Genomic DNA, 144,179 nt, shown 5'->3' with positions numbered 1-144,179 from the left:
CATTCGCAAAGCATTATGAAGGACCCCACGCACCCCTCATACAAACCCTTCTCCTTCTTGCCATCTGGGAAAAGACACTGAAGCATTTGGGATCTTACGACCAGACTATGTAACAGTTTCTTCCCCCAAGTTATCAGACTCCTCAATACCCGAAGCCTGGACTGACACCAACTTACTGCCCTCTACTGTGCCTATTATCTTGATTATTATTTATTGTAGTGCCTGCACTGTTTTGTGCAATTTATGCAGTTCTGGGTAGGTCTGTAGTCTAGTGTAGTTTTTTTCTGTGTTGTTTTGACGTAGTTCAGTGTAGTTTTTGTACTGTTTCATGTAACATCATGGTCCTGAAAAATGTTGTCTCATTTTTACTACGTACTGTACCAGCAGTTATGGTCGAAATGACAATAAACAGTGACTTGACTTGACTTGCTCTCTTCTTGCTGCTGCTGCTATCAGGAAGTAGGTACAGGTGCTTCAAGTCCCACAGCACCATTTATTACCCCTCAGTCATCAGGCTCTTGTACCAGAGGGGATAACTGATTCCACACCCTGACGGCTCACTTTTAAGGACTTTGCAACACGTGTTCTTGATATTTACAGAGTTATTTTTATTTTTTTGTTTCTGTACTTGCACAGTTTATTGCCATTTTCACATTTGTTGTTTGTTCATCTCTGCCATGGGCGATGTTTCTTTGATTCTGTTGCGTTTCTCTCTATTGACTGTGAATGCCCACAAGAAAGTGAATCTCAGGATAGTATATGGTGACATATGTCACTTTGAAAATAAATTTACTTTCAACTTTGCTCCATCACACTCCGGACTGACACATTGAGGATGATGAAGAGGCAATGAGGTGCAAGGAGATGAAATCACTCACTGCTGGATACTCAGATTCCGGCCTAGTTTCTTACACATAATATTCACACAGCTGATCCAGTAGGGCTTCTGCTCAATGGAGCCCCAAAGGAGTTCATAGTGTTGGACTCTGTTATGTTGATGTCATTAAAGAGTAGGTAGTTAGATTATCTCATTGAAGGCTGTTATTATCTGCCACACCTTTGACATCAATATTACTTGCCTCTTCAAACCAATCCTGATGAAGTGTCTCGGCCCTTAATGTCGACTGTACTCTTTTCCATAGATGCTGCCTAGCCTGCTGAGTCCTCCAGCATTTTGTCTATGTTGCTTGGATTTCCAGCATCTGCAGATTTTCTCTTGTTTGTGATGGGAATTCAAAGAACGTTTTATATTTTTCACAGGAATCCAGTTATATCTTTTAATCTTTGTGGTGTCAAGATGATTGATTAAAAATATTACACAGGGATGCTACAAAGCTATAGAAAAATTCGAGCTCTGCTGAGCAAACAGTGATGCAGCACGGAAACAGGCCCATCAGTCTGATTTCTCCATGCACTTGTCCAAGGTGTCTGCCTAAACCAGTCCCATTCGCCCAGTTTGAGCCACATCCCTCAAAACCTTTCTATCCGCATACCTGTCCAAATGTCTTTTTAAGTGTTGCTATAGTACCTGCCTTAACCACTCCCTCCGTGAAAAGGTTGCCCCTCAGGTTCTTATTAAATTTCTCCCATCTCATCATAACTCTATGCCTTCTAATTCTTAATACTCCAACTTGGGAGAAAGACTTTTTTTAAATTCACATACTATGAAATGAGTTGATAATCAAACCACCAAATTCTGATTAATTCTTCACTTTTGTTTAATTTCCATCATTCAGTTCTAGTTGAGAATGTTAACACAGAATATAGTACGGCACAACACAGGCCTTTTGGCCTATTCCAAGATTAATCTAACCCTTCCCTCCCACATTGCCCTCCAGTTTTAAGGATTTGAATTCCATTTAAAGACTTAAATATTTATTCCAGAGAGACCCATCAGCTTCAGACTGAGGGAAGGCTGTGGTTTTGGAAGTACCATCCTCAAAATTAATTGCTCCAAAATGCAAAAGGATAAAAATGTGTTAAGCCAATAATATGACTCACGCTCTCAAAAGACTCTGCCAGAGCTGCTCAAGTGTTTCCAATAATTTCTGTTCTTAAATTAAGATTTTCAGTTTCTGCTAAAAGTTGTCAGCAGTTTGCATTCAGGCGCCTGTGTACATTCAAAGCAGCTCTAGTCCTGCACTTCTACACTTAAGAGCAAACTGACAGGAGAAGGAGCTGCGGACTTTTGGATATGGGGTGTGGGGGGTGTGTTCACAGGGAATGACTTTGGTCTCAAACACCGATGCTACTTTGATATTTCCCAGCAACAGGACAAGTTTTCCATTTGGCCAACTACAAGAGGGAAATGCAGCTAAAGCTAAGGTGAAAATTGTTGAAATCTATAGCAGCTAGAGTTATACTCCTTGAAGCCAAGAACAAATTAATAAAAATAAAGTTAATTGCAATGGGAATGCAAACTGAAAAACAATAAAAAATTTAAGATTCAAGTTTATTTATCACGTGTTCATCAAAACATACAGTGAAATATGTTGTTTCCATTAACAACCAACACACAATGATGTGCTGAGAGCAGCCCACAGGTGTCGTCACACATTCAGGTGCCAACATATTATGCCCACAATGCTTGGCAGAGAGAAAATCACAGAACACAAGCAACAAAACAACAGCAAGGCCCACTCCCCCCTTCCACCCACACACATACAGTACGTAGTCCTCCAACACCAAGAAAGGCCATCTTCTTTGGCCTTGGTTTAGGACTCAGACACACCAACACTGGACCTTTGGCTATCCCAGCAGACTCTGAGAACCGCAGAACTGGGGCTCCAGTCAATAGGCATTGATTTCTGGATTTCAAGTTCGACTCTCAGGCCTTGCGTTTCATCATTGTTCCCAGCAACCTGGTGATCTCTGAACACCAGGCCTTGATGTATACTTCAGGTACCCAACTATAACTATAACTTTTTTTTAAATTTATTGAGATACAGTGCAGAATAGGCCCTTCTGTCTATGCCACCCACCAACCAGCCTATAAATTACGGAACAACTTACAATGACCAATTAACCTGCTAACAAGTATGTCTTTGGACTGTGGGACGAAACCGGAGCACTGGGAGGAATCCCACGCGGTCTCAGGGAGAACATACACACAGCGGCAGGTAGAACTAGAACTACAACTCGAACTATACTTGGTAATGTTTGCTCTTGAGGAGTATGCAACACTACCAAAGTTATATTTATTAGACACAGAATTATAGAGTACAGAAACAGGCCACTTTTGCTCACCACTTCTATGCTGACCATCTGTCCAAGCACCCATCCATACTAATCCCATTTACCAGCACCCGGTCTATATCTTTCATTGCGTTTATTGTCTCAAGTGACATTGATGCCCTCCTCAGCATAAGGTGTGACAAATAGGGAAATAATGTTGATGGGAAGCTGAGGCCTATCAAGTTGAGAACTCTGTGCTGGCTGGAGTTGAGTTTTCTCGAGTGTTATAAGTGCAAGCATGCAGGTGGAGGAAAATGTATACTTGAATTTACAAAGCATTTTTCACAAAATGTCAAGGGAACCCAAAGATTATGCAAGTGATAGCTTGCTGCAATAGCAACCCCAGCAGTATCTAGGGACAGAAGATTCCAGCAGAAAAAAAACTGACAGGATCAATGAGTTTAAAATAACTGGTAATGAACAATAGCATTTTATTTCAGACAATAAGCAGCCTCCAGTTGTGCAACTCTACAGCTAACAAGTGTTTCCTTGGAGCTTATGTAAACACGTTCGGTCAGACAGAGAATGTTTCGTGGCTGCGAATACAGACAGAGCTTATATAATCAGCATCAGAATCAGGTTTATTGTCACTGATGCAAGTTGTGGAATTTGTTGTTTGTGACAGCCCTGCAGTGCAGGTACAACAGATTACTATTAAGTTACAATAAATAAAGAATAAATAAATAAATTATGAAAAAGAGGAATAGTGAAATATTATAATCACAAGAGGTTCTGCAGATGCTGGAACTACGGAGCAACACGTACAAAATGCTGGAGGAACACAGTCGGTCATGTAGCATCTCTGTAAATGAATAAACAGTCGATGTTTCAGGCTGAGATATTTCTTCAGGTCTGAAAAGGAAGGGGGAAGATGCCAGAGTAAAAAGGTGGGCCGAGTACTAGCTAGAAGGTGATAAGTGAAGCCAGGTAGGTGGGAAAGTTAAAGGGCTGGAGAAGCAGGAATCAGATAGGAGAGGATAGTGGACCATGAAGTGCTCTAAAAGCACCTGGGGGGTATAATATTATCCTGTGTGTGACTGAGGTAGAAGTCACATTGGGCTACAAAGGTAACTTGTGACTGGAAGTACTTAGCCAAACTTCTGGAGTGATAGGAAACAGTCAAGAGTTTCACTATAGAAAGAAACAAAGATATGCCATGAAATAACTGGGCACAGAAACTTTGTTTTGATGGCATTGGATTGAGGCCAGGCGACAATATTTTAAACATGGGAATGTGATCCCTTGCACCTCCCTATATGCGCCTCCCTATCCAATATGCAGATGAGGTCCTAATAATATCCCATCTCCAAAGCAGCATCTTTGGCAATGCACACCTTTTAGAGACAGCATTAAAATGCCAGCCTAAATTATATCCCCAACTGCCAACTTCATTATTACCACAATGAAGCTGTGGTAATCCACAGCTCCTGTTGTGGAGCTGTGCTCCTGCTGAGCCAGCAACAACTAAATGGATAAACACTTATAATGAATGCCCTTTCAGACTCTGTCCACTTACATGATTATCAGTAATTCACAAACACAAATGTAAATGGATTGTAAGAAGGTAACCTGGTTGTAGAATCTGTGACTGATATTCACTATCCAGGGCCTGGGGGAGCCTTATTGCCAAACTCAACTATATAACACAGCAGCTAACTCTTCCAGGGGTCAAAGACTTGTTTTTGATTAAGTTGAATTTTCAACCAATATTCTTTGCTCAGCTTCTAGTTGTAAATAAGAATTAGTTTTCAGTATTTAATGTAAATTGCAAGCAGTAATCAGTCTAACATTAAAAGGACAGCTTTGCAAATAAACAGCCCTCTCTACAGTGCACAGGCTGCTGGCCCATTACACAGGGATAACAAGAAATGCAACGGAAGACAATGGGGTGATGTTAATTGGGTGTGTATCAAGCCAGACAACACTGGCTAAATTATTTAGTTCAAGGATGCTTGCAGATCAGACTAATACTATCACTTAGTATTAGATTGATATGGCCCTTGTGGCTAAAGGGATCAGGGAGTATGGAGAGAAAGCAGGTACAGGGTTCTGAGTTGGATGATCAGCCATGATCAAACTGAATGGCAGTGCAGGCTCAAAGGGCCGAATGGCCTACTCCTGCACCTATTTTCTATGTTTCTATGTTACTTAGCACATCAAATAAATAATCTTTCAATAGGTAGAAGACTTGTATACTAAGAGTATGAGCCCTCACAACATTAATTTTGGGTGTTTGGAATCTCTGACACCAGAAGCTTTTAGACCATCTGTAAGAATTTCCCAGCAAAGGTATATCACATGCACGTGAAGTCACCAAGTAGTAAAAAATTTATAAAAATCAGAATAGCCAGGCTTGTCAGGAATGGTCAAAAAACGACAAAAAAAAAATGACAGAAAGATGGGGTGACTAAAATCCATTTGTCTGCCTTCAATTTCTGCAATACATGACTCATTCAACTGAAATTCACTGGGATGCATTTACAGCTTGTAGGAACTATACCTATGTTTTGGAAATCCATTGAGTTTTAGAAATTGATAGTAATTAGGAAACCTTTTATAAAATAAAATCTGCTGAGTTTTAAATCTGTTATTTAAGAATTTTATCTAAGCTTAAATGTGTATCATTAAAAATCAACCGTGAGCTACTTTTTTAGCTGAAAGCATCTCCTCCTTGGCACCAACCACTCAAATAGCGAGAACTGGCAGTTAAACCAGGCATGGGCAAACTATGGCCCGTGGGCCATATGCGGCCCGTTAAGCTTTTTAATCCGGCCCACAGAACTGGATGAAATTATATTAATAAACCTTGTTTACGTTTTTTCCCTGCAATTCTGGCGTTTTCCCAATAGATGACGCACTCTATATACATTTGTGGCGACCCATTTCCTGGCACATCCAAACCAGCTCACAATTAGCCAGCGTTCCGGCTAAGCGAGATAGCCTGCGGGGATTTGCGAGCACAGAGCTTTGGAGCCTCTGCGCCACGGGGGGCAGGTTGAGGGAGGCTCAAACGTGAGGCTGGGGATTTCGAATAAAGTTTTTTTCTTCGACTGCAGTTACCGACTCCGTGTCGTAATTTTAGCGCTGCATGTAGCACACCGCTACACATTGACCTTTGTTGAGGTGCAGCGTATCACTCCACATTTGCGCTTTACTCTTTGTTCGGCTCGACCTATTTGTGTGAACAGGCGTTCAACGTCATGAACATCAACAAAGACAGCCACAGATCCAAGTTAACTGACCAACACCTCAGATCCATCCTGAGAATCGCCACAACAAAACTAAATCCAGACTTTGATGCGCTGGCTAAAAAGGGAGACCAACAACACTGTTCCCACTGAAATTAAAAATAAGTTTCTTCGTTGTGTTATGTAAAAAATGCATTTGAAAATATTTTTTTCAATAAGCCTTACATGTTACATGTCATTTCTGTTAAGTGATGGACATGAGTAGTGCGCAGGTGCACGTACATTCTCAAAATAAAAAACGCGCTCCAGATCAAATAACGCGCTCCGCATACTGGCGCGCTGTCACTGTTCTGTCTTTGTGCTGGTCGTTGTTGAGTTTTGGCACAGGGGACAATTGAATAAGAAGGAGCAGGACAAATAGACCTGCATCTCCTACCGTTTTTGAAATAAAGACAGTCAGGAGGAGAGTGATGATGATAATATCTTGAAGGATAACAGAATTTTCAGTGCTTTAAAATAATAACTGTTACTATTAAAAAAAGCTGTATTTTATTAATTTAATTTTCAGTTTTAAAAGTCATTTCAATAAATAGCTAAATACCATGGGACTTCAAAGACAGATATTTTGTTGTAATGCATTTGTTCATTTTCAATTGAAATTAAAGCACATGTTTTCTACATATCCCATGAACTTTTATTTTCTCTTATGAGGTGTATTACCAAAACACTCCGTCCATCTGCTCCTGGTCCGGCCCCCCTGTCAAATTTTAGAACCCTTTGTGGCCCACAAGTCAAAAAGTTTGCCCACCCCTGAGCTAAACTGACTGTGGAAGATAAACAGGGAATTGACTTAGCCTTCAAAGAGTAGGTGGCTACAATATAACCCCCCCCCCCCACTTTAGTGAGAGTCTCTGGAGCTATTTATATCAGATAGGGTTTAAGATCTTTGTTTTTGTTCAGAATTTCATGGACGACAAACATAACACTATCACAAAACAAAAAGCAAGTATTTACAGAGACACAAATAAAATGGAAACAACATTATTTTCCATCTTACCTCCATCATCGCAACCATCAATAACTTCCCAATGACCAAAGTGAAAATGTATGCCTTCCCATCTGTAAGATATAGTACTCAAAATAATTGCAGATAAGGAAATAGTGCACCTAATAATTCACAATCATTTAGTTTCCTAGCAACAATAGTGACAAACTTCAGTACTTTTGGCTTTGTAGGAAAATGTAGCCTTATGCCTTAGGATTCCATCTGATAAAATGGAATTAACAAAGCAACCAAATTAGCTTCCTGTGAACTGTTTACTTTGCTAAATCAAGAGGTACATTTTGCACTGAATGCTTGCGCCAGTGCCAATGAAAGGACCATTGTTTAAAGGATAATGGGTGTTACCAGTAAATGGTCTTTAAGCTATGGACAGATTCAACAGAATACTTCTTAGGAGAGAATGCAAAAAAAACTAAGGTGTAAATGCAGGATGGTAAGAAGACAATTTTTAACTCAGAGTGAGTGCTTAGAATGAGGAATTCAGAATCCCAAGAAATCTTTCAGCCAAGTAGGTTAGATAAGAAGAAAAAGCTTAAAATGAAGCAGATAAAAACAAGAATGAACTCAGAAGGCATATTAACATGAACTCAGGCTACAGGCAAAAAGACTTCTTTCTGAACTGGAGTTGTAGGCGATATCAGGCTCTAGCTTTCCACAATCCGATCATCTAGAAATTAAAATTTTACAATGTCCAATTAAGTTTACTATCAGTACCATCTAAAATTCACAAGCCACTTTATATTAAAAAGGCATTTAACCAATTGCTTTGCTGACATTTAAACTTCATGAAAACAGGTTGAGTGAACTCAGCCTTTTCTCCCTGGAGCGATAGAGGATGAAGAGGTGACCTGATAGAGGTGTATAAGATGGTGAGCGGCATTGATCGTGTGGATAGTCAGAGGATTTTTCCCAGGGCTGAAACGGCTGCCACAAGAGGACACAGGTTTAAGGTGCTTGGGAGTATATACAGATGAGGTGCCAAGGGTAAGTTGTTTGTTTTTTTAAAAAACGCAGAGTCAAGTCAAGTCACTTTTTATTGTCATTTCGACCATAACTGCTGGTACAGTACACAGTAAAAACGAGACAATGTTTTTCAGGTCCATGGTGCTACATGAAACAGTACAAAAACTACACTGAACTACGTAAAAACAACACAGAAAAAACTACACTATACTACAGACCTACCCAGGACTGCATAAAGTGCACAAAACAGTGCAGGCATTACAATAAATAATAAACAAGACAATAGGCACAGTAGAGGGCAGTAGGTTGGTGTCAGTCTAGGCCAGGGGTCGGCAACGTTTACCACTAAAAGAGCCAATATGGACCCATTTCCCACAGAAAAGAAAACACTGGGAGCCACAAAATGAAATAACACTGCATACAACGGGTTTTTTTTTGCCTTTATGCTATGTATAAACAAACTATAATGTGTTGCATTTTTGAAATTGATGAACTCCTGCAGAGAAAACGAAATTACATTTCTGCATGCAACAAAAACATTTTGAACTCCGAAAAAAAGACGTTGGGTTGAAGGTTACTACATAGGTAGCCTACCTTGGATCGAAGAATTAAAAGAAAGCGCACACTGGCGGGTGTCAGGCATTGGCAGTGGTGATGTATATTAATAGCGATAAAAAACACGTTGTAGCGGTGTAGCGCTACACGCAGCGCTAAAATAAAGACTGCAGTCAAAGGTAACTTTATTCGAACTAAACAGCCTTGCTTTAAAGCCTCCCTCAACCCGTCCCCGTGGGCGCGGATGCTCCAAAAGACACGTACTCACAAACCCCCGTAGGCTATCTCCCTTAGTCGGAACGGTGGCTAATTGTGAGCCGGTTCGGATGTGCCAGGAAACGGTGTCTCCGCAAAGTTTTCATATTGTACAAGATCACCATAATCTTCAAATTTCGAATTACATTTCAAAAGCTAACAAACCACGGGGAGCCGCATCACAGAGATCAAAGAGCCGCATGTGGCTCTGGAGCCGCAGGTTGCCGACCTCTGGTCTAGGCTCAGGGTATTGAGGAGTCTGATGGCTTGGGGAAAGACACTGTTACATAGTCTGCTCGTAAGAGCCTGAATGCTTTGGTGCCTTTTCCGAGATGGCAGGAGGGAGAAGGGTTTGTATGATGGGTATGTGGGTTCCTTCATAGCGCTGTTTGCTTTGCGGATGCAGCGTATGGTGTAAATGTCTGTAATGGTGGGAAGAGAGACCCCAATGATCTTCTCAGCTGACCATTGGGGTCAGAGAATGGTGAGTGCGTGGAATGGGCTGCCGGCAACGGTGGTGGAGGCGGATACGATAGGGTCTTTTAAGAGACTTTTAGATAGGTACATGGAGCTTAGAAAAATAGAGGGCTATGGATAACCCTAGGTAATTTCTAAGGTAGGGACATGTTCAGCACAACTTTGCGGGCCAAAGGGCTTGTATTGTGCTGTAGGTTTTCTGTGTTTCTATGATAGTTGCTACATTGTGCATGCCACAGCTCCCAAGGAGACATCAGTTTGTGTAGTGGGAGCCAGAGTTTGAAAGAAGCAAGCGAGGACAGTCAGAACGTTGTACATTCCACAATCTGGAGGAGACACCAAATTGCATATGATTAGGCACTTGGAAATATCCAATAAACATAAATTAGGTTTAAGCAGAGCAGCCATTGCATGAGTGGACCAGTGTTAGAGTGGGGAATTGAGGCTTTGGTGGGGAGAGATGCAGGTTGTAGGTAGATTTTATTTCATTATTTATTATTTCATTCTCTCTTAATCAGAGCATTAGAAATGACATGCAGGATAGTGGAATGTTCCTCTTGTAGGATGTAGAAAGACTGAGAGATCTCCTGCCATCCTGACAACTACACCTACAAAAAACTGCATCCAGCTACAGCTTCCGTGTTACAGAGTTGGAGCTGAAACTAGGTGAACTCTGGATGATTCGAGAGGCTGAGCAGTTGATGGACAGGACATACAGGGAGGTAGTCACACTCAAGGTGCAGGACACAGGTAACTGGGTGACTGTCAGCAGAGAGATAGGGGAAAGGCAGTCAGTGCAGAGTACCCCTGTGGACATTCCCCTCAACAGTAGACATACTGCTTTGGACACTGTGGGAGGGGAAGACCAAACAGAAGAAAGCCACAGCAGTCAGGTCCCTGGCACAGAATCTTGCTCTACGGCTCAGAAGACAAGAGCGGAGAAATTGTGAGCGGTAGTGGTAGGGGATTCATTGGTTAGAGGAACAGAAAGGAGGTTTCTGGATGGTATATTGCCTGTTGGGTGCCAGGATCAGGGATATCTCAGATCAAATCCACAGTATTCTTAAGTATCAGGGTGAGCAGCCACGCTGGTACAAATGACATGGGTAGGAGGTGTGACAAGGTCCTGAAAAGTGAGTTCAGGGAGTTAGGTGCTAAGTTAAAGGACAGGATTGTAACCTCAGGATTGCAACCCTCTCTACGTTCTAGTGAGGTCAGAAATAGGAGACCATACAGTACAAGGAGAAGCTAAAGTCAGATGATTCATTATTACAGTGGAGTAAAGGAAATTGCAAAAGCCTGAGAAAGGAGTTGGCCAGAATTGATTGGAAAAGAACACTGGCAGAAGTGATGCCAGAACAGCAATGGCTGGAATTTCTGGAAGCAATTCGAAAGGCACAGGATATATACATTCTGAAGAGGAAGAAGTATTCTAAAAGTAAGATGAGATAACCATGGCTAACAAGGGAAGTCAAAGCCAAAGGGAGGGCATGTAATAGAGCAAAAATTAGTGAGGAGCTAGAGGATTAAGAAGCTTTTAAATACACCAGAAACAAACAAAAAGAGAGGCGAGAGCAGATATCGAACAGCTGAAAAACTATGCTGGAGAGGTAATAATGGGGGAGTGGGGGCAAGAAAATGGCAGATGAACTGAATAATCACTTGCATCAGCCTTCACCGTGGAAGACACTAGAAGTATGGTGGAAGTTCCAGATGTCAGGGGTCATGAAGTGTGTGAAGATAGCACAAGAACATAAGAAATAGGAGCAGGAGTAGGCCATCTGGCCCACTGAGCCTGCCCCGCCATTCACTAAGATCATGGCTGATCTGTCTGTAAACTCAGCTCCATCTACCTGCCTTTTCCCCATAACCCTTAATTCCCTTACTATGTCAAAACCTATCTAACTGTATCTTAAATATATTTAGTGAAGAAGCCTCAACTGCTTCCCTGGGCAGAGAATTCCACAGATTCACCATTCTCTGGGAAAAACAGTTTTACCTCATCTCCATCTTAAATCTTCTCCCCTGAATCTTGAGGCATTGTCCCCTAGTTCTAGTCTCACCTACCATTGGAAACAACTTTCCTACTTCTATCTTATCTATCCCTTTCAAATTTTTGTATGTTTCTATAAGATATCCTCTCTCATTCTTCTGAATTCCAGAAAGTATAGACACAGGGGAATCAATCTCTCCTCATAGGTTAACCCCTTCATCTTTGGAATCAACCTGGTGAACCTCCTCTGCACTGCCTCCAAAGCCAGTATAACCTTCCTCAAGTATGGAGACCAAAACTACACACAGTACTCCAGGTGCGGCCTCACCAGTACCCTGTATAGTTGCAGCATGACCTCCCTGCTCTTGAACTCAATCCCTCTCGCATTGAAGGCCAACATACTGTTTGCCTCCTTAATAACTTGTTGTACCTGCAAGCCAACTTTTTGCAATTCATGAACAAGCACTCCCAAATCCCTTTGCACAACAACATGCTGCAATCTTTCAACATTTAAATAATAATCTGCTCTTCTATAATTCCTTCCAAAGTGGATGATCTCGCTTTACCAATGTTGTATTCCATCTGCCAGACCTTGGCCCACTCACTTAACCTATCTATATCCCTCTGCAGACTCTCCACATCCTCTGTACAATTTGCTTTTCCACTCAGTTTAGTGTCATCAGCAGATTTTGCCATGCTACACTCAGTCCCCTCTTCCAAATCATCATTGTAAATGGTAAATAGCTGCGGGCCCAGCACTGACCCCTGCGGCAACCCGCTCACCACTGACTGCCAAACGGAGGAACACCCATTTATACCAACTCTCTGCCTTCTATCGGTTAACCAATCCACTATCCATGCCAATACACTTCCTCTGACTCCATGCATCAGTATCTTATTTATAAGACTCTTATGCAGCACCTTATTGAACACCTTCTAGAAATCCAAGTATACAACATCCACCTGTTCTCCACTGCACTCATTATGTCCTCAAAGGACTCCAGTAAGTTTGTCAAACAGGACCTGCCCTTTCTGAATCCATGCTGCGTCTGTCTAATGGAACCACTCCTTTCTAAATGTTTCGCTATTTCTTCCTTAATGACAGCTTCAAGCATATTCCCTACGAAAGATGTTAAGCTAACTGGCCTATAGTTGCCTGTCTTTTGCCTACATCCTTTTTTAAAAAGTGGCGTGACATTTGCTGTCTTCCAATCTGCCTGGACCTGCCCAGAGTCTAGAGAGTTTTGATAAATGATTACCAACATGTCTACTATAACTTCCGCCAATTCCCTCAGCACCCTGGGATGCATCCCATCAGGACCAGGGGACATATCTACCTTCAGACCCTCTAGTTTGTTCATCACTATCTCTTTAGTGACAGTGATGTTATCGAGGTCCTCACTTCCTATTTTGTCCATAACATCTTTCTTAGACATATTAGACGCGTCTTCCACCATGAATCCCACCACAAAATAGTCATTCAATGCCTCAGCCATTTCCTTATCACCCAATATCAATTTCCCTTTCTCGTCTTCCAAGGAACCTACATTGACATTAGTCACTCACTTCTACATTATATATTTATAAAAACTTTTGCTATCTGTTTTTATATCTTGTGCTAATTTACTGTCATACTCTATCTTCCCTTTCCTTATTTCTTGCTTAGTTGTTCTTTGTTGCTTTTTAAAGTTTTCCCCAATCCTCCAGTCTCCTACTACTCCTTACGACTTTGTACACAAATGTTACTAGAAAGAAGATTCTTGAGAAACTGGAATGTCTGAAGGTAGGTAAGTCACTTGGTCCAGATGGTGTACACCCCAGGGTTCTGAAAGAGGTGGCTGAAGAGATTGTGGAGGCATTGGTAATTATCTTTCATAAATCACTAAACTCTGAAATGACTGGAAAATTGTACTGTCACTCCACTCTTCAAGAAGGGCAAGAGGCAGAAGAAAGGACGTTATAGGCTGATTAGTCTGACTTCAGTGGTTGGAAAGATGTTAGAGTTGATTGTTAAGGATGTGATTTCAGGGTACTTGGAGACACATGATAAAACAGGTCATAGTCTGCATGGTTTCCTCAGGGGGAAATCTTGCCAAACAAATCTCCTAGAATTCTTTGAAGCAAGATTGAGAAAGAGGAATTGGTTGATATTGTGTACTTGGATTTTCAGGAGGCCTTTGTCAAGGTGTAACGCACGAGGATGCTTAACAAGCTATGGGTCCGTGATATTACAGTAAAGATTCTAGCATGGATTAAGCAGTGGCTGATTGGCAGGAGACAAACAGTGGGAATAAAAGGAGCCTATTCTGGTTGGATGCTGGTGACTAGTGATGTTCCACAGGGGTGTGTGTTGGGACTGCTTATTTTTATCTTACTTATCAACAATTTAGATGATGGAATTTATGGCTACGTTGCAAAGTTTGCAGATGATATGAAGATAGGTGGAGGGGGAGGTAGTTTGAGAAAATAGGGAGGCTACAGAAGAACTTAGATTAGGAGAATGGCAACGAAGTTGCAGGTGGCATACAGTGTCGGGAAGTGTATGGTCATGCACTTTGGTAGAAGAAGTAAAAGCGTAGACTATTTTCTAAATGGAGAAAATACAAATAAATAGGTGCAAAAGGACTTGGGAGCCCTTGGACAGGATTCCCTCAAGGTTAATTTCCAGGTTGAGTCTATGGTGAGGAAGGCAAATGCAATGTTAGCATTCATTTCAAGAGGACTAGAATATAAGTGCAAGGATGTAATGTTGAGACTTAATAAAGCACTGGTGAGGCCTCACTTGGAGTATTTCGACCAGTTTTGGGCCCCTTAGAAAGAGTGTGCTTAAACTGGCTTGTCATAAGTGTTTAATAGCACTGGGCTGTATTCACTGGAATTCAGATGAATGACAGGTGACCTCATTGGAACCTATTGAATAGTGAAAGGCCTTTATACAGTGGATGTGGAGAGCAGCTGAGATATGTTAATAGCAAAGGGATAGCAAGAGAAAGACACAGAGACTATAGAAGAGGGGCAAGCATCAGAGACATCATGGTCTCTATATAGATTACAGAGGAGGAGGTGTATGCTGCCTTGCAGCAAATTAGGGTGGATAAATCTCCAGGGTCAGACAAGGTGTTCCTTGAACCCTATGGGAGGCTTGTGTAGGTAGTAAGGACCCTAGCAGAGATATTTAAAGCATTCTTAGCCGCTGGTGAAGTGCTGGAGGATTGAAGGATAGCTAATGTTGTTCCGTTGTTTCAGAAAAGCTCTGAGAATAAGCCTGATAGTAGTAGTGGGAAAAGTATTGCAAGGTATTCTGAGGGACCAGATTAGTGTCTTTGATTAGTTAGGGACTGATAGGCTTTGTGCACAGTAAATCATGTCTAACCAATCTTAGAATTTTTCAAGAAAGTTACCAGGAAAGTTGGTGAAGACAAGGCAATGGATGTTGTCTACCTGGATTTTAGCAAAGCCTTTGATAAGGTCTCGCATAGGAGGTTGGTCAAGAAGGTTCAGATGCTTGGCATTCATGATGAGGTAGTGAATTGGATCAGGTATAGGCTTTGATAGAGAAGCCAGAGAGTGGTAGTAGATGGATGCCTCACTCAGTGGAGGCTTGTGACTGTTGCTGTGCCAAATGGAATCAGTGCTAGGTCCATTGTTGTTTGTCATCTATATCAATAATCTGGATTATAATGTGCTAAACTGGATCAGCAAATGTGTGGATGTACATTTTCAAAACATCTTCAGAAGTTTTCTGATGACTCTGCCATAGTTGGATGCATCAGAAAGGGAGATGAGGCTGAGTACAGGGCTATGGTGGGAAACTTTGTCACATAGTGTGAGCAGAATCATCTGCAGCTTAATGTGAAAAAGACTAAGGGGCTGGTGGTGGACCTGTGGGCTAAGGCACTGGTGACCTCTGTTTCCATCAGTGTGGACATGGTAGAGGATTACAAATACCTGGGGATACGAATTGACAATAAATTGGACTGGTCAAAGAACACTGAGGCTGTCTACAAGAAAGGTCAGAGCTTTCTCTATTTCCTGAGGAGACTGAGGTCCTTTAACATCTGCTGGACGATGCTGAGGATGTTCTACGAGTCTGTGGTGGCCAGTGCTATCATGTTTGCTGTTGTGTGCTGGGGCAGCAGGCTGAGGGTCGCAGACACCAACAGAATCAACAAACTCATTCATAAGGCCAGTGATGTTGTGGGGGTGGAATTGGACTCACTGACGGTGGTGTCTGAAAAGAGGATGCTGTCCAAGTTGCGTGCCATCTTGGACAATGTCTCCAATCCACTCCATAATGTACTGGTTAGGCACAGGAGTACATTCAGCCAGAGATTCATTCCACCAAGATGCAACACTGAGTGTCATAGGAAGTCATTCCTGCCTGTGGCCATCAAACTTTACAACTCCTCCCTCGGAGTGTCAGACACCCTGAACCAATAGGCTAGTTCTGGACTAATTTCCACTTGGCATTATTTACTTATTATTATTTAATTATTTATGGTTTTTATATTGCTATATTTCTACACTATTCTTGGTTGGTGCAACTGTAACAAAACCCAGTTTCCCTCGGGATCAATAAACAATGTCTATCTGTCTGACACCAAAATTGGGGGTGTACTGGAATGTGAGGAAGACTATCAAAGCTTTAAGTGGGATCTGCACCAGATGGAAAAATAGGCTGATAAATGACAGATGGAATTTAATGCACACAAGCGTGAGGTATTGGACTTTGGGAGGACCAACCAGAGTAGGTCTTACTCTGTTCACTTTGCTGACCCACGACTGTGCTGCAACACACAGCTCGAACCACATCATCAAGTTCGCCGATGACACGACCATGGTGGGTCTCATCAGCAAAAGCGACGAGTCAGCTTACAGAGAGGAGGTGCAGCGGCTAACAGACTGGTGCAGAGCCAACAGCCTGTCTCTGAATATGAACAAAACAAATGAGACGGTCGTTGAATTCAGGAGGGCACAGAGCGACCACTCCCCGCTGAACATTGACGGCTCCTCCGTAGAGATCGTTAAGGGCACCAAATTTCTTGGTGTTCACCTGGTGGAGAATCTCACCTGGTCCCTCAACACCAGCTCCATAGCAAAGAAAGCCCAGCAGCATCTCTACTTTCTGCAAAGGCTGAGGAGAGTCCATCTCCCACCCCACATCCTCATCACATTCTACAGGGGTTGTATTGAGAGCATCCTGAGCAGCTGCATCACTGCCTGGTTCGGAAATTGAACCATCTCAGATCGCAAGACCCTGCAGCGGATAGTGAGGTTAGCTGAGAAGATCATCGGGGTCTCTTTTCCCACCATTACGGACATTTACACTACACGCTGCATCTACAAAGCAAACAGCATTATGAAGAACCCCATGCACCCCTCATACAAACTCTTCTCCCTCCTGCCATCTGGGAAAAGGCACCGTAGCACTCGGGCTCTCACAACCAGGCTATTTTACAGTTTCTTCCCCCAAGCTATCAGACTCAATACCCAGAGCCTGGACCTTACTGCCCTATTGTCCTGTTTATTATTTATTGTAATGTCTGCACTGTTTTGTGCACTTTATGCAGTCCTGGTAGGTCTGTAGTCTATTGTAGTTTTTTTTCTCTGCTTTTTTTTTTATAGTTCAGTCTAGTTTTTGTACTGTGTCGTGTAACACCATGGTCCTGAAAAAACACTCTCATTTTTACTATGTACTGTACCAGCAGTTATGGTCGAAATGACAATAAAAGTGACTTGACTTGACTTACACTAAGTGGTAGGGCACTAAGTAGCGCGGTAGAACAAAGAGATCATGGAATACAGGTACATAACACTGGACAACAAAGATTTTGATTCCTGAATTCTTTTGGGTGTATCACATGCACTTTGAGCTGCTGATCATAAATATCACCATGGAGATTTCCCCATTTTCTTAAGAAATATCTATATTTGTTATTTCGATTCATAATTCAAGCGTTGCCCATAATGTAAGGTGAAAAGTTTTCTATCTTATCCAGGCATGCTTAGGCAGGGTGGATGCAAGACAGGTATAAGAAAGGTTATGTTTCCATGAAGGATTTTGATATTTGAGACTGACATTTCTCAGAACAATTGATACCAAGATTAAGGAAGGGATTTTTGTTGGTCCACAAATCAAACAGGCAATTTGAATAACTTATAGTGGGACTGGAGAAAATCTCATGGAAGGCATTCAAGGATGTTGAAAATCTTCTTGGCAACCATAGAGCACCACAACTATGTACAGCTGTTTGGTAAAATGCTTCTACAAAACTATTATCTACAGCATATCACTAAAGATTCATTTTCTGCATTCCCATTTGGACTTCTTCCTTGCAAATCTGGCCACTGTCAGTAACGAGCATGGTGAAAAGTTTCACCAGGACATTGCAGTCATGGAGAAATGGTATCTAGGCAACTGGAATCCACCGTTGCTGGCTGATTATTGTTCGACACTTAAGACAGAAGCCTCAAACACTGAGTACAAATGAAAATCAGAAACAAAACGTTTTTAGCTTAGTGAACTATTGCAGCGTCAGCACCATTATGCAATTAAACACATTATATTCAATAAAAGTTAATACCCTATTTCTCCAAATTCCTACATGATCCATGTAGTCTGAATTTAGAGTTGTCTTCAGCTTCAAGCCGTTCATCATAAACAAAAGATAATTACGATGAAGCAAAACTTTCACAAAAACATTACTATCCAGTGTAATTCATTGTAGAAGACTGAGGAGGGATTTGATTGAGGCATACAAAATAATGACGGGTTTACATGGGTAAATGGAAGCAGGCTTTTTCCACTGAGGCTGGGTGAGACTACAACTAGAGATGATGGGTTAAGGGTGAAATGTGGAATGTTTAAGGGAACATGAGAGAGAACTTCTCTCAGAGAGTAAATAGTGTGGAACAAGCTGCCAGTGCACATGGTGGATGCAGGTTTGATTTCAACATTTATGAGATGTTTGGATAGCTACATGCATGGGAAGTGTATGGCTATAGACGAAGTGCAATTTGATGGAACTGGGAAGATTAAAGGCTCAGCATAGACTAGGTGGGCCAAACGGCCTGTTTCTGGGCTGAAGTGTTCTATGACGCTATGGCAGTCAATTGTTGAATTGTTCTCAAAACCCCTCTAGTTCTTCCATCTACTGTGTTAATCTTCAGTAAATAACTTTTAAGGAAATTAATCTTCTAGACAATCTGTCAATAATTCTATGTTTTCATAACATTTTTCCCATACCATTTAAGAAGTTATTCAGAAAGATGATTACACCAAGATGCAGTGAAAAGCATCTGTTTGCACTAATGCAGATGATTCCATACATAATTACAATGGAATAGTAAAACTGAACACAGAATATTATGATCATTTTAGGTATATTTGCGCTTGCTTTGAAATCACAATATAGTTACTGAACTAAGTGTCATTCTTACTGGTATAAACCAGAAGGGGTGCTCACACCCTGCTCGCGATATCCAAGCAAAACAACTTATGAAACGTAGTAAACCAGCATATTCCAAATAATTTAGCTTTATATTCAATACCTCCACATCAAATTGAGATACAATATAAATGACTGTCAGCACAATAAAATGATAGCCTATATTCTGAGTTTGCCGGCCAATGAACCGCGTTTGAACAATCGCCCCATCCAATGAGAGTTCAGATCGATGCACCAACTTCCCCATTACTATCCGCTCCGGCTTTACCTGCCGCTTGCTGTTTTTGCATTAACTTGCAGCCGATTCCCCCTCATTGCCTCCCGTCTTTCCCAGCGCATTTCCCTGCGGGTGAGATTGCATGCGGCAGTGATCAATGTTTCCTGTTGCCTCGCCGAAGGGAGAGACACAAAAGGTGACGCCGAAAGGCATGTTCCTGCCCTTTCACTAACCACAAAGGCTGATTGACGGGGGCATAAAGTGTCGAGGACGCTGGCCCTGCGGAGCAGCCCCACCTTCAGGAAACGGGCTCAGGGTGTTAGAAGCAGGAGCATACATTTATTTGGATGCTAAATCAAATAAGATTCAGAGTGACGAAGCCGCCTTAGCAGCGTACCTCAAAGAGAAGATGGACTTGCATTGGCCTAGAACTTTGAATATTGATGGTGCATCAATTTTATTGACTGTAAGAAAGAATAAGCGGTAATTGACCACCATACTACATCCTGAAGACTGAGGGCCGGGTCCGGCCTGGCCTCAATCGCCTTTATACAGGGGTCTGCGGGAGGAGCCACAGGAGCAGTCAGCAGGGGGCATGTCCAGACAGGTATATGTAGTTCACTTCAAGTAGGAACCATAAACAATAGGAGCTGAATTGGCCGTTCCATCTTGACTGATTTATTATCCCTTTCAACTTCAGTTTTCCCCGTAACCTTTCACGCCCTTACTAATTAAGAGCCTATCAATCTCCACTTTAAATATACCCAATGATTTATCCTCCACAGCCGGCTATGGCAATGAAATTCCATCGATTCATCACCCTCAGACCCAAGAAATTACTCATCATCTGTTCCAATCGATTTACCTTTCCAGTTCTGGACACTATCCGGCTGCGAGTGTACCGAGCTAACGTTTCAGGTTCATAGCCTCTGATCTGAAGAACAGCAGTTCATGCTCCGTTTATTTCTCGGCACCTGATTGGTCATTAACCCCAACAACACGTGGAAACTGACCCTGAAATCGCTCGGGCCATAGCTTTCAGATGGAATGCATGGGGAATAATTTTGGAGACAGACTGAAGACCGAGCCCGTGACCTGGAAAGACCCCGCAATTCGGATAAATTACCGGAGAACAGGAATTAAACCTGAACAACACACACAAAATGCTAGATGAACTCAGCAGGCCAGGAAACATCTATAGAAAACACTACAGTCGACGTTTCAGGCCGAGACCCTTCAGCAGAACTGCTTCCGGATACATTGCTTTGCTCCCGTATATTAAGCGTAACTTTCAGGCCACTTCCAGCGTTTTAGCTGGTTGTTTTCTTTCAGTTAATTATTAACAAAATAATGTTAAATATCCGAACTAATTGAAGTATGTAAATATTTATGCACGGGTATTATATGAAACAAAATAGGAATCCATTTATAACCGGGTTCTGAATGTTTTCACAATCGCACCTGGAGGATCGGACAAGTCAAGTACACACCAGCCTCTTTGATTCTGAACACTGGTGCCCCGCAGGGATACGTACTGAGCCCATTCGTTTGACACTCTTTTCATCCATGATTGTGCCCCTGCCCATGCCACCAACTTCATCATTAGACATGCAGACGACACCACAACGGTTGGGTTAATTACAAATAACAGCGAAATTGTCTGAATATTGCAATAACCTCAACCTGTCATTCAACATTTTTTTTTAAAGTTATAAAATCCGATTTCAAGAAATCAAGGAGCTTCACTACTCATGAAAGGTGAAGCAGTGGAAAGGGTCTCCAGTTTTAAGTTCTTGGGAGTGAACCTCACGGAGGACAACACAAAGTACACTGCAAATGCTGGGGTCAAAACAACACGTACAAACAAGCTGGGTGAAATGGGCGGAGACCCTTGAAACGTTGACTGCTCATTTCAACGGATGCTGCCCGACCTGCTGAGTTAACCTCACAGAGGAGCTCTCTTGGACCACCTTGATAGTAGGGAAGGCTTAGCGGCGCTTATACTATCTTAGGGGTTTAAAGACAGCAAATCCGCCCCCAAAGCTGCTGGTAAACCTTTATTGATGTATAACTGAGAGCATACTGATTTACTGCATGATAGAATGGTACACTAGCTGCAACAAGGTCGACCAAAAAGCACTTCAGTGAGTGGTCTCAACTGCACAGAACATTACTGGGACACAACTACCAGTTAAGGAAACCGTCTTCAACTCACGAAGTCCACGGCGGGTTCGCAAAATCATGACAGACTCAACCCACCCCAGTAATCACCTGTTCAATCTCCTACCATCTGGCAGGAAATACAGAAACATCTCTGCATGGACATCCCGACGGGAAAATAAAAACAGCCTTTCCCCCCAGGCTGGTGTGCAACCGATTAATACCCCATTTTGGAGTTGTTTTTCATCCAGTTGTAATTGTTTTTATCCAGTTTAGACGTGAATTCTAAACAACTCAGTCGTTATTTTAAATTTAGTCATTGTTTTTTTATGCTGTTTTGCAGAGCAATGGTAATGAACCTCCATCTTGACCAACTTGAAGAAAAGAGCACTGGAGGGAACTGTGTCCTGTGCCCCGGCCATTGTTTCTAATTAGTATGGATCACCGACTGTTTCCCAGGCATGTTCAAACACATATTAGAACCGCTATTGAACGCTTCGTTCCTTATATGCGGCCTCACTAAGCCTCACTTCATATTGCGCCAGAATTTGAGACAAAGGCTCATTCCATCTCTGGTCTATAAGAATGAAGTACTGTAGTTCCAGCAAAGACAGAGCCGTGGCGAATCGCCACAGATTGCTTCAGCCCCGCCAATAAACTTTTAATTTGCTCGTGGGCTGGAGGATATGGCATTTGTACATATAAACGAATTAAACACTTGCGGGAACTAGTGCCTTAACATCTTTTCATTTGTAAAATTTGCGTTATTGCAGCGCAGAGTTGAAAGTGAGACAACGTGGGCAGGCACGGAGTACTGTTCCAGGAAATGGTGGAGTCAGTCGGTATTCAATCAGCAACGTTAATTATATGACGATGCCGGTAATAAATTCAGGTTATCTTCAACCCTACCGCAATACCACAAGCAGGAGTTTCCAGAAATTAAAATTTTCATTTCCCTCCATTTCTCTGTCCCTCCCTGATTTTAGCACTTGGTTAGACTTATTTTTCTTTCCTTATCTGATTTGACTTTAAGTCATCAGTGTTAGAGGTTTCTCTGCTGGCTCTGTCATTCACTGTGCCCCATCGACTGGACTCCTCCTGGGCAGCCCTTCAGTCTGGAGAACTGCTTCCTTTGGGAACTGCAGGAGGTAATTGATTGGAAAGATCCGTGTGTATTTTGAGGTAATGTTTTCCTTCTGCCTTGTACTCTAGTCTTCCGACTACTGCTAATGCAAAGCCTTCTGTCCCTCCCTGATTTTAGCCCTTGGTTAGACTTATTTTTCTTTCCTTATCTGATTTGACTTTAAGTCATCAGTGTTAGAGGTTTCTCTGCTGGCTCTGTCATTCACTGTGCCCCATCGACTGGACTCCTCCTGGGCAGCCCTTCAGTCTGGAGAACTGCTTCCTTTGGGAACTGCAGGAGGTAATTGATTGGAAAGATCCGTGTGTATTTTGAGGTAATGTTGTCCTTCTGCCTTGTACTCTAGTCTTCCGACTACTGCTAATGCAAAGCCTTGTTTCCCAATACCATCACAAATGCTTCTCCATTTTGAGCACTCCTGAGCCAGAGTCTCCACAGACACTGTGGGATGCCCTTTTCTCCCAAGGATGCTTTGAGTGTATCCTTGGATCTTTTCCCCTGTCTACCAGGCAATCTCTTTCTGTGACTGAGATATTTCCAGAGTCCAGTGCTAACTCATCCAACTGAATGTAACCAGGGTCTCCACTTGGGGCCATTGTCCAGAGAAAAAAGATACATCTGGGGAACTAAAGCAAGTTTTGCAGAGATAATATTCATAATACTTTTTCCCAATACTTTCATTGGAATAAAACTCCAATGCTTTTATGTAACATTAAACATTCTTCTAAATACTTTTTTCCCCTTTTCTTCACTTGTACATAATGTGAAGGCCCCTGTCTTGAAAGTGCTAGTTCTCGGACTCCAAAGTAATTTTAAATCTGTGACAGTGTGAAAATGATACGGTCAAAATGCCTCAATGTAATCCTTCAATGTCATGAGTTAGCACCACCAAACCTCCTCAGCCTACAAGTTAGTGTGTAGTAGGAACTCCAAGTACAAAGCACAAAAACATCAGGAAAGGGAATAACTCAAGAAAAATATACATGTGCTTCCATTCATTCATCTTAAGAATACAACCTGGGAATGCAGCAGGATAGTTCTGGCATCAGAGCCAAGTCATTTTGGAATGAAATCACATCACTAGTGGAAACCTGACATTCATTCTTCCAATTTCCTTTTTCACTTTTTTGGAAATCAAATACCAGGGTCTATAAATATAATGAATAAATAAATTTAATATTCACAGCATGTCAGGAGAGAGCACAGCAGAGATCTTAGAACAAAAATGGCAACACTGCAGATGCAGGAATCTTGAGCAAAAAGCAGACTGCTGGAAGAACTCTGTTTAGATGGAGGGTCCCTACCTGAAACATTAACTGCCCATTTACCCTCACAGATGCTGCCTGACTCAAGTTCCTCTTGCAGTTTGTTTTATAAACACATGTTTAGAATTCATTACAAGATCTGTTGGAAAGGAATACAGGCAACACCCAGGTTACGACAGTTCCATTCCTGAGAACTTCTCATAACTGTGGGAGAGGTGGATGAAGTGAATTATATAAATGCATGAAGGAGAAAATTTTGGGAACAATTTGATTCAACTTGGAGAAGGTCTTGGGAAGTGGAACAACTTCAGGAGTTGCTACATTGAATAGTATACTTCTGTGCTTTAAGTTTCCAATTGTTGGGTAAAGGTACTTTGTTGAATATTCACTGGAGTCCCCAGAGATCTGAGCTTTGGAAAAGGCCAGTGGAAGAATTCTTTCAAAATAGCACACTGACCATCTCCATGGACTTGACAGAGCAAAGTCCTAATCTAACAGTAAGGAGATACAAGATGTTGCACAGACTTTAAAAACAATAACCACATGCTCAATGGAAAATTGACCTTGTGTGCATTTTTCTCCATCATAATATCTCATCCTGATCCCTCCTTCCATCTCCATCATTCCCACTTAGCTCCTTTTCATTGTTCTAAGCCCCTTCCTCTCTCAAATGTTCTCTCTCCCCACCCCCCGCACACACACCAGCTGCACGTTCACTCCAAGAGCATGCTTGCTCACCACCCACTGCTTTTGTCCTTTTCATAGTCAAAACTCATTTGCTTTCATTCTGTTCCATCTCTTGGTCCACAAAGCCTAAATCATACAGCCTGGCCCAGAGCTCTCTGACCTCTCCCACAGTATCTTAGGAAAATCTTCAGCCACCCAGCCAGCTCTGCATGATGTTGGCAGATTGCAAACTCTTGTTGTTCTGTAATTGAGTGTGGGTCCTGACATGCAATTTCCTGGCTCATGGAATAAATTCACCCTCGTCCAGCATCATTACTCAGTGTATACGAGTCCACACCCAGGGGATCTGTCTGTCTGGCACCATTTTTATTAATTCAAGGGACTTCTGCCTCCAATGTTATTTTTAAACTGAGTCCCTTTCAAAACTGCTGCATGGAATTGAGTAACAGACCAACCCCAATGAAAGAACAGGTTCAACTCATAGCTGACTGTAGTTTTAAAATATTGTGGCGTGTATGGGAAACTGGTGGCATCAAAATCTGTCTAAGTTAAGTTCAATTTAAAACTTAAAATCATGTTGCAGTCCAGTTTCTTACTGTTTCAATACCTGACAAAATCTATTTAAATAATGTTTCAAATTTACTGCTTTGACTATCCTCTCAGCCACCAGCATTCTCACTTGCATTAACTAATTTGTTCTCTTCCAATTCTTCCACAAATTTATCTTATAAAGTTAGAATTATAAAATACATTTAAAGGCAGCATTTATTAATATGTATATGTTTTTATTCACAATTTTCAAAATCTTTTGAATACTCTGGAATGAGTTATTTCTCTTTCAGATTACTGCTGACTCAAAGTTCAAAGTAAATTTATTATCAAAGTATATTCACTTAAAACAAATCTTTGGGTTAAATTATATATAATTATTAACTGATATTATTCATCGTTATCAGTTTGGCATGAAAACAAATCAACACAAAAGCAGTTGAATTGATCATATAAATTGTTTTAAATACACAGTGTGAGAATAAAAGAAAATATTTCTTGCATTAACAAAATGGTGGCTGTTAGGTACCCCAAATAACATTGAAAATTCATAAGAAATCCTTAGTCATGGTGGAATAAAATGTGCCATTGATTGCTGCAAGCCTCAGTACATGGATAAAACTTCTAACACAACAATAAAGATAAGTTGCCATGGCAACAAAGAACAAAAATCTGCTCCCACATCTGCCATAACAAGTTTTCTAAGGCATTGGCAACTAATCAAATTCGGAGTCTATGATAATAACTCTTATTAGAAATTACTGTCAAATTTTTGATCCTTATTTAAAAATGTTTAAATTATTTTTGACTTACACCATAAGCTTTATTGTTCAGCTCTCTCCAGAAGAGAAAAATTGGTGTTAACCACTGCAAATCTGCATGGTCTATAATTAAGTTGGAAAGATTTTTCTGTTTCTCTATGAATTACTTCATCTTCTGATCCCCCCCCCCCCCCCCCATCTTTCAAGACCTATTTAGCACCACAATTTCCCATGTAATCTTCATGCCTTTACCCAGCTGGTGGTGTAGTGGCATCAGCGCTAGACTTTGGAGCGAAGGCTCCCGAATTCGAATTCATCTGTGCTGGGTTAAGTGTTGAGCTAGCAACTTGGCCCTGTAAAAACAAGAAAGCCTGCTAAAAAAAAAACACCATCATGACGGTGTCCCAAATACTCCACTCGGAGTTAAGGGCTTTCTTCTTCTTCATGCCTTTGACAGCTTTTTGCCTGTTTTGATTTTCTGGTACCCAGGTGCTACATTCAGAAAATCTTTTCCCAACCTTTGACTTACCACCTTATATTCCTCCTTTACTTGTCCCCTTGAAATATGACCAAATCTTTTCCTGTCCCTTTTCCTTCCATACCTGCTTTTGTAAGGCACTGGCACCAGCTGTCTAACATAATTGCAAGCTGTTAGTATTCAAGTCAATTATGATGAACATCTGGATTTGTTAAATATCATGCTACAGTTGCATATCTGAACCTCAGACTGAAGTTATTTATAATGGAAACCATGGGGCAATTATGCATTACATCATAATTGGGGAAAAAGATAAAAATAACCTTTATAAATTTTACTGAACTAAGCTCACAGTGGTGGATAATTCGGTATCATTAAAAAGAACTTGAAATCTAAGCACAACATGTAAACCCCACCTTAGTCCATTGCTGTAGAACTACATCTACCTGTAAGCAATAAGCATTTCTTGTGACGGTATTCCTTTCTCCTCCACATCCTGGATTTTCTCTGTGATCTACTAGTAGTTGATGGAAAAAGTGGATCAAAGGGTTGAAGAGCTCCGTTTACCTAGAAAGCAGATTATTACTTTTATGAAGTAATAATCACGTTATTGTCCTCACTTCTCATCTACACCATGCAGTAGGAATGTGCAAACACCAGCATATTCATATTTTATCACAAAGGAATCAATTGCATTCATAAGGCAGGCAAACAACTGCAGATTACTGTTATATCTGGGGAAATGCTACATAGAAGTTTCATTTGGATTCTCTCCAGACTGGCATTACACAATAAACCAACTCCAATAAATAAAATTTGGGTATCAGAGCAAGTGAAGCATCAACTTTATGCACTAAATTTTCTTGGAAAAGATTCATGTCTTGTTTTCTTAGGTTCTCTTACAAAAAAGCGGTGCTTTCTTTGGGTACAGATTCTGTACAATTACAAACACCACTGGGTAGAATGTCTGGTAACCAGAGTGCCCTGGTGTTGATCTCTGTCCCCAATTAGTAATTTCCATAACCAGAGTGGGCAGAGATATCTACAGAGTTGCAGCAATAGTCCATTGCACTTAGTGCACTAGTAGTATTAACAACTCAACCATTCCCACTCCAAGCGCATGGGAATAAACCAGGAGAAGTCACTACACTGCCGTACAGGGGGTGGCATGGTGGTGTAGTGGTTAGCACAATGCTTTACAGTACAGATGACCCGGGTTCAATTCCCACTGCTGCCTGCAAAGAGCTTGTTATGTTCCCCCTGTGATTACGTGGGGTTTCTCCTGGTGCTCCGATCTCCTTCCACAGTCCAAAGGCAAATTGTTTAGTAGGTTAATTGGTCATTGTAAATTGTCCTGTGATTAAGCTCAAATTAAAATCGGGGGGGGGGGTGTTGCTGGGTGGCATGGTTCGAAGGGACAGCAAAGCCTATTCCAAGCTGTATCTCAATAAATAACTACTTTTCAAATTGAAGCCTGAGATGCAAATTTTTCCACATACAAGGGGTGGTGACTATTTGGAATGAGGTGCAAGAGGAACTGGTGGAGGCAGATACAACACTTAAAAGGCATTTGGATAGGGAACATGAGGATACAATCCTCGTGCAGCAAAAGGTGTAAAGGTAGCATGGTAGGTGGGCTGTAGTGAAACACTTCTGTGCTTCAATACTATTCTATGAAACAAACTGACATTCCTTTAACTTTGCCTTTGTCTTCAGGCTATCATTAGACCTCAGAGAGAGAAAAAAACTTAATAATACAGATGGACGGCCGATGGTAGAAGTGGACAGTTCTATACAAGCAGAGAAAAGGGAGGCAACTTGAATGTGAAAGTGTTCTTGTGCCCTGAAGGAAAATGAGGTTCTGCTCAAGTCGTTGTGGGATGGAGAATTAATGTAACAAGCTACTGGAAGTACAGAGTCACACCTGTTCATGGGAAACTGATTTGTAGAGAGCCTGTTATTTTCTTTCTATCAGAACAATCCATTCCTATGAGCCATTATTGATCTGAGTGTGATGGTACTGGGCTTGCTGACTGCAATGTTCTAAACTCAAATGAACCCTTAGCCCTATTGGATATAAATAGCCACAAATACTCTCACTAAGGGGAGATTATATTTTAACCACTCAATCTTCAAAGACTAGTTTACTTTCTTGTTTATTCTCCACAGTGGGTTTAGCTGTCAATACCCACTCGTCAAGCTCTGGGATCCCTCTCCCTACTGAGAATACACTTCCAGCTAATGGTTTAAAACAGTTCTTTGATTTTCAGTGATATAGATTTAGATTCACAGAACGCTCTTAAAATAAATGTAAAACTTACAGGATTTTTACCATAAACATTTCCAAATTACAAACCATTTCCAAAACACAAAGCATTTCCCAAACATAAAGCAATTTTAAGCATAAAGGATTTCTCAGACGATTAAGGATTTTCAAAACATAGGTATAATGCCTATAAAGACATATCATAAATCAGACAATAAATTGTCTGTTGCAGAAAGTAAAGCTGGGGGAATGATTACTAGTTCACCATGTCTTTCCCAGGGCACCACTGCTCAATGCAAGAGGACATGGCTTTAAGGTAAGAGGTGGGAAGTTCAAGGGGGATATTAGAGGAAGGTTTATTTACTCAGAGTGGTTGGTGTGTGGAATGCACTACCTGAGTCAGTGGTGAAGGCAGGTACACTGGTGAAACTACTAGACAGATATATGGAGGAATTTAAGATAGGGGGTTATATGGGAGGCAGGGTTTAAGTGTTGGCTCAACATTGTGGGCCGAAGGGCCTGTACTGTGCTGTGCTATTCTATGTTCTATGTTACTTCTTGATGTTAAACATAGAATCATAGAAAACCTACAGCACATTACAGGCCTTTCCTTACTCCATTCCTAAAATGCCTGAGCTGCTCTCTTTTTTATTATCCTTTTCTCCCACTTAACACACATTATATCTCAGATACCCTTTTACCACAAACAGTCTGAAAGCTCTCAGCTTAATGTTCACAGTTCACAATTAATGCTATAATGCTATAAAGCTAATTTCTGAGTACATAAAACTTGCAACTGTAAACACATTAGTTATTGATATACCATTGATATTATCCATCTATTCTGTAAGCTTCCTTGAACTAAGTAATTTAAGAGTCAGCTTGTCTGTTTGAAACTACATCTTGATCAGTAATAAAGCAGGTGCACTGACTAGCATCTGCTCTTACACAGAGTGTCTGCAAAGCTAAGCTATAGAGAGTAATTTTCAAGCTGATTACTGCTTTTGATTTACATAAAAAATAAAAATTGAATCCCTTTTATGACCAGAAACTAAATAGACTTTTAGTTGGAAGCTTACTAGCATCTGTTTGCAATCTTTTAATTGGCAGCTGCTATTTAGAAAGAAGACTTAACAAATGTGAAACAGAAGTGAATATCTACCATTGAGGCATTGCCCATTTCTCTCTAGATGCCATCTACCCTGTATCTCCAACATTTAATTTCAGTCTGGTATCTATACTTTTTTGCTTATCAAATATTTGTACAAGTATCTAGACCTAATGTTATTTTATAATTTGCAACATGAGAATACTTTTGAAAGTTATGTTCAATCTGGTCTCCAATTGGTTCTTTTATACTGCCAGTGCACTTGAGTTTGAAGTGAAAATTTGGCAATGATATTTTGAGTAGTGAGATACTCTTTATGGATCAACCCAAGATCTGATCTCTCAAACTTAATTGGTGTGAAGTATTGGACGAGATATTCAAAAGTACGCATTGTATGTGCTATCATTTTTATACTGTAGTTGTTATTTTAAATGTATTCTCCAATTTAACCTTCAATACCAATAACAAAAAATGTAGAAAATACTCTGGAGGTCAGGCAGCATCTATGGAGAGAATAAGAATTAACATTTGAGGTGAATGACCTATCATCAGTACTGGAAAAAGTTACAAGTTTTAGATTACAAACGGGGAAGAGGCAGAAAGACCATAAAGCACAGGGTGGAGACCGAATGCAATTGCAAGACCATGGTGAAAGGAGAAAGACATCAATAGAGTTGTTTGGAGGTTATACAAACAAAAGGCAACAAATGAAACCTGAAATATAGCAGAAAATAAAATAGGAATGAAAATGTGGGCTACTAAATTCCAGTATCCTTAAAATTATGCCCCATCTTAAGGTGATCAGGGACAAGTATTTGGGGGGGGGGGGGGGGAGGAATGTCTGAGATATTTTGTTTACACAGAGTGGTGGGTGCATAGAACTCCCTGCCAGGGGTAGTAGTAGATCCAGATTGATTAGGAGCATTTAAGAAACTCTGAGGAATATAACGATAGAAATGTAGGAGGGAAGGGCTAAATTAATCTTAGAGTCAGTTAAAAGATCAGCTCAACATCATGGGCCGAAGGGCCTGTACGGTGGTGTGATATTCTAATTTCTATGTTCTACTAAACTGCAATAGAAGAGTTTGATATTCAGTTCCTAAGGCTGTAATGTGTAATTCTGAGGTTTAGGTGCTAATCCATGAGCATATGTTGAGATCCATCTGGAGATTTGTCCAAAATCTAACTGCTTGCACATTCACTAAATGGATGTCAGCCATTTTAGATCAGATGACTGAAGTCATTGAGTACAGCTAGTCAAAGAGAAGTACAGCACAGAAATAGGCCCTTCTGCCCATCCAGTCCGTGCCAAAACCATTTCAACTGCCTACGCCTAAAGACCTGCACTGGGACCAGAGCTTTCCATGCACCTATCCAAACTTCTCTGAGAAGCTGAAATTGAGTTCCCATGTACTTGTGTTGGCAGCTCGTTCCAAACTCACAACCTTCTGAGTAAAGTTTCCCCACAAGTTCTTCTTAAACTTTTCACCCTTAAGCCATGACCTCTGGTTGAAGTCCCACCTAACCTCAGTGGAGAAAGCCTGCTTGCATTTACCCCATCTATACCCCTCATAATTTTGACCTCCAGGAAGCATCCATAACAAGGGTAATTGATAAGTTTGTGGCCTGAGGTAGATGAGTTATACAGCTCTCTTTGCATGCACATGCAGTTCAACTCTGAGTGATTATGCATAAAGTTTGAAGTTAACTCATCAGGGCGATTGATAAGTTCGTGGCCTTGGGTAGAAGGAAATGAGTTATTATCAAACTTTCTGCATAATCAGTCAAAGAGTTAACCTGCATGTAAGGGGAGCTGTATAACTCATCTTCTTCTACCTTAAGCCACAAGCTTATCTATCACCCATCTGTGGACACTTCCTGGAGGTCCAAGATCTGTATTCTCTATGACCGCTGGACTAAGTGTGCACGTGTAGGAGGGGACTATGTTGAAAAATAAATGTGCTAGGTTTTCTAAAATTGACTCCATCTACCTTAGGCCATGAACATATCAATCACCCCTCGAATTTTCCTAGATTATTTTGTTCAAACACACTCGTCAGTGCCCTACCATTCACTCTGTAAAACCTACTCTGGTTGGTTCTACCGAAGTGCAAAACTTTGGACTTGTCTGCATTAAATTCCATCTGCCATTGTTCCAGCTTATCAGATCCCTCTGCAAGCCAAGATTGCCTTCCTCACTATCCACTACACCCCCATTTTTAATGTCATCCATAAATTTGCTGATCCAGTTAACTACTTTATCATCCAGATCATTGATATAGATGACAAAGGACACAGCTCTGATCCCTGCAACACACCACTAGTCACAGGCCTCCAGTCAGAGGCAACCGCCCAGAAACACAGTCTTGTTTCTCCCAGCAAGCCATATCTAATTCAATTCACTATCTCATTCTGGATGTCAAGTGACTGAACCTTCTTGACCACCAGCAAACCACTCAAGACCTTGTCAGATGCCTCACTGAAGTCCTCACAACATCTATTGCCTTGCCTTTATCCACTTTCCTGGTCAACTTCCTCAAAAAAAATCTGTAAGATCAGTTAGACATAATTTACCACACACAAACCCATGCTGACTATCCTTAATCAGTCCATGTCTAGCCAAATATGTATATGTCCAGTCTGTAAGAATGCCTTCTAATAACATTCCCACAACTGATGACAGACTCACCAGCCTAAAATTTCCTGGTTTCTGTTTAGAGCCGTTTTTGAACAGTGGAACAATATTAGCTATTTTACAATTCACTGCTACCTCTCCTGTTGCCAGGGATGATATAACTATCTCTGCTAGGGCCCCGGCAATTTCTGCATTTTCTTCTGGTCGAGTCCAAGGGGACACCTTGTCAGGCACTAGCAATTTATCCACCCTGATTTGCCTCAGGGTAGCTAACACCCCCTGCTCTGTAACCTGGATGCTGCTTTGCATCACTTCTGTAGACTGTGACAATCTCCTGAGTTATTATAGATGCAAAAATGCATTTAAGGTCTCCATCTCTTTTGGCTCCACACATGGATTATCATTCTGGTCTCCTAGAGGACCAGTTTTGTCCCAAGCAATCCTTTTACTCTCAACATAACCGTAGAATCTTTCAGGATTCTTCTTCATCTTGTCTGCTAGAGCAACCTTATGCCTACTTCTACCCTTCCTGATTTCCTTCTTATGTGTTCTTTTGCATTTCTTGCACACCATAAGCACCTCATTCGTTCCTACTGTAACACTCACTTCGCCTAGCAGCTTAACCTAGGGGGTGAGAACCCCCATGCCCGGCCAAACTTAATAAATCTCGTTTGGGTGGATGCAGCGCGATGTGTCCCATTTCAAATCAGTACTCTGAAATAACAGTACACAATATGTGGTTAAACGATTAAGATTTATAACTCTTACTTTGACTATGTGGTTAGTAGAGGAACAAAATATAAAAGAAAAAGGCTCCAATTTTATTGAACAATCCGTGTACAAATTGTTGGAGCTCACTCAGCAAGATCTTCTTTCCACCATTCCATCTCCTCCGAGCATCGTCATCCCCCCGTCTCAAGTCACATCTCTTCTCTTCACTCCTCTTGCACCTTCTGGCAAAAGCCCACAAAACCAAGCTTCCAGACACATGAGAAAGAATAACATTTCCCCCATTGGATAGCCACTGAATAACAAAGTCCCGTTATCTCTCATCATAACCCAAACATTGCAGCTACAGAGAAACCATTACCTCAGCAGTTAACATTACAGAGAAGCCATTACACTTGCTGCTATGCACCTTCTTCTCTTAAGCAGGGCCTCAATATAAGACCATAAGATACAGGTGAAGAATTACGCCATTCAGCCCAAGTTCCCTCCGCCATTACATCATGGCTGAACCTGGATCTTATTCAAACCCATACACCTGCTGTCTCACCATATCCCTTGATGCCCTGACCAATTAAGAATCCACCAACTTCTGCTTTGAATATGCTCACAGACTTTGCCTCCACCACAGTGTGTGGCAAAGCATTCCACAGATTCACCATTCTGGCTTAAAAAAATATCCTCCTTATTTCTGTTCTAAGAGGTTGAGGCTCTTGCCTTCTAATTCTGGATACCCTCACTCAAGGGAACATGCTCTCCACATGCACCTATCTAGTCCTTTCAACATTTGGTAGGCTTCAATGAGAACCGCCTCAAAAAATACTTCTAAATTCTAATGAATACAGGCCCAAAGCTGCCAAATGCTCCTCATATTTTAACCCTTTCATTCCCAGAATAATCCTTGTGAACCGCCTCTGGACTCTCTCCAATGACATTACATTCTTTTCTGAGATAAGGGGCCCATAATTGTTGACAATACTCCAAATGCAGCCTGACTAATGTCTTATAAAGCTTTAGCATTATCTCCTTGTTTTTATATTCTATTTCCTTTGAAATAAATGTCAACATTGCATTTGCATTCTTTACCACAAACACAATCTGTGAATTCATTTTCTGGGAGTCTTGCACAAGAATTCTTAAGTCCCTTTGCACCTCTGATGTTTGAATTTCCTCCCCATTTAGATAATAGTCTGCACAATTTCCCAATATCTCTTGAAAAACCAAGGTTACCTACACTTGTTATCTTTGCAAACACAGAATACACTGCAGATGCTGGGGTCAAAGCAAAACGCACAATATGCTGGAGGAACTCAGCAGGTTGGGCAGCATCCATGGAAACAAACAGTCAACGTTTCGGGCCGAGACCCTTCATTGGGACTCATGTTATCTTTGCCTTTTGTTCTGACAGACACATACAAGCTTTGTAGACTCAAAATTTCACTTTTGAAGGCCTCACACTTACCAAGTACACCTTTGCCAGGAAACACCCTGCCCCAATCCACAATGGTTAGAATTAGATCATTTCTGATACCATCAAAATCGGCTTTTCTCCAATTTAGTATTTCAATCTGCAGACCAGTTTTTTTTTTCCGCTTATTTATTTTGAAATTAATGGCACTGTGGTTACTGGATGCAAAGTGTTCCCCACCTCTGTCACTTGCCCTGTCTCATTCTCTAATAGTAGATTGAGTATCACACGCTCCCTCATTGGGACTTCTATGTACTGATGAAGAAAACTTTCCTGAACACATTTGACAAACTCTATCCCATGTAGTCCTTTTACAGCATGGGATTCCTAGTCACTATGTGGGAAGTTAAAATCATCTACTGTAACAAACTTGTTTCTTGCAACAGTGTGTGATCTCTGCACAAATTTGTTCCTCTAAATCCCTAGGTTTGCTGGATAATCTGTAATGTAGCCCCATTAATGAGGTCATACCTTTCTTATTTCTCAATTTCACCTGTAACAACTTACTAGTTGAGTTCTCTAGTCTGTCTGAAGCACTGCCTTGACACTTTCCCTGCCTAGCAATACCACACCTTCTACTTTAATTCCTCCTGCTCTGTAACATCTAAAGCAACAGAACCCCAGAACACTGAGCTGCCTGTCCTGCAACCAAGTATCACTAATGACTACCACGTACTAATTCAAGGAGTTGACTCATGCCCTGAGCTCATCTGCCTTTCCATGGTACTACCTGAATTGAAATATACACAGCTCAGGACACTAGCTGCACCATGCTCAACTTTTGATTCCTGACTTTGTGTAAGGTCTTACCAGCATGTCTTCCACACCCTCTCCAATTGTTCTGGCACTCTAGTTCCCATCTCTCAGCAACTCTACTTTAAATTCCTCCTTGCAGCATTAACAAACCTTCCTAGTAAGATATTAGTCCTCTCCAATTCAGGTGTAAACCATTCCTTCTGTACAGGTCCCACCTGCCCTGGAAGATAACTCGATTCAAAAATCTTATGCCCTCCCTCCCACACCATCTCCTTAGTCACTGAATAATCCTCCTAGTTTTGGCCTCACTAGCATGTGACGAGATCATAACCCTGGAGGTTCCATATAAGTTTGCACCTAACTCCTTGAACTCCCAATGCAGAACCTCATCATTGGTCCTACCCATGTCATTGGTACCTACATAGACCACACTCAGGCTGTTCCCAAAGCCCACAAGACCTTCTGTCCATTCCCCTAGCACTACAGCGTGCCTCTTCTCCCCCTTCCGTTCTGAGTTACAGAGCCAGACTCAGTGCCAGAGACCTGACCACTGTGACTACCCTCTGTTAGGTCATCCCCCAGCAGTATCAAAAGTGATGTACCTGTTGTCGAGGGGTGGCCACAGGGGTACTCTGCACTGGCTCCTTATCCCCCTTTCCCTTCCTGACTGTCACCCAGTTTCCTGTGTCCTGCACTTTGGGTTAACTACCTGTCTATATGTCCTATCACCCCTTCAGCCTCACAAATGAACTGCAGTTCATCCAGTTCCAGCTTCACTGCCTTAACACGGATTGTTATAAGATATACTTCTTGCAGTTGTAGTCATTAGGGACACTGGAGGTCTCCCTGCCTTCCCACATCCTGCAAGAACTGCTTTGGTCGCTGGTCAGAGCTCTATTACACACCCGTGTCCTGCTGCTACCTTTTCCTACTCAGGCAGTGGACCTGAATGAAATCCCCTTCTCTCAAAACTTCCAATGTCCAGATTGGTCGCTGGTCAAAGCTCCAGGCTAGGGGAAAGCAGAAGCATAATAAATGTATGAAAATTAAGGGGCAAGCACTACTTAGCATTTCTTTATTAATTTATTATCCATTAGTTATCAATGGCAACACTCAGCGGGAGATCTGGGCCTGCTTATCAATCACTCTAGATGGTAACGTGAGATTGCTTACACAAAAAGGCAGTAGCAGCAGGAATTAAGACTGTTGTTAGCTATCTAGTGGTGTGGGTTGGAAACCAAAAAGAATTAACAGATAGGTGAGATGGAGGATTAGGAGGAAGGGGAGAATCTGGTTATAATAGTGGCAGAATATCATTCAAGGTAAGCACTAAGCATGGGGGAAAGCAGCAGACTGATGAGTGCTCAGCTGGCATAGGGTTAGCTTCTCAGCCTTGGAGAACACGTAGTGCTCTAAAGGCAGTGGTGGTTCCCACGTACCTGACATTGTCACATTTCCCCAAACTCTTCAAAACTCAAGTGGAGGTGTTGTTAAAAAGATTGCAGATAAAGGGTAAGGAAATTGAAGTTGATTGTTTAGACTCATGATAAGATTAAAGATACAGCTTTATGTTTGAAGAGGACATGAAGGAGCAGGGCATCCTGCACTCTGCGCATAAGCAGTGGCTCTGCTTCTCCTGGAAGATCATCAATCTGCCCCAACGTTAGGACACTGACTACAGTCCAACATCAGTATAGATGACAGTTCAAAGCAAAATGCTGCAAATGCACAAAACCTGAAATAAAAGATGCTGACAAGATTTTACAGGTCAGTCATATTCTGAGGATAGAGAAACATGAAACATCTGAAGTCAATGACCTTCCTTCTATCCCATACGCAAAGTCTAATCAATTAAGCAAACAAGGTTTCTCTTTCAAACCTCGGTTCTCTGCTCGTTATCTTTTCCTAAATGCCATTATTACATTCTTCGTTCAATTCCGATATTAATCCTGGAACAAATTCCACTTAAGTCTGGGTGGTGAACTAAGCTTTCTAAAATTTGCCTGTAATCATGAAGTCATACAGTATCTTTGCGACGAGTTAATAATGCTCATTCAATAGCTTTTTCTTGGAACTTACCATCCGATTGAGAGTTAGTGGCAAATGACCATAATGTGGAGTAGCACAACATGTTACTTTTTAAAGAGCTTTGTACTTAAATAAATAGGGTTCCAGTTACTTAACAGCAAATCTTCACAAGCAGCAGGAGCTAAACGATCAGACAAGCAGCAAGACACACAAAATGCTATAGGAACTCATCAAGCCAGGCAGCTATGTGGGACGAAAGCGTTAGATACTGCCTGACTTGCTGAGTTCCTCCAGCATTTTGCGTGTGTTGCTCAAGATTTTCAGCATCTGTAGAATCTCTCATGTTTATAATCAGACAAGCAGGTTTGATAGCAAGGAAAAAAAGTTGTATGGGATTTGCTAAATACACCTTAGCAAATGGCAAGAATTCAAAGCCAATTTGGAGAACATTACTGCCAATTTAATATTATTTCTGCAGTTTATATTTCAGTGCTTAAACCCAACAATGAATCTAAAAGAGTGTCACCACCTCAAGTAATGACACAATACTCTGTAAGTGGTTTCAGTCCTGCTTTTAAGTGGTGTCCAACCTCCTTACTTCTGTACTCTAACATGGTATTTACACCATATAGAACATAAAACAGAACAGTAAAAGATGGTACAGCCCTTCAGCCCATGATGTTACACTGATCTTTTCACCTTCTCCAAGCTCAATCGAACGCTTTCCTCCCATACAGCCCCCCAATTCTCTTTTATCCATGTGCCTACCTCACAATTTCTTAATGTCCCAAAGATATCTGATTCTACCACCAATCCTGGAAGCATTCTGAACACTCACCATGCAAATAAAAAACTCCACCCCTAACCCTTCCCTTATATTTTCTTCCAGTTAGCCTAAAATTATACCCTCTTGTATCAGCTATTTCTACCCCGGGGAAAAGGTACTGGCTGTCCACTATCTGTGCTTCATCAGCTCATACATCTCTATCAAGACTTTTCCAAATCATGCACTTGGACACCTTCAGTAGATCTGCCTGTATTTGAGCTTTTCAATTTTTATTTAAATATTGTTTTTCTCGCCAAAATGGAGACTCCCTGAATTATATTGTGAGTGATCATACCCCAATCTCAAACTAATTATATTACCTGACAGTCTCTTGATGTCCTCTTCAAAATTTACTTTCTTACCTTCTTTTATCATCAAATTTAGACATCATTCCTTTAATTTAGTTGTCTAAAGATTTGTCAATGGCACCAGAACCAATCCCTGGAGCACACTTCTAGTTACAGTTTGCCAACTAGAAAAAGACCCAATTATGCCTACTCTTTCCTATGATCATAATCATAAATTCTGCTAAAGGTCAAGCGGAAGCCCACTGAGTCCTTTACACACTCTCATTACCTTCTTTTGATGTCAGTACTGTTAAAAGAGGCTCAGTATGTTTAAAACATGTAACAGTGAAATAATTAACATTTTGACTGCCTTATTTGTTTGACTGCCATCTTTATTTGTCAGTTACTATTTCTCTACATTATAAATCGTATCTTTAATGTTTAAATTACTGAAAGATGCTCAACAGAATTAAATACTTCACTTCAACAAAAGTCATTAAAATACATTGAGTCATGTACTTACCTTGTGAATGTTTGAATCCAAATTAACTATTTGCATATCTCACTGGAAAAAGTTTATATTTTATAACTTACGTAATAAATACACAGTACCAATTTTGACATAAACAAATCTTTCATTAATTGGTAAAATATCAAATTGTACATTGTAGGTTTAATAGTCTGCAAAGTAATTTAAAATGTTAAGTTTACATTAAATCTCAAAATTGTTTTGGAGATGTTTTTTAAAATCATTTAAGCATCTTGCAGTTTATTTTGGTGTTTATTTAGGTGCGGATACTTCGGTTTAGTACACTTGGTTCTAGCTTTTTCCAAAACACCTACAGTACAGAACAAAATTGTTTCATTTCTAAGAAACATTGTACAAGATGCAAATTTAGTCCAAATTTTCTTCATAAACTATGAAGTAGTGTTCTTCAAAAGCTGTACTTTCTAAACAATGGCTTAAATATGAAAGAATCAATACATTATCAGATAATGGATATAACCTTTAAAGGCACATTCTATCACTGATAAAGCTGTGATAAAATACAATTTCTTTTAACAACCTTAAATATATAGCTTTCAGAAAATTTTTATTTGCATAACATGTGGATTTTCAAATTATTGTACATTTGTTAGAGTACAAATAAAAGATAGTTTTTAACGATATGGTAAATAATCATACAGGTCTTAAAATAATGAGCAAAGCTAGGAAAATCTTGTTTTATAATAAAATAGCATAGGCAAACTTTCATGTATTACAATAGTGAAATCTCGAGACAAAAGAAAATGATTACTTCTGATTTTAACATGTTCATGATGTTAAGTACTATAAGAACAAACTTCCATGTGTGTCAGCATGAGGGCAAGACCATTATAACACCCAAACTCATGTCCATATTGGAAATAAGAATGCCTCTATTTTAATTGTTTGTAACATCAATCTTGCTGTGTCCCAACAAGAGTAAGACCGAGCTGTAACAAGACAGCTCCAAAACTAGGGAGCACTATCACAAGGTAAAAAATGTTCTTTAACATTCTTAGAAAATAGAGCTGAAGGTAACAGAGGCAGCAGGTAGGGGATTGTGGGGAATGTAAAATGGGTCAGGTTTAAAACATCTACCACTTAGTCCCTGCTTTGTGCTATCAGAGATCAAATTCATTCCATATATGACCCAGCAATAAAACATGAATAAAATAAAAAGCCTTAAGCTAGAATTTATTGACATATTAATGTACTGATGTGAAAACCAGCTATGGGTATCTAAAATCATCCACAGAATTCCCCAACTAGAAAAAAAGATGGAGGAAAATACATTGTGATTGCAATTTTACTAAGACATGATTGAATTAAGGCAGTTAAATTCAGAAAACATTTTCCATTTTGCAGCAATTGATCACGAAATCATCCATCGGTGTGGAGAGCTAATTTTGCAAAGGCATTAACTGAGCATGACCTGAGGTTTAAATATAATAATTTCATTGATCTGCTCAATCCTTGGGGCTGCAGAATGTTCAAGTCATCAAAACAATTAAATATCGCAAACTGAGTACAGCAATGTTCTTGCATTGGAAGGTTAAAAGGATCCAACTGGACCGCAGCATATATCTAAAATACGAACAGCACATTTGTTCAGAGAAAGTAATAAGTGCATGAAACAAAATCCAGCTTTGCTTCTATCCGCTGTTTTTATTATTCTCATCCATCTTGATTTCAGTCTGTTGCATGGAAAGAAAAGACTCCCATGTAGCTAAACACTGAAAGACAAAAAGAAGCCAACAGAGAATTGATAACCTCAAATATAGCTACTGCTAGTACAAAAAATCAAAAACAAGCTGGACATATTTTAGATCCTTCAAAATCTGTGAAGAGATCCAGTAAGTTAATATTCCAAATGATAATTATCAACATAACTGTACTTTTTCTCTTTTCAGACCTACTAAATCAAGTATAATCAGTTTTTGAAAAAGAAAATGGCTTCAAGATGAGGAAAATTATGGTCAAGATCAGTTGGTGAACTTCTGAAGAGAATCTGACCAGCTTTGCTCAAGTAAAGCAGCTCCATAACCAGAAAACAAATTACATCAGTGTAATTGGTCTCTGATAATATACATTCTCTTACCGTATTAAAGTTGACCCAAAATTACTAGTTACTGAAGGAAACAATTATTGTTTTCTTCTATAATTTTTTTTGGAGACTAGAGAATAGATATGTAGAATAGAAACACTGTGCAATTGCTATTTTATAGAGTCATGCATTCAAATTCATACAGCACAAAAATGGGCTCTTCAACCAATATGTCCAGTGACCATTTTGTCCAATACTAATCCCATTATACACGTATCCTTCAATGCCTTACCCATTCTAGAGCCTGTCTACATGTCTCTAATGTAGTGATTGTATCTCCACCTCCTCTAGCAGTGCTCTCCTGAGGTCAACCATTTCATGTGAAATAAACTTTCCCCACAGATTCCTTTCCAATATCTTTTCACTTTAAACATGTGCACTTCTTGTTCCTAATATCCCTCCCATGGGAAAAATATTCTAGCTGTCTACCCTACGGCTCTTAATCATGTAAACTTCTATCAATCTCTTTCATCCCATCCTTTCCCGTCTCTCTCCCCATATCCAAAGATCTCAAATGGAATGAAAGGGTTACCATATGACGAACATTTGGCAGCTCTTGGGCTGTATTCCCTGGAGTTCAAGAGAATGAAGGGGGATCTCATAGAAACATTCCAAATGGTAAAAGACCTGAACAGATTAGATACGGCAAAGCTATTACACATGGTAGCGGAGTCCAGGACAAGAGGGCACGACTTTAGGATTGAAGGACATCAATTTAGAACAGAGATGCGGAAAAACTACTTTAGTCAGAGCGTGGTAAATCTATGGAATTTGTTACCAAGAGCGGCTGTGGAGGCCAAGTCACTAAGTCCATTTAAGGCAGAGATAGATAAGTTCTTGATTAGCCAGGCCATTAAAGGCAGGGGAGAAAGCCAAGGAGTGGGGATGACTGGAAGAATTGGATCACCCATGATTGAATGGCAGAGCAGACTCGACTGGCCGAATGGCCAACTTCTGCTCCTATATCTTATGGTCTAAATCCACGCATCTGGTGAATTTCCTCTGCACTTTCTTCAGCACAACCATACCCTTTCTATTGTTTGGTAAGCAGAGATGCACACAATACTGAAAAACACTGATCAGGACACACTTGGAAAGTTGCAACCAAACATTTGAAGTTTTGTTTCAAGGACCTGACCTACAAAGGGAGGGATGCTACATGCCTTATTTAGCACTCTGACCAACTGAGTGAGTGAGTGCCATCCAATACTGGAAGTGAAAGGGACTCCACTTTCTCTATGTCAAATAGGTGTAAGGAAACAAGCAGTACAACATTCACACTGTGTGGTATACTGTGTGTTCGTAGCTGAATACTGACCGTGCATACAAGCCTTGAGATAAATATGCACATGATGAAAAAAAGTAATTGATAGCTGACATCTTGACTTGGACTCAGCAACTGTGTGAGAGCATTAAATGTTGTAGAAATTGCATCCAGATCTTCGATGTGGATGCCTGGTATTGTCATAGCTATCTCTTTCCACTGCTTTGTCAGCTTGTTTGGAGAACCTCCTCCAGATACTGGATGCGCTTCACTTCCAAATCTAGAGCCTCAGAGCAGTTAGGATAATTTAGCACTTCTCTGCTTTGCTCATTTTTTTGTCTTTCCCAGGTTAGATTTCACTCACAGGCTCTGCTCAGACTGAGGTAAATAATCTAAAATCATTTCAGACATCATCCATAATGAAGAGTAACAAATTAAAAGACAATATAGAAACATCCACTACTCCAAATTAAAAAGGGTGATATGTCAAATTTAAGCTTAGCTCAGTAAACCACAGCCCTCGTTTCAAATAGGCTAAACAAGAGAAAGATGAAATGGCTTTATAAGGGGATTTCTTTGTTTTGTTAAAAGGAGGAATGCTTCTTTGTTATGATAAGTGCTTTCTCTCGCAGATCGTTTGGCTTAAAATTACTGATAATGAGAATTGTATTCGTTTGTTAACCAATTGGGATTAATTTTATTCTTTCTTCTGGGTCTGTAAACTATTGTTGGCGGGCATTTTGGGGAGTCGGCGCGAGGGTGGGAGAGAGGACGCGATGTTGTAAGCTGGGCGACAGAACGGACCCTGAGCGGGGGGTCCGAGGTCAGGAGGCTTGGCGAGGAGATGGACGTGCTTGGTTGATCACTTCGGGTGGTCAATAGACAATAGGTGCAGAAGTAGACCATTCGGCCCCTCGAGTCTGCACCGAGGTCCTCAGCTACGAGTCGAGGAGTTTGGAGAGGATCGAATGGTGGCCAGAAGACTTCGTTAATTGAGCTCCAACGGTTGTGCACAAAATGGTTTGGACTTTGATAAGTTTTGGCACATTTTCTTTATTTTCTTTTCCTTCATATATACTGTATCGTTAATAATCACTTAGTTCTAGTAAGATCTATAAAGTGTAATCATTTAATCACATATGGTGTACTGTCTGTTATTTGGTGTGTTGGGGACATCACACAGCATCCACACTAACTGATTATGCAGTTTGGCAGGGCCTAAGGCTGCTCCCCTAGACGGAAGCGAGCTGAGCGAGCCTGAGGCGAGCCAGGGGACTACAGCTTCGAAATTCTGTAGGGAAAACTTTAAAAAAAACTTTCTGTAAGAAAACTTTGAAACCTAATGAAGCTCATACTGCCAAAGCAACTTCAAAAAAGGGAAAATATAGTCCACAATCAATGCATTATTTAATAACATCAGTCCACTAAACAAAGCTTGATAACACTTTGCTACAAAGAATTGAAAAATTAGAACTTAACAGTTTGAAGTTTATTGATAACCTGATATGGTGGCAGCTAATTTTGAAGAGTTAACTTTATTCAAGAAACTTAAATATTAAATATCAAATACAGCATTTCTGGGCACATCCTTAACATTCATCTGACCCCACATTAGCTTTGGGTAGAACAGTCATCTACTGCTGGTGAAAACAAAATGGAGGAGAGCAGTGACACAAAGCACTACCCCATAGGTTGAGTGAAAAAGGTATCATCTATCAATATAAATGGCAGATCCTGAATGAATACAAGACAGGCAACATCAAGTTTATTTTCTTAACAATCAAATTGACTAGATCTATTGTTATACCTTTGGGTTTACATTTATAAATCCAATGGCAATAAGCTTTGTACCTTATTGAGCAAAAATTCTGTAAGAACATATTGATGTGCACAGTAACAATTCAGAATTAAGAAATTGTGAAACCAGAACAAAAAAGAACTGAGAATCTTATTTTTGTTTTAAATCAGACTTCCACATCCCAGGTTTGAGTCACAGGAGAGGACAGTTTAATCTTGTTTATTAACGTAATAGTTAGAATAAGCTGTTTCCTCTATTTTAAACACAATAGTATCTTCATTAGATCACAGATATGCCTGCAAATTATTCTGTATTGGAATAATAATTTTTGAAGTATTTGTTCAATCCAGCATTATCTGTACAAATATACTTCATTTATAAGATTACACAGATAATATACGTTTAGCTGATCAACATATATGCATTAACAAAGGTATTTAATGATTATAGTATTTTTTAACCTTTCTTACCTCTTCAAAATAATGAATATTATTTTCAGCCATGTTGGAAAGAGCTGATTTCATATCACTTCGCATGTTCAAACTCCACCTCTTCCAATCAGCTTTCAAATTTTTATTGGCATATTCTACTTCATCCTCAAGACGGGCAATACCTGTCTGAAGCTACAACGAAAGTATTCACACTAAAATGCAATTGAGTTATTTTTATATAATACAAATTGAAAAAAGTTAAGAAATGTACACATTACTTGTGCAGAATTATATTTTTCATCCACTATCAATTAGCAATTTTAAAAAGATTGGAAGTTATAGCTATAAAAACATAATAAACAGCACTATAAGAATGTACTGATCTAGGCAAGATATACAATTTTCAGTAACATTATAACTATTATTCAAAATAATACCTATAACAGAAGAGCTCCAGTGAAGTAATCAAAATCTAAAATCCAATACTAATAACACAAGAGTTTCTTCAGAGCAAAACACACAAAATGCTGGAGGAACTCAGCAGGCCAGGAAGCACCTATGGAAAAAGTACAGTCGACGTTTTGGGCTGAAACCCTTTGACAGGACTGCAGCAAAAAAGCGCTGAGAAATATATTTGAAAGATGGGGGGAATGGAAGACTGAAATGCCAGGTGATAGGTGAAACTTGAAGGTGGAGGCATGAAGCTAAGAGCTAGGAAATTGAATGGTGGAAGAGACAGAAGGCCATGGAAGAAAGGGGAGGGGGAGGATCACTGGAGGGAAGTGATGAGTGGGCAAGGAGATAACATGAGAGGGGGAAAGGGGATGGGAAATGGTGAAGTGGGAGGAAAGGATGGAGGCATTACTGAAAGTTTGAGAAATCAACACTCATGCCATCAGGTTGGAGGCTACCCAAGCAGAAAATAAAGTGTTGTTCCTCCAACCTAAGTGTAGCCTTATCCCAACAGTGAAGGAGGCCATGGATGGACATATTGGAAAGGGAATGGGAATTAAAATTAGTGGCCACTGGGAGACCCTTTGTCCTGACTGCCAGAGCATAGATGCTCGGTGAAGTGGTTTCCCAATCTATGTCGGGACTCACCAATAAACAAGAGGCCACACTGGGAGCACTAAACATAGTATATGACTCCAACAGACTCATAGGTGAAGTGTCGCTTCACCTGGAAGGACTATTTGGGGCTCTGAATGGTAGTGAGGGAGGAGGTGCAGGGGCAGGTGAAGCACTTGTTCCGCTTGCAAGGACAAGTGCCGGGGGGAGATCAGTGGGGAGGGACGAATGGGACAAGTTAGTTGTGCAGCAAGCGGTCTCTGCGGAAAGCAGCAAGTGGGGGGTGGGGGGGGGGTGGGAAAGATGTGCTTGGTGGTGGGATCTAGTTGGATATGGCCATAAGACCATGAGATATAAGGAGCAGAAGTAGGCCATTTGGCCCACTGAATCTGCTCCATCATTCAATCATGGGCTGATCCAATTCTTCCACTCATCCCCACTCTCCTGCCTTCTCCCCATACCCTTTGATGCCCTGGTTTAAATGCGCCTAATGACTGGGCCTCCACAGCTGCTCGTAGCAACAAATTCCACAGTTTTACCACCCTCTGACTAAAGTAATTTCTCTGCATCTCTGTTCTAAATGGACTAAATCGATTCTTGAAAGAACATTGTTAATGCCTCCGCAATCTCTCCAGCTACTTCCTTCAGAACCTGAGGGTACATTCCATCAGGGCCAAGAGATTTATCCACCCTCACACCATTAAGCTGCCTGAGCACCTTCTCAGTCATAGTTTTCACTGCACAAACTACACTTACGACACTCTTGAATGTCCGGTACGCTGCAGATGTCTTCCACTGTGAAGACTGATGCAAAATACGCATTCAGTTCCTTTGCCATCTCTGCATCTCTCACTGCAATATCACCAGCATCATTTTCTATTGGTCCTATATCCACCCTCAACTCTCTTTTATCCTTAATATATTTAAAAAAGCTTTTAGTATCTTTTTTGATATTAATCACCAGCTTTCTTTCATTATTCATCTTTTCCTTCCTAATGACCTTCCTAGTTTCCTTCTGCAAGTTTTACAACCTTCCCAATCCTCTATCTTCCCACTAGCTTTGGCTTCCTTGTATGCCTTCTCTTTTGCTTTCCTTTAGCTCTGGTTTCACTTGGTAGTGTCCTCCTTTCATTCAAAAATTCCTTATTGGAATAAACTTCTCATGTTTTTCATAGAAATTCCAGTCATTGCTGCTCTGCTGTTCTTCCTGCTAGTGTCCCTTTGCAGTCAACTTTGGCCAGTTCCCCTCTCATGCCATTGTAATTTCCTTTACTCCACTGAAATACCGACACATTAGAATTTAGTTTCTCCTTCTCAATTTTCAAAGTGAACTCGATCATATTGTGATCACTGTTCCCTACCTCAAACTCTCTTAAACTCTCTCATCACATCCAGATCACTGCACAACATCCAATCCCCACATGGGATCAACTGGAAGCTGTACTAAAAAGCCATCCTTTAGACATTCTACAAATTCTCTCTTGACGTCCAGTATTGGTCTGGTTTTTCCAATCCACTTTCATGTTAAAATCCCCGATTATCATGACATTGCCCTTCTGACATGCCTTTTCTATCTCCTGCTGTATTTTGTAATCCTCACCCCAGCTCCTGTTTAGAGGCCTGTATACCTTCTCTTTAGGGTCCTTTTACCCTTGGCATTTCTTAACTCAACCCATAGAGACTACACCTTCCTATCCTATGTCACCCATTCCTAATGATTTAATATTATTTCTTATACACAGGGCCGCACCACCCCCTCTGCCTACTAAGCTATCTTTCCGATACACCGTATATTCTTGAAAGTTCAGCAGGAGGATGGGGTAAGAGCAGACATGCATAAAATGGAAGAGATGCGGTCGAGGGCAGCATTGATAGTGGAGGAAGGGAGGTCCCTTTCTTTGAAAGAGGAGGACATCTTCTTCATTCTAGAATGAAAAGCCTCATCCTGAGAGCAGATGCGGCAGAGATGGAGAAATTGAGAGAAGAGGATGGCATTTTCAGAAGCAGCAGGGTAGGACAAAGTACAGTCCAAGTAGCTGGAAGAGTCCGTTGGTTTATAATAGACATTGGTGGATAAGCAGCCCCTGGAGATAGAGACAGTGACACAGAGAAAGGGAAGGGAATTGTCAGAAATGGACCAGGTGAATTTGAGAGCAAGGTGGAAACTGGAGCCAAAGTTAATGAAATCAACAAATTCAGCATGGGTGCAGCAAACAGCACCAATGCAGTCGTCGATGTAGCATAGGAAAAGTGTGGGACAGTCACCAGTGTAGGCTTGCAACATAGACTGTTCCTTGTAGCCAACAAACAGGCAGGCATAGCTGGGACCTATGTGAGTGCCCATGGCTACCCTTTTGTTTGAAGGAAGTGGGAGGACCCAAAGGAGAAATTATTTAGAGTGAGGACAAGTTCCACTAGACAGAGAAGAGCGGTGGTGGAGAGGAACTGGCTGGTCTGGTGTCCAGAAAGAAGCTGAGAGCTTTGAGGCCTTCCTGGTGGGGGATGCTTCTTCAGATGTTGGAAATCTTGAGCACCATAGACAAAATGCTGGAGGAACTCAGCAAGTCAGGCAGCATTTCTAAAGTAGAATAAACAGTTAATGTTTCAGGCCAAGACCCTCTATCAGGACTGGAATGGAAAGAGGCAGAAGCTAGAATAAAGTGGCGGAGTAAAAGCTACAGGGTGATAGATGAAATCGGGGGGGGGGGGGGGAAGGATCATGAAATAAGAAACTTTGAGGAGATGTTCTGGCCTCATGACCACTGCTATCATCAAAGCAGTTTAAAATTATTGCATCACCAAGTATCAAGACAAAGTAGCTTTTTATCATTTTATCAATACTTTTCTACTTGTGAACTAATTTGTTCATCAAAATTTTTGGATGTTTTATTGGGAATATTTAAAGTGTCACAAGTATTAGCTTTGAAGCAGAATCCTTTACTTAGAACAAAAAATAAGTATCGTCTAAGATTTTATCTGAGTTCTTTAGCAAGATTTGTGGCAAAACATCGATGAACTGAAGTAAATTCATGAATTCTACCTTCTCTGTTCACATTTTATTTCTCTCAGGTTGTGCTGAATGAAGTTCAATCTTGGTTAAATGTGGGTAGATAGAGCAATACGGAATGTACACATTTGCTGTGCTATTGTGCCACCCAACCTGCAGGTTTCCCCATTTCCACACTGCAAGCTCTATCCTCAAATCTGTCAAAAATTTACCTTTTTCATTTCACCCATACTGACAGGTGCATGATCTTATTTTCTAAATGTCCTGCTTCCACTGTATTTGCCTAGGCAAACCTGGAGGAGAGGAAAACACTCACACCTATTTTAGGCACTCTTCCAACAGTGCACCACTTGGGTAACTTCACCCAGAAACACTGAAAACACAAGTTGTGTTCAGTGAACAGAGCAGTGGAAGATTAAAGTACTGTTCAAGGCTCAACTTTGTAAGCTGGAGAAACCAAATCACCTTAACCTCAACAGAGTAATCATCAAGTCTTTCTAGTATACTTTTTAGGTTCAGACATGTTCAGAAAACTGAAAATCTTAACAATTCAGAATGAAAACTGAAAATGTAATTGAGAAAACATGGTATGTCACCACACAGAATCGAAAACAGTTGCAGAGGATGGCAAACTCAGCCAGCTCCATCGTTGGCACTAGCCTCCCTAGCAACAAGAACACCTTAAACAGATGATGCCTCCAATAAAGTGGTATCCATCATTAAGGACCCAGGATATGCCCTCTTCTCAGCGCTACCATCAGGGAGCAGGTACAGGAGTCACTTTTGGAACAGCTTCTTCCCCTCCACAATCAGGTTTCTGAACGGACAATGAACCAACTATGAACACTATCTTATCACTTTTGCTCTCTTTTTGCATTACTTAATGCTTTTTAAATATATATTTTATTGTAATTTAAAGTATATATTGCACTGTACTGCTGCCGCAAAATGACAAATTTCATGACACATGTTAGTGATATTAAACCTGATTCTGATTCTAGCTCAAATTCTATAACTACCTAGTATGAAAGGTAAAACTGCATTTTTATCTTTCTTCTGGCTGATTTTCTATTGGTAGGTGTGTCACTTTGTCCAAAGATATTTTATTCTGAATTCCAAGTAGACAGTATGAGTAAATAAAAGCTTCTAATTGCAAATGAGTACTGAAACCATTTTAGTTCTCACTGCTGGATGGGAATTACTGCAGCACACAATGAGATAGAGAAATTAGGAACCATTGCTGTTTTTGCACTACTTGTTACTGATATGATGGGGTGATTGTATTGGACAGCCCAGTTCAGGCATCTTGTTCAGTTTCTCTGACAACATTAAGAGCTTAATGCAATTTTGAAATATCAGTGGACTGATCCTGCACAGCATTTGCCAACTAGTAATTAATATGAAGCATGACCAGCATTTCCAAAATGGAACTGCTGAGGTCAGTTTCAAAAAAAGGCTTGCAGATGATTTTCATGGAGTTAAATACAGCATTTAATATTGAGTTTGCTCATTATAAATGCTTCCCATATTATAATAGTGACTGCAGTTCAAAAATCACTAGCAGTAAAATATTTTGTGCTGAAGTCAAAGCTACCGGTCTCTTTATATTTCAAAAAGGGTTTCGGGCAAGTTTCCATTAAATAAATCACTGGTTCAATTTGCTTATCTTTCATTCATTGAAGAGAAATGGATATACGAATATTTATCAAGGTTTTAAAAATCTGTTAATTCACCAAGAGTCAACCACAGTTAACAACACAATACATTCTAAAGCTTCAAACTATATAAAAGTAAACAATATGTACAAAAAAGAAATGGAACATTAACAAGTAACTCATCTGCATTGGTGAATTCAATCATTTAATCCCATAGGGATAACGAATTCACGCCATATGCATTGCAGTTAAAAAACAAGAAACAAAATCCGAGAGCAATATGCTATGTTGTCTCTGAGCCCTTAATTAAATCAATGAATGGCAGAAAGATTCACCTCTACAACTTGCATGTTGAGCAGGAAACCCAACTTTTAACTAAAAGAGGAAGAAACATTATCTGGAGATGTGGCCCTTTTCAAAAGACATGCATACTGTAATAAATTTATATCCTTATTTTTCCTTCTGTAATCCAGTATTTGACATTTTGCTTAGAGTGCCATCTATTGATTGTCTGTAGTAGTTTAGGGAGATGCTGATAAAACTGTCAATCAGAAAACAAATTATTGCTATTTAAGAGAACAGCACAGGAAAGGATCCTCAGTCCAATATGTCTTTGCTGACCGCAATATCAATTTAAACTGCATGTGCCTGTACTTGGTCTAGATCACTCCTTAATACTAAGGAGAGTCTAAATACTCCATAAACATTTCTATTTTAACTGCCCCCACCAGTTTCCCTGACAATACATTCTGCTGGGACCTTTGTGAAAACCCCAAACAATTTTTGTCATTTGCAAGCATCAGCCAGCTTACAATTTTGTCCAAATCTTTTAAATGTATTACAAAGGCCCCAGCAGACCACCAGTGGACAAGCACCAGTTAGAATTAAATCTCTCCAACTACTACCCTCTCTCTTATGTCTAAACAAATTTTACAATTTACTGTATCTCCATGGATCCCATGTGCCTTAATCTTCTGGTTTTGCTTACCACTCGGAACCAGGTTGAATGCTTTATGAAAGACCACGTATATCCACTGTCCAAGTCTCAATTAATCTTCTGCATCTTCTCCTCAAACAAAAACTCAATTATGTTAGCAAGTATTGATCTTCCCCTGCACAAAGCCATTCTGACTGTTTTTCCACTAAAAGACAAAGTTTTTCCAGGAAATCCTACTAAGGAGACGGAGGCGTAGTTAAGATGGCACTAAATGGTGACTCCTTTGCTTGCATCTTCGGAAACAGCTCTATTTCCATCTTTAATATCTTTATTTTCCTCTTTCACAGTTTTTTTTGAAGACCCTGACCTGGAGTTACTTGCTGATTTTGGTTCTTTGCAGGAATAGGACCCATTCTCTGGGTTTCAGGACCGGCTGATGTTCAGCATGCCAACGGGTCAGCCTGCCAGGCGACGTCGTGCTTGGAAGCCTAAGATCTTGGGGCTCTGGAGACAGGTAGACTGAGGGTCGTTGTCATGGCAGGAGACTCGTGTGTTGTCAGGGAGTCCGGAAAATCTTTCATTGTGGGCCCGAAGACCTGAGATCTTTGCGATCTTTGGGCACAGAGCTCATAAAAAGGTGATAAAACGGATTTTTTAACATCATAAGCCAGCGGGTTGTTGTTAAGTCTCCTGCTCGCTGTGAAAATGTCGGACACCACCCTCTCCCTTATTAGGGAGAGACAGAACCTGTGGGTTGCTGAATACCAGATGAATTGCGATAGTCTTTGGGGTAACTGCAAGGTCTGTGTCTTTGCTATCAATTAGGTCACACTTGTGCTCGGTAGCAAGTGTGCTTTTTGTTTTCCTTGTGGGCGGGGGGAGGGGTTTGTTGCTCGCCGCCGCTTACGCTGGGGAACTTTGGGGTTCTGACATTTAACTGTCATTCATTCTTTGAGGCACTTCTCTGCTTTTGTAGATGTTTTGCGAAGGAACAGCATTTCAGGACGTATGTTGTATACATTTCTCTGACATTAAATTGAACCTTTGAATCTTTGAAGGATCTTCTCCATTAGTTTCCCACTCACAGAAGCAAGGCGTGCAGCTATAATTTTCCCCACTGTTCTTAATCAGAGAAGTCCTTGCATATGAGACCTCGATTATTGCTACAGTGGAGGCAAAAGTCAAGGTTGCAGTGATCTCTTCTTACCTCTCTCAATAGACTGGGATGGATCCCATCAGGACCCAACCCTTTTACCACACCAATATATTATCCCAATCACACATGTTCTAATGTTAGTAATTACCTTTCACAAACCACAAGTACACATCAACTAGTCCACTCCGACTGGTTCAATACCACCTCAAGATTTCAACAAAATTGTCAAACAGTTTTCCTTTCCTAAATCTATTCTAACTTTATCCAATCATATATTCTAGGTAACCTGTTACTGCTTCTTTAATAAAAATCAGGAGGGTAAAATGAGGTCATGGCATAGCTTTGGCAGATAAGTAAAGATAATCCTAAAAGCTTCAATAAATAAATACAGAGCAAAACAATAACCAGGCAGAGAATAGGTCCTCTTAATGATCAATATGATCGTCTATGTGCAGAGCTACAGGAGAGGGGTGAAGTCCTAAGTGATCATTTCTTAGGTATTTATCATGGAAGCAATTCAGGAAAACGATAGCAATGCCTTGTTCACAGTGCAAAAGAGCTGATGGCAGTCTTAAAGTACATAAGATTGGAGAAATCCTTTGGGCCTAACTGTGTCCTAGAGCACCTCAGGAAGCCAGAAAAGAAATTGCTGGGGCCCTGGTAGATATCGTTGTTAGCTGTAGGTACTGGAAGAATGCAGGGCAGTTAATGTTGTGTCTTTATTTCAGAAGGGCTTCAAAGACAAGCCAGGATCTAGAAGCTGGTGAGTATAACTTCAGTGGTGGAAAAGATCCTAGAGATTGGGATACAGGATCAACTTGCACTTAAGGTAAGGACTGATTAGAGAAAATTAGCACAGCTTTGTGTATGGAAATAGTATCTGACAAAATTTGATTTTTTAAAATAAATTACCAAGATAATTGATGAGGGCAGTGCTTTGGATGTAGTCAACAGGGACTTTAGCAAGGCTTTTGACAAGCCCTGAATGGCAGGTGGGTCCAAGTGATTAGCTTGCATGGTATCTAGGATGAGTGAGTCAATTGGATACAAAACAGGCTTGGTGGTGAGAGCCAAAAGTGGAGATGTTTTTCAGATTGGAGACCATGAAATCAATGCTGGGTCCCCTGTTGTTCATCATCTTAACAATTCAGCACAGTTAATAAGAATGCAGATTTGCCAAAACTGGTGATATGGTGGATAGTGAATATTACAATATTACAATATCTATGCAATATTACAAGAGGACTTAGATCAGTGGGAAGGTGGATCAAGGAACAGCAGAAGGTATTTAATTTAGCGGGGATGAAAATGTTGCATTTTGGGAAGTTAAATCAAGGCAGAACTTACGTGGTAAATGGCACGACCCTAGAGTGTGTTGCAGAACTGAGATGCTGAGAGACACAAGTACATGGCTCCATGAAAGTGATGACACAGTGAGGCAGGGTAATGAAGGTAATGTTTGGCACACTTCATCATTCAGGATAATGAATGCAGGAGTTGGGATGTATCCACAGCTGTACAAGACAGTGCACTTGAGTATACGTACAGATTTGGTCACTAGGTTATAGGAGGGACGTCATTAAGATGGAAACCTTACAGAAAAGATTCACAAGGATGTAGGGTGGGAGTTTTTTTTTAAACTCTGGAGTGTAGCAGATTGAGGTATGACCTTGTTGGTTTATAAAATCATAAAAACAAAGGCAGAGATTGAAAAGGAGAAAAAGACTTAAGAGGCAACTTTTTACAGGCAGAGTGGCTGGCTGTAGATTTGTAACTATAACCAAGGAAAATTCTTCATAGTGAATAAAATGCTGATACTTCAGAGAAAAATGAATGCAGGTTAGCTGAGATATATCTTGTCATACCTCTTCAATTTCATGGTCAATTTTCTGCTGCTTCTGTTGCTTCATTTCCTCCATGCTTTTACCCAGAAGGGCACCAAACTTAAAGCTTAGGTCAGAGTCATCCAGCTGATTAAAATGAATTTAAATAAACTTAAATCAAGAGATCATATCAAGGGACAGAATACAATAGTTTACTGACACATAACTATATCATGTATCAAGATTATCAAGCAAATGGTATGTGCATATTTCTCAATTGAATTAAAAATTACATTTATTCAGTTGGTCTACCTGAAATCACATTGTATTCATGCAAATAATACAAGCTAACTTCCCAATCCAAAAGAAACAGAAAATTTGATACTCACCATATCTTTTTCAGCTTTTTTAATAGTCAAAGCATCAATTTGAGAATCATAATCTGCCTGAATTAAATCCCTCCTCTTCAGTACTGACTAAGAAAAACACGAGCATAAATCTATTTAGAATATTGTAAATGCCACAAACACTTAACTAGGTTCACAATCTGATGTGCATAATACAACTTAGAACTGTTGTAACTTAAAAACTTAAACAAAGCCATATATTATTAACATTTGTATCCAGTCCAGATTTATACAAAAAATTGTTCTTTTTTTAATCATATACAGCCATGTTATAAACTCTCTGTAGTATTAAATTCAGTTACCACACCAAAATACTCTTATTTTTAAGTACAGGCAGTCCCCGAGTTACGTAGGAGTTCTGTTCCTGAGTCTGTATTTAAGTCGGATTTGTACGTACGTCGGAACAAGTACATCCAGTATTATTTAGCATCAGTCAAACATTTGTCAGTATATAGTATATATTTTACCTTTCTATGCATATAAAACACTTAAGAAACTTATAAATTCCAATAATTAAACCACTGTGTTGCTTAGTAATAACTGTAGCTTTCATTGGGGCAGGGCATTTCAAATGCTCCATTATTCTCACTTTATCCGTTATCCTTTAAAATTGTTCTGATCGTTGACCGACTGTAGCCTAACGCTTTTCTAATGACCGATGGCCTTTCACCTCTTCCCAAATGCTTTATTATTTCCACTTTATTTTCAATCACGAATGCTTCCCGTCAATGGAACAGAAACACTGTGGGCATCGGGTCCCGACCTCCACTGGGTCCTAACGACCACCGCACTGAGACAGGCTGAATGGGACAAGCGGGGGCTGTGCTGGGTTTGTGTATTTGATCATCCACAATATTCCGCGTGGGAATTTAAACTGGAGGTGGTAGTGCTTTTTTTTACGAGGTCGAGTTGCGAGCTCGATATCAACCCGGCACGTATGGTACGGGAGTCACTGGATCAACATCAACCCGGCACGGAAACCTCAGTTCTCCAGCTTGGCGCTGATCTCACTCTCACTGCGCCACCAGCCGACCGGAACGGGGGGGGGGGGGGGGGGCGGGGGCGGGGTCAGAGTGAATCTTACTAAAAAAAATTTAAGCCAAATACGAAGTTAAACACTCAACACAGTGTCAACGGCAACTACTTAAAATGGCGGACGGCATTCTCCTTCCTCGGTTCGTAAGTACGAGTTGTCCGTGCGTTCATAACTTGGGGACTACCTGTATATTATATTGCATATTATAGTGTTGAATGTGACAACAAGGGTAATATTTGTAACAAAAGTTTGCACATAAACTTTCTCTCATGTTACCATAATTACAAACTTTTCCTCCAGATAACAACAAACTGAGGCAACTTATTTTATATAATTTGTACAGATATAAAATTAGTTTGTTACATTTGTACAGATGAGAAACAGTCCATTTTTGCAATAACTCAATTTGCCATTTGTTCTAATGTTAAACATGCTCTAGCTTCAACTTTTGACTGAAATAAAACTTAGTGAACTTAATTTCAACCACTTCTTTCCCCACCAATTTCTTCTATTTTAAAAACTCACCTTCAGAGTTTCATCACATAAAATATATTCATGCACAGCAGGAAGAAAATTCTCTGAGATGCCCACAGTAAAACCTTCAGCAGCCTTGCAACAGCTGTCAATGGAACTGGCTATTCCAGTTAGAGGCTCAGCTAGCTCCTTTTCATATCCGGACCACAGAGTATAAACTGGACTATATTCTTTCATCGCAGCTGAATATTCTTTACATCCAATAAAATTAGAAAGCAATTGTTAATTCAATCTTTATATTTCATCCGACATGATTATCATAGAGAAATAAATATGCAAAATCAAAATTACATTAGATAGAAGATTGAGGAACAAATACAACTAATAATTCAATGATACCATTTGCAGTTAAAATAGTTAACAGGTAAATGTGTCACTTTGGCATTTGATTTAGAAACTTGTCATCTTTCCATTCACCTTTGATTTAAAAAAAAGACATACCATTTCATAGGCTAACGCAGAAATCCATGTTACTATCCCTAATCAGTACCTGTCCATCACACTTATAATTCAAATACCAACTCTAACCGGTCACTTGGAATAGCTTTCAATAACTTACCCACTACTGATGTCAGGCTCATTGGCTTATTCTTAAAGCCTTTCTTAAACAACAGAATAACATTAGCTGTCCTCCAATTCTCCAGCACCTCATCTATAGCTCAGGATGTTTTAAATATCTCTGCTAGGGTTCCTGAAACTTCTGCACTAGGGTCTGAGGGAACACCTTGCAAGAGCCTGGAGATTTATCACAACAGCATACACCTCCTCCTCTGTCATCTGTAGAGTACACGAACTTGCTGTAGAAGCCCTTTCACCTTGTCTGCCAGAGTAATCCTGTGCCTTCTTTTATCCCTCCAGATTTCTTTCATAAGGGTTCTCTTACATTTCTTATACTTAAGTATGTCATTTGTTCCACCTGCCTATACTTGCTATGCACCTCCTTTTTTTCCCAACCAGGGCTTCGATATCTCTCGAAAACCAAGGTTGCCTAAGTCTGTTATCCTTGCCTTTTATTCTGAGAGGAACATGCAAACTCTGTAATCTCAAAATTTCACCTCTGAAAGCCTCCCACTTACCAAGTAAACTTTTCCCAGAAAACAACCTATCCCAATCCACACTTGCAGATCCTTTCTGATACCATCAAAATTGGCCTTTCTCCAACTTAGAAACTCAACCCAAGTACCAGACCCATCCTTTTACCTTGAAACTAATGGCATCTTGATCACCAGATGCAAAGTGTTCCCCTACACAACCTACTGTCACCTGCCCTGCCTGATAGGAGGTCTCTCTAGTTGGGACTTCTCGGTGTTGATTAAAGAAACCTCCTTGACAAACTGACAAACCCTTGCCCACTTGACCCTTTTAAAGTATGGTAGTCTCAGTCAATACGTTCAAAGTTAAAATCACCTCTGACAGAAGCTTAAGTTTCTTGCAATGGCCTGTGATGTCTCTACAAATTTGCTCCTCTAAATCATGCAGACTTTTGGGTGGTCTATAATATAATTTCATTAATGTGGCCATACCTTTCTTATTCCTCAGTTCCCCCCAAAAAGCCTCACTAGATAAGTTCTTCTGTCTGAGCACTGCCGTGACATTTTCCCTGACTAGCAATGCCACCGCTCCCTCTCTAATCCCTGTCACTGTCCTGCTGAAAATAATGGACCACCTCCACCATCCTCCCCCCCCACCGCCTAGAACACTGAGCTACCAGACCTGCCATTACTGCAACCAAGTCTCACTAATGGCTACAATGTCATAATTCCATGTGCCGATCCATGCCGTAAGCTCATCCAACTTTCCTACAATACTCTTTGCATTGAAATGTACACAACTCAGAACATTAGTCTCATCATGCTAAATCTTTTGGTTCCTGACCTTGTAAGTAGGCTTGACAAAATCTTTCTCCACAACTACTCCACTATCTGGTTCCCAACCCCCTGCTACTCTAGTTTAAATCTCTCCATTTAGTCCCCCTCCAGTTCAGATGCAAACTGTCCCTTCTCTACAGGAGCACCTTCCCTATAATGATCCAAAAATCTGAAGCCCTCTCTCCTACAGCAAATGCTTAGCCATGTGTTAAACTTTATGATTTTCCTGTTTCTGGCCTCACTAGCATGTGGCAGAGGTAGCAATCCTGAGATCGCAATCCTGGAGGTCCTGTCTTTTAACTTACCACCTAACTACCTCTAAATTCCTTAGTGACATGAGGGGTACCAGGGGATTGGAGAAAGCCACTGTTATTCAACTGTTTAAAAAAGGTTCTAAACAGAAACCACAAAGTCATAGGCTAGTGAGTCTGATTTCAGTCGTGGGAAAGTTATTGGAAGGTATTCTTACAGACCTGAAATATAAGTACTTGGGTAGACAGGAACAGTTGTCTACATGGACTTTAGTAAGGCATTTGACAAGGTCCCACATGGAAGGCTGGTCAAGTAAGTTCAGTCACTCTGCATTCAGGATGATGTATTAAATTGAATTAGATACAGGCTTTGTGGGTGTAGTCAGAGAGTGCTAGTGGAAGGTTACCTTTCTGACTGGAGGCCTGTGACTAGTGGTGTGCCACAGGAATTGGTTCTGTGTCCTTTGTTGTTTGTCACCTATATCAATGATCTGGATGATAACATGATTAACTGGATCAGCAAATTTGCAGATGATACCAAAATTGAGGATGTAGTGGACAGCGACGAAGGCAACTATGGCTTGCAGGGGGATCTCCACCAGCAGGAAAAATGGCCGAACTTAACGCCCACATGTGAGAGGTTTTGCACTTCGGTAGGATCAGCCTACCTAGGTCTTGCACAGTGATCAGTAGGGCACTGAGGAGAACAAAGGGATCTAGGAACACAAGCACAGAATTCGTTGAAAGTGATGTTACATGTAGATCAGTTCGTAAAGGAAGCTTTTGGCGCATTGGCCTTCAAAAGTCAATGCACTTAGTACAGGAGATGGGATGTTATGCTGAAGTTATATGTGATGTTGGTGAGGCCTAATTTGGAAGATTGTGTGCTGTTTTGGTCACCTGCCCACAGGAAAGATGTAAACGAGGTTGAAAGAGTACAAAGAAAATTTTCAATGATGTTGCTGGGTTTGGAGGACCTGAGTATGACGAAAGATTGAACAGGGTACGACTGTATAGTTCAAAATATAGAAGATTTGAGAGGGGAGTTGATAAGGTATACAAAATTATGAAGAGTACAGATAGGGTAAATGCAAGCAGGCTTTTTCCACTGAGGATCAGTGGGACTACCAGAGGTCATGGCTTACAGGTGAAAGGTGAGAAGTTCAAGGGAAACATGAGGGGAAACTTCTTTACTCAGAGGGTCAAGAGAGTGTGGAATGAGCTGCCAGCACAAGTGGTGCATACGAGCTGAATTTTAACATATGATTGGATAGTTACATGGATAGTACAGGTATGGAGGGTTATGGTCTTGGCGCAAGTCAAAGGGTGCAGGCAGATTAAATGGTTTCAGCATTGACTAGATGTGCCAGAGGGCCTGTTTCTGTGCTGTACCTCACTATGCACAACCTTGTCACCAATTCCACGCATCACTGGACTACGAACTTTCCCTCGCATTTAAAAATGCTGTGGACTTGATGTGAGACGTCCCTGACCCTGGCTCCGGATAGGCAAAAAACCATCTGGGAATTTTAAAAATGCAAACACAAGAAAATCCCCAGATGTTGGACATTCAAGCAAGAAACACAAAATGCTGGTGGAACGCAGCAGGCCAGGCAGCATCTATAGAAAGGAGTACAGTCAACATTTCGGGTTGAGACCCTTCATCAGGATTAACGGAAAAAAGAGATAATAAGAGATTTGAAAGTGGGAGGGGGAGGGAGAGACCCGAAATGATAGAAGACAGGAGGGGGAGGGATGAAGCTAACAGCTGGGAAGTTGATTGGCAAAAGGGATACAATGCTGGAGAAGGGGAAGTATCATAGGACGGAAGGCCTTGGAAGAAAGAAAAGGGGAGGAGAGCACCAGAGGAATATGGAGAATAGGCAAGGAGATATTGAGAGAGGAAAGGAGAAAAAAATTAAAAATCAGGGATGGGGTAAGAAGGGGAGGAGGGGCATTAACAGAAGTTAGAGAAATTATTGTTCGTGCCCTCAAGTTGGAGGCTACCCAGATGGAATTTAAAGTGTTGCTCCTCCAGCCTGGGTGAGGATTCATCTCCACAGTAGAGGAGGCCACAGATTGACATATCAGAATGGGAATGGGACGTGGGAATCTTGTTCTCATTCACAGCCCTTCTTTCTGATAACTTTACCAATGAATCCCCTATCACTGCAATTCGCTTCCTCTCCCCCGTTCTCTTCTGAGCCACAGAGCCTGGTTCAGTGCCAGAGACTTGCTCATTGCTGCTTCCTCCCGTAAGTTGTCCATCCCAACAGCATCCAAAGCAGTATACTTATTATTGAGGGGAATAGCCATAGGGGTACTCTGTACTGGCTGCCTATTCCCTTTCCCTCTCCTGACAGTCACCAGGGCACCTGCCTCCTACAACTTTGGGGTACCTACCTTCCATTTATCATCTTGACATTCACCAGAATGAGCCATAGCTCATCATGCTGCAGCTCCAGTTTCTTAATATGGTCTCCAAGGAGCTGCAACTTGGTGCAGAGATTGGATGCCTCCCAAAGTTCCCACATCTCACACAAAGAACACAGCACTAACTCTGCACCTATTCTCAATGCACTAGCTATATAACACCAGAAAAAAAACTTACTAGAAACTGCATCTGAGTTTGCCCATGCCTAAGACAAACCACTACCCCACTCTGTTTACACCTCCTTTCTTTTTATTGGCTCAATGACTCACTCCCAACAAGACCTGCAGGTTTCAAATGACTTCCACCCTGCACGATCTCACTCTTACTCGTTACTTCAAACAATGGAGAAGATGTTTCCTATAATGGGCAAGTCTTGGGACCAGAGGGCACAGCCTCAGAAGAGAGGGACATCCATTTAGAAAAGAGATGAAGAGGAATTTCTTTTGACAGAGGATAGAAATTCAATGGAAGTTATTGCCATAGAGAGTTGTGGAGGCAAGTATTAATTATATAAAGTGAAAGTTGGTAGGTTCTTGATTAGTCAGAGCATCAAAGGTTACAGGGAGAAGGCAGGAGAATGGAATTGAGAGGAATAATAAATTAGCCATGATAGAATGGTATAGCAGACTCGATGGGCCAAATGGTCTAATTATGCTGTTGCATCTTAAGGTTTTATAGCAATGAGCCAAATGCAATGACTTCAGAGAAACACTACACTCAGAAAACAGAAGAGACTAAATTTAAATTAAGTTAATATTTCAATAAGAGGGCAATAAATGATAAGGTACATATACAAAATGCTTGTGTATCTCAGCAAGTCAGGTAGCGTCATGGAGAGCTGACATTTTTGGTTGAGACCCTTTACCAGTTCTGGAAAGGAAAGGGCACCTGGATCTCATACTTCCTGAACAACAAACTGCAATCAGTAAGGATGGGCAGCAACACCTCCAGTGATTATTTTCAGCATTGGTGCCCCACAACGCTGTGTTCTCAGCTCCCTATACATTCATGACTTTGTGGCCAAATTCTGCTCTAACTCCATCTACAGTTTGCAGATGGTACCACCACAGTGGACTGTATTTCAAATAATGAGTCAAAAGTATAGGTAAAAGATAGAGAGCAAGTGACATGGTGTCATAGAAACTACTTTTCCTTCAAAGTCAGCAAAACAAGAGATGGTCATTGACTTCAGGAAAGTGGCATTAGACATGCTCCTGTCTATATCAACATTACTGAGTCTGACAGCTTCAGGTTCCTAGGAGTGATTACCAATTAATGCCCTGGACGATGTAGTCACCATAGCCAAGGATGTTAATCAGCATCACGACCTCCTCCGGAGACTAAAGGAATTTAAAACATCCCCTTCTGACATTCACCAATTTGTATTCAATCCACCATGGAGGGCATTTTGTTTGGATGCATCACAGTTTGGTTTGGCAAATGCTCTGTCTGTGACCACAATGAATTGTGAGGAGTTATGGGCACAACTCAACACAAGCAGAGAAACTAGCATATCCTCCATGAACTCTGTCTACCCTTCTCGTTGCCTTAGAAAAGCAACCAGCAATCAAACAATTCAACAACCCTGGAAATTCCCTCTCCACCCCCCCTCCCCCCCCATTAGGCAGAAGATACAAAGGCCTGAAAACCCAGCACCCGGTTCAAGGACAGCTTCTTATAACAAGATCCTGCTTTTATGAGACTACTGAACGATTTCCTAGTATGATAAAAATGGACTGTTGACCTCAATCTTTGTTGTGACCTTATACCTTACTGTAAATCTGCACTGCCTTTCTCTGTCACTGTCACACTTTATTCTGCTGTTTTCATTAGAACTACCTCAATGCATTGCTGTAATTAATTAATCTGTATAAATGATATTTTCACTGTACCTTGGCACATGTGACAATAATAAATCAATTTACACCCAAGACGTGTGGATTGATAATTGTCCATTGAAACTGCACCTGATACATAGCATTTGGCTCCAAGGGTAGTCAAACTGAAGGGAGGTAGTGGGGACGAGCTCACACTGCTAAACAAATGCTCTTCATGGCATGCATCTCAAACAAACTCTGACAACCAAGTCCAACTCCTGGCGTTCACGTGTGGCAGAGTTCTTATGCCTGGCGGAGCTCTTCTCACTGACCGGAGAAGGGCAAAGGCAGGCTACTGGCACCTTAAAACTAGTTGCTCCGGGCAGATGGGGCTTGTTAACCACGTATAGTAGCTCATCTAAGAGAGGGAAAACTCTGATTTCAAACCTCTGCTGCCTTTCACGGGAAAGGCTTTGGGAGTAAACCCCAAGGGAAAAATCCAGAGTCGGAGTCCCGAAGGCGGCTGACTGCTGTACCCAGCACCGGCACGGCAACTCCTGCGATGCTGCTGGCACCAAACTCTATCGACTTCCTTCGTTCCTTTGGACCTGTCACCAGCATGGAGAGCGGGGTCCCACTGCATGGGTAACAGATGGATCTCCATATCAACTCTGTCCTGGCTTGCACACCGGAGATGCCACTCCCAGTGACTACCAGAGGCACAGTACCCATGATCGACCACGACCGACGGAGGCCACACAATGTAATTTAAGGGGAGTTAATGGGAATGGAGAAGAACAAAATTGGTATTAGTGTCAATGGGTGCTTGATGGCTTATTTGGGCTGATCATGCAAAAAATGTAACGTGCATGGAAAAGTACATAGTCAACCTGATCCATACAGGTAATTATGCCATACTAATAAGGAGGAAGTAATAAAGTTCTGTGATATAATTAATTTTCTTCATTTAATTTCCAGGAAATGGCAATGAACTTACCTTTCAATTCCTTTACAATTCTTTGGTTGATTCTATCCAATCTTCCTATTTTCTGATGGAAAACGTCAGCATACTCATACATTGCAGTGAATTCATCAGGTCTATTCTTAATACTCTTAACTGAGCTAGCAACAGCCCGAAATGTTTCTTCCATTTTACTGATGAATGCTGAACTAATCTTCTTTTGAGAGGCCAGGTCCTGCATTAAAAAAAATAAAAACAATTGAATAAACCAACAGGAAATAATTATATACTCACCATGTAAAGAATAAATAAAGCAACAGAAAAATTAAGGGCACCTGAACCATGTGGGATATTAAACTATAAGGCAAATCATTTTACCATTTTTGACCATGCAGAAGAACTTTAGTCTTAGAGCAATGTGTCAATGTGTCTACCTCAGATGACAACTCTGGCATTTGAAAGGATCATAGGAAAGCCAGAAACGAATTTCACTTAATAAATCTCAGTTACTAAAATAGGTCCAAAAGTGAAAATCTAGGCAATGTTGTGGTTATTTAAAGTATTATAAAATACCAAAGCATTAGATGATGACAGTGAAGACTAGTGCAGTTGTACATGAAGGGAACCTGAAGTTATATATGTGGATCATTGTGGGGGGGGTGTTGGGGGAATAGTTCAGATTTCTAAAGAGTTTCTGTACCCACAGTTGTGCATGTGGAAGACAGGCACACTGACTGTACAGTGAACTCTGACTTCCAAATACCTGCTGTAAATGAAAACAGAAACAATTCCCGAGTATGGCAGAATCACTTTGGATGAAAGTGGCATAGTGCATTCCTAAAGAGCACTGCAGCAGTTTTCTGAACTATTTGAGTATTCATGGGGATCAGAAAAATTTCCAAGTTTTAGATTCATATTCTAAGTTGTGTTGCTGGTGTTACGTACCCCTTAATCAGGTCACTTACCAGCAAAGATAGAGAGGTCCATTGAGGTCTGATGGTACTATTTTTAACAGTATTTATTGATAAAAATACACAAAAATAATATCAATGCAAAAATACAGATAATATATGTCGTCAATACTAAATCTAAAAGCGCAGGTATAATAATAATCAATAAGAAATAGCTCTATCATTGTCTAGGGGATAATGTATTGTCCGATGGAAATATAAAAGTCACTCAAGTTCATTCAAGCTGCAGCTTTTTGGTTGGAGAGAAAGACGGAGGTTTAACTTGCCCATTCCTTTTATGATGTCAATCCTTCGAGAGTCGTTGGGGACTGATTTCCCTTTTGTGGTTAGCTAAAGCCGTGCTTCCATGGTAAAGGCCCCACCAATTCCGAGGCAAATGGAAAAGGATGCATGTGGGCTTTTCCACCGGTTTTCGCTATTACGCTGTTACAGGAGTTCTAGCGTTTCTTCTGGTGCGTCTGAAGGGGCTGTTCCCCAGACCCTCTTTTATCCTGACTCACAGGGTCTCAGATGTCAAACAGGTTGGGATGATGCAATCCCTCCACCAACCCCCCCCTCGGTTCATTGCCTGGGGGCTTCGATGCACCATACAGTATTTAATACACAATTCCGTCTCCAAGAGACAATAGCCTTTATCAATGGTTCCGCCTTTCGGAGGCCAGGACACATTCCAAAGTCTTTGTGGATTCTGCATGTCTTTCTCTCATTTCCTGGTCTCCTGACCTGACTTAATAGTGATCTTGCGATTCTCAAAAAGGAGGGGGCCACGGACGTAACACTGGTATAACTGGACATCTTACTAATCCAAAAACTATTAACATTTCATTGAAGAGAAGTTTATGAATTCCAAACAGACCTCAAAAATAAATTAATAATTTTTAGAAACAATTGTATTTAGTAGGTTATAATTCAAATATATGTCAAAATACACAATGAAACAATGCCCTTAACTGCATTTATAATAACTTATAAAAATCTACATCCATAAATAAATCTGTTGAAGCACACAGGACATTTCCTAGTTTTGCTATTATAATGGATAACTGAATAGATTTTGCACCTGCCTGAACAGTTAGAAATAATTTGAAGTCTTCATTAAAAGACAGTGTAGGATGGTCAGCAATTCTGTTTAAAAATTTATGTAGTGCCTTCCGGCGCATCTCTATGAAATCTTCATTAAATCGTTCCACCATCCCCCTTACTGCAAATTTCTCTGGCAATGTCTAAGTAGAAAGAGAAAATTAAAAATGGTTAGATTAGCGTAACAGTATGCAACAAAAATAAATTGCTACACCGTAAGAGTTCTATTTTAACACTTAATTCCATACTAATAGAACAATTTAAAATAGTGATGCAAATCTTACAACTAAAAGCACCTCTGTAAATGATTTTAATTTATGGAAATGACTGCTATCTTAATAATAAAAAGAGCTGAAATACAGTATATTTACTACAGAAAAGCTCTAAAATTAATAACTGGACATTTCTGTAATTCATTTTATATTATCAATGATCTCAACTCCAAATTCAAATAGCATACTGATAATGACTGTCAAGGTACAAATGAATGATGGCCACTTTCACCCATTAAACCATTCTCCATAAACCACAACCAGCTAATTCTATGCCCTGAAAGTGAGAATTTGGGTACATTTTCTGAAAATCTACCTGCCATACATGCCAATAGATTTTTATTATTATTATAGCAATCATGATCATGAAATGAGCAAACTCCAAGAATAACCAAAGGGTTATGCTTGATTGAAAGGCATAAAACTTGTACAATTATACTTTTCATAGTTAAGAACTGTTATTTGTGATGGATTCCACCACAGCAAAGAGTGCAAATGACACATGACTCATACAGTGAAGCAACTAGAGTAGAAATAAAGTTCATGCTCTACACAATAAACTGTCATGCTAAGCACTTTTTTTCCAACAACAAACCTGCTGGGCACTTCCACTGATGACAACTGTGGTATTAAGCTGGCTTTCCACTTCAGAATTCCTGCTTGTATTCAAGTATCACAAAACATTTCAATGTCAAAAAGATAAATACAGAGCAAATATGCAAAGAGCCTTACACTTCTGACAAAACAGAACAAGGATTAAGGACCGTGCTCCAAAAACTGCACATTCTGTAATTCTTATTCTCGCACGTTTTATTATCAAAAACCAAAAGCTCAACAGACAATTCTATTGTACACAGACATAATCCACAAGATAGTCTATATTTAACTGCTGCAGAAACATGAAATGTAATGCTAATGCAGAAATATCAAAATTAATATAGCAACCAAGGCTCCGTGTACTTCAGAGCTATGAGGAAAGTAATGCTCTGGAGAAACTGTGAGTATCTCTAGTGTTTTATTGGCTGCCATCTTACTCCACCTCAGTTATTTGTGTTACATTAATTTGTTTACTGTGATTCCCCTTTTCCTTTAGCCTAGTTATTTGCTACTTATGCTTCTACCAATAATTACCTATAACCATGCTATATTTGTGTTCACTTAATGACTGTTTTTCTAGCAATTCACCCTTTTCTCTCTAAAAACATTCTCCCAGCAGTGCAACACAGATATAAACTAAAGCAGTCATGGGAAGTGCCAGCACATGACAGATGTGCATGTCCACATTGATCCTCAAACTCATTGCAAGTTTAGGTTATATCTTTGAGTACAGGGATCTATATAATGCACTGCAATCTACAAGACGAGTTAAAAAAAATGGAGCCAAGTTATTGATTTTGTGGGGTGGTTAGAAGGTAGGAAGGCAAATATGTCACGTGTAATAGATATTAGCTTACCTTTAAAAAAAACAAGTTCCATGATCATATGCCAAAGAATTTGTATAGATCAAATTTGACACCAGAGATTTGATTCTAGGACATAACCACAACAAAGCATACCTATTGTAAATATGGAAGTGACCCCATGGATCTGATTGAAGAAACTAGGCTGTACATCAATCCAATTGCTCTCATGTTCAATACACACAGCTCAACTGATATAGACAAAAAATAAACCATACCAACATGTATTCAAAGATAAGACTTTAATATTAAGGAAATATTTTGGAAGTCATTTAAATATAGACTAAAATACTACAGAAAAGTTCTCAAAAATTATTCACTTACAGGAAGAATCAAAGTCGAATGTGCTTGTTCAAGTTGGTCTTTTAGCCAAAAGAAATCTTGGTAACGTCTACGAACCTCATGCTCACTGGAGTCAAATTCACTGCGTGTGGTCTATAAACAAACAGGGTTAAATACATAGAGCATCAGTACAGGTCATCTTGAAGCAGTAAAATACAAACAGTATACGTTGTAGAATATAATTGTTGGGTAATATAACAGATATACACATTTGCTTTAGTTTTAACAGCTGCATCTATTGTGAAGGGACAGTCATGGTCTAAGATAATAACATCATGCCTATCAAAATGATAAGCACCCAAAAATGATTGATAAATAAGGAAATTCCATTAAAGTTGCTTTAGCTTAGAACTCTACTGACTCAAAATTGTTATATATTTCATTTTAGATATATGATATACAATATATGACTAGGATTCTTGTTAATACTAATGAGATAGTATCCACTGGTGTCATTAAATCAATGAACCAGATGAAGAGTAAGATAAGATTGAAGGATGCATTTTTTTCAGGATAAATGGTGGAACTGACTTCCTAACTTAGAGGGCAATAAATGCAAACATTTATTGATATTCTCTACCTTGGCATAGATATGCCATTCATTCAACATGCTAATACAATCAAGGAAGGTGGTGATAGTGCTGAAGTGAATGACCAACCAAAATCTTCATGAACTGTTGTTTTTATAGGTTGTACCAACTACAGAGAAGAGTTTAGAGTATCCTGTGAAATGAAATGTAAATTAAGCGTGTGCATGGAATTCAGTGTGAATTCCAGTTGGGATTTAAAATACCAAGATAAATACCATGTTGGAGGATAAGATTTTAATGTGGATAGATGTTTAGTTAACAGGAAATGGAAAGTAGACATTAATTAATTTATTTTCTGGTTGAAAAGATTTAATGAAGGATATGCGTGTGGTGTCAGTATTGGCAGAATTAAAGGTATTTGCCAATTTCAAAGTTAGCAGCCTTTTTATATATTCACAACTTATTTTCTGCCAAATATATGGATGGGTTAAACTGGCCAAGGAAAATAGTAAAATTGCCCACTTCGGCAGAAAATTCAAAATACATTATTCTAATGGCGAGAGATTGCTGAGCCTAGAGATGGAACAAGATCTGTGCCCCTACTGCTTAATTTATAAAAGGCTAGTGTCCAGGCAAAACAAATAAGAAAGCTAACAATATCATTATTTATTGCTAGAGGAAATGAATAGATTTATTCAATTATACAAAGCATTAGTGAGAATACGTATACTTATTAGTTTCCCTAGGTAAAGAGATACCACCTTTGCTGCCTCTACCATGTTACAAGGCCTTTAACATTTTCCGTGAGAACTCTTCTAATCCTTCTCAACTCTTCGGAATGCAGATCAAGTCCATCCATTCTCTGTTCATACGTAGCTAGTACCTCGCTAGAGAATCTTCATTACAGTGCCTCTACTGGGATTACATTCTTCCTTAACTAAGAAGCCAAAATGTGCACAACATTATATCACAACAAGGACCTATAAAGATGTCTCATTTGACTTCTTTACTCCTGTAATCAGACCCCCTAACAATCTACGCCGGCCAATTTGCGCATAAGTGCTTATCTTAGAACTAGATTCCAAGGAGACCAAGCTTTTCTTCTTGCTTTCTTTCTGCCAAGCAGCTATTAAGAAATCACTTCTGGGTGATTCTAGAAAATCCTACTACTTCCAGGAGCACCTTGGGAATGGCAACCTTGAGTAGCGCAGCTCAATGGATATGATTAAATATTCCTGGTTCCTCCTGATACAGCTGTGAATTACAACTGCTTCCAAGGTCATTACAATTAACAAAAATGTCTTAATGCAACTGAACAATGTATTGCTGTTTAAAATCGACAGAAACAATGTCGAATGTGGCCGTATTTCTCGTCAGACTCCTTGGAGAAAACGTGGCTGCCGATCAGGGATACAGGTACGTTTAAGAAATGGGGTTTTCGACTTCAATACTGATTATCTTACTAACAAACATACAGTCTCCAGTAAATCAATTTTATTTACTGATCTCAGAGCCAAGGTGTGCTGTATCAGAGGGACATTAGGACCACTTGTGTCCTTTGTTTCACAGAATCCTGGTTAACCACTTCTATACCAGACGCAACAATTCAGATTCACATGTTTACTATACAACATCAGGATAAGACTGTCGAGTCTCTCAAAAACAGAGGTGGAGGTATATGCCTCATGATCAACTCGTCTTGGTGCACTAATATATCAGAGATGCCCCATTTCTGCTCACCAGACCTGGAATATCTCACAATTAAGTACCATCTATTTTACCTGCCGTGGGAGATTTCGATGATCATTTTGGTAGCGGTGTACATTCCACCTCAGGCCAAAGTCATACAGGCTCTGGATGATCTAAGCAATGGGATCAATATGCATGAAGCAGCACAGCCTGACACCTTCATCATCGTTTTGGTGGGGTGGTGGGGGGGGGGGTGGTTTAACCAGTCCGGTTTGAAAAAGTCACTAATTACCATCAACAAATCACTTGTAGTACCAGAGGGAACAACACACTGGACTCCTGTTACACTAAGATCAACAGTGCTTACCATGCTATTCCACGCCCACATTTCACAAAGTCTGATCATCTGGTTGTAGTTCTACTCTCTGAGTATCGGCAGAAACCACAGGATCAATAGCGAGGAACAAGGAGGTATAGACAAGGGAAGCACTGGAGCACTTACAGGACTGCTTTAAATCAGTGAACTGGACTTTGGTCAGTGATTCATCTTCAAATCTGGATGAGTAAGCTACAGTTATTACCAACTTCATTAAAACCTGTGCAGATGAGTGTTTGCCTACAAAATCTTGATGTACATTCTCAAACCAAAAGTCGTGGATGAACGAGGAAGTTCACCATCTGCTGAGGGCCAGATTTGTGGCACTTAAGTCTCGTGACCCAGGTCTATACAAGAAAAACAGGTATGGCTTGGAAGGCTATTTCAACAGCAAAGAAACAACATCGAATGAAGTTGGAAGTAACATCGGATGCACGATAGGGTTTGCAGGATATTACTTTCTACAAAGCTAAACCCGTTAGCATGAATTGCAGAGATGCTTCACTACCAGATGAGCTAAATGCCTTCTAAGCCTGCTTTGAAAGAGAAAACATAACTACAGCTCTGAAGATCCCTGCTGCTCCAAAGTGTCCCTGTGATCGCTATCTCGGAGGCTGATGTCAGGCTGTCTTTAATAAGGACAAACCCTCGCAAGGCAGGAGGCCTCAATGGAGTACCTGGTAAGGCTCTGAAAACTTGTGCCAACCAACTGATGGGAATATTCAAGGATATTTTCAACTGCTAACTGCTGGGGTTGGAAGTTCCCACCTGGTTCAAAAAGACAACAATTATACCAGTACCTTAATGACTTTCGGCCAGTAGCACTCACATCTATAGTGATGTAATGATTTGAGAGGTTGGTCATGGCTAGAATCAACTTTTGCCTCACCAAGGACCTGGATCCACTGCAATTTGCCTACTGTCGCGATATAAACACCTATGTCAGGATGCTGGTCATAGCTCAGCATTCAACGCAATCATTCCCACAGCCCTGATTGATAAACTACAAAACCTGGGCCTCTGTACCTCCCTCTGCAATTGGATCCTCAACTTCCTAACCAGAAGACAACAATTCATGCGGATTGCTTATATCTCATCCTCACTGACTCTAGCACACCTCAGGAGTGTGTGCTTAGCCAACTGCTCTCCTCCCTCTATACCCATGACTGTGTGGCTAGGTATGGATTAAATACCATCACCAAATTTGCTGATGATACAACCATTGCTGGTAAGATCTCAGCTGGAGATGAGAAAGCGTACAGGAGCGAGATATACCAACTAGTTGAGTGGTGTCACAGCAACAACCTCGCACAGTGACGGTAAGGTAAAAGAGCTGACTATAGACTTCATGGAGGGTAAGACAACAAAACATGAACTAATTCCCAGAGGAATCAGAAGTGGAGTGAGTGAGCAATTTCAGGTTCCTGTGTATCAAGATCTCTGAGGATCGAACATGGTTCCAACATATTGATGCAGCCATACAGAAATCAAGACAGCAGCTATATTTCATTAGGAGTTTGTGGAGATTTGGTTTGTCATCTAAAATATTTGAAAACTTCTATAGATGTAACATGGAAAACATTCTGACAGACTGCATCACTGTCTAGTATGGGGGTGGGGGGGGGCGCTACTGCACAGGACCGAAAGAAGCTACAGAAAGTTGTAAAATGAATCAGCTCCATCTTGAGTACTAGCCTCAGTAGTATCCAAGACACCTTGAAGGAGTGGTGCCTCAGAAGGACAGCATCCATTATTGAGGACCTCCATTATGCAGGACATGCCGTTTTCTCACTGTTACCATCAGGCAGGAGGTACAGAAACCTGAAAGCACACACTCAGTGATTCAGGACAGCTTCTTCTCTTCTGTCATCCAATTCCTAAATGGTCATTGAACCCATGTACACTACCTCACTTTTAAAAAAATATTTCATTTTAAATTATTTTAATATATTTAATATATATATATACTTAATGTAATTGATTAAATTAGTTATTTTTTTATTTCTATATTATCATGTATTGTATTATACTGCTGCTAAGTTAAGAAATTTCATGACACATGCTGGTGATAACAAACCTGATTTTGAGCAAGTTGAAATTCATTGTCATTTCAACCGCAGACATGTATACCGCCACATAAAACAACATTTCTCCAGGTTAAGGTGCGCAACACAGTGTGCTTAACTTACACAACACAAAGTAATATTACAAATAAATTAATAATAAATGCAGTTACATCACAAGTTAAAAAGTGAACAGTATAATGTTACTGGCGCTTCATTATGTGGTGAAAAGTAGTACTCTCACACCTCTTCATTAAGATCTCAAACATTTATCAATCGCGTATCCTTTCAAAATTCAATTATCAACACATTTTGCACATTGTCAACAACTCTGAGCCCTCAAGCTGATAAATGCAAAAACTTATATCCATTTGTTGTTTTTTTTTATAATTACAGCTCTAAGTTGATGATCCTTTACTTTTGGACCAAAGCCCAACACCAGACCTGAGATAAATCATCTCTGAGTCTACCCCGTGGAACACTATCCATATTTCTATGCTTCAATATGACCGCTCATTCTTCTAAACTCTAAAAAGCTCTAGACGCAACCCATTTAATCTCTCCTACCAGGGCAGGAATGGCAAGCCTATGACACCCGCAAAAATTTTGTTGGCACACAGCTGTACTGTCTCTCGATCCTTTCCCCCTTAAAATTATGTAATGATTCTGTTTACTATCAAATAAAGCAGCAAATGATTTTTTAAAACAACCCGAGATCAGTGAGATGTTTTCACAGGAAGTATCTCATGCTGGCTTATCGACAGCTAGACAGTTGCAATAACGCATGACATTAGTTGATATGTTGTGAAATCCTCAGTGCTGGCATACAGCATCAGTATTTTGATAGAAAACAGTCGGGCCAGTTGGCATTGGCTTCACTCTGCTTATATTTTTTCTTGTTGTTTGTGAGTGAACACTGGATATTCAGTGATAACAGTAAATACCGTATGCAGTATAGCTCCTCTATGAATATTCACGTCCGTCATTGTTTTCAGTGCTGAACTTGGTCAAGTCTAATTATTGGAGTAGAGTAACTAATGAAATGCGCATAATTCTCAATCAAATACAAGCCAGATACAAAATATTTGTCATCGTTAGTGCAACAACAAGAGCTTCACGAAGGGCAAAGTGTTTATTTTCCTTTCCCTGATCTTTCATAAATATGCACCAAACATTGATATTTCAAATGTTATGAGGTACATTAAAATAGTATTTATAAATGATGTTATCTTCAACTGTCTTTTCAAAAGATTAATAAACACTTTTGGTCAGGATTTCTAAAATGCTTCATTTATTTCAATGTTACACATAAATAACTAACAGGACTCATCCTTTTCTTTCGGAAGTCCATAATTATTGTTACCAATTCATTAGTTAATGATAATCTCTGTTCAAAGTTACTAAGACTGTGAGAGAATGTTTCAGAAAGTCATTGCCAATTAGGACACCCGCTCGGCACTTCTGTCCCAGGAGAATCAACAAACATTTCATTCCACCCCAGTAAACAAACTGGTGAACCTTCACTGAAATCCTTTTATTATGTATACCCCTCTTAATTTCAGCTGCAGGCCCTTTGTTACTATGTTTTTCTAGATCGCTGTGTAATAATCTAATTATGAATTGAGTAGAACATTTTTGGTGACTCAGATGAATTTACTATTTCTCAAACAATCCTTCAATTCAAAATGATAAATATAATCCATAATTTGTTACAATGAAGATTCTCAGAATATTCTTGCACTTGTAGTTATCCCAGCAAACTAGATTAATAAAAAAAATTATCCTCAGCACCTTCATTCACTCCATCATTAAGACTGGAATTTGAACTTTGAAACTTTATTTGAAAGTTGTTGATAGTCATTGTTTCTTGAACAGCTAGAGTCCATAAAGATATTTCCATGCTCTAAATTCTATTACAGGCTGACTCATTTCTCCACCATCTAGATCAACAGCACCAGATTACCTCATCTTTATTCAGCAATGAAATATAAAACTCTTTGCATTTACCTTCATTCTTACAACCTATTCCCATTTTTGATCAAAATTTCTAGTTGGCATATCTCAACGACAACTTTTATTTTGTTTATTTTGCCTACTGTTTTGACAATTCTATCCTATAAATCAGGAAAAAAATTCAGTATTAAAATTTCATTGTTTTACTCAACCAGATTGCTCAATTCATTTTTATTCCACAATTATCCTTTGCATTATTTCTGTGCCTCTGATCTACTTTAAATTGATAGGTCATCTGAAATCCTTGTTCTTTCTTTCCACCCAACCAACACACCAAGTTCTCAATTAAATTTCCTCTCAGATTTTGTTCCAAGATCTCTGTGCAGTAACTTGTATCCTTGGTTAACTTCAACTGGTGTCGACTTTCTCCCTTTCCCCCTCTCTCTCTCTCTCTCTCTCTCTCTCAGCAGTTCCTCCCTAACCTCACACTACATATGAAGTCTATCCATGTTCAAAGCCAACATCCTGATCAACACTCCACTTGGGCTTGCTATTTTCATTACTAAAAGAATTTTCTTACTTTCTTTTACACCACCCATAGTCATCGCCAAAATATATTTCTTCCAACCAATCTACCTCTGGATTTTAAAAAAACTATCTGTAATTCTTTCAAATTCCCATTTAGAATAAAGCCAGAAAATGTTAGAAACAGGTACTGCTGAGGGGTAATCTGCAACATTAAATCTTTCTTCCCGTCAACGCTGCCTGACCTACTGAGTAGGTGTCAGTTTTTGCTTTTCTTTCAAAAATTCAGCATTGAGTAGCTCCCCATCTACTTAGATCTGGCTCGATCATCATGTCAGCAATCTAATAATACCATCTTTCAAATCTCTCAATTCCCAGAGAACATCAAGCATTTCATGTAACAAAACATAACATTTTCAGGGATTGTGCTTCAGAAACAGTGATTGTAACAGCACACCCTGCAAGCAGGAAACGATCAACAGCAAGCCAATATTTACATTTTAGCTGTATGAGTGCATATACCACAAGATGCTGCCAGATTTCTTCCATTATAAAAAGACAAGTACCAATAGCCTCAATTGATTGCAAATTGCTCGAAAAATTCTTATAATACAGGAATACATTACTTGTGCAAAACCATTTTCTTCATTATGATTAATAACACTGATCTCAGACACCAAATAGAGCAGCCTGTTGCTCAATTTTCATCAAGACTCAACTAGACAAAATTCAGTTTTATTATTCTGAATCTTTTAGTAGTTAAAAGGGAGTGAGGAATTTAATTTGCAAATTGAATGTGTATAATGGAGTCATTACATAAATTTCTATAAATCAGACTATCTAACTCTACTTGACAAGAAAAAAAAATTGAAATAGGACTGGAGTCATAAAAGTAATAAACTTCCATCAGATTGTGAACCAAATTGGCATACTTAGTTGTCTATTCCTACCCCATAGCAAAAGGTATATTAAAGTACATGCTACACAAAAATCTCATCTGAAATTTTGTTAGATTAAGTTAATTTTAAAAGTTGAAAATATTAATTTAGCTTTTAGATTAAATATTACTAATTTAAATATTTACAAATTACGATATAATTTTGAAATAAAATTGCACATTAGTACAATTCATTTATTGAGATACAGCATGAAGTCAGCCCTTCCAGGCCGCAATGTTTAACAATCCCCCAATTTAATCCTAGTCTAATCATGGGATAATTTACAATGACCAATTAACCAACAGTCTTAAATTTATATCAATTTTATGATACCATTTCACCTAAATGAAGCACATCTTACACTTCATTTACCTGCACTGCATTTTTCATTCTGCATTGTTATTGGTAAACTTAATTCTAGCTCAATACAAGCTATAGGAACTTGATCTGTTTAATCAGTATGCAAAACAAGCTTGTTACTGTGTCTCCATACATGTGACAATAATAAACTAATATCAATGAGCAATGGAGAGCCAGGGAATCTAAACAGAATCACTCCTAAACTGCTCAATCATTTAAAGTTATTTTTAAGTAAATATTTAAGCAACATTATGCAAAGATTTAGTAACCTAGAGATTTTACACATTCAAAATCTACTAAAGTATTGTACCTAATAGGCCAAATATACCGATGAAAAGCAGTCAGTTATAACAACTTAACGACTAACCTGGGTTATAGCAAAAGCATGCTAAAGAAAAGTCCTGATTACAATCACTAACAACTAGCTGTTATGAAAATTGCCCAACACATCTCATGACAAAAATTATGAAGAATTAAAATCTGACTATGAGAATTCACGTTTGGTAGTGGTACATCCCTGAACATAAACACCATGGAATATTGAAACATGTGCTGAGCTTTGGAACTGTACGTTCTGTCATTACAGGTAGTCCCCGAGTTACAAACGTCCGACTTACGGACAACTTGGACTTACGAACCGAGGAAGAAGAACGCCGTCCACCATTATAAAACAGATTGCGACACCGTCCGCCATTTTAAGTCGGATCGCAACGCCGTCCACCATTTTAAGTCGTTGCCGTTGACACTGTGTTGAGTGTTTAACTTTGTATTTGGCTTAAATTTTTCTTAGTAAGAGTCACCCTGACCCTCCCCCCACCCCCATTGTGGTCAGCTGGTGGCGCAGTGAGATCAGCGCCAGGCTGGAGAACCGAGGTTTCCGAGTTCGATCCAATGACAAACCGCTCCCGTGCTGGGTTGATGTCGAGTTCACAACTCGACCTCGTTTAAAAAAAAACACTGCCACCTCCAGTTTAAATTCCCACGCGGAATATTGTGGATGATCAAATACCCAAACCTAGCAGAGCCCCCACTTGTCCCATTTAGCTTATCTCAGTGCGGTGGTCCTTAGGACCCAGCGGAGCTCGGGAGCTGGCAGAGGTCGGGACCCGCTGCCCGCAGTGTTTCTACTCCGACGGGAAGCGATCGCGATTGAAAATAAAGTGGAAATAATAAAGCGTTTGGAAAAAGGTGAAACACCATTGGTCATTAGAAAAGTGTTAAGCTACAGTCGGTCAACAATCAGAACAATTTTAAAGGATAAAGTAAGAATAATGGAGCATGTGAATGGCCCTGACCCAATGAAAGCTACAATTATTACTCAGCAACGCAGTGGTTTAATTATTGGAATATGTACGTTTCCTTAAGTGTTTTATATGCATAGAAAGGTACTATATACTAAGACAAATGTTTGACTAATTGACACTAAATACCGGATGTACTTGTTCTGACTTATGTACAAATCTGACTTAAGGACGGACTCAGGAATGGAACTCGTACGTAACCCGGGGACTGCCTGTATTTATAAGGTATCTCCTCATTCAACATATTGCTCACAAATTACTTACATCAAAGGTTTCAAAGTTTCAAAGGTACATTTAATGTCAGAAATGCATACAATATACATCCTGAAACGCTGTTTCTTCGCAACCATCCACGAAAACACAGGAGTGCCCCAAAGAATGAATGACATTTAAATGTTAAAAGTGCCCCCCCCAGCTCCCCTCCCTCCCACACCTAAGTGGCAGCAAGCAATGATCTCCTTTTCCCCCACCAGCAAAAAAACAATCAGTACCCGCCACCGAGCACTCAAGTGTGAGCAAAGCAACAGCAAAGACACAGACTTGCAGTACCCCAAAGACTACATATTCACCCAGTATTCAACATACCACAGGTTCTCTCTCTCCCTTGCATCTTCATTTTAGAACAAAATATTAACATGTGTAAATTGACAGTTTACTAAATTCAATACTGGAACCACAAACACTTGTAATTAATTTTATCTTTTACCTTCGTAATAACTCTGTAAGTATAAAAATTATCAAACGGAGTGGAATGAATCTCTGGACCATCAACTGTGACAAAAAGATCTTTGTTGTCTGGTTCATCTTCCAAAGTGTGCTGATTAATCATGGAGGAAGGCGAAGTGGGCATGGAGATATTGATAGAACTGGCATCACTGAAAGTAGGATCCTGTTGGAAGACAAATCACAATAGTTACCACATTTTCAAAAGACCCATTGCCGTGAAATAACATAAGCAGCTTTTACATGGACCAAGCCACATGCAGAACTGTTTTCAATCCAGTCATATCTTATCAAAGATTATTCTTCAACATTCATATAATAAGCTATTTTTGGTTATGCATTTTGAATTTAGTTTTACAAACTGAAACTTCTCTTTTTAATTATTATTCAATGCAGTTACTCATGTCTTGAGAAGTTATGTATGTTGTGGGAGGGATACTTATTCCAATTATACTCAGAAGAACAAATTTATTTTAGTACTTCATTTTCACAATAGAATGTGATCATGGGCTCTTATCCTCTATCAGATTTTTCATTCAGCCCTCTGCCTTCTCTTCCTATAGCCTCTCAGCTTCTCACGGTATTCCCTTCCCTCCCACAACCGCCACACATTTCTGTATGCTCTCTTCTCACCTGGATTCACCCGTCACTTACTAGCTCTTGCTTTTCCCCCCTACTCTTTTATTCTGCCCAAAACATCATCTGGTCATTCCCTTCACAGACGCTACCTGACCCGCTAAGTTCTGCCAGCATTTTGTGTATATAGATAATGAGGAAACAGGTAGGCTGCAGAAGGACTTATTAACAAATTAAGAGAATGGCAAGGGAGTGGCAAATGAAGTACAATGTTAGAAAATGCATAGTCATGCACTTTAGTAGTAGAAATGAATGTGTAGATTATTTTCTAAATGGGGAGAAAATCCAAAAAACTGAGATGCAAAGGGACTTGGGAGTCCTTGTGCAGAACACCTAAGGTTTAACTTGCAGGTGGTGAGAAAGGCAAAAGCAATGTTAGCATTCATTTCAAGAGGTTTTGAATACAAGAGCAGAGATGTGATGCTGAGGCTTTCGAGGGCACTGCTGAGGCTTCACCATGAGAATTCTGAACAGTTTTGGGCTCTTCATCTAAGAAAAGATGTGCTGGCATTGGAGAGGGTTTAAAGGACGTTCACAAAGATGATTCCAGGAATAAAAGGGTCGGGGACGTCACGTGATGACGTAGGGTCGAGACGTTGGGATTCCAGCTCCCTCGCACAAAGTAATGAAATAAGGTTTAAATGGAGAAGAATTAACAAATATCTATTAGAAACTACTTATAAGCAACTCAGGATTATCTTTTGATATGGCTCCTAAACTGAAACAGAAGAAAGTTACTACTTTGAAGACTGCGGAAATCGGCGGGGAAAAAGGCCTAGCTGTCTTGGCGAAGTTGGATCTTCTCCCGACGAAGTGCGTGGCACTTCTGATGTTGCGGGAAAAGAAGTTGCAGCAAGGTCGGCGGTCTCTAAGAAGAAACGGCAAGAACAACGCATGCGCAAAAGTATGCACGAACAGATGTTAACAAAACTACAAGCTTTAACTATGGTTGGAAGTGAAATTGAAAGTGAGTCGGAAGTTGAAACAGACTCTTTGGGAAAACCAGAAGAAAAAGAAAAAAAGGAAGAGATTGGAAGAGACATAAAAGATATCCTGATATTTATAATCAATGAATTAAAAGTTATAAGAACAGATATGGTGAATGAATTTAAAGCTATAAGAACAGATATAAGAAGCATACAGAATACACTTGACAATGTGGTGGAAGAACAAAAGAAGATGGATAATAAAGTTTAAGAGATGGAAGTAAAAATAGAAGAAAACACAGAAAGAATAGAAAAGATAGAATACGATAAGCTTGCCTGGACAGCAGAAAGAAAACGGATGATGGAAAAAATGGATGCGCTTGAGAACTCCAGTAGACAAAATAATATTAGAATTGTTGGTCTTATGGAAGGTACAGAGGGAGAAAATCCAATAAAATTCTTTCAAAAATGGATTCCGGAAATTTTGGAAATGAAAGAAGGAAATCAAGTAATTGAATTTGAAAGAGCACATAGAGCTTTAAGGCCACGACCTTAATCCGAGATCAATTTTGATAAAATGTTGAAGGTATCAAGATAAAGAAATGAGCTTGAAGGCAGCTACTCAAGGTGCTAAAAAGAGAAATGGGCCATTGATAGTAGAAGGGAAAAGAGGTTTTTTTTATCCAGGCATAAGCTATGATCTGTTGAAGAGACGGAAGGAATTTAATCCAGTGAAAAAATCTTTATGGGAAAAGGGCTATAAATTTTTATTGAGCTATCCAGCAAAATTGATAATTTTCCTGGATAATGGAGAAAGAAGATTCTTCGTTGACTACCGGAAAGCGGAAGAATTTGTACAAGAATTACCTGATGCCCATGAAGAGGACTAAAGAATTATAGAAATGAAATGGACTAATGAAGAAGACTGAAATAAGGTTGGACCTGACGGACATTTATAAGAAAAAAAAACGGTCGAGGAGTATTTTTAATTGAGAGTAGAGACATTAATTATTATTTTATTTTTATTTTTTTCTTTTCTTTATTGATATATTTTTCTTTTTTTTTGCGGGGGAGCACCTGATCGATAGCTGCGAGTTTCACATGTACAATCATGGCGATTGCCATGACCCATAAAATGGGGGGGGGGGATAATGTTGTGTTCTTTTTATTCACAACATTAGTGGGGGGGTATTTTGTTTTTTTTTCTTATGTATTAGTTATCTTTTTTCTATTTTTCTTCTTCTTTGCCTGGATGATTGGGGAGAGACTCATAGCAACATGGGGAATTTTAAAGAATTCCCAAGGTACTATGAATGATTAACTTACTTAATTTTTAAAGTTTTAATGTTAATGGAATTAATGGACCTGTGAAAAGAAAAAGAGTTTTAACATATATTAAGAAAATGAAAGGAAATATAGCTTTTTTTTATAAGAAACACATTTAACAGAAACAGAACATAAGAAATTAAAGAGAGATTGGGTTACAAAAGATAGGATTAAATACATAGGTCCTTTGAAGATAAAATTATAGTAATTGGGGAAAGTAAAAAATAAATATCAAAATTATTTTGAACTCCACTGAGCATGTGGGGATCCTCCGATATCCAGGCAATCCTTCTTTTTTCTTTCTTTAGATAAGGGTTAAGTGGGGGGAGGGTTAAGGGGAGGGCTAATATTATCTTTCTTACTATTTTACTATTACATTTATTCTTTGTAATTTCTAAAATTTAATAAATAAATATTTTTTAAAAAAATAAAAGGGTTATCATACGAGGAACATTTAATGGCTCTGTACTCGCTAAAATTTAGAAGGATGAGGGGGAATCTCATTGAAACCTTTCGAATGTTGAAAGGCCTGGACAGAGCAGATGTGGAAAGGATCTAGGACAAGGCACAGCCTCAGGATAAAGGGGCATCCATTTAAAACAGATATTTAGCCAGAAAGTAATGAATTTGTGGACTTTATTACCACAGGCAGTTGTGGAGGCTAGGTCATTGGGTGTATTTAAGGCAAAGCTTGATCGGTCCTTGATTGGACACAATGGCAAAGGTTACAGTGTGAAGGCAGGGAGTGGGGCTGAGGAGGGGAAGGAAAAGATCAGCTATGACTGAATGGCAGAGTAGAATTGATGGGCCAAAAAGCCTAATCCTGCTCCCATATCTTATGGACTTTTTTTTAGTAATTTGTAGGAAATTGCTGTACACAAACCATTCTGTGCTCATTATAATAATGCTACATTTCAAAAGTAGTTCAATAACTGTTAAGTGAGAAAACTTGGGAAAATGATGAGAATTATAAATACAATAATTTGCTCCTTCTTGAAACCCTTGCAGCAACATCTTCCCCTTTCCTATTCACAATGATAAAATAAAGTTGCTTTATTGTCACATACGGCTTGAAAAAGATGTAATTCAGGAACATAACGCCATCACAGCGTAGCGGTAAGCTCAAACTTATTACCGCCAGGGGTGAAGTTCAGAGTTCAATTCTAGTGTCACCTGCGACCTTATGAATTTCTCCCTGTGACCAAGTCGCTTTCTTCCTATAGTCCAAAGACATACCAGTTAGTAGGTTAATTGGTCATTATAAACTGTCCAGTGATTAGACTGAGGTTAAATAGGCGGGTTGCTGGGTGACATGGCTCATTGGGCTAGAAGGGTCTGTTCTGCACTGTACTTTTGAATACATAAAACAAGCATCAGTGCACTGCAGATTGTGCAAAAGCCTAAAGATGGAAGAATCCTACCTATGGAGAAAATACCAATTTTGCCCACCTCTCCAGAACACTACTATTTGTCAAGGTGTTAACAGTACACAAAGTTTAAAAAAAACATTTTCTTGTAGTATAGTTTTGAAATTTTTGGTTTGTTTTATTACCCATTTTATTCCTGCCCAATTCTTTGCTTACTTGTAATAACATATGTAACAACATATGACTATCCTGATAACTTACTTTTCCAAAACTCTTAAGTTTCAATTAAAACTATTATTTTATTTGTATCATTAAAAAATGCAGAATAAATCACCTCACTAATTATTTGGGTGTACGTACATCACTATCATAGTTGAAGAAAGTAGGCATATGGCAGTTGATTTTTTAGTAAGAGTCCATGTTAGAGAAAAATTCCACGAATTTGGTTAGATAAATCTCAAGTCTCAGGAGTTCCTGGATTTATTAACCCAGCATGTATTGAATTGCAGTGAACATGCAAACTTACAGTGCTTATGATAAAAAAAGGAATTCTTAAAAGTCTGAAAAATTTCTTAAAATTTTTAAAACCAAAGATCATAGTTACTGGTCCTCACCAACCACCTTCTGGTTAAAATATGTATCTAATAAATATGAATACCTCAACTTATAAATGGCTGCACGTGGCACATTTCATTACAAAAAATGGCTCAATGCAAAGAAATCCTCGTTTCTGAAATCTATGCATTTAAAAAAATTGTATCATTAATCAACTTTAACAGTTTCCAGTACAGAACCTCAAAAATTTCATCACAATGGTTAATTAGCTCCTCCCAGCACCTTGAGGCACATCATGAGGCAACCTTGCAGTCTCTTTAGCGTTTATCTGTTTTTTACATGGCCGAATTGTTAGCTCAACGTTCAACCCAGCACAGAAGGAAAGTGTGCAAGGAGTTGGCCGGGTTCAAACCCAGGACCACTTGCCTCAAAGTCTGGTGCAGATGCCACTACATCACCAGCCGGCTTATTATGTCAATAGGTGATTCACAAAACGTGGAGGAAATCATCTACCTGTCATAAAGTCTTACAGCATGGAAATAGACCTTTTGGCCCATTACATCAATGCCAATATTTACTTATACTAATCTCATTTACCTGAACTTGGTTCTCAGTCTATAGTTGGCAATTCAACTGGCCATTGAGATGTTACCTAAATGTTGACTAAATACTTCCTTTCATCACCTCGCAGGTAGTGTATTCCAGATTGTAACCATTCTTTGGTTGAAAAGATTCTTTCTCAGATCCCCTGTGCACGCTCACCATAAACCCATACCCTCTGGTCTTAAAACAACACTACCATTGAAAAGAGTCTCTGATTAGACATGTTGATCAGGTCACCCTTCAGCTTGTTCTGCTCCAGTGAAGCAAATAAAGCCCTTTCTGTCTTCCCTCTCCATATAATTAAAACATTCCATTATTGATGGCTTCCTTGTCGGACTAGCTCAAAAAAAGCCTCCTGGAGGTCTTATAAAAACTCCACCGAGTCTCATTTTTTCACAAAGTAAATACTGAAGCTAAAATCTCCATGCTATTATAAAGATTTATTCTGAACTGCTCTATAGGTTGCCTTCTCTGTCACCTACTGACTTGGGAGGCCTGTATTATAATCCATGCAAAGCAATTGCCCCCATTTCTGACCTCCGTCCACATGGCCTCATTTGTAGAACATTCAAAGATATCTTTATGGCATCATTATGGCAGTGATGATCTCACTAACCAATAATGAACACCTTCTCCTCTTTTATATTCCCTATTATGCCTGAACCTTCGGGACCCTGAAGGGTTACGTTGCTAGTCTTCAGGCAAAATGTCTGATTATTTTCTACTCTATTTGCATTGTCTGTAACTTCTATTTTACCAAAGTAATTGATACTTCTGTATCAATTGTTATCCCTGCAAATCTCAAAGACACATCTCAAAGCAAAGGTCAAACTTTATCTCATGCAGACTCAGGAAAGGGGCAGTAGCATAGCACTATTACAGCACCAGTGACCTGGGTTTGATTCTGCTGCTGTCTACAAGGAGCTTGTACATTCTCCCTGTGACTGAGAGTTTTACTCCAGGCAATCCAGTTTCCCCCACATTCCAAAGACATGTGGGTTAGTCGGTTAATTAGTCACATGGGTGTAATTAGGGAATAAGAGCTCGTGGGCTGTATCTCTTAGGGCAGCGTAGTGCTTAGCACAACGCTTTATAATATCAGCGACTGAGTTCAATTCCTGGCACTGACTCGAAGAAGTTTGTACGTACTCCCCGTGACAGTGTGGGTTTCCTCCCACAATTCATAGACATACCAGTTGGTAGGTTAACTGATTATTGTAATTTGTCCCATGATTAGGCCAAGGTTAAACGGGAGGTGGGGGATAGCTAGGTGGTGTGGCTTGAAGAGCCTGTTTCACAGTGTATCTCAATTAATAAATAAAACAGAATTCTTCAGAGCAGCTTCTCAACGTATATACCATTTTACAATTAAACTTCTGCATGTTTCACTTTCAATTCTATTTTTGAGTTTTCTGACTTGCAAACCACCTTTAATTTCTGCAATTGATTTTAATTAAATTCTATATAATATTGTTGCCCAGCTTTTGTAGCAGCAATCATTAAATAATGAGATTGAACCTTAGCAAATTCAGCAGGTGATTCAGAAGGACAAATATAAGATTTCAGTCTCAAAGTTAGCAATAGGTTGCAAGTTGGAGAACTTGGCTGAGAATGCCAAGCACAGGAATTCAGTTGAAGCTGTAATGGTTTCCACTCTGAATTTCTTGGCATGATCATCAGTTTGAAAGGATTTTTTTTTCTGAGCTATGATTAAACACAGGCAGTGCTGAATCAATACTAGCATTACTTTCACAGCTTTCTATTCAAGTTCTTTCTTCCCCCTCTTAAAACAAGATTCTCTCTTCAAAATTCTGAAAGCACTGGATTCAGGAATCCCAAGAATTAATGCAAGTCTTTTCAAGATGCAATCAATAGGCTATTCTTTCAAGCAAGTAATATCTTTTCTTTTGAATACAGTAACTTAAAAAGTTAACTCGTTCGTTTTTCACAGATGTTGTCTGAAATGCTTAAGTTTCCAGCATTTTCATTTTATTTCAGATAGCTTTGCATTTTTTTAAAATCCCATTATCGAAGATTCTCTCCTGTCATCTCTCTGCTCTAGAAAATAGTCTAGTCTACCGAGTACCTTCTCATTCTCATTCTGCCATTCCAGACACCTATCTAGAAGACTCTTTGCTTTCTTCAACTACACGTGATGAGACCAAATTTAAATGTAAATCACCGGATATGGCTTCATAATATCTGACTCAATTGCAGTATGGAATTTTCTACTGTAGTCAAATTCCCTTTCACTAAATGCCCACTACCATTTGCTTTTCTAACCACTCTGTTGCACTACCATTAAAAACATTTCTGTCAAAGCTCACATTTTCAGCACTTTACACCATCTGCCATGATGGAGTCAGAGAAAGTGAGGGGGAGGAAAGGGAGGAATAAAAACACAAGGTGATAGATGGAATGGTGATGGAGACAAGGGTCGGGAAGTTGGTGAAAGAGATACAGGGCTGGAGAAAGGGGAATCTATTGGAGTATAAAAGTTGCATTGTTTGCTGTGTAACCAAAACTATGTAGTCAGCTTTGTGTTTGCTATTTGCTATGCATGTATATAAAATGTATCCAATTTAGTAGGAGAATGAAATCTCTCTATTGTCTCTGTACTATTGAACACATCAGTGACTTAAGAATGTAGCCAAATAATATGATAATGGTGTGTTAATGAGAGGTAGCCAAGAGATGTAGATTAGAACATGATTAAGTTAATGGGTAGAAACAATAGTGGCTGATGTACTAGTGATACGCAACTGTAGACCGATTGGATATGCTAATGCAACTAAACCAGGAGATTGCTATAAAAAAATGCAATGTACAAGGATCGGTGGGCAATCAGCGACCAGCTCAATGACTGTCTCAGCTTTGATTTGCAAATTAAAGTTTAACCCTTCTTGAAGAATCTTCTGCGTCTCCTGGTCGTTTGTGGGGCACAAGAAACCCATGACAAATCTAATAGGAGAGGACAGATAGGTTTCACCTATCACCTCATGTATCTGTCTCCTCTTGCTCCATCCTCTTACTTTGACTCATCTTTTTTCTCCAGTCCTGCTGAAGGATCTTGGCCCAAAACGTTGACTGTATTCTTTTCCACAGATGCTGCCTGGCCTATTGAGTTCCTCTAGCATTTTGTGTGTGTTACTTGGATTTCCAGTATCTGCAGATTTTCTCGTTTGGATTACTTAGAATCCCACTCACTTAAGTCATCACCAGATCTGCAAATGGTATTTGCTGTGTTCAGCCAAATAGTCGATATAGGGGTGTCACTGTAGTGTAGCAGTTAGTGCGACGCTATTACAGCTCGAAGTTCAATCCCGGTCTTGGAAGGAGTTTGCATATTCTTCCCATCACCACACATCTCCTCCTGGTGCTTGTTTCCAAAGATGTAACAGTTAGGAGGTTAATCAGTCATTGTATAACTGTTCTGCAATTAGACTAGTGTTAAATAGGTGGGTTGCTGGGCGGCACAGATCAACGGATCAGTAGGCCTGTTTCGCACTTTATCTCTAAATAAAATGTCAACACTTAGGGCCCAAGCACTGAACATCATGACACTCTGCTGCTTTCAATCTGTCGACCTGAGCAGGAGCCATTTATTCCCACTGCTTTGTCAACCAATTCTCAAACATATAACCCCCAAATTCATGTGCCCTAAATTTATTCACCAACATCCTGTGTACATCTTCGAAGATGTCTGATTGATTAGTCAAATATGATTCCCTTTTTGCAAATCTAAGCTGAGTCAGCAAACTGTGATAGAAAATCCTTTTATCAATGATATGTTTACAATTAAGATGAAAGTCTAACAGGTAAATCTCACCCTTGTTTCTACATCGTGGAGACACATTTGCTATCCTCTTAACAGTAGTCACCCAGGAGAGTTGCTGTACTGCAGCCATTTGTCTCCTGAACCATCTTCACTCACCTCAGTGCTGAAATGACTTCGCTGCTGCTTATTCACTTTCAGGGACTCTGCAGCTTATGCGCTATGTTGTTTCCTTATTTTTTCCTATTTGCATGACTTGTCCTCTTTTGCATATTAGAAGATTGTCAGTCTTTGATTTTTTGTGGATTTTATTCTGTTTCCTTGTTTTGTGTATGCCTGCAAGATGAATCTCAAGGTTGTAAATGATATACACACTTTGATAATAAATTTGAACTTTGAACAGAGACCATTTCTGAATTTATAGAATTCTATACAGTGATAACTAGAGCATCAGCCACATCTTTCAAAACCCTGGGATGCATATCAGCAAGTCCTTGCGATTTAGCAGGCTTAAGAATCATTTAATTCATCTAGCATTTTGTTTTACTAGTAATGATTACTCCTCTCTTCTATCTGGATTCTTAGTTCTCTAATACCTCCCAGAGCTTTGTATGCCTTCTCCATGAAGTACAGTATTTAATTCCTCAGCCACTTTCTTCCTCATTATAAATCTCCTATCTTTGTATGTGTTCATATTGCTGGCTACTTAAAAATCAAAACTATAGAAATATTTAAACTTTTTATTAAATACTCTTTCACTAGTTTTAAACAGTGACCCATTGCTCTAGATTAGTGGTCGCCAACCCGTCGATCTTTGAGACTTTCCCAGTAGATCCCGAAAAAAAAAAGAAAAATAAATACACAAATACTGTTGGGAGATTGTTTCCAGGTTGTGGGTTTTCAGTTCCGTTCTTTCTGCCCAATATAGCTCCTCTGCACTACACAGTGTAATTCATTGGTCCCCAACCACCGGGCTGCGAGGAAACGATACAAGTCAGCTGCACCTTTCCTCATCCCGTCACACCCACTGTTGAACTTGAACCCATGTGAGGTCATCAGCCGCCTAAACGCAGTGACACACTTGTGCCAGGGATCACAGGTTGACCTCGGGTAACTGGCCAGCGGGAAGTGCCAATGCTACTGGCCTGGGTCGCAGACTGATGGATGCCGCCTCTGAACCTGTTTACCACACCAAGTGTTCGTGGGGAACCCAGTGCTAAAATATCTGCAGATGACCTAATTCGGGTTTCGTAAGTAGCAGAGCAGCTACCTCGCTGCGATCTACTGAAACAAACTTTTGTCGGCTGATAGATCCTACGGGGGGGGGGGGGGGGTGGGTGGGTGGGTGCGTGTCCTGTTGCACTCCTCGCTCGCTCTCTCTGGACTGCGACTGCCGTGACCCTGGCACAGGGACCTCTCCGACCAGCTGCACCTGGCCAAGGCAGTGGGTGGGCGGGAGGCTAGAGCTCGGGCCCGGAGGCTGTCTAATGAGGCAATGAAGCCCTTAAAACTACCTTGAGTCCAAGCACCCTGCACTTATAGACGAACCCACTGAGTTTTATTCCAGCGGAAAAAATGTGAGCAAGCAAGACAGAAGCTAAGTGCTGAGAGCTGCGAAAACTAAACTGCGGAATAGACTGAACATAAGGAACCTGCTTCGAGTATCGCTGTATTCCGGTCGTGACTAACATCCCCCCCCCCCCCCCCCCCCCCCCACCGCCCCTGCCGGCCGGTCCGCGATGAAAAAATGCGTGGGTACCCCCAGCGTTTATGCATTATTTCTACTTCTGGGTTGCGGGGCTTTACTTCCGGTCTTTTCTGCCCCGGTGCGCATGCCTGTAACTAATCGATCTGGGGTCGATCTCGCCTTTCATTAAGGCCGAGGGAGGGGATCTTCGGCTTAAAAAGGTTGGTGACCACCACTCTAGATTCTCAGCATTGAGCATTCTCTGATGAAAACACCATGCTTCAAACAAGACCAATCTGACTCAACTACACTCCAACAGATACAAATTTCTTTTTCTTTCTTTCTGTCTCACAAGGCACTTCACGCATTCAAATTATTAGTCTAATGAAGCTTCTCTGAACAATTTCAAATGCATTACCTTTTCTCAAATATGGTAATGTAGCAATGTGCTACAAAGCTAGAAATAACGACACGCAGTCTGTAAGTTGCACTCCAGACTAGTTTATTCAAACTTCACGGCACTGGCTTTTACGCAGTTCCGTTACCACCCTCTCCGGGCAGACATGACGTCAGAGGTGCATTACAAAAGTCTCTTCCCGCACGTGGGCTTTCTCCCCTTGCTGGTGAAGGCGGCAGCCCAGCACCATTGTGGGGCTGGCCTCTCTGTCGATGCACGCACCATTTTGTGAGCCGGTTCGCCTGTGTAGAAAGTGGGTCACCACATAACCCCCCCCCTTCAGAACAGGTGATACACCCCCCAATGTCCACAGTCTGGATCAGTCTCTGTTTGGGCAGTATGCCTCTGCGCTGCAGTGCCTGAACCTCGACCGGCTGCGCCAAGTCCACATGGCCCAGTTTGAGTTGGTCCACCATGAAAACCTCCTCTTTCCCCCCAATGCCCAGAATGTATGTAGACCCGTCATTCCTGATCACCTTGAACGGCCCCTCGTACAGCTGCTGTAGTGGTGCCTGGAGTGCACCCCTTCGTATAAATACAAACTTAACAGTTCTGCAGGTCTTTGGGTATGCAGGTTGGGATCTATCCATGCCGTGAAGTCGGTACGGGGGCCAGGTTGCTAAGCCTTTCACATAGTCTGTCCAGGACTGCAGCAGGTTCTTCCTCTTGCCCCCCTTGGGGCTGGTATGAACTCTCCTGGGATGACCAGGGACGCGCCATACACCAGCTCGGCCAACAAGGTGTGCAGATCCTCTTTGGGCATTATGCGGATTCCAAGCAGGACCCAGGGAAGCTTGTCCACCCAGTTAGGCCCTTTCAGGCGGGCCATGAGAGCCGACTTCAAGTGACTGTGGAAGCGTTCCACCAGTCCGTTCAACTGTGGGTGGTAGGCAGTTGTGTGGTGTAGCTGTGTCCCCAAAAGACTGGCCACAACCGACCACAGGCTGGAGGTGAACTGGGCGCCTCTGTTGGAGGTAATGTGGGCTGGTACCCCGAAGCGTGCTACCCAGGTTGCAATCGGCGCTCAGGCGCAGGAATCGGCGGTGGTGTCGGTGAGCAGAACCACCTCTGGCCATCTCGTGAACCAGTCTACCATAGTTAGGAGGCCGAAGTTAGGCAGCCGAAGTTTATGTAATTACATCTACAATCCTCTTGGTCACCTCTTCAAAAAAGGAATAATGCTTTTAAGACATGATTTTCCACATACAAAGCTATGGCAATATCACTAATCAGTCCTTGCCTTTCAAAAAAAAGTATCATATCACTGCGAATCCCCTCCAATAACTTTCTCAAGAACCATAAGTGGCTTTTCACATGACAGAATGCATATGCCCCCCCCCCATAGCTCACTTTTATGAATAATTTATGAAGTAGAAAAGTGAGAAAATACTCACCACCTCCGAATAATCAGCTATCTACATTGCACTAGAATCATTTTTGAAGTGTGGTGTCACGATTTCAAGCCAATGCTAGTGTTGAGTCACTCTTGTGTACCCCCTCATCACACCAGCTCTTCCATCTCACTGAAGTTCACTTTCACGTCAATCCCCATATACCAGACCAGGAATTAGTCACCTGACTAATTAGCATGACTACCAGTCAACTAATAGCAACAGTTCTAATCCACACCAACTTGTTAACTAAATGCAAAAAAACCCTGAAAGTTACATCTTAGTTCTCCAGCTTTAAGATAATTAAACTAATTAATTTGAACAAAATTTAACCCCCTTATTCAAAGTCCACACTTGAACCAGGCTCTGTGTACACAAGAACCACCAGATTCAAACCACAAATGCTAACCACGATAAAATAATTCACAACAGCATCATCAACTAATTTTTGGTTGAGACAACTGTCATGAATTACTTTTCATAGCACCTTAGACTTTAGGATAGGAAAAAATATCCGGGATATCCAGTAATGAAATTCCAATAATTTTGAACAGGTCATTGCTAAGAAGCAAGTTTTTAAAAGAGGTTCTTTTGAGAAAGGGTGGAAGCTGCAGCATTGAGATATAATTAATTGAAGCCCAGACAACTGAAAGACCAAAAACAGATGGTGGACTTGAGTTTAGAAAGGGCATGGATGTTTAGAAAACATAAGAACATAAGAAATAAGAGCAGAAGTAAGCCATCCGGCCCATCGAGCCTGCCCCGCCATTTAATAAGATCATGGCTGATTTGTCCGTAAACTCAGCTCCATCTACCTGCCTTTTCCCCATAACCCTTAATTCCCTTACTATGTAAAAATATAACTAACTGTATCTTAAATATATTTAGCGAAGAAGCCTCAATTGCTTCCACAGCTGGAGGGGGTTAGAGGAAAGGGGACAAAATTGTAAAGTTTAAGACTATATTTAAAAAACAGCCCTGTTATTTCACTGAGTTTAAGAGAATTAAAATAGTAGCACAAAATAACAACTTAACCTACAATAAGAACTGACTGAAAGCTTTTATTTATCCTGACTCACGTCTGAATACATGTTTAATACATAAAAACTTAAATCTCACAAGATAATTTAAAATAGAATATAATTTGATTAAGAATCATTAGCAAACGAAAATTATTTACAAATCAGAGAACTTGGTTAAAAAGGCTGAAGTATTATGTCAATGAAATGGGTTTAATTTTTTTAAACTATTGGTTGCTGGGTTAAATAATTTGGTCTGTATTTACCTCCCATTTTATAAAAGCAGCTTTAATTTCCTCTACTAACAAAGATGTGCACTGTGGCTGAAATTTAGTGCAGTAAACCAATTTGGAACAAAGGCAAAATGGTCACCAGAATTCCTTAATGTGTATTGATGTTTTTTAAGAGCCTCCAGGATTCTGATTCAATTGAAAGCAAGGAAAACTGCATGAATGGTCAAGCAGACACCAAGATAATAAATCACAAGCTTGCTTGGGTCACATTGTGAAATTGGAAAAGATGTCACAATGACTAGTCAAATAACAGTTTACAGAATGATAATTTTCAATTAGTATCCCAGACTCTATCATTATCCCTCAACCATTGGCTTCAAGGCCAATAAGTTCCCTGTATCAGATGGCCTGCATTCTAGGATTTTAAAGGAATTGCCTGAAGAGATGGTGGATGAGATGAATGTCTGCTACCAAGTCACCCTGAACTCTGGAGAGTTTTCAAAACCTTGGAAAACAAACATAATGCATTTATTGGAGGTAGACATAAAGCTGTAAACTATAAACAAGATGGTCTAACAAGTTACAGGGAATGTTGAAATATTCATATACAGTTGCAAGAAAAAGTTTGGGAACTCTTTGGAATGACCTGGTTTTCTGCATTAAAATTATTCATAAAATGTGGTCTGATCTTCATCTAAGACACAGTCATAGACAAACACAATCTGCCTAATTAATAAAACACGAACAATTGTACTATTTCTTATCAATTACGGTTTAGGTTCAAAAAAGTCAGTGAACCTCTGGGGTAATGCCTTCTACAAAAGCTACTTGGAGTCAGGTGTTCCAATCAATGAGATGAGATTGGAGGTGTAGGTTGTAAAGGTGCCCTATCCTAAAAAAAGTCAGTTTTCTGACAGAGCCCACTCTTCAAGAAAAATCTATTTATGCACATCAAGCCTCAATCAAAACAACTTTCAGAGGACCTTAGATTAAGAACTGTAGAGACACATGAAGCTAGAGAAGGCTACAAAAGCATTTCTAGGAACCAGAGTGCTCATCAGTCCATAGTAAAATAAACTGTCTACAAATGATGGAAATTTAGTGTTGTTGCTATTTTCCTTAGGAGTAGGTGCCCTGCAAAGATCACATCAAGAGCACACTGAGCTCTTGTGAAAGGTGAAAAAGAGCCCAAGGGTAACAGCAAAAGACCTGCAGAAATATCTAGAACTTGCTAAGGTCTCTGTTCATGTGCCCACTATATAAAAAACAAGAACGGTGTTCATAGAAGGACACAACAGTGGAAACCACTGCTCTCCAAAAAAAATATTGCTGCACATCTCAAGTTTGCAGAAGACCACTTGGATGTTTCACAACACTTCTGGGACAATGTTCTGTGGACAGATGAGACAAAAGGTGAACTTTTTTGGCAGAAATGCACAATGGAATGTACTATGCTTGGAGGAAAAAGGGCACTGTACACCAACTCTGAAGCCTCATCCCAATTGTGAAGTGGAAGGAGCATTATGGTTTGGGGCTGCTTCAGGGCCTGGACAGCTTGCATCTTACAGGAGAATGTCCGGGTAGCGGTGCATCACCTGAAGCTTAATAGACAGCAAGATAATGATCCAAAAAACACAAGAGTAAATCAACAGAATGGTTTCAAAAGAAGAAAATTCATGTTTTGGAATGGCCAAATCGGAGTCCAGACCATTACCCAATTGAGATGCTGTGGCATGACCTGAAGAGGGCTGTTCAAGCAAGGTACCCCAGAGACAATGATGAACTGAAACAGTTTGGTATGGAGGAATGGTCTAACATTCCTCCTTGCGTTATGCAAGTCTGATCAGCAGCTACAGTAAAACATTTGGTGGAAGTTATTCCTGCTAAAAGAGGTTCTATTCACATACTATTTCTAGCCTGGACTGTGAAAGATTAAACAAAGAGTTCAAAAAAACATGAAAAATACAAATGTTTGTGTTATTAGTTTAGGCAGATGATGCTTGTTGATTAGAAGAATACTCATAAAATGTAGTCAAATTAATACAGAATACCAGGTAATTGCAAGGGGTTCACAGATTTTTTCTTGCAACTGTATATAGCATGATTGTAGCAGGATTGTAGCCCAAATCTATCATGCCCTATGAGACTGCACCAGCCCCGTGTACAGTTCTGGTCTCCCTGAAACACTAGAGGTAAAAGAGTCAGAGCAAAAGTTCATCAAATTTATCACTAATTGTAGGGTGTTACTCCAGTAGATAGGCCTACACCAAAGATAGATTACAGAAGCACAATTATACAGCAGTACAAGATGATTGATTACCCCAGTATAAACAGTGATACTCCCAGATGGCCTGACAGGCAGAGAAAATGAACATCAGTTTCAGAATAAGGTTTCTTATGTTTAAGTCAGTGGAAGATTTCTTCCTTCAAAGTGTTTTGACCCTTTGGAATGCTCTATTACAATATGCTGCAGGAGCAGGGTCATTGCATATATTCAATGAAGAGATGGACAGACAAGTGCATGAACAAGTAGCATGGGAAGACACTGAGAAATTAGCACTTATATTCAACTGTGATTTTATTAAGTAATAAACATAACACAGATTTTTACTGTGGTATCATGAACTCAAAATTTAAGTTCAAAGGAATCAAATAAATGAAACCTACATGAATTGGAGTTAGTTCACACTCAAAGAAAGATGCCAATTACCTCATCCCCAGAACAACATGCAGTCCCTCAAAGCATTCCAAATTGAGCTATCTCCAGCAAATTCAGCAATACCTTTCCTCCAATACAAAACAAAGTGAGAAAGCTCACTGATAAAAGCAGTGATCAGTTCCATTCCTAATTTCTCATCTAACAAAGCATTGTATGCCAGCATACTGCAAGACTGTCAATATTCCATTTTAGACTTGAACATGAAAAACAACATTCAGTGACAGACTATAACTATATGGAATGAGATAATCTTCCCTCAATAATTTAATGACTTAACTATCAAAATACAGCTTGTCAAAACCAGACCAGTTATATAACTGCAGCACTAACTGGAACAAATTAGAGGCTAATTTCTGGTATTTTGTGGCTAATAACGCATCCCATTTCCCCACCTTAAGGGCAAGTCCAATTATACTGAAACAATGCAACAACACACATAAGAAGTTCATTTGACCGACAACCTTTCGTCAAACTATCAAAATATACATTTGCTCCATTTCTAAATCACCGTGCACAAACAAGACCCTACACTGCATCAACTTGCAGAATTCCTTGAACATTTTCCAAACTACAACTATTACATACCGTGACAAGGGCAAAATGCACAAAAGCACCATTAACTCATGCACAGATTTGGAACTCTATTGGCACTTCTTTATGATAACTGAATCAATGTCTTGAACATTGCAGAAGTTCAAAGAATGTTATTAATCACCTTCACATAAAATTAAGGATGGCCTCCTCATTAATGACTGCATTCAGAACCAGAATCAGGCTTATTATCACCAGCATGTGTCGTGAAATTTGTTAACTTAGAAGCAGCAATTCAATGCAATACATAATATGGAAGAAAAAAATAATATATAAATAAATAAATCAATTAGAGTATATGCATATTCAATAGTTTAAAAATTGTGCAAATACAGAAAAAAGTAAGGCAATGTTCATGGGTTCAATGTCCATTTAGGAATCAGATGGCAGAAGGGAAGACGCTGTTCCTGAAATCACTGATTGTGTGCCTTCAGGCTTCTGTACCTCCTACCTGATGGCAAGAACAAGAAAAGGGCTTGCCCTGGATGCTGGAGATCCTTCATAATGGACCAGAGGGCACAACGCAGAATAGAAACACTTCTCTTTAGAGGAGGAATTTCTTTAGCCAGAGGGTGGTGAAACTGTTGAATTCATTGGTACTGACAGTTGTGGAGGACTTGGCATTGAGTATATTCAAAGCAAAAGTTGATAGGTTCTTGATTAGTCAGGGAATCAAAGGTTATGAGGAGAAGGCAAGATAATGGGGTTAAGAAGGAAATAAATCAGCTATGATAGAATGGCACAGCAGACTGGATGTGCTGAATAGCCTAATTCTGCTCCTATGTCTTATGATCTGTAGCTAATCCTCGTGGTCTAGAAGTGACAAAAATGTTAATACTACTGTATCTGCAAAATCATTGAACATTCAGGAGTCATTTAACTCCATCCAATAAATCTATTCTACACTTCGCAAGATTAATTATTTTGCACTAAAACCGCAGTACCAGTGGTGAGGATGGTGAAGGTTTGGTCAAGGGAGGTAGAAAACCATTTCCAGGATTGCTTTGAATCAGTGAACTAGACTACATTCAGGGATTCATCTTTGGATCTAAATGAATATGCTACGGCTGTCACCGACTTCATCAAGATGCATGCGGACAAATGTGTGATTTCAAGAACATAGTAAGCCTTCCCAAACAAGCAGCTATGCATGAACCAGGAGATTCACAATCTGCCGAGGGCTAGATTTGTGACATGACATTCAAAACAGGTGATTAGATTAATTACCTTAATTTGTCACATGCACATCGAAACATAGTGGAATTCATCATTTTCAAAAAATCAAATCAGCGAGGATCATGTCAGGCAGCCCACAAATGTCACCATGCTTCTGGTGCCAACATGGTATGTTCAAAGTTCACCACCTCTAACCATACATCTTGAAATGTGGGAGGAAACAGGAGCACCCAGAGGAAACCCATGCCATCATGGGTCGAACCTTACAGGCAGAAGAGAAAAATGAATCCCCATTGTTGACCCCTGGTGCTGTAAAGCAGTGCTCTAACTGCTATGCTACCATACTGCCAGAATATCACTGGGCCACTGAGAGAGATTGGAGGCAATTCTGAGCAAAGATAGTTAGAATCAGATATATGACAGCTGTGGCAGGGTTCATATGCCATTACTTCCTAGAAGGCAAAACCTAACAGCAAAAATGGCAGCGATGCTTCACACCCTGACAAGCTCAACACCTTTTATAGACTATTTGAAAGGAAAAGTAACACTACATCTGTGCAAATTCCCACAGCATCCAACAACCTTGTAAATCAATGTCTCAAACATCCTTTAAAAGGGTGAATTCTTGTAAGAAATCAGGCCCTGATGGTGTACCTGGCCAGGTACTGAAAGCCTGTGACACCCACTGGCGGAAGCATTCAAGGATATTTAGAAGAATGAGAGGAGATCTTATAAAAACATAAACATTTATGAAAGGGATAGATAAGATAGAGGCAGGGAAGTTGTTTTCACTGGTAGGTAAGACACAGGTGAAATAGGAGACATAGCCTCAAGATTCAGGAAAATAGATTTAGGATGGAGATGAGGAGGAACTGCTTTTCCCCCAGAGAGTAGTGAATCTGTTGAATTATCTGCCCAATGAAGCAGTGGAGGCTACCTTAGCAAATATATTGAAGACAAGGTTGGATAGATTTTTGCACAGTTGGGGAATTAAGGGTTATGGGGAAAAGGCAGGTAGGTGGATACGAGTCCATGGCCAAATCAGCCATGATCTTGTTGAATGGTGGAGCAGGCTCAACGGGTCAGATGGCCGACTCCTGCTCCTATTTCTTATGTTAAGAGATTCTTATGTTCATTTTCAATCTCCCACTGCTGGATTCAAGGTTCCAATTTGCTTTAAAAAGAGCAGCAGAACAATGACTACCATCCAGTAGCACTCAGTTCAACTGTGATGAGGTACTTCAAGAGGGAAGTTATAGCTAGAATTAACAACTGCCTGAACAAGGACCTAGACCCACTGCAATTTACCTACTGGTGCAACAGTTCAGTAGCAATCTCACTGGCTCCTCACTACCTTTGAAGCACCCAGACAACAGCAAATTACACGTCAGGTTACTGTTTACAGATTACAGTTTTGAGTTCAACACCATCATTCCCTCAGTACTATTACCAAGTTTCAAAACCGAGGCTCTATCTCCTCCAAATGGATTTTCCACTTCCTTATTGGGAGAACACAGTCAGTATGAATCAGTAACAACATCTTCTCATTGACTATCAACAGATATGCACCCCAAGCCCACTGCTCTACTCACACTACACTCATGACTATATATCTTAACACATGTTGAACACGATAAACTTACAGATGATACCACTGCTATGGTGAGGAGGCTGACAGGTGTGAAATATATCAACAGATTGAGTGGTGTCACAACAACTTCCCATTCAAGATCAGCAAGATTACAGAAATGATTGTGGATTTCAGGAAGGGGAAATCGGGAGAATACATACTAGTTCTTATTGAGAATCAACAGCAGAAAGGGTAAGCAGCTTCAAGTTCCTGAATGTCAACATACCAGAGGATTTATCCTGGGTCCAGTACACTAACACAGTCATGAAGCAGGCACACCAGTGGATCTACTTTGTTAGGAATTTGATGAGACTTGACATGTCACCAGAGTCTCACAAATTTCTGCTGATTGCATCACAGTTTGGTATGGAGCCTCCAATGCAGAGCCTGAGATCACAAGAGGCTGCAGACGGCTGTGCACTCAGCCGGCTCCATCATTAGCACAACCCTCACAGTCAGAGGACATCTTGAAGAGGTGGTACTTCAAGAAGGTGAGATCCAATATAAAGGACTCTCACCATCCAGGACATGCCCTCTATGAGGGAGACAGTACAGGAGACTGAAGACCCACAATCAACAATTTAGGAACAGCTTCTTCTCCTCTGCCATCTGGTTTGAGTAACTCTTACAAAAAGCCAATATTTGCATGATGCTTAAATGATCACTTTTTATATACACTGTTCATGTATAATTTAGAAACAAACGTCTACAGCTTGGCTGAAAAGTTGTGCAAAAAGTAAATATTAAAAATCACTTTTGGGAAATAAACTGAAAGGAGAAATACAGGGAACAAGACTTTTAAAAAGGAAAAGTAACTCTTAAAGGATATACCAAAACTAGGGTGCTAAAGGGAAACAAGGGCAATTACAAAAATAAACAGAAACCTCGAGAGAAAAGCAGCAAAATGATGACTGCTATATTCACATCTCTGCACAATCAATTCCAGCTTTGTAAGTTTTAGATCAAGCAGTAACTTAATCAACTTTAAAACTGGAGTGGACCCAATAAACTGTTGCAATGAACAGAAAGAACTTATCCCTTACTGGCTTCTGATTTTCTGCGGCTCTAACAGGTTTGCCTTGGCAAGAATTTTCTTATTTATCAATCAGACATTCAGACTTTCAAGCTCCATTCAAAAATATAAATAATTTATACTGATACTTAGAGATCTAGGTAAGTTCTGCACTGCTGATGTACTGTCCACTGGATGAAATGCATACCCAAGCTCAAAAGGAAACATTGCTGTCCATATCATAACTCCATTTACTTCCAATCAAGGCGCTTTCCGCACTTATTGGTCAAAGTTGGTTCCAGATCTGGAAGCTAAAACTTGTCAGCTACCTTACTGGATTTGCATTCTGAAACATTTTTCAGCCATACAATCCTCTGAAATTATTCTCCTTGAACTCCGATTTCTGCATATTCTCAACTTACAATGCATGCCAATGGGTCAGGGTGCCTGTTTTGCCTGCTGCTCCACAACGTTTATTCAGCTCTGCGCTGAACTGAGGCTGTAGGCTGCTCTAGCTCCAATGATGCCTGGCTTCACGACTTTAGTAAAACTTCAGCTCGGAATACCGTTTGCTTTTATTGTTTGCATGGCTTGTGTTTTTTCTCCCTCTGTGCTTTGGGTGTTTGACAGTCTTCTTTCTAAATGGGTTCTTTTGCATTTCTTTATTTTGTGGCTGCCTGTAAGGAGATGAATCTCAAGGTTGTATAATGTATACAAACTTTGATAGTAAATGTATCTTGAACATATTTTGTGGACTGTGATGACCAGAACTCCAGCGATCAAATATTTAAGGATCACAGCAAGGTGACAATAAATACATTGCTCCTATTAGTTAGTGATGAGCCCAAACTCATGATATATGAAAAAGAACAGTTTAACTAAATCTCTTTTACAGAGAATATAAAATTATCTGCCAAAACACAAGTAATGAATCGTTTGAAATAAATAAGGTAGCTTTAAGTACAATGGGAATTGGGTGACCGCTATACAGAATTAAAAATCGGACTACTCATTTGAGACTGAAGGGACATGAGCATGTATAACAGCACTGGGATGAGAAAACTAAAACCTCAGCCCTCACATTACACTGGGATTGCAGAGTGAAGCCACATCCACCAGCATATATTCAGAGTCTAGACTGACATCTAATAATTTATTATACTGTAATTTATCCTCTACTGTGCCTATTGTCTTGTTTATTAATTATTGCATTGCCCCGTTTTGTGCACCTTATGTAGTCCTGCGCAGGTCTGTAGTCTAGTGCAGTTTTTATGTTGTTTTACGTAGTCCAGTGTAGCCTTGTGCTGTCTCACATAGTCTAGTGTAGTTTTGTGTTGTTTCATGTAGCACCAGGGTCCTGGTTGTTTCACTTTTACTGTGTACTGTACCAACAGTTTATGGTCGAAATGACAATAAACTTGATCTGACTTGATATGCCTCAATTTATTTACCATAGAATTTATTAAGAATGAAGATAAACCTATGACATTGACATTTATCTATTACAGCTTTACAAATAATGTAAATATAAGCATGTTTACAAACAGCAACAGCAAATTCTCTGACCTCAGGTAAATTACATTTTTTCTACATTCTGCTATCACACCCTCCCTTGAAATAGCTGAAGTATCTTGCAATGTTTCTTTTAAAATACCACCAACTCACCAAACAGGTAAACTTTACCAGAGGCAGGCAGACTACATAGGAATTCGGCACAAATTTCACAACTGGACAACCACACCCTCCCTTTAAACAGCTTAAAAAATTGGTAAATATATTCAACAAAATATGTATTGACAACAGACAATAGGTGCAAGAGTAGGGCATTCAAGCCAGCACCACCTTCACTGTGATCATGGCTGATCATCCACAATCAGTACCCCATTCCTGCCCTTCTCCCCATATCCCTTGACTCCGCTATCTTTAAGAGCTCTATCTAACTCTTTCTTGAAAGCATCCAGAGAATTGGCCTCCACTGCCATCTGAGGCAAACCTGTGAACTTGACCAGGGGCAGTCTGACCATATAGGAATTCAGTACAACTCCTCCATTCTCTTAGAACTTTTGACTCAAAGCAACCCTTGAGACAGTTTCCCAGATGTGGTTAAAATGCATACATCAGGTTATCAGGGCATCTTACTACAATGCAGTGCAATTAAGCACTGGGCATTATATCAAATTAACTGCACCCCCCCCCCCCCAGAATTAAGTCTTACAGCCAACTCTCCAGTGTTGTGATAAATACACTGAGTTACTAAGTTTTTCTCTGTAGTTGTCTGAATTTCTGCATACTGTATATCGCAGAACAGTACAGCACAGGCCTCTTAGCCTACATTTGCTGAACCAATTGAACTAATGATATCTAATGCTTTCTGCCTGCACATGGTCTGTATTCCTCCACTCTCTGCCCATTCAGGTACTTGAGAGCCATTAAACACCACTATTGTATCTGCCTCAACCACCATGCCCCGCAAGCATTCCAGGAATCCACTAGTCTTTGTAAAATAAAACTTAACATCTCATTTGAATTTTCTCCCTCTCACCTTAAACATGTATCCTCTAGTATTAGACATTTCTATGTTGGGAAAAATATACCAACTATCTACATCCTTACATAGATATATCCTCTTATATCCCCAAGTGTTTTACTTTAATATGACATTTCAAACATTCATAAATGTTTTCCTCCAGTCCCCACCTTTATCTTCACCAACTGCACCCTAGATATGCAACAGAAGACCAGGAAAAACTAATGAACTTGGCTAAATTATCAGTCATGAAAACAGTAAAAGCAACACAAAAACAATTTTAACATTACTGAAACAAGAGTTGAAGCCATAACGGGCTATCTCCCCTGAAATCTGCCAGCCTTCTGAATATCTCCAATACTTTGCTTTAATTTCAGATGTACAAACACAGAAGTTTGTTTTTAGTTCCAAGTATATATAGTACAACAAATAATCTGGTGAACGAATTCGGCAAGGGGGTGTGTGTGTGTGTAAACTGTAGAGATTTCGGTACGGAAAACCAGTGACCAATCAACTGGCTGGAATATTCAAGGACATCTTCAACCTCCCACTGCCGCTCTCCAAGAGTCCCACCCGTTTCAAAAAGGGCATCGTTCTCGTATTCAGTAAGAACAGGACGAGCTGCCTCAGTGACTATTGCCCAGTAGCACTCATACCTACAGTAATGAAGTGCTTCCGGAGGTTGATCATGGCTAAGGTTAACTCCTGCCCGAAGAGGACCTGGACCCGGTGCAATTCGCCCTCCGCCACAATAGATGCAATCTCACTCTGCTTTGCAACACCCTTGACCACCGCAGGACGTAGGTCAGGCTACTCTGCAAGTGATTCTGATTTAGAGCCACGTCCTTCCCTGCACACTCCGACACGGACTGCTTGCTGTCCGACCCGCAGCAGACCCCGGCGTCTAGAATCGCCTGCGTCTCGAATGTAAGGCAGCAGCACCATTATAAGTAATCTGAACAGCTCGGACAAGCACAGCGATCGCGGCAATCAGAGTTCAACAGCGTCCCCCGCAAACTTTGCCCGCTCCTGGGGAAGTTGTGGCAGGTTGCCCCGGGCGCCGCGGCGACCTGACTGAGAGGACCGGCGGTCAGCCCAGGGCTCCCCAGGGTCGGGGGGGGGGGTAACAGCAGCTTTCCACCCCCACCCACCTCACCTTACTGAACACCTCCAGGTCGTCGTCATCCTCCTCGTCGTCGGCGAAGCCCAGCACGCCCTTGGAAAGCGAGTGCGGAGCCAGCCGGGGCATTTTGACACCCGCCGCCGCCACGGCCGCCGCGCCGTCGTCCATCATCCCGAGGGGCGCGGGGAGGAGGGGCGCGACCCGTTCGGAATGTCCTCCTGCGCAAGCGCAGCTCGGCTGCCACTCAACCGGACGTGACGTCTCTCCCCACCACCAAAAAGGCGGAGATTGAGGGAGCACGCCGGCTGCCCCCCCCTGCGCGCATGCGCACCTGCTCATCCTCAGCCCGCATGTTAGTCGAGAAGGATGTCTTTGTGACTCGATGCGGAGCGACTCCAAATCACAGCGCATGTTTCCTAAAACACGTTCAAGAGGCAAAACGAAAACAAAAATCATGCTGTTTAGATTCCGATTAATTCATTCATCACGTGTACAATGAAATCGTTCTCTGAACTGGTGGTTGTTGGAACCCAAGTATCCAAAGTGAATAAAAATGGTATTTGTTGGAAACGAAACGTCAAAAAAAATTAATAAAGTGTTAGCTCACCTACATGCAATTAGAGTTATAAAGTTACGTGGTAGTGCAATCACTTAAGTAAGATATTCTCTTAAGCGGTTGTCTATTGGCTGTAGAGGTGGACCTAGGATCCACATATCCTGGGCCAGTGTGGACACAAGAAGTAAGCTGTGGCTGTGGTTAGTGGTTGGACCTTTTGGATGCTCAGGCTCTCACAGTCAGTGCTCGCTCTCTGCAACACACAGTGGAGGTCACCCACAGCACAGCTCCCTCTTGAACAGATTTTCTCTAGGCACAGCTATCGAGTGCAATGTCTTCCCAGTTTTTAGATATAATACTGAACTTCATACTAATTTTGACATTATCATTGTAGCATTTCTTTTGCCCACCAGAGGCTTGGTAACTTTCTTTCAGCTGGGAGTAAAAGATCTATTTGGGGAGACATGAGTTAGGCATCTAAATGACATGATCTATCCATTGGAGTTGGCTGGTTGGGTGAGAGAACATGTGACTTTTTGACATTCAAAATAAGAGCCAGTAGCCTATATGCCTTGGCAAAAGCTTTCAGTATACATTGGAAGTCTTCAGACCTATTATGCAGGACAGCACCTTAGAGTTACACAGCACAAAAACAGACCCTTTGGTCCAACTCAACCATGCTGACCAAGGTAGCTTTATGAAATCGTCTGATTTGTCTTCTTTTGGCCCATATCCTAATGACGAACCTGTCCAAATGTCTTTTAGCTTTTGCAATTTTACCCTGCTACTATGAAAACAAAATAATTTGAAAAAGGTAGCTTCATTGTACGTGGATCTGAATGTGAAGCAATTGTCAGTGAACACCCCCATTTCCCGTATTACAAGGAAGACCACTAAGGCATAACAGCCTTAGTTTAATATGCACTCTTAGAATGACAACTGCCATGGGAGCTACCAAAAAATAAAAACCACACTGAATAAGTTGAGATATTAGTGAACCATTAGAGGAACTGAAGTTGATTGGGCCAAGGGCAGAAAATTTCCTGTTTATCCTGGTGTCTCATAACTTCATACATTTCATTCAAGTTTCCCTTCAAGCTCCTTTCTACCAAAAACACAACTTCACTACGACCAACCTTTCTTCGTGGTTCCATTTTCCATAATTTTATTCTAGTCCTGGCAGCAAACTCATAAATATCATTTCCAGTGGAAACAAGTATTTCCTATAGGACAGTAATCAGAATACTATACTCAAATATCATATTAAGCATTTTATTAAATCTTATGTTAAATTCTTTGTTCTTATAATGTATAGTCCTACAGAATCTGATTGCCTTGTGACGCATTAACCTTAAAAAAGTTGAAATAGGATGCAGAGCCTGCAGGAGTTGAAGTTACAGATTGGTGTAACTAGGGGACAGGCTAACAGACAACTAGGATAAATGGTTCATTTTTGGGTCAGCAATCAGTAACCAGTGGAAAAGGTAGTATTTGTAGGGGTTGGTATTTGGGCCTCAATTGTTACTGACTCAAACAACCTGGATAAGGAATCCCAATGTACTGCAGGTTATCCACTTGTGAAAGAAGAAATGAAAAAGTCAATTCCCCTCCCTCCCACCATTTTTTTAAAATTCTAGCAACTACCCCCTTCATTTCCAGTCCTGAAGAAGGGTCTCGGCAGAAATTGTCGACTGTTTATTCATTTCCTGACCTGTTGAATTCCTCCAGCATTTTGTGTGTGTTGCTTTGGATTTCCAAAATCGCAGAACTTTGCATGTTTAAAATGCAAATTATTATTTAAATTGAGTGAGACTACAAAAACACTGAGGTAAAACGAAATGTGTGTGAAATACAAAAGATCTGCTTGTGTGCAGCAAGTTGGCAGGAAGTCTAATGGCATGTTAGCCTTTATTGTAGTAGTAAAAGTAGGGAATAGTAGCATATTTACAGGATGCTGCTTAAACTACACCTGGGGCACTGTACACAGTTTTGATTTTCATAAAGAAATCAGTATCCGGTTTCTGGGATGAATGAGTTGACATATGAAGAGAGCTTGGATTAATATGCATTGTGTACAAATATTCATGGAAAGTAACACAAGTTGGTTTATATCCTAAAAGTCATAGTGTCATAGATCACTACAGTGCAGAAACAGGCCACTTGTCCCATCTGCTCTGTGTGGAAATTATAAACTTAATAGTTTAATAGGGGACATTCATCAATATTAACACTAGCAATTATTCCTACCTACCTGGAAATAAGCATTGCCAGAATTGTGTGTGAATATTAATAGATGGGAATATACTTATTAGCTAATAAATTTGTATATAACATGCACGTGACTTTATTCTAATCAGGTCAGTCATGATTTCCTTTTTTTGAAAATATCGCTACGTCAATTTCCTTTGATGCTCCACAGGTGTTTGCACTTAATAGGTTACACATTTAATGGCATATCTCAATGGCATATGTAAATATAGTAAATATTTTAACAGGATATAATGAAAGAATGCTTTTAATGTGCCTTGAAATATCTCCAGTTAAATATCATCCATTGCCTCCATATCATCCCCTATCCACTAGATGGTGCTGTTGTATAGGTTTGCTTTGCTAAACAGCTGCTTTTCAATATCTGCCCTGTGATTCTTCAAGATGAACCAATGAAAAACTATTAATGACAAGTTTTAATAAAATTTCCACATACTTATTTTTGAAACTATTAATATATTATTGAAACTTGTTGAATTATTAATATAAAATATTTATTCAGTTGTATTCATTTGGGATAGGCCATCTCATTTGTTTGTTCATCGAAGAAAAAGAAGAACAATACATTTTACAAAGTTGTGAAGGCTTGCTAATGATAACACAATTAAAGAGGCATGGAGTGTATTTACCTCTGGAGTATAATTAAATAATTATGATATCTTTGGGAGAGTAATTGAAGAAAAATTCTAGAGATAAAAGAAATCAGTTTTTGTTATCACCTTTAAAGATTTCACACATATAAAACAATAATACTCTCAGAAAACACTAGCTAATAAAAATATATGTCTGCATACTATAATAACACTTCGACTGACATTCAGTGATGACACTGTCAAGATAAAAATTATCTCAGGAATCTAATGCTAATTCTGCAGATGTGTGTTGATTTTTTTATTTGGTAATTCATATGAATTCCTAATTTATATTCTGCCAATTATAAAGGAAATCATTTGACCAACATAATATGAATATAATAACAGTATACATGTATCATAAAGAAATCAAAAGAAGTAATTGCGTGTATTAAACTGCTTTCTCCATTTTCTAAGATTATTTATAATTTAATAATAATATTTGAGAATTTAAATAAAATACAAATTTATGGGAAGTTTTCTCTGGTATTATATAATTTAAGCTTTCAATGACATTTGTCTACAACAATAGCTATAGGGACTAATTTCAAGTGGTCCTTTAAAATGCTGAAATGTGATTCAGTGCTTTATTTTTTTGAATTAAATTTGGAATCCGAACTTGGAGAGAGGTACAGTAACAAAGGAGAATAATTTTACTGCAGGTTATATCTTACAAAACTCACATATGAAGTTGAAATATGCATTCCACATGAAGTAGTGATATTGGGGTTACAATTCATCTTAGGCAGTAGTTGTACACAGATGGTGGTCTGGAAACTATGACATAAAATCATCAGTGTTGTCTGTGGTCAAGCATGGGCCAGAATGACCATTTTTCTCATTGGATGCTGATGTTGGGTGCCATTCATTCATCATCACACATTCACATCACATGGCCTTCAGGTTTGCAGGGAAAGAGGATCGGTGGTCGGAGGTCTGATTGGGGCATTCCAAGGAGAGAAGAGCGATTGGCCAATCAGTGGAACAAAACCTGAGCTGGGGAAAAGAGCAAATATGGATTTAGTTCTCTGTTGGGAAGTACAGGCATGGTTGGCTGGATGTCTAGGGTTGTAGTTGCAATGGGGCCAATAATGACTAACAATTCAAGGCCAAAGGGAAATAGGGAGGGAGGTGGGCTAGAGTAAGTCCTGGGGCTGGGCAAATGTGGCCATCAACTTTGAACATTGAACAATGTGACCACTACAATATCACCTGCTTCGCAATAAGGTAACAGCCTTGACAGAAATCAAATTCAGAATCAGATTTAATATCCCCAATGTATGTCATGAAATTTGTTGCTTTGTGGCAGCAGTACAATGTAATACATAAAAATATAACAAATTACAATAAGAAATACATGAAAATTTAAATAAATAATTAGTACAAAAGAGCAAAAATAGTGAGGTAGTGTTCACGGATTGATTCATTATTCATTCAGAAATCTGATGGCACAGGGGAAGAAACTGTTGCTAAAATGTTGACTGTGTGTCTTCAGGTTCCTGTACCTCCTCTCTGATGGTAGCAAAAAGAAGACAGATAATTGAAAATAACATCAAGAATAAAGGCCATTACTTTCTTTTAAACTCTCTTCTAATGTCTGCATTAGATTATCTAGCAACAAGGTTATGCATTCACATCTTATTTTGGGGACTAGTGCACAAAGATGAATCTGATAGACCAATGTAACATTGAAAGAATGATATACTGTAGGACCACCATCTTTCAAAAGAATGCAATTGAACATATAAATACATTGTGGTTGTATTCAACAACAAATTTCTTTTGAACTTACAGTCCTTTAACATCTTGGACTACCTTTACTGTGCCCATAGTCTGTTTTTTTTATCAGTTATGCTATTGTTTGCACTGTTGTAACTATATGTTGTAATTATGTGGTTTTGTGCAGATCTTGTAGCTTTAGTTTTTGGTCTTGTTTGTCTGGTGGATTTGGAGCTCCTTTCCGGGGAATGCGCTAAGACGGTAGTGCGATATTAATACGCAGCAGCCTCTCCGGACTCTGGATTGGGGATTGCCAAACGTTATGTGGATTTTCTAGTGTAGTCTGTTTTGTCATATGCTTTTGTGATATCATTCTGGAGGAACGTTGTCTCATTTTTTAACTGCATTGCATTTGTGGTTTCTAAATGACAATAAACTGAATCTGAATCTGAAATAGAGGATTACTCCTGTGTTCTGGGCAAAATATCTTTTCAACTGAAAGGTATTACATGTTTCTTTTTTTTTAAAATCAATTTTGTAAATGTGTATGTGAAAATTAACTGCTCCTACATCAGAGACTACCCCGTAAAAGCATTAAATTGATGATAATGTGCTTTGGGACATCCCGGAATTTTACATATGTCTTTTAAATACCAATCTTCCTCTTTTGCTTACACTCTCTTCTCGGGAAAGCACAATAACAAAAAGATGACCTTTGCTCAATTTTTCAGAGCATTAGCACCGAGTGAAGCACTTGGAATTGCACCTCAGAAAACCTTTGCAAGGAACATGATGTTGCCTTGGTGATATTGAGCTGATTGTTGGCGTTATTCATGCTGGGCTCTGAGGGGACTTGGTGCATCATTGCTAGTATGTTAACAAGCACAGTGGTCTTTAGTTGCACGCAACTGAATGCTAACACAGTCAGAACCAAATTTGCCAATTTTTATAGGAGCGCCGTTGAGTGTGACCTGACCAGCTGCATCACCCTCCAGTACGAGAATTGCAAGGCATCTGACCACAAGACCTTACAAAGGATTGCAAAGACTCCTGGGAGGTTCACTGGGGTCTCTTCCACCCATCTGAGGGCTCTTAGCATTGTCAATGATACCTCCAATCTGTTCAGGAGTCACTTTAACACACTACCATCAGGCAGGTGGCACCATTGCATTTGGAGAACAACTGCTATTATAGGGAACAGCTTCTTACCCCAGGCCATGAGACAGGGGTAATTCCCTGCCTCCAACCAGGTCTCACGACATATGAAGCGAGAGTAGCGTTATACGGTTTATTTTCTAACATATCATAAATACACCATATTGTTTGTTAATTTATTTGTGATAATATCACTTTACATTTTGCGTGTGAGTCACATGTATTGTAAGTGAACCTCGGTCCAGAGGAATATTGTTTATTTTGACGGTATACATATCTGTGGCAAAACTATCAATGAACTTCGTGGAACTTGGGCTTGAATTTTGAAGCCCAGACTCACCATCTTCCCCATCTCCAACTTGACCAACCCCCAGCAAAATAGGTAAGAAACTTCTCCCCTGCTTGAACAGAGCACTGTGAATTGGGGCTAGGATGTAGCATGTGTAGAGACAGTTTCAGGGGCTGATCACCAGCCTGTTGATGACAGGAACCACAATTTTGAATATGGCACAGCCATCATCTTTCTGTGTAACACTTTCAAAAAAAAAATGGGTAGATATCATTCTCTGGAGGCATCCCAACATAAAGCATACACATTCTAATTAGCCTAATCAATAAATACAAAAAATATTAATCAAACCATTACATGAAAATAGAAGAAAAAATTTGAAACGATAGTAAATAAAAAAAACAGATGATATATATTCAAATTATTCTATATTTTGTCTTGTTGCTTCAATAAAATAATATGCATGATTTTTATCTCCCAATAATCTTATAACCTTGAAAACTATATCTATCTTGATTTAAACCTTTTTGTGTCAGCTTTAGTATTGTGCATACTGTTACTTCCATACTATTCCTATAAAATGACAATAAGAACAAAGATAATTTACTGATCCTCTATTTCACTCTGTCCATTCGATATACGACAGTTTCAGAAAATACAAACTAAAGTAGAACCTAATAGAGAAAGAACTTCTATTGGCCCCGTAAAAAAAAGTAAATATTTGTCCCAAAGAAAAGCAGGCACTTCCTTATATCTGATGAAGAATCTCAGCCAAAAAATGTCGATATGGAAATGTTATTCGTTTCCATAGATGCTGCCTGCTCTGCGGAGTTCCTCCAGCATTTTGTACTTGTTGGTCTGGATTTCCAGCATCACAAGGATGTCTTATGTTTACGACTTCCTTGCATCTGAAGGGTTTAGGCATCGTTGGTGTGAGGTCCTTGCCCTCACAAGGCTAATTCTTAATGTACGAGAAGAGTAACAAGTTATGTCAAGGGTCAGCTTTATTTACTGTATACATTTAAATGTATTAGGAATTTTCTCTCCAAATTTTAAAGCCAGGTTGAGTTGGTTAGACCCAATTAAATCTATTCAATTGCGAATAGCGATTTCAACAACTCCCTGTCTATCCAGTCATGCATTGAATTCCAGGTATATCCTAGTCACAGTTGAGTGGAAAGGAATTTGACCTCAGAGTGATGGGGGCTAATCTTCAAGTTTTCTCTAATGAGCTGATTTGTGTTGAATTCAACTTTTGCCATGCTGATAGAAAATACCAGAAACTTCTTTTCGGCTGCACAAAGATCAACTCAGCTAGGCACTAAATGTATGAGAACATCGCCAGTGCCTTCCCTACATGGTTCCATGTAGAAAACTTAAGAGCTTCAGTAGCGGTGCTACTTGAAGTGAGAGCTAGTTAGGACATGCAGTAAATCTGGGAATTCTAGTCTTAAACAGTTTCTGGGCAAATAGCCGTGCTTTCCAAGTGGAACAGTAGAGGTTTCTCTATCTGCTTCACTTTATTTTATTGTCATCAATCATTCAGCTAAAAGCACTGTGCAAAACTGTGCTCAGAATAATGTCTGCAATAGGGTGGGTGCCCTAATTTGCACTTGTTTTCTTTTTTTCTCATGAGAAAGACGAGATAGTGCATGTTAATTTTTTTTTATTTTACAAACAGAATGATGATAATGGAATAAAACTTACAAATGAGATATATGGATGTCTTATTTTTTTTGTAAAATAAACACAATAAAGACATAGGAATTAAAATTCTGGGCAACACCCAGTTAAAAATATCTTCCTTAATCTAATGCCTATTGTTATGGTTTACAGATTATACACCCAGTACTTGATCTTCCAGTTTCACCTTCTAGAGAAAGAGAGACTGCAATGTGTCACTCACTGTCACTGACTGCCTCTCCAGAGGAAGAGGGAGTAAAACAAAGACTGCCCTTTTGATCCCTCCCATAACTCTGTCTGTCAGTGTTTGGTTTGCCAAACTGCCAATCAAAGTCAGCAGCTCAAGTTGATGTGATCCTAATGGTAGCTTGTGTGGCTGCTTCGGCCAAGCCTCTGCCACGTACGATGACTAAAGTGGACATGAACAACCTTGGAATGGATTCTGCACTGTCTCAAAACTGATACTGCATACTCCAACTGACAGTCCTTCTTTAAATTCAGCTAAAAAAAATACAACGCTTGAAATGGTTTCTGAATTTCTGGGGTTTAAAACTATTTGGCAAACCAAATCTCACCTTGCAGCACTAAAAGTTAAAAGAAAATTCCTTTAAAAGAAAGGTCCAAAATATTACATAAAAAGCACCGTAGAAGTCTCAGAATTTTCTCATTGCCTACATGATGGACTTTTAATTTTAATGCAACTTAAGAACAAACTTTATCTGGGTGAGTCACAATGTAGAGAGATGAATACCCAACTTCCCTCATTCTTCTTTCAAGTAGCTTTTCAATGGCATCTAAATTATGTTGTTGAAGTAAAGGGCAAGTTATTTTCAATAAAAAGGAAACAGAAATAATTTGTGCTGGTGACTCTTCACCAGAACTTTTATCGATACTGATGAAAAGTAATTGCATTTAAAAGTTAGCAATGGTCAAAGTGCTAGGGAAACTCAGTAGGTCAGGCAGCATCCGTGAGGGGAAACATTTGAATTAAAAACCTTCAACTGGACATAACATTAGCTCAGTTTTTCTCTGCATGGATACAGATTTCCAAGTATTTCCAGCATTTTCTGATTTTATGGCAGAGAAAAAGGGTAGAAATCCATTCTCAATTGCCCAATTCACACATACAAATATACTGGAAATTAAATTGAACTAACCATATTTGTTTACCATGACTTGAACTTGGGAAGTAGAGCACTGAGAGAAAGAGGTACTGGTAATTTAGTCCACAGAACTAAATAATGACTACCCTAGGTAACTGGACATACAATCTACTTAACATGAAAATAGTTATGGAAGTCAAAGAAAGAATGACTCATGTTTTGGCCAAGAGAATTTCTTTCTGATTCAAACTTTTAATTGGAGACTATGCCAATTTAGTCTATGATTCAGCGTTATTTGGATTATCATACTCACAAAAGTCAAATAAGTTGAAGTTTTATTTAATATAGTATGGAAGTCCTTAACCCTGGGGTAGAAATCAAACCATTCAGCTACAGTAGTTTAAAATCCTTTGCAAGTTAATGCAATACTTGATATGTTTATATGCTCAGAATTTGAAACAGGTCATATTTGTAATGGTGCTGTAGTTATTTGAACTGTTGTTCACAATATATTAGACCTATATATTGATCAATTTACAGTAACATTTATTTTGGTGCAAATATAACCTCTAATTGAAAATAAATCATTGGTCACAGAAGTTCAATATAAATAATACCTGCAGAAAAGAAAACAAGTGATCTGTTCCATAGCGTTTCCCTTTTTCATTTCTGTTCCTCACACATTTACACTCAACCACTCAAGATCTGGTTCTGCCATCATCAGTATTACATATTTTATATATTAGACATTTCTTAGACAACATCTAAGGTTGAAAAGTAGAAAATCTGAAGTTCAAAGTTCAAAGTAAATTTACTGTCAAATTACATATATGTCGCCACATACAACCGTAAGGTATATTTTCTTTTGGGACACTGAATAAAAGCGTAATAGAATAATAACCGTAATAGAATCAATGAAAGACTGTACCAACTTGAGCATTCATCCAATGTGCAAAAGACAACCAAATGCAAAATCAAAAAGAAAGAAATAATAATAAATAAATAAACAATAAATATTGAGAACATGAAACCTTGAAAGTGAGTTCATTGGTTTTGGGAACAGTTCAGTAATGGGGCAAGTGAGGTTGAGTGAAGTTACCCCTTCGCTTCAAGAGCCTGATGGTTGAGGGGTAATAACCGTTCCTGAACTTGGTGGTGTGAGTTGTGATGCTCCTATACCTTCTTCTTGATGGCAGCAGCAAGAAGAGAGCATAGAGGGGGTCCCTGATGATGGATGTTGTTTCCCTGTGACAATGCTTCATCTATGTAGATAGGCTCAATGATGGGGAGGGACTGGGCCACATCCACTACTTTTTATAAGATTTTCTGTTCAAGGGCATCGGTGTTTCAATACCAAGCTGTGATGCAGCCAGTCAATATACTCTTCACCATACACCCATAGAAGTCTGTCAAAGTTTCAGATGTCGTGCGCAAACTTCGCAAACTCTGAAGGAGTTAGAGGCTCTGCCATGCTTTCTTCAGAATTGCGCTTATGTGCTGTGCCCGGACAGATCCTTGGAAATAATAACTGTGAAGAATTTAAAGTTGCCATCCCTGATCCTCCAATGAGGGCTGACTTATGGACTTTTGGCTCCCTCCTCCTGAAGTCAATAATCAGCTCTTTGGTCTTGCTGACATTCAGCAAAATGTTGTTGCTATGGCAGATTTTCAATCTCCCTCCTAAATGCTGAATCATCACCACCTTTGATTCAGCCTACAAATATGATATCATCAACAAACTGGAATATGGCTTTGGTACTGTGCTTAGCCACATAGTCATAAGTGAGAAGCAAGCAGAGCAGGGAGCAAAGCACACTGCCTTGTGGTGCACCTGAGCTGATGGAGATCATGGAGATGTTGTTACCAATCCGAACTGACTGAAGTCTACAGGTGAGGAAACGGAGGATTCAATTGTACAAAGGAGGTATTGAGGCCAAGGTGTTGAAGCGTGTTGATTACTTTTGAGGGGATGATGGCATTGAATTCTGAGCTGAAGTCAATAAAGAACATCCCGATGTAGGCACCTTTGCTGTCCAGATGTTTCAGAGTTGAGTGAAGAGCCAATGAGGTGGCATCTGCTGTGAATCTGTTGCATCGGTAGGAAATTGAGAGGATCAAAGTCACTTCTCAGGCAGGAGTTGATACGTTCAATCACCAACCTCTCAAAACAATTCATCACTAAAGACTGCTGAAGTGAGAGGTTTAAGATCTAAGTGATCTGCAGCTAGTTGATCAGCACAGGTCTTTAGAACTTGGTCATGTACCCCATCTGGGCTGGATGCTTTTCGTGGGTTCACTCTCTTGAACACTTTGGTCTCAGAGAAGAAATCATAGTATCATTGGGGGCTGTGGGAGTTTATGATGGTTCCTCCATGTCTCGATGGTCAAATCAAGTATAGAAGGCACTGAGCTCATCTGGAAGCAAAGTCCGGTTGTTACTTACGGTTCTTGATTTACCTTTATACAAGGTGATATTATTCAAGCCCTTTCACAACTGTCAAGTATCCTTTGTTGATTTAAGTTCCACTGCACCCATGAGATGCTTTCCTGGAGATCGTACCTGGACCGCTGGGAACTTCCTTGTCAGAAGACTTGAATGCCTCTGAGCTGGCCCTCAGTGGATCACTGATATCATGGGTCATCTAGGACTCCTGGTTGGGGAAGACTTTGATTTTGTGGGGACACGCTTCTCTGCAATTATTTTAATGAAGTCTGTGACAACCATGGTGTATTCATTTAGATCCACAGGAGAGTCTTACATCATGGTCCAGTCCACTGACTTAAAGCAATCAAGGAGCCATTCCTCTGCCTCCCGAGACCACCTTTTTGTTGTCCTAATATGGAAATGCAGTCTGGGCATGGAACTGTAGGCATTCCTTATCTTTGTATAAAAATGGTGTAGTCTATTTGGACCTCTGGTGCTACATGTTATATGCTGATGATCATTTGCAGGATTTTCTGCAAACAAGCCAGGTTGAAGTCCCTGACAATGACTTGAAATGCTTCGGGATGGACTATTTCTTGTTTGGAGACATTACGAAGTATCACAAGTATTTCATTATGGTCGGCCACTAGTGATATGTAGCTAATAGTCAGGATTAGGAAGGAAAACTCCCTAGTTGAGTAGAACAGATGGAAGTTGACCAATAAGTGTTCAAAATCAGGGGAACACAAGATCCACAAAATCACTGGATCATCACCGAAAGTATATCATGAAATGCACACCTCCACCTTTTGCGTTTTCCAAATCAGTGGTTTGGTCCATCCTGTGCATCAAAAAGGCTTCGGGTCTGATCGTTGTATCTGGCATGCTGGCAGCTAGCCACATCTCGTTCAAACACTGAACACAACAACCTCTCATTTCCATCCAATACAGCAACCTTGCCCTCAAGTTCTCAATTTTGTTCTCCAGCAACTGCACGTTTGCTAACAAGGTGCTGGATTGAAGGGATTTTATTGCTCTGTGTTTCAGCCTGGCTTGGAGTCCCCACCTCCTCCTGCCTCGCTTCCGGCCATGGCAATGAACCTTTGTCTGCTTAAAGGTGCTGTACCTGTTTGCATAAGAATTAAGTCCACCGAGTCCTTCATAAGTTTGTGAAATCTGCAAATCATTAAGTTGATTTAAAAGTACATGACTCTGATTTCTGCGTGAGTAATTCAAAAGAGATATATTTAAAAGTGAAGTGTTGTACGTAGCCTGCAGGATGTCATCGTGGTTCACCAGCACCATCTTGGAAACCTATGGAATTTCCAAGATTGAAGCACCTTGCAAGCATACAATAAATTTAAATTACTTGAGTTCTGGTTAAAAGGTACATTGAAGCTAAATGATTGGGCAGAAATTCAAGTATTAAGAAGAGATCACATGAAGAAATACAGAGCAAGGCAAAGAGGAACAGAGATAATATTCAATTTATGTCAACACTTTATTTGGTCATGAGAAGATCAATGGAACAATCATAATCATTTTTATTTATACACACGTATAGATGTTTGTGATTATTGAGTTTTTTTACATCTAATGCCTTCTTTGGAATGTAAATTGACAGAGTTAGAGGCAGTTAAGTGCTGATCTCAAATTGACAGAGATGTGTACATAATAAAAATCAAGGTGTTTAAGTAACCACAATTCAAACTCACATTCTAAATGTGCACATTCTACTAGGTTAAATATTGCTTGAATTTTGTCAATATGCAGACAATCTTACATACTAGTGTGCAGAATGAAGGCCTCATCTGGCCTGATCTGTCATTATGGCAATTGCAAGAGGCTCATATACTGAGATAAATAATAATGGCAATAACAGACAGTCCACTCTAGTATCTGTTCCTTATTTAAAGAGTGTCAAAATCATGACATGTACTACGGCTGATAGAGAGATTATGCATAGAGAGAAGATTTTTTTAATAAACCTAGAACCAATTTGATCATTCCTTCAATATATCAGCCTATCATTTGGCACATAGCTGCAAAATTTCAAATTATGGTGAACTTGTGCAGCATTTAACATGAACACAGCAGTCAGATGGGAAGAGACTTGATCACCTTATATCAAAGTGCAAAATGTCTGACAGGATCAATTCCATAAGTTAGCTTTACCACCAAGCGTTCCACATTAACTGGAATAATGAGTTTCCCAAACTTTCATTAAGACAGAAAGGTAAACATCAAGGGATACGAATTTGCTTGTGTTGAAACTGTACACTAAAACAGCGAATCAGAAGGACCTGTCCCATTCTGTATACTGCCTTTCACACAAGGTAAGAAATAGTAGCAGAACTAGGCCGATGGCCCATTAAGTCTTCTCTGCCATTTGATCAAGGGGTTGATCTTTCTCTAAACCATTCACTGGCCTTCATCCATAACCCTTGATGCCCTTACTAATCAAGAACCTATTATCCTCCACTTTATACTGAGGTTGTGCCCTCTGGTCTTAGACTCCCTCATTTTTAAAAAAATACTGTCCCCATTCACTCAAAGTCCTTCCATATTTGTTGGGTTTCAGTGCGTTTCCCCCACCTCATTTTCCTAAACTTCAGCAAGTGCAGGCCCAGGGCCATCAAACATTCCTCATACACTAACCTTTTCATTATCGGCATCATTCTCGTGAATTTCCCGTCGAACCTCTCCAAAGCCAATACATCCTTTCTTACTTAGGGGCACAAAACTGCTTCCAATACTACAAGTGTGGTCTGACCAATGAATTACAAAGCTTCAGCATTGCACCCTTGCTCTTATATTCTAGTCCTTTCAAAATGAATGTTAACATTGCATTTGCCTTCCTTACTACCAAGTCAAACTGCAAGTTAACCTGTAGGGAATCTTGTACTAGGGATCCCAAGTTTCTTTATATCTCCAATTCCTGAATTAGATTCCTGTTTTAGAACATAGTCTATACCATTACTCCTTTAACCAAAGTGGACAACCAAGCACTTTCCTACAATTTATTCTATCTGTACTTCTTTGTCCGTTCTACTACTCTGTCCAAGTCCTTCTTCAGACACACTGCTTTGTCAACACTACCTGCTCCTCCACCTGTCTTTGTCTTGTCTGCAAACTTGGCCACAAAGCTATCAATTCCATCATCTAAATCATTGACATAAAACGTGAAAGAAGTGATCCCCACACTGACTCCTGAAGGAGACCACTAATCACCAACCAGAAAAGGCCTTTTTATTCCCACTCTTTGCCAATATTCTGGCCATGCTAGTACAATGGCACTTATGGTGTTTTATTTTGCAAGCTCATGTAAGACCATAAGACCATAAGACATAGGAGCAGAATTAGGCCATCTGGCCCATCGAGTCTGCTCCGCCATTCATTCATGGCTGATCCTTTACTCTATCTCCTCCTCAACCCCAGTTCCCAGCCTTCTCTCCATAGCCCTCGATGCCATATCCAGTCAAAAACCTATCAATCTCTGCCTGCACAGCTGCACGTGGCAACAAATTCCACAAATTTACCACCCTTATATGATAACCCTTTCATTCCTGGAATTATCCTTGTGAACCTCCTCCGAACCCTTTCCAATGCCAGCATATCTTTTCTAAGGTGAGGGGCCCAAAACTGTCCACAATACTCAAGGTGAGGCCTCACCAGTGCCTTATAAAAACTCAGCATCAAATCCTTGCTCTTGTGTTCTAGACCTCTTGAAATGAATGTTAACATGGCATTTGCCTTCCTCACCACCAACTCAACCTGCAAGTTAACCTTCAGGGTGTTCTGCACAAGGACTCACAAATCCCTTTGCATCTCAGATTCCTGGATTTTCTCGCTGTTTAGAAAATAGTCCATTTGCTTATTTCTACTACTAAACTGCATGACGGTGCATTTTCCAACATTGTATTTCATTTGCCACTTTCTTGTTCATTCTCCTAATCTAAGTCCTACTGCATCCTACCTGTTACCTCAACACTACCTGCCCCTCCACCAGTCATTGTATCATCTGCAAACTTGACAACAAAGCCACAATATAAAAATATATAATATATACAAAGCCGTATATCAGAGTAATAGCAGGTGTTCTATAAAACAAACAAACATAGGCTGTTTCAGTTGTATTCAAGCCTATATTTCTTAGAATGAAACTGCCAGTTCAACACACTGCTGTGTAGTTTAACTAGCATTAAAAATAGGGATGCATAAAGCACCCTATTTATCAGATGCTGTCTGAGGCCTTTTTGTTAAAGTGGTCATCCCTCGTTTAAATCCTGCAAACACATGGGGCCAGGAAGCCATGTAGAACCTGATGGAACATCAGTGGGCACAGTAGGCTAGGAAATTCGTACTGTGTACATTTCCATAAAAGCAATCCAGTAGGACAGGGTAAGAGTCAAATGAGTGTTGAAAGTGGATTTAACTACCACTGGGGATTCAAGATTCAAGATTTAAGATTGTTTATTGTCATTCTTCAGTACACGAGTGTAAAGGAGAACAAAATGACTGTTACTCTGGATCTGATGCAGAATAAAACAACAATAAATATCAGTGTAAATGTGTTATTCCTTTCTGCAGCTTGTGGTGCATCAGGAGGCAACTGTGCCACTTCTTTAGCATCTGCTTCTGTTTTTAACAGGGCTCGGTGGCTGGCTCAAAGCTCAATGCAGTACGGGTGAAAAGCGTGCAAGGAGCCAGCCAGATTCAGACCTCAAAGTCTGGTGCAGAGGCCACTGCACCACTCAATATCAAAGCAATCCTATAGACATAGTGTGCAAGTAACTGTTGAGTGTGGCTGTATATACATCAGATTAGCTTATGCACGCACATAAAGTAATACTAGGTGCAAGAGTGTCTGAACGTAAGGTGACAGACAGGAAATGTGTTTGTAATGGTGGTGAGACGTGTTAATGGGTGGAGATGTTTTATCAGCCTGATGGCCTGCGGGATGTAATTATTTTTGGGTTTAGTGGTCCTGGTGTGGATGTGCAAGAGTCTCATCCCTGATGGGAGTGGGACAAACAGTCCAGAAGCAGGGCGAGAACCTTCATGATATTGCTGGCCTTCTTATTTGGCACCATTCTGAGTATACGTACAGTATTCCTTGATGGCTGCTGGTGCTTGGGTTGTTATAGCCACCTGTTGTAGAGCCCTCGTGTCTTCCGCAGTGCAGTTTCCGTACCACACAGTGATGCAACATCTCAACAGTCCTTCCAGGTGGGGCAACACTTCACTTGTGAGTCTATTGCATCCGGTGCTCCCAGTGCAGCCTCCTCTACATCGGTGAGACCCGACGCAGATTGGGGGAATGCTTCATCGAGCACCTACGCTCTGTTCGCCACAACAGACAGGATCTCCCGGTTGCCACTCACTTCAACTCTCCTTCACATTCCCAATCTGATATGTCCATACATGGCCTCCTCTACTGCCATGATGAGGCCAAACTTCGGTTGGAAGAACAACATCTCATATACCGTCTGGGTAGTCTCCAGCCCCTTGGTATGAACATCGAATTCTCCAACTTCCAGTAATTCCCTCCCTCTCCCTTCCCCCATCCCACCTTCACTGTCTCTTCTTCTAGCTACATATCACCTCTCATGACTCTGCCTCCTTCTACTACCCATAGTGCTTTCCCCTTAGATTCCTTCTTCACCTCTCCTGCCTATCCCCTCCCTGCTTCCCCTCCCCCACCCTTGATCTTTCCTCTGATTGGTTTTCCACCCCTCCCCCACCTTCTTTATAGGGCCCCTGCCCCCTCCTTCTTTAGTCCTGACGAAGGGTCTCGACCTGAAACGTTGACTGCTTCTTTCAACGGATGCTGCCCGACCTGCTGAGTTCATCCAGCTTCTTTGTATCTTGATTTGACACAGCATCTGCAGTGTACTTTGAGGTCTATAGCAGTTGCTATCTCATTGGCTTTTCACACAACCCTTAAACATCTGGACAGCAAAGGTGCATTTATCAGGATGTTCCTTATTGATTATAGCTCAGCATTTAACACCATCATCCGCTCAAAACTAATTTGTAAACTCTAAGCAAACACGAGGAAATCTGAAAATGCTGGAAATTCAAGCAACACACACAAAATGCTGGTGGAACACAGCAGGCCAGGCAGCATCTACAGGGAGAAGCACTGTCAACGTTTTGGGCTGAGACCCTCCATCAGGACTATGACTGATGAGTCCTGACGAAGGGTCTCAGCCTGAAACGTCGACAGTGCTTCTCCCTATAGATGCTGCCTGGCCTGCTGTGTTCCACCAGCACTTTGTGTGAGTTGCTGTAAACTCTAAGGGCTGGGCTTCAATATCCTCTTGTGCAATTGCATCCTGGATTTCCTCACTTGTAGGCCCCAGTTAGTTTGGATTGGCAAAAACATCAGCACAGGAGTACCACTGGGATGTGTGCTTAGCCCTCTGCTCTACTCGCTTTACACCTATGACTATGTGGCTAAGTACAGCTCCAACACCATATACAAGTTTGCTGATGTCACCACTGCTGTGGGCTGCATCAAAGGAGGTGATGAATCAGCATACAGGAGGGCGATTGGAAACTTGGCTGAGAGGTATAAAAACAACAACCTCTCACTCAATGTCAATAAAACCAAGGAACTGATTGTAGATTTCAGGAGAGGGAAACCAGAGGCCCATGAGCCAGAATCTAATGATTCTTGAAAGATCATTACTAATACCTCCACAATCTCTTCAGCCGCCTCTTCCAGAACCTTGGGGTATACACCCATCTGGTTCAGGTGATTTATCTACTTTCAGAGCTATCAATTTCCCTAGCACCTTCTCCCTAATCGTGGCAGCTTCCCTCATCTGTAACCGACACTCTCAAACTTCTGGCATTCTACTAATGTCCTCCGTAATGAAGGCTGATGCAAAATACTTATTCAGTTTGTTTTCCATTTCCTTGTCCTTCATTACTACCTCTACTTCATCACTTTCCAATGCTCTTGGTTCTCTTTTACTCTTTATATATCTGAAGAAACTTTTGATATCTTTGGGTATTTTTGGCAAACTTACCTTCGTATTTCATCTTTTCCATCTTTATGACTTTTTTAGTTGCCTCCTGTTGGCTTTTAAAAGCTTTCCAATCCTCTAACTTCCCATTAATTTTTGCTCTATTATATGTCCTCTTGTTGGCTTTGCCTTCCTTTGGCAGCCATGGTTGCCTCATCCTCTTGTGAGAATACTTCATCTTTGGGATATATCTATCCTGCACCATCTGAATTGCTCCCAGAAATTCCAGCGATTGCTGCTCTGACATCATCCCTGCTAGCATCTCCTTCTAATCACCTTTGGCCATCTGCTCTCTCATGCCTCTGTAATTCCCTTTACTCCACTGTAATATTAATACATCTGACTTTAGCTTCTTCTACTCAAGTTGCAAAGTGAATTCTGCCTCTAAAGGGTCCCTTTACCTTGAGCACTCCAATCGTTGCACAATGCCCAATTCAGAATAGCTGATCCCCTGGTGGATTCAAACATGAGCTGCTCTAACAAGCCACCTTGCTGCATTCTGCACATTCCCCCCTTTTGGGATCCAGCAACCACGGGATTTTCCCAATCTACCTGTATATTGAAATCTCCCATGACTATCGTATGTGCATAGTCCAGCTCTCTTCAGCCTTCACGGAAAGTAAAGGCATTGATGTGCTTTCTTGACTGTTGAGGATGTGCTCTGGGACCATCAAAGGCTGTATGAGGTATGCACTCCAAGGAGTTTGAAACTGCTTATAGTTTCCACTGCTCTGCTGCAGAACTGGAGAACTACCTACGTGGGGGGCACACATGCAATGCGTGTTTGAACTTTGTAATAAACAAGAAGTAAGATTTCTTACAGCAATTTTAAATTACTATCAAGGCAACTCAAATGGGGACTCATTTAGTAACATAGAGTAAACAATCATATTGCGGTGCTGAGGAACCTAAACTATCTTGAACTACTAGTTCTACTTGTCTCTGTAACTACAATTAAGTTCTTACGTGTTGCTCTAGTTACATTACAAATACTCAGATAAGGATAATGGCTACATGATTCATGACATATAATCAGGTCAGATTAGTTTATTGTCATATATTCAAAGAGTCAAAGTTTCAAAGTACATTTATTATAAAAGCATGTATACACATAATGTAACTTCGAAATTCATCATCCCACAGTCAGCCACAAAATAAAGGAACACCATGGAACCTGTTCAAGAAAACATCAGACTCCTAACACGTGAAAAAAGAAAAAAACAGCACAAATGGCAAAAAGCAAGCGAACAGCTCATAGAATATCATGCATTAAACCAGGAGTTCAGACGCATTCAGTTTCGTTCAGTTCAGGCCATGCTGCTGACTCACTGCCGGTGGCAGCTCCGTTCTTGGCTGAAGAGCCCAGTCCGTAGATGGTGTCGAACTCCTGCCCATCCTCCAGGGTGTAATGAAATTCCTTTCTCGTGTTAAAATCACAGAATAAGCAGTATACATAGTTACCATAATACAACAATAAATATAGAATAAAACAATGGAATTATGTCATTGTGAAGAAACACAAAAGGAAATATTAAAGTGACAAAGTCAGAAAAAATGATAGAGGTAGAAACAAGAGTATGAGAATACTGCAGCAACACTGGGAATGCAGCATTAAAGAGATGGTTGGTTCAGAAGTCTGATAGCAGTGGAGAAAAAGCTGCTCTTGAAGCTGGTTGTCTGGACTCTCAAATCCCTGTATCTTCTAAAACAGAGTAGACAAGAGCAAAGGGAATGGTCAGCGTGGCAGTCAAATAATACAATTAGCTTTTCAGAATCAGTGCACTGTGAAGATGGACTGAATGGAAGGAAGTGAAGAGTCTGCGATGGACTGAGCATTGCTTACCACTCTCTTCAGGTTCAAACAGTACAGGGCAAAGCAGACACCATACTTGTCTGAGACGCAACCTGTCAGGGTACTTTCTGTAGCAGATCTATAGATATTGAAGAGAATCCTCAAAGACAAGTGTATGGTTTTGCACTTTGATAGGACAAGCCAGGGTAGGTCTTATAAGTGAATGGTAGAGCACTGAGGAGTGTGGTAGATCTGGGAATACAGGCCTATAATTCATTAAAAGTGGCATCACAAGTAGATAGGGTCCTACAAGAAGCTTTGGCACATTGGCCTTCATAAATCAATATATTGAGTACAGAAGATAAGATGTTAATTTGAAGTTGTATTAAATATTGGTGAAGCCTAATTTGGAGTACTGTGTGCTGTTTAGATCACCTACCTAGAGGAAAGATGTAAGCAGGTTTGAAAGAGTGCAGAGAAAATTGACAATGATGTTGCCGGGTCTGGAGGACCTGAGTTATAGGGAAAGATTGAGAACGCTTTAGAACATAGAAGATTGTGAGGAGATTTGTTAGAGATATACAGAATTATGAGGTGTAAAGAAATGGTAACTGTGGTAACTTCTAGTTTAAAAAAGGACCACTGGAAAATCTCATCTTTATCTTTATGCACACCAGAAGTAAAAACCCCGCCAACCCTGGAACCCGCCTCTTGTTACCAACAGCTTCCCGATTAGTATTAAATTACTTTTAATAATACTGACATTACAACAGTAACTGCAAGCAGACTTTTCCCACTGAGATTGAGTGGGACTGCAACCAGAGGTCATGGATCAAGGATGAAAGGTGAGAAATTTAAGGAGAATATGAAAAGGAAACTTCTTCACTCAGAGGGTCATGGAAGTGTGGAATGAGCTGCCAACACAAGTGGTGCATGCAAGCTCTATTTCAATATTTAAGAGTGCTTTGGATAGGTACATGGATAGTAGGGATGTGGTGGGCTATGACCCCAGTGCAGGACAATGGAGTAGGCAGTTTGTATGTTTTTGGAATGGACCTGATGGGCCAAAGAGCCTGTTTCTGTGCTGTATTTCCCTATGACTCTATGACAAACCAAATCTTCAGAAGTACATAAGAAAGTATATACACTATGTATCCAAACACATACAATACATTATGTCTATGTATGCATAACATTTGGCATATAATTTAAGTTATATAACAAATTTATGAAAAGTATCAAATCATAAGTATTTAAAGTAGCATTATTTGCAGCAGGAAGCTGAAATGTCAAATATTTATGTTAATATTTTTAATTAACAGTTCTTTTTTTGGATTCCTATTTTTAAAAAAATGGCACAGCTAAGAACTTGTACTTCTCCACTCCACATTTGAGTTGGAATTAAGACTTCATGCCACTGATCTTGCAATTCAGCTGTTGAAGTTTCCACAGGCACTTGTACTTAAATTATTTACCGTGCCTCTGTAATAAAATGCAGTGCAGGTATCCTGGTGACATAATGACAAAAAGAATAGTTTCTGAAATAGCAGGTATTAACTAATAAAGCTCCATCAATATACCAGGTTTGAAAAGAATTAGCTCTGGAATACATTTATGTATGATTGAAATGACAATTCTGTTCTATATGCTTGAAAGAATTTTCCTTGTCCAACCTTATTGAGTTCAAAATTCACATAATGACCTCAATATTCTGGTATCGATGCATCCACCTGGAATTGAGTTCATCCTGTTAAACTGTTTCTGATTCAATAGTTAGTAAACAACTGTGAATCGTTTAGTTTCTGGAAACTTAAACCATTATCATATTTGGTGTGTGTAGTATTACATTTTTGGATCATTTCATAGGAAGATTGAGTGGTGGTCTCATCTAAATACAAAATCAATGAGGATTTATCGAAAAATAGATATAAAATCCAAAACATCATCACAAGCAAATAATCTCCTGCACCTGAATGAACAGTTTTGAAGTTACATTGCCATAACAATGAAGATTCAATATTGCCTTCAGCAAACATAAATTTCAAGAGTTTCAAATAACTTTAATTTTTTTTAATGATTAAAATTAAAAGATTAGACAAGAGATTACAATGTTTATGGTAGCAACTGTAATGTATGACATTTTGATAAACAATTTAAAAATAATTAATAGGATTAATTTCTGGAAAATACTGGGAACGTTCATCAGCTCAGATAGCATCTTTGGCAAGAGAAGAAGAGTTAACATTTCAGGTCAAGATTCATCAGCAGTAAACAAAAATGGTATCTGATTTCAGATGTTAACCCCTGTTTTTTTCTCTTCCCAAATATGGCAAGGCATGTTGAGTGCTTTCAGCATTTCTATTTTTGTTTCAGGCTCCCAACATCCACATTTTCATTGTATTTTCAAATATGTTAGCCATCAAGGTTTATAAGTTTCTGATTGGCTCTCCCCTGTTCATTGTTTTCAGTGAGATGGGCCCATGGTTGTTTGAACGATAGGTAGTTCTAACTCATTGAATCTGCACATTCTATGGTTATTAGCAAGATACTAGAACTGCCATGCTAAATCCACCAACCATCTGTTCTTGATTAAATTCTTAATTGTCCTTGATTGACATTTCTCATGGTGGAAATGGCTAATACAAGAGATGTAATTTTAAGGCAATTGGAGGCAAGTACAGGGGGCATGTCAGAAGTAAGTTCTTTACACAGAGAGTGGTGAATGTTGTGTATTTAATATCCCAGTAAGATTTGAATAATATTGTAAATATATTGTTTCATTAGCATTCTCCATTGTTTACATAATTCATTATGGCTTATATGTAAAAGTACACAAGTGGCATTACATGCATGCATGCAGAGCCTGCTAGAAGTAAAGTATAAAGTAGACACTTTATTCCTAGCTGTGTTTTTTTTTCCAATTGGTTTTATGTTTTAGAGTTACAAAACATAGTGGTGGTGAGGAAATTGAACCGATTACAACTACCTAGTTGTTGAAGCGCAGCAACATGTTCGAGTTAAATAAAAAAAGTAGTACATGGTTTCTTCAGAAAAGAAGAATTATGTGGTGAAAAAAAGGCTATAAAACTGATGAAATTCACATGCACATAAGCAGTGAGTACTGGGTGATAATAATCACACATTTTTTAAAAAAGTAGAAATAGCAGGCTACGTTGGAAAGATAGACGCATTTGATTGCACAAGAGCTAACTGGATATTGTATACTGATCAATTTGAGTAGTATTTTAAAGGAACTAGAACAGCTGATGAAAAACGAGTACCAGTTTTGCTAAACGCATTGGATGGAAAGGCATACAGTTTGCTTAGAAACTTGTCTGTTCCAACCAAACAAGCCACAATGAGCATTGCTGATATCATGAAAGTAATGTAGGAACATTTAGAACTGAAATTATTGTTGATTGCAGAATGCATTAGGTTTGACAAGCAGAATCAAAAGGGGGTTTATTTCAGTTTACGTAGCTGAAGTGGAGAGATTGTCTGAGCATTGCCAGTTCAGTGATAGGCCTTATGATGCACTGTGAGATAATTTAGTTGTGAAATCTGACAAGAAAGCATTCAAAAATGCCTCTTAACTAAAACACAGCTCACATTTAAAAGAGCAGTTGAAATCGCTGTATCAACAGAAACAGTAGACTGAGACACAATTGAGTTGCAGTCAGGAATGAAAGTGAAAATTTCAACATCTAAACGGAAAACTACCTGGCCAAACAAATTGTGTTACCATTGTGGCAGGGACTCACATACACCAGACCAATGCAGGTTCAAAGGCAAAACCACAGAAAATGCAAAAAAGTAAGACACACACAAAGAGCATGTCTGGCAGGCTGAAGGAAATGTGCTGCACAGGGAAGAGAAAAAAAAATCAAGTCAAGTTGTAGTTTAGAAAGAGCACTAATTTGCATGTTGTTGGTGAAAAAATTCTGATAATGATGAGAGTGACACAGACCTGAGCAGACTTGAGATTTGAAATGTGAAAACTAACAATAGACAAGCAATATGGCTTACATCAGAAGTGAATGGCAAATTAATTAAAATGGAAGTGGACACTGGCTCGGTTGTTTCAGCCATTCCACAAAATAAGTCTGAGTGACATTTCAAAGATACTGAACAGAGGCCTACAGATATCTAGCTATGAACTTATACTGGAGAAAGAAACTCCTGTGGGAATGACATTCATAATAGTGAAATACAACCACCAACAAGCCACATTGGGATTGTATGCCCTAAGGGCATGAGAACCAGCATTGTGGGGATGTGACTGGCTGAGACAACTACAATTTCATCAAAGATCCATTGACTATTTGCACTGAAAGCAAATTAAGAAAGGTAGTGGGATGATACCAGAGCAGTGCTCAAGGATGGCGTTGGAAAGCTCAAGGATATCAAGGGCAAAATGAAAATGCTGCACCTCAGTTTTACAAAACCCATCCAGATTCTTACACCATCTGTGATAAAGTAGCCTGTGAGCTGGATGGCAAGGCTTTCTTTCCAAGGGTGAGCAGAGTCCATGAGCAACACCAGTGGTCTCAGTTACTAAGAAGAATGGGTCCATCAGGAGTAGTGGTGACTTTAAGTTGAACATCAGTCCAATGCTGAAAGTAGATCAATACCCTCTTCCTAGGATAAAAGGTATCTTTTTAAACTTTTCTGGTAGGAAACATTGCAGCACAGTGGATTTAGCTGATGCCTGACTATAGATGGAAATCAAAGAAGAGTTCAATGTGTTACTCACCATAAAAACATAAAGGGTTTATTGCTATAATAGGCTTATTTTTGGAGTAGTATCTGCACCCTCACCATGGCAGAAAGCTATGGAGCAGAGGCTGCAAAGCTGCTCAGGGAGACAATGTTGCCTGGATGTTACCGGCAGGGAAGACGAAGAACATCTCCAATATCTGAAGACTGTGTTAAAAATATTATGAAGATCATGGGCTCAGAGTATGATGCAACAAGTGTAAATTCTGTAAACCAAGCTTCTCTTACTTTGGTAGTGCCATTGAAACATAAGTATTACACAAGTGTGCTGAGAAAATTCAAGCAGTGGAGGATGCCCCCAGGCCAAAAGAGATGTAACAGTTGTGGTCCTTTTTAGGATTTGCCAATTACTGTTACAGGTTCCTGCTAAACCTGGCCACTGTGCTGCAGCCCTTGAGCTCACTACTACAGATCAAGAGGAAATAGCAATGGACAACACAGTGAGAGGTAGCTTTCCAAAATACAAAGGAAGTGGTGATGTCAGACACTCAATTATGATCCACACTACCCAGTGAAGCTTGCTTGTGATGCTTTGCCGAATGTTATAGGTGATCTCATGTCACAGGTTTACCTTGGAAAAAGAAATAATTGAAATATTTACAAAGGAGGGCACTTCACTTGATGTGTTCTCCCTAACGGAAATCAAAAGCCTCCTTATTATGGCAGAGGTGAGCCAAGGGCAACGGGAAAAAGACCCCACACTACACTACTCGGGTCTATATGGCCACACAAAATGACTGGAATGTGTAGCAGAAACTCCAGTTTCCCCATTTTTCCGAGCACCAGGATGAACTTCGCTTTGATGGAGTTTGCTTTATGTGTGGATTGTTGTTGTACCATCCAAGCTGAGAGCTACAGTTTTGAAGGAGCTACATTTCAGTCATCTAGGTTTGGTCAAAATGAAAGTATTGGCTTGAAGCTTCGTCTGGTGGTCTGGGATAAATCAGCAGATTGAACACTTTGCCTTGCACTGTTTGGGATGCTAACACATCCAGAGGATGCAAGAGTAATACCTCTCCATCCTGGGAAGGGCCTGCATTGCCCCTGTGGATTTTGCCAGGCCATTCATGGACACAAATTTCTTGGTAGTATAGGATGCAGCTACAAAGTGACTAGAAGTGCTCCCAATAGCTTCCACTACAGTCTAACACGGGGGTCGGCAACCCGCGGCTCCGGAGCCGCATGTGGCTCTTTTACGTCTGTGCTGCGGCTCCCTGTTGCTTTGGGAAATAATTGGTTGTGGCGACCCTTTTCCTGGCACATCCGAACCGACTCACAATTAGATAGCCTACGGGGGTTTGCGAGCACAGAGCTTTGGAGCCTCTGCGCCATGGGGGGCAGGTTGAGGGAGGCTTAAAAGTGAGGCTGAAGATTTCGAATAAAGTTTTTTCCTTCGACTGCAGTTACCGACTCCGTGTCGTAATTTTAGCGCTGCGTGTAGCACACCGCTACATGGTCAGTATTTAATTAAAATGTATTTTATGTTAGTTTGTTAGTTTTTGAAATGTAAATCTAAATTTGAAGATTATGGTGATCTTGTACAATCTAAATAAGACTCTGTGGCGACCCATTTCCTGACACATCCGAACCGGCTCACAATTAGCCAGCGTTCAGGCTAAGGGAGATAGCCTACGGGGGTTTGTGAGTACGTGTCTTTTGCAGCATCCGCGCCCATGGGGGGCGGGTTGAGGGAGGCTTAAAAGCAAGGCTGTTTAGTTCGAATAAAGCTATCTTTGACTGCAGTTTACTGACTGCGTGTAGCAACCGCTACAACGTGTTTTTATCGCTGGCTGTCCAGAGGGGAGGTGCTGAAACGCTTTGTCGCGTGTCTGGAAGAAGTGAAAACTTTCCTGGGCAGCAAAGGGCTCACCTTTCCTGAGCTGGAACAGCCAGAGTGGCTGGAAAAGCTACACTTCATGGTAGACATAACAGCGCACCTGAACACGCTGAACACAGCTCTTCAACGGGGTAAGGACGTACAGCCCTGCACATGTTGGAGGATGTTTTGGCATTCGAGCGCAAGTTGATGTTGCTTGCCAGAGATTTACAGAAAGGCACATTGTCTCACTTCCCCAATTTGAGAGAGTTCAAAAAAGGTCACGACATGATAAATTCGGAGTATTTACATTGGGCAATCATCGCAATGCAAACATCGTTTGGGAAACGCTTCTGTGAGTTCAGAGAGGAAAAAAACACATTATCCTTCCTGGTCACTCCCCTAAGCATCGATCCATCCCTACTGAATACGACTGCATTGTCAGGTGTGAGTCAACCTGAACAAGGATGATAAATATTTTAATTGCCTATTATTTTACGTATATTCATATGCTTTCATTGTTCAGTGAAATAGTCCTTTTATTTTTCAGGTTGACAGCTGGCTGACGTTATTTTTGGTTTGCTGCTGGCGGCAAATTTAAGTTTGGCGTTTTTCATAAATACAAGAAGGACTCAAATAGACGTTGAGTATTTTACTTAAAAGTAACCTTCAACCCAACGTCTTTTTTTCGGAGGTCAACATGTTTTTGTTGCATGCAGAAATGTAATTTCGTTTTCTCTGCAGGAGTTCATCAATTTCATAAATGCAACACATTATAGTTTGTTTATACATAGCATAAAGGCAAAACAGTGTTATGCAGTGTTATTTCATTTTAAATGTCAAACGGGTTTTGCGGTTCCCAGTGTTTTCTTTTCTGTGGGAAACGGGTCCAAGTGGCTCTTTCAGTGGTAAAGGTTGCTGACCCCTGGTCTAACACTTTGTTGATGTGTTAAGAAGCCTCTTCTAAAGGAGGGGTGTCCCAGAACACTTAGTCATTGACAATAAACCACAATTTGTTATAGAGAAGTATCAGTCATTCCTGAAATAATGGAAGGAATAAGACATATTATATCTGCACTGAACTACACAGCTTCAAATTACTTGGCAGAAAGGTTTGTCCAGAGTTTAAAGAGCACACTACAAGCAATGTCAGAAGAACATACTACACTGACACTGAATCAGAAGCTCGCCAATCTTTTACTTACATACTGCAATTCCTCGGTAGAGATCGTAAAGAGCACCAAATTTCTTGGTGTTCAGCTGGCAGAGAATCTCACCTGGTCCCTCAACACTGGCTCCATAGCCAAGAAATCCCAGCAGCGTCTCTACTTTCTGCGAAGGCTAAGGAAAGTCCATCTCCCACCCCTCATCCTCATCACATTCTACAGGGGTTGTATTGAGAGCATCCTGAGCAGCTGCATCACTGCCTAGTTCTGAAATTGCACCATCTCGGATCACAAGACCCTGCAGAGGATAGTGAGGTCAGCTGAGAAAATCATTGGGGTCTCTCTTCCTGTCATTACAGACATTTACACTACACACTGCATCCACAAAGCAAACAGCATTATGAAGGACCCCACACACCCCTCATACAAACTCTTCTCCCTCCTGCAGTCTGGGAAAAGGCTTTGAAGCATTCCGGCTCTCACGACCAGACTATGTAACAGTTTCTTCCCCCAAGCCATCAGACTCAGATACCCAGACTCAATACCCAGAGTATGGACTGACACCAACTTACTGCCCTCTACAGTGCCTATTGTCTTGTTTATTATTTATTGTAAAGCCTACACTGTTTTGTGCACTTTATGCAGACCTGGGTAGGTCTGTAGTCTAGTGTAGTTTTTTCAGTGTTGTTTTTACGTAGTTCAGTGTAGCTTTTGTATTGTTTCATGTAGCACCATGGTCCTGAAAAATGTCGTCTCGTTTTTACTGTGTACTGTACCAGCAGTAATGGTCGAAATGACAACAAAAAGTGGCTTGACTTGACTTGACTTGAATTCAACATGCTCCATAACCAGCATCTCACCAGCTGTGCTGTTTCTGGGTCATCCCTTGCACTTACACTTGGATCTGCTCAAACCCAATCTCAGAAGTTTGCAGGACAAACAGCTGAGACAAATTGAGCACTTCTCAAACAAGGAGGTCTGATATTTCACTCCTGGACGAGCAGTCCTGACAAGGGACTACAGAAATGATGGGAAAACTGGACCACTCTCCTACACAGTGGAGATTGCATCTGATATCATTGAGAGATGACACATTGTTCATTTGAGGAGAAAGGAGCCAATAGTTAGAGAAGAATACAATACGGCCTCTTTGAGCCTCTTAGATAGGTACATGGAGCTTAGAAGAATACAGGACTATGCACTAGGGAAATTCTAGGCAGTTTCTAGAGTAGGTGACATGGTCAGCACAAAATTGTGGGCTGAAGGTCCTGTAATGTGCTGTAAATTTCTATGTTTTATGTTCTATGTTAAGAAAGCTGTCCAGAGCTGTCAGACAACTTCCTGCAGTTCCAGAGTCAATTCTTGCAGCCACCATGGAGGAATCCCTAGAACCTGAAATTATTTCATAGCCACAAGTCTCACCTGCAAAGCAGAATGACCCCTTCTTGTCAGGGAAGATGTTATCCCACAAGAGTAAGAAACCCTTCACACTGATTAAATCTTTAGGCTAAATGGGCCAATTTAAAATTTACTATGCTGTGGATGTCTATGTAGTCGATGAACTCCATGCTGGTTGGCTCTGCATAGTTTCTGACAATAGTGTTTGTCTGTGCAGCTCATCAGTTGATGTTGAGCTATATTCTATAGCATACTGTATATACTTTATATAAGTTCAGATGCATTCTATATAGAGTTGGAGTTTATAGCTAAGCAGGGAGGAGAACATTTGAGTAATATTGTAGATTTATTGTTGATTAACCATTCTTTGTTGTTTATATAATTCATCACGGGTTGTATGTAAAAATGCATGAATGGCTTAAGTCATTACACCACTGCATCACATGTGTGTGCCTCACTACAGGTAAAGAATGAAATAGACACATTATTCCTGGCTCTGTGTTTCCCTTTTGATTCATTTTAATGTTTTGGAGTAAGAATGAGTGATGATGGGGGCAGATATATTAGGGTTATTTAACAATCTCTCAGATAGGCACATGGATGATAGAAAATTGGAGTGTGATGTTGGAGGAAAGGGTTATATTGCTCTTAGAGCAGGTTTAAAGTTCAGTACATCATCATGGGCTGAAGAGCCTATACTGTGCTGTAATGCTTTATGCTCTGTGTTCAATGATTAGCTTTTATTGTCTACCCTGTGCAACTCAAGGCAGTACAGGCAGATACTTACAGGAGTCCAGGTAGAAGATAACTTGTGATGTGATATACTCTTATTCCAGTTTATCCTGAGCTTCAGTGTACGTATGATGAATGAACTCAATGTCAGCTTACCTGTTCCACCATTCTGAGCAGACATGGGCTAGGAATTCTCTCAAGTAACACATTTCCATAACCATTCCTTTGTCCACTGAGTAATCTATTGCATTGATGGGACTCAGAGTCTAATGTCAAGCATGAAAATAACACAGGCAGTCCATTAAAACCTCAATGCTGGGAATATTGGCAAAGAAGAGGATATTCATCTTGGTTTGATTATCCTGGTTGTGGAATTGCAAGATTTGGTAATCTTCATGGCCACCAGGAGAATGTAGAACATGACATAAAACAGTACAGCGCAGTATAGGCCATTTGGCTCATGATGTTTTGCTGAACCTTTAAATCACCCCAAGATTAATCTAATCCTTACCTCCAACAGAGCCTTCCATGTTTCTATCATCCATGTGCCTGCTTTAAGAATATATAAATGCCCCTAATGTGTCTGCCTCCCCTGCTATCCCAGCAACATATTCCATGCATTTACCACTGTCTGTGTAAAAAACTTACCTCTGACATCCCCCTTGTACTTTCCTCCAAGTTCAACCAGGGAGACAAACTTGGCCTTTATTATCATATCATTCCAAAGGCAGATCTGTGAGAAATGTTAACTTAGATTTTGTGCTTGAGTCTCTGGATATTAACCCACATCTAATCTAGATGTAAAGGGTATAATGCATTAGATATAGGAGCAGAGTTAGGCCATTTGGCCCATTCAGTCTATTCTGCCATTCCAAGGTAGCTGATTTATTATCCCTCTCAACTGCATTCTCCTGCCTTCTCCCTGCAACCCTTGATGCCCTTACTAATCAAGAACGTATCCGCTTTAAATGTACCCTATAACTTAGCCCCAATGACCACCTGTGCTGATGAATTCCACAGATTCACCGTCTGTGTGCCTAGCACTATGTAAGTTTTTATTGCAATAGAATTTATGCCCAGTTGTTTTAACATTACCATTTATGGTCATTGCAGTCATGGCAAGCATTTAATGCAGAAAGGGTCCAGCCAAATGTAAAAAAATGGGAAAACCTAAACAAGTTAAGTGACCAAAATTTCTTTGCAACAGGATTTCATGAGCTCTTTTAGAAGTATAGCATAATTGCTTATTCTGCTCAATAACACAAGAGCTCTGAAGATAAATAATCTTGAAACAAAGCTGGACTTCAAATAAAATCCGAACAGAACAACAAAGGATTGCCTGTTTGATAATTTACACATTCCTGGATATATTCTGCATCATCATTAAACATCAAACCAGTTCAAGTAGATGTGACACTGAATGTCTTGTAAAACATCAATGTTAGGACTACATTCAAAGAGATTTTAAGAATGGAAAACTCTGTGAGAAAGTAATGTAAGTGCTGATTAAAAACATCTCTGTCTATTTTTGTTAAAATCGCACTCAGTCAGCGGTATCCCCTTGGACCTACCTTATTTGAAAAGATATTATGAATTTAAATATTTATTGGTTTTAGTGTATGATTCTCACTGAGCAAGTGAAAATATTTATTGGAGCTTGTAGAGAGGTAAGTAAAGAAAGTCGATCTTTGCATTAGTATAAATTGAGGAAATGTAAACATCTAATGCAGTGAAATTCTTCAAGCTGATAAAAAGGTACAAAGATAATCAGAAATTCTTCAGTCAGCCTGACAGAAGGTGAAGCTGAGGTCTGAAAAGAGAACATTAATTAAGATTTCACATATTAATTAAAAAATTATCTTGAGCACATAAGACATCTTACAGCAATTAAAAAATATTAGAGCTAAACAAAGTAATGTCAGAGAAGTGTCCCTTGTCTCCTAAATCAATGAAAACACTGGGATTTAGGATCTTCTTTCAGTTCTGGCCTGACACAGGATCAAAATAGTGTATCACTAGAGAATCCATCCGAGATTAGGTCCCAAATCTGGCTGAGTCCTGGACTTCGATACGTCACAGTTTACTTCAATCTCAACAGCTAAATTTTGTGCAAATTCACTGATTATAGTCATCACATTTGAGCTTAATTACTGTGCTTCAACCAGTCAAAATGAGTTCATCAGAATGTCCTGAAGTCAATTGAAATGAATGGTGTGAGAGTGCAGTGAACAGTCTGCTTAGTGTGAGTTACCAACAGAAATATTTCTATCCCCTTTTCTAAATTTAGAAATGGATGAATAACTATCTGCATTCCTTCAATTAGTGAGTAGCTTTTTTCACAGAAATGAAATTGGATAGTGTATGTTTTCAGATTATGTTAGGAGTACTCAAAATCTGATCAAGTGTTTGAATTTTTTTCATCCTTTTTATTCAAAGGAGTAAGAACCATAGGAATATTTATGTTGTAGATTTATATGAAACTTTGAAATATAGCTAATTCAAATATACCTACTTGAATTTGCTCCTATTCTGTAATATATGTTTTTTTAATATATTGAGACACCATGTGGAATAGGTCCTTACGGCCCTTCAAGCCACGCTGCCCACCAATCCCCAGATTTGATCCTTTAATTTACAATGACCAATCAACCTACCAACCAGTACGTCTTTGGACTGTGGGAGGAAACCAGAGTACCCGGAGGAAACTGGCGCTGTCACGGAGAGTACAAACTCCTTACAGGCAGCGGCGGGAGTCGAACCCAGGTTGCTTGCACTGTAGAGCGTTGTGCTAACCGCTACGCTACGCGCCGCCCATGTCGAAGGATTTGTGAATCATTTGGGCTCCGCTTTATTTACGGCAGCATTCCTAGGCCTCGGAAATCCAAGCAGCTGAGTGGAAGTGAGAAGGACCTGAATAATAAAGCAGCTTGTGGCTGCTTGCCTGCTTGGCAATGGAACAGCAGGACATTCTCACATTCTGTGTTGCAGTGCCTCTGCCTTCCTATGACATTCATTTCAGCCACACCCTGTAATTTTCATCTTTCCCAACATCTGGGGCACAATTTAAATGCCCAAGCATAAATTAACTGGTTACATATGATTTTTCATATACAAGCGTATTGCAATTTTTCCATGGTTGACATAGAAACATAGAAAACCTACAGCACAATATAGACCCTTCGGCCCACAAAGCTGTACCAAATACAGTATGTCCTTACATGAGAAATTACCTCTAGGTTTCTGAGCTCCATATACCTGTCCAGGAGTCTCTTAAAAGACACTATCGTATCCGCCTCCACCACCATTGCCGGCAGCCCATTCCATGCACTCACCACTGTCTGAGTAAAAAACTTAACCCTGGATATCTTCTCTGTACCTACCTCCAAGTTAAATATACTAAAATAGTTCAACTCCTCTCATGGCCTGGAATTCAATTTAAATTTAAATCAATAATAAAAAATAAAAATTTAATTATCTAGAATCTAAAAATCTACAAGTCCTGCCCAGCTTACGAACATCTAACTGATATATGGTCCATAAATAGGAATATGTGCTTGGGAATCTGGTAATATATCTAAGAAATTTAGTTCTCGGTACTGTGCAGAAACCTGGGGAGGATCTATAGTCAGTCCTAACAACAGCATTTTGTGTGTTGCTGCAGACTTCCAGCATCAACAGTCTATCTTGTATTAGCATCAGTCATCAGGATTTCAGTTCCTAAGGTTGTCATAGCTAGGGGTGGTAGTGGGGATAAGCTCCCACTACCTATTAAATGCTCCTGAAGTCTCTAACAGCCTCTGACAACCAAGTCCAACTCTTGGCCTTCACATGTGGCTTACCTACTAGGCCCAGTGGAACTGTTTCTACTGACAAGAGAAGGGGGAAAGGCAGATGACTGGCACCTCAAAACCAATTGCTTCAGGCAGGTGGGGCTTGTCAGCCTTGGACAGCAGCCCACTTCGGAGAAGGAAAACTCTGATTTTAAATCTCTGCTGCCTTGCGACCATACCTACCCATGGGCAAGGCTTCGGGAGTAAACCCCGAGGAAGAAATCTGGAGCCGGGGTCCCTAAGGCAGTTTGATGCTGTTTACAGCTTCAGTCTGGCAACCTCTCCGATGACACTGGTGCCAAGCTGTATCGGCGCTTGCCCTTCCCTTGGACTACATCAGTGACCTGGAAAGGGGGAACCCCCTGCGTGGGTAGTAGCCAGTTCTTCAAATCTTCCCACCCAGGCTTGTGCCCTGAAGAGGACACAGTCCACCAGAAGCACAAACCCATCATCCCCTGGGATTGATGGCTGCCTACTACTAGTCAAAAGTTTGAAAGTTCAAAGTAAGTTTGTTGTCAAAGTACAATCAGTCCTGTGCAAAGGTCTTAAGCACATTTATATAGCTAGAGTGTCAGAGACCTTTGCACGGGACTGTATTTGTCAACATGGAGCAGAGAGCGAGTTTGTAAATCTAGTGGGAATAAAGGATTTTGGGAATGGTGAGGGTAGAGTGCTGCAGGAGGGGTGTTGGGCAGGTGGCAAGAAAGAGTGCCAGGGTTGAGGGGTGGTGTGGGTGTAGATATATCTAGCCCTGAGTCATCAGGCAAAATCATTTGAAACCAAACAATTGGTGTATTGTCATTATAGTCTTAGACTCCCCTGCTATGTATATGTATATATGCCTAAGACTTTTGCACATTACTATATACTACTTGAGGTTTATTTTCTTGCAGGCATTCACAGTAAAACAAAGAAAATTAACAGAATCAACAAAAAACTGCAACTAACAAACGATTTTCAAAAGAAGGCAAACTTTTGAAATACACCAACAATAATAATGATAAGTCTGGATATAATAGTACAGGATAAACAAGCAAGGACAACTTACTTAATAGATATAGCCATTCCAAATACACATAACTTAAAGAAATCAATAAAGAAAAAAGCTAGAAGTATGCTGAAATAAAAGAGGAAATTGAAAGACCTTAGAACATGAACAGAGTGTATATTGTCCCAATAGCAATAACTACAACTGGTATCATCCCAAAGTCACTACACAATAGCATTAAACAATTAAGTCTACACAGCAATAGCTACATAAATCATCAGAAAGCTTCAATACAAAACACCACAAGAATAGTCCGAAAGTTCCTAACAATTGACAAATGAGCATGCTTGACTATGCTTGTACCTCAGGCTTTACCATTTTGAGTTGAGGAAAAAAAAATTACACAACAGTCAGAAAAAATTTCTACGGATATACTTTCATCACCAAAAACAGGATTCAGCACTTCACCCAAAAATATGCAATTCTGATAAGAAGTACCTACCACTAAACTTACATAAAAGCACACCTCAGAAAAATGAAGAAATTATCACTACAGAAGAAAAAGTTAACCAATGGAAGAGCATGACCCTCCAAGGAAGACATCCCCACAATCTGAGCAGACTATTTGTTAAAAAGGAGGCATTGAACGCTTGGCTCAGACCTCTTCCCAGAAACAGAGAGGTTCCTGTGGCAATGCAGTACCAGCTGTCTAACACAAAAATATCAGAAAATACACAATCAAGTACCAAAAAAATTAAGATGATAAATTCAGAAAATGCCAAGAGAAACAGTCCAACACATTACAGGACTCTGCGGCAGTTTAACTCAATCTGATTACGTACACAGGCCCAATCAAGTGGCAAACATCATTCAGCAAAATAAGAACTCGTAAAAGAGACTGTGTCATGCTATAAATACAAGCCTGATCCAGTTTTAGAGTCGGAGTCCCACAAATTATGCTATGACAGGTCAATTATTACAGATAGGACAATTCGTAATAACCAGCTGGATATAATATCCAGGATATTAGGATAAAGAAAGAACATCTTAGTTAATAGATATCACCAATCCACACATAACAGTCAGAAATCAATAAAAGAAAAACACTACAAACACTAGAAATCTGGTTTATTAAAAGAGGAAATTGAAAGAAAATGGAACTTAAACAGGGTATACATTGTCCCAACAGTAATATCTACAACTGGCATCATCCCAAGTCACTACACCATAGCATTAAACAATGAGGCCTGCACAGCCAGCAATATCTGTGTAAATCTCCAGAAAGCCTCAGTACTAAGTACCACTAGAATAGTCCAAAAGTTGCTAGTAACTGAGAAATGAATGTACTTGGTCATGCCCTTATGTCAGGATTTACCAGCTTGAGCTGAGAAAAAATAAACAAACAAACAGAAACAAACAAATAAATAATTCTGAGACGTGCCCTCTTCTCATTGTTACCATCAAGGAAGTACACACTTAATAATTCTACAACTGCTTCTTCCCTTCTGCCATCCAATCTCTGAAGGTCTATATCTATTTTTTGCACTACTTATTTAATTTAACTATATATATTTACTATAATCCACAGGTTTTTCTGTATTATTACATATTGCATTTTACTGCTGCCACGAAGTTAATAAATTTCACAACATATGCCGGCGATATTCAGATTCAGTTTATTATCATTTAGAAACCACAAATGCAATGCAGTTAAAAAATGAGACAAAGTTCCTCCAGAATGATATCACAAAAGCAAATGCCAAAATAGACTACACCAGAAAATCCACATAACATTTGGCAATCCCCAATCCAGAGTCTGGAGAGATTGCTGCGTATTAATATCGTGCTACCGTCTTAGCGCGTCCCCAGAAAGGAGCTCCAAATACACCAGACAAAACAAGACAAAAACTAAAGCTACAAGACCTGCGCAAAACCACATAGTTACAACAGTGCAAACAATAGCATAATTGATTTTAAAAAACAGACCATGGGCACGGTAACCTGATTCTGATTCTGATGCTGAGTTGTAGAACCCTTGAAAGTGATCAACAGACATGATGATTGCAAAAATATGGGGTAGTCAGGAAAAGAAACACATCTGGTTCAGCGATGTCCCCCCAGAAGGGAAATGTGCATCAACAGCTGCTTTAGTCTGTGCTCAGCACAGGTTTGTCAGTGGGGCTCACTCTAAAATGGAGTAGCCAATTCAAAGATGATTAGGAATGGCCTGTGATGCCAGACCCTGAAATATGAATAAAAGGGCATTTAAAAGAATCATGTGTATTAGAACTAAAGACGCATAAAATACAAGTACATTTCCCTTGCTGCTACTTAGACAGTTTAAGGAGTATATCCTTGATTTGGAGTTCCTGATTGTTTATAATTACTATGGTAATTAGAATTTACGAGCATTCCCAGCCTTGGCAACAGTTCAGCCTCACGTACAGAACAATTGGTGACACGGATCGTATCAGGTCCTAACACAATTAGCACTGGCGGGACAAGTTCATGGTGAAAAATAAAATAATGCTCCACATGATTGCCACCTGTTTGAAACACTTGCAGGACTCTGAGATCACTTTCAGATTACGAGGCAGAATGAGCAGAAATGACTCCAATTATCAGAACTCCGCACTGAAGCATGAGTTACTGGATTGAGTCATCGGCGATGTAGTTTCATTAGTGGTGAAGATGGGCTAATCTGGACAAGATGACTGAATGAACAAACATATGGCTGATGCATTAAAAATTGGATCGGAGTGTAAGTATCCACTTTGGTAGGAAGATCAGAAAGGCAAATTATTATTTAAATATTGATAGATAGTGAAATGTTGATACTGAGCTGGGTTTCCTTGTACACCTGTCACCAAATGCAAACCTGCGAGTGAACAAGTGGCCAAGGAGGAGAATGGTACGCAGAGAGTGGTAAGTGCATGAAACAAGCTGCCAGAGTGTGGTGGGACCAGATGCAATAGTGGTATTTTAGAGGCTGTTATGGTTAGGAACTAATTGTGCTAATTGTGTTAGGACCTGATACGATCCATGTCACCAATTGTTCTGTATGTGAGGCTGAACTGTTGCCAAGGCTGGGAATGCTCATAAATTCTAATTACCATAGTAATTATAAATAATCAGGAACTCCAAATGTGCAGGGAATGGAGGGATATGGATCGTATACAGGCTGAGGTAATTTAGCTTAGCATTGTGTCCAGCACACACTTTGTGAGCTGAAAGGGTAAACAAATGTAGGCTCTTTTCCCTTGAGGATGGCTGAGACCAGAGCTAAACATCATAATTTTAAGGTGAAAGACAAAATATTTAAAGGAACTTCCACACTCAGAGGTGGTGCAAGTATAGAATGAGCTGCCAGCAGAAGAGGTGGATGCAGATTCAGTTAAGTAAAGTTGAGAGGGGCATGGAGTACCATGGTACATGGGCAGGTCATTGGGACTAAGCGGTAAATCAAGTTGGCATAGACGAGATGAGCCTGTTTCCTTGCTGTAGTGCCCAATGATTCTACAACTCTAAATCTCCCAGCCAGGGGAAGCATCTTTGCCCACATAGTCTGTCTAACTCTGTCAGATTTCTATACATTTCAATGAGATCCATGGAGAGGGTGCAGCAAGTATTCACCAGACTGATTTCTGTGAAGGCAGGGCAGTTACATGAGAAGAAATTGGGTTAACTAAACCTGCTACAGGATACTGGCTGATGTAGTCAATACACATGGATTATGTCAACAAGTTAAGTGATACAACCATAACCAGTAAGAAATTTAACTTACCTTCATGTCTGAGCTTGACACAGTCAAAAATTGCTTCATTAAGGATAAGGAGACCAATGAACAACAGTTCATTTTCCTGCTCTTAGAAGTCTCACATTACCAATAGTTGTAGCTGACTATACTGAAAATTCTATATTTTAGCAGAATGTATTTTTGTAGTGACTTTGCACACACACTCCAGAGTGTCTTGTGTCCAAATGCAGATTGGCATTATTTTAGAATAGAAAGCTTAAATTACCAACCTATCAAGTTGTTTTATCTTGCTACATTATTTTATTATCCTGTTCAGATCTTGGGCATATTAGATGGATGTTCTCAATATGAAAACCACAGCATATTGTTTTGCATTTTATTCAAAAATCAATAAGGATTTTGGATAATGTTTGGTTTAGTAGCAATGCAGAGAATACCAAACAAGGCCTGGAGAATACCATTAAGGGCTAGGAAATGATGATCTCATCATTCCAATGAGTCAGTATTAACGTTGACCAGAAGGGAACTGCTAAGTTTTTGTTCTCATAAATGCACCATAACAAGTGATTTGGAGGGAGATGTGTCGGTATTTCAATGATAGCTGAAGTGGATCTACATTCTGCCTGAAATACCCAAGTTGAGAGACTTTTTGTTATGAAGTAGCATTGAGCATTTATTTATTCCTGCATAACACTCTGCTTCCAAAGGACCATGAGAGAGATCTGTGATACTTTTTAAAAAATGCCCAAAGGAAACTAATGTTCACAAGGTATTGCTGATGGGTCAGTCACGTATAAATACTGTAAAATATTATCATCTTTTGCTGGTTCCACTCAAGCAAAACAATTAGCACATTCTCTCATTTTATGTGATTGTGTTTAGTACAGCCTAACTCAGAGGAAAAAAGTTGAAAAGACTATTATTAAAGTAAAACATGATGTTTCAAGGCAAAGAAAAACTTTTTAGATGAAGTGGAAGAATTAGACCCACAAGTCAGTTGAGGAGGTGAGTAGTCACAGAAAGATGGACATGATGAAGTTGTCCAAGTTTATAGTGCAAAACGCTCTTTAGTATACATTGGGACTCAAGTCAAAACCATCCAAGTCAATCATCAATCAGATGATTAGAACAAGAGAAATACTGAAGACACTAAAATGATACAGTATCAGCACATAGAATCAACGACTGTTGAAAAGGTTGTAGTTTGCACATTCTCTAGTTCAAGGTATTCATTCAGTGACTAGTAAAAAAGCAACAAGGTGACAAGGGAATCACAAGGAAATCTTTTCAATAAACCAAATCCCTAGTGGCTATATTGCATATATGTAAAGAAAGCTCACACACATACTCTTTTTTTGTGGGAATGAAGTCCACACCAACTTTAATACAGTGAAAACTTATTTGCACTCCCAGTTTCAAATAAAGATAGATAGAGATTAGCTTTATTTGTCATACATACATCAAAACAATTGGTGACATACAGTGGCATGCAAAAGTTTGGGCACTTCTGGTCAAAATTTCTGTTACTGTGAATAGCTAAGTGAGTATAGGGTGACCTGATTTCCAAAAGGCATAAAGTTAAAGATGACACATTTCTTTAATATTTTAAGCAAGATTACTTTTTTTATTTCCATCTTTTAGAGTTTCAAAATAACAAAAAAGGAAAAGGGTCCAAAGCAAAAGTTTGGGCACTCTGCATGGTCAGTACTTAGTAACACCCCCTTTTGGCAAGTATCACAGCTTGTAAATGCTTTCTGTAGCCAGCTAAGAGTCTTTCAATTCTTGTTTGGGGGATTTTTGCCCATTTTTCCTTGCAAAAGGCTTCTAGTTCTGTGAGATTCTTGGGTCATCTTGCTTTCACTGCTCTTTTGAAGTCCATTCACAGATTTTCGATGATGTTTAGGTCAGGGGACTGTGAGGGCCATGGCAAAACCTTCAGCTTGTGCCTCTTGAGGTAGTCCATTGTGGATTTTAAGGTGTGTTTAGGATCATTATCCTGGTGTAGAAGCCATCCTATTTTCATCCTCAGCTTTTTCACAGACGGTGTGATATTTGCTTTCAGAATTTGCTGGTATTTAATTGAATTTATTCTTCCCTCTACCAGTGAAATGTT

At 40.0% G+C, this 144,179-nt stretch overlaps 1 protein-coding gene across 3 annotated transcripts; it reads right to left on the bottom strand.

Annotated features, from left to right (window-relative positions):
- Nucleotides 1-39,611: 39,611 nt before the first annotated feature.
- Nucleotides 39,612-103,202, bottom strand: snx7 (sorting nexin 7). Of its 3 annotated transcripts, none has more exons than XM_059983963.1 (10): nucleotides 102,981-103,198; nucleotides 78,178-78,360; nucleotides 67,719-67,829; nucleotides 65,647-65,805; nucleotides 63,648-63,846; nucleotides 56,272-56,471; nucleotides 54,693-54,779; nucleotides 54,346-54,450; nucleotides 44,697-44,849; nucleotides 39,612-40,793 (listed from the first exon to the last, which is right to left on the bottom strand). In XM_059983963.1, the coding sequence occupies exons 1-10, from the start codon at nucleotides 103,116-103,118 to the stop codon at nucleotides 40,713-40,715; spliced, it is 1,416 nt and encodes a 471-aa protein (XP_059839946.1). In that variant the 5' UTR covers nucleotides 103,119-103,198; the 3' UTR covers nucleotides 39,612-40,712. The 3 variants fall into 3 exon arrangements, with proteins under 3 accessions (XP_059839946.1, XP_059839948.1, XP_059839947.1); XM_059983965.1 differs by lacking the exon at nucleotides 102,981-103,198 and adding an exon at nucleotides 87,542-87,676; XM_059983964.1 differs by lacking the exon at nucleotides 78,178-78,360 and having other exon boundaries at nucleotides 102,981-103,202.
- Nucleotides 103,203-144,179: the final 40,977 nt, after the last annotated feature.

Source organism: Hypanus sabinus, chromosome 11, assembly GCF_030144855.1.
Source record: "Hypanus sabinus isolate sHypSab1 chromosome 11, sHypSab1.hap1, whole genome shotgun sequence".
NCBI lineage: Eukaryota > Metazoa > Chordata > Chondrichthyes > Myliobatiformes > Dasyatidae > Hypanus > Hypanus sabinus.
This window is presented reverse-complemented; position numbering and strand designations above follow the sequence as displayed.

Bases quoted from the DNA above. Each gene is read 5' to 3' on its own strand.
- snx7 (XM_059983963.1), bottom strand. From the start codon at position 103,118: ATGATGGACGACGGCGCGGCGGCCGTGGCGGCGGCGGGTGTCAAAATG. The intron at 78,361-102,980 runs GTGAGGTGGGTG...GTCTTCCAACAG, and splicing joins ACCTGGAGGTGTTCAGTAAG to GATCCTACTTTCAGTGATGC. The intron at 44,850-54,345 runs GTATGACAAGAT...CTTTCGTTGTAG, and splicing joins TTGACCATGAAATTGAAGAG to CTTCAGACAGGTATTGCCCG.